General features: G+C 35.5%; 13 protein-coding genes, 1 non-coding gene and 3 pseudogenes across 18 annotated transcripts in view; 9 read left to right on the forward strand and 8 right to left on the reverse strand.

Annotated features, from left to right (window-relative positions):
- The window catches only part of LOC107609559 (glutamate decarboxylase 4), a 5,411-nt gene extending 1,826 nt beyond the window's left edge, over window positions 1-3,585 (forward strand). Inside the window, exons 1-5 of one of the 2 annotated variants that reach the window (XM_088493725.1) lie at window positions 832-959; window positions 1,565-1,980; window positions 2,122-2,375; window positions 2,469-2,521; window positions 2,948-3,585. In XM_088493725.1, the coding sequence (XP_088349851.1) occupies window positions 1,580-1,980; window positions 2,122-2,375; window positions 2,469-2,521; window positions 2,948-3,445 (1,206 nt within the window). In that variant the 5' untranslated portion in view covers window positions 832-959; window positions 1,565-1,579 and the 3' untranslated portion in view covers window positions 3,446-3,585. Of the gene's footprint in view, window positions 1-831; window positions 960-1,564; window positions 1,981-2,121; window positions 2,376-2,468; window positions 2,522-2,947 lie in introns of those variants that run through there. The other variant, XM_016311559.3, reaches the window with a different exon arrangement.
- A 681-nt stretch (window positions 3,586-4,266) lies between these two features.
- LOC107609592 (Concanavalin A-like lectin protein kinase family protein) lies at window positions 4,267-7,132 on the reverse strand. The gene has a single exon (XM_016311594.3). The coding sequence runs from the start codon at window positions 6,916-6,918 to the stop codon at window positions 4,822-4,824; it is 2,097 nt and encodes a 698-aa protein (XP_016167080.1). The 5' UTR covers window positions 6,919-7,132; the 3' UTR covers window positions 4,267-4,821.
- Window positions 7,133-31,633: 24,501 nt separating this feature from the next.
- Window positions 31,634-32,929, reverse strand: LOC148550452 (transcription termination factor MTEF1, chloroplastic pseudogene; annotated as a pseudogene). Its single transcript, XR_015891950.1, has one exon. The product of XR_015891950.1 is annotated as a transcription termination factor MTEF1, chloroplastic pseudogene (transcript).
- Window positions 32,930-36,845: 3,916 nt separating this feature from the next.
- On the forward strand, window positions 36,846-38,247 carry LOC148550453 (uncharacterized; annotated as a pseudogene).
- An 11,648-nt stretch (window positions 38,248-49,895) lies between these two features.
- LOC107609872 (Adenine nucleotide alpha hydrolases-like superfamily protein) lies at window positions 49,896-52,125 on the reverse strand. The gene is made up of 4 exons (XM_016311923.3): window positions 51,818-52,125; window positions 51,188-51,297; window positions 50,988-51,106; window positions 49,896-50,287 (listed from the first exon to the last, which is right to left on the reverse strand). Exons 1-4 carry the CDS (start codon window positions 51,996-51,998, stop codon window positions 50,191-50,193), a joined length of 507 nt encoding a protein of 168 aa, XP_016167409.1. The 5' UTR covers window positions 51,999-52,125; the 3' UTR covers window positions 49,896-50,190.
- A 7,599-nt stretch (window positions 52,126-59,724) lies between these two features.
- LOC148550454 (uncharacterized) lies at window positions 59,725-61,058 on the forward strand. The gene is made up of 2 exons (XM_088494499.1): window positions 59,725-60,492; window positions 60,657-61,058. Exons 1-2 carry the CDS (start codon window positions 59,725-59,727, stop codon window positions 61,056-61,058), a joined length of 1,170 nt encoding a protein of 389 aa, XP_088350625.1.
- A 1,871-nt stretch (window positions 61,059-62,929) lies between these two features.
- LOC148550455 (uncharacterized) lies at window positions 62,930-63,301 on the forward strand. Its single transcript, XM_088494500.1, has one exon. The coding sequence runs from the start codon at window positions 62,930-62,932 to the stop codon at window positions 63,299-63,301; it is 372 nt and encodes a 123-aa protein (XP_088350626.1).
- Window positions 63,302-69,021: 5,720 nt separating this feature from the next.
- Window positions 69,022-71,967, forward strand: SDG40 (SET domain group 40). The gene is made up of 6 exons (XM_016311672.2): window positions 69,022-69,265; window positions 69,339-69,486; window positions 69,906-70,037; window positions 70,169-70,309; window positions 70,728-71,021; window positions 71,283-71,967. The coding sequence occupies exons 1-6, from the start codon at window positions 69,120-69,122 to the stop codon at window positions 71,904-71,906; spliced, it is 1,485 nt and encodes a 494-aa protein (XP_016167158.1). The 5' UTR covers window positions 69,022-69,119; the 3' UTR covers window positions 71,907-71,967.
- A 1,137-nt stretch (window positions 71,968-73,104) lies between these two features.
- Window positions 73,105-73,199, reverse strand: LOC148550456 (small nucleolar RNA Z103). The gene has a single exon (XR_015892492.1). It is a non-coding gene; the product is annotated as a small nucleolar RNA Z103 (small nucleolar RNA).
- A 3,810-nt stretch (window positions 73,200-77,009) lies between these two features.
- Window positions 77,010-78,437, reverse strand: LOC107606785 (uncharacterized). Its single transcript, XM_016308803.1, has 2 exons — window positions 77,953-78,437; window positions 77,010-77,775 (listed from the first exon to the last, which is right to left on the reverse strand). The coding sequence occupies exons 1-2, from the start codon at window positions 78,435-78,437 to the stop codon at window positions 77,010-77,012; spliced, it is 1,251 nt and encodes a 416-aa protein (XP_016164289.1).
- Window positions 78,438-82,285: 3,848 nt separating this feature from the next.
- Window positions 82,286-83,322, forward strand: LOC107606786 (uncharacterized; annotated as a pseudogene).
- Window positions 83,323-85,892: 2,570 nt separating this feature from the next.
- On the reverse strand, window positions 85,893-86,514 carry LOC148550457 (uncharacterized). The gene is made up of 2 exons (XM_088493107.1): window positions 86,314-86,514; window positions 85,893-86,186 (listed from the first exon to the last, which is right to left on the reverse strand). Exons 1-2 carry the CDS (start codon window positions 86,512-86,514, stop codon window positions 85,893-85,895), a joined length of 495 nt encoding a protein of 164 aa, XP_088349233.1.
- Window positions 86,515-118,103: 31,589 nt separating this feature from the next.
- On the reverse strand, window positions 118,104-119,003 carry LOC107606788 (uncharacterized). The gene is made up of 2 exons (XM_016308807.1): window positions 118,766-119,003; window positions 118,104-118,669 (listed from the first exon to the last, which is right to left on the reverse strand). The coding sequence occupies exons 1-2, from the start codon at window positions 119,001-119,003 to the stop codon at window positions 118,104-118,106; spliced, it is 804 nt and encodes a 267-aa protein (XP_016164293.1).
- Window positions 119,004-122,182: 3,179 nt separating this feature from the next.
- On the forward strand, window positions 122,183-126,231 carry LOC107610096 (transmembrane 9 superfamily member 2-like). 3 transcript variants are annotated; one of them, XM_016312171.3, is made up of 7 exons: window positions 122,183-122,848; window positions 123,207-123,247; window positions 123,333-123,918; window positions 124,149-124,286; window positions 124,392-124,548; window positions 125,027-125,511; window positions 125,715-126,231. In XM_016312171.3, the coding sequence occupies exons 1-7, from the start codon at window positions 122,685-122,687 to the stop codon at window positions 125,932-125,934; spliced, it is 1,791 nt and encodes a 596-aa protein (XP_016167657.1). In that variant the 5' UTR covers window positions 122,183-122,684; the 3' UTR covers window positions 125,935-126,231. The 3 variants fall into 3 exon arrangements, with proteins under 3 accessions (XP_016167657.1, XP_016167658.1, XP_088349097.1); XM_016312172.3 differs by having other exon boundaries at window positions 122,492-122,825; XM_088492971.1 differs by lacking the exon at window positions 123,207-123,247 and having other exon boundaries at window positions 122,682-122,848.
- A 507-nt stretch (window positions 126,232-126,738) lies between these two features.
- On the reverse strand, window positions 126,739-132,538 carry ATSRL1 (PRP38 family protein). Its single transcript, XM_088492972.1, has 5 exons — window positions 132,342-132,538; window positions 131,365-131,745; window positions 130,053-130,133; window positions 129,479-129,550; window positions 126,739-127,888 (listed from the first exon to the last, which is right to left on the reverse strand). Exons 2-5 carry the CDS (start codon window positions 131,650-131,652, stop codon window positions 126,971-126,973), a joined length of 1,359 nt encoding a protein of 452 aa, XP_088349098.1. The 5' UTR covers window positions 131,653-131,745; window positions 132,342-132,538; the 3' UTR covers window positions 126,739-126,970.
- A 2,397-nt stretch (window positions 132,539-134,935) lies between these two features.
- On the forward strand, window positions 134,936-136,191 carry LOC107606789 (uncharacterized). Its single transcript, XM_016308808.1, has 2 exons — window positions 134,936-135,014; window positions 135,095-136,191. The coding sequence occupies exons 1-2, from the start codon at window positions 134,936-134,938 to the stop codon at window positions 136,189-136,191; spliced, it is 1,176 nt and encodes a 391-aa protein (XP_016164294.1).
- Window positions 136,192-136,418: 227 nt separating this feature from the next.
- On the forward strand, window positions 136,419-136,904 carry LOC148550458 (uncharacterized). The gene has a single exon (XM_088494501.1). It carries the CDS (start codon window positions 136,419-136,421, stop codon window positions 136,902-136,904), a length of 486 nt encoding a protein of 161 aa, XP_088350627.1.
- Window positions 136,905-144,179: the final 7,275 nt, after the last annotated feature.

The raw sequence follows: 144,179 nt of genomic DNA on the forward strand, positions 1-144,179 counted from the left end.
TATTTATTCCTTTTTTCTTTCTTGGGTCCCGGTCTAAATTATTTGTTGGACTTGTTTAAATTTCTGGACATTTAATTGTGGGCCCATTAGCAAAGATGGGGTGACTTAGTTAGTCATATCAACAAAATCATGTTGGTCAATTTAAGTGATATTGGACACATAGAAATAACAAAAATCCCAATTTAATCCCTAAATGGTTTACCAAAAAAAATCCCTAAACAATATATCGAATAAATTAGTTCATAATAAAAGTATTTGACAAATTATCCTCTGATTTTTAGAATATACACAAATTAGCCCTTAATAAAATAAATAGATGAATTAGTCCATTATCTTTTAGAAAGCTTGGACAATTTAATACCCGAACCATACTATTTTTTAGAAAAATTAGGAACTAATTTTACTACTTTTCAAATATATTAGGGACTATTTTGTCCGTTTATTTTATCAAGGACTAATTTTTCTAATATTTTAAAAATTATGAACTAATTTATCAAATTTTTTATTAAAAACTACTTTGTCCGATACAAAAATTATTAGAATCAAAATTTTGGATATTATTCCAAAAAACATTTTCAAAAGAAAAAAAAAACAAACACTTTCTATTAAAAAAAATTGAAAAATTCTAGAAGTCAGCACTTTTATTAAAATCTAGACAGCATTTAAAATTATTTCATTAGATATAATCTTAAACCATTAAAAATATTAATAATGATTAATTAGTCGCTACAAATCACAAAATCTGCCGCTACTAGCACTCCTAAAAAAAAAGCGCAGTGATAAATCCCTTTCTTGACTTTGTTCCTTGTTCCTACCCTCTCCTCTAAGTCTATAGTGAGTTTCCTAAAGTCTAGTGATTCATTGGGGGGCATTTTTCCATGTTGATGATGAGGCTCTGGATTCATAAACAGAATTGTGTCATCAATTGATTGGAGAAACTTTCTCTTTATATAGTGAAGGTCATCTTCTTTCTCTTTCAATACAAACATATATGGGTTGTTGGTGAGAATAGGATTGATAATAATATATGTGGGACAGTTTCCCTTTTATCTTTTCTTCATCAATATCAGTGCTTTTTAATTCCTTTGTTTGTATGTTTTCTGTGGACAACATTTCTATCAGTTGGTCAAATCAAATGCATCATGCATGTACAAAATTATGTAGTATTTTGGATAAATCTACAGTAGTTTGGAATATTGCCCATTAGCATCACTAGTATAATTTAGATGATTCGATAGAAGGACTATTATCTTCTAAATTACTCTTAATGTTATAACAATGTTTGATATGTAACATTCAGCTCAAAAAATTTAAGTTACCAACGTGTTATAAGTTATAACCAAACATCTTAATAGTCAAGTAATTAACGTTGTTTGAAGGCCAACGAGCTATAGCTCAAATTACAGTCTCTCCATATCTCACCTAGAGGTCACGTTATTTGAATACTCATATGTAGATATCTTTATGAGAATCGTTAGATGATTTGATATATTTAACTAAACCGGTTAAGATAATACATGCAACGTTTTAGTTATGATCTTAACATGAATACATGTTATTGCAGAACCGATGTGTGAACATGATAGCACATCTATTCAATGCGCCACTCGAAGACGGAGAGCCGGCAGTTGGCGTCGGCACAGTTGGGTCGTCGGAGGCCATAATGTTGGCCGGGTTGGCCTTCAAACGGAAGTGGCAGAACAGAAGGAAGGAACAGGGATTGCCTTTTGACAAGCCCAACATTGTGACTGGTGCCAATGTGCAGGTTTGTTGGGAGAAATTCGCCAGGTACTTCGAGGTGGAACTCAAAGAGGTGAAGCTTCGCGATGATTACTATGTAATGGACCCTGAGTTGGCCGTGGAAATGGTTGATGAGAACACCATTTGTGTGGCTGCAATCCTTGGTTCCACTCTCAATGGAGAGTTTGAAGATGTCAAGCGCCTTAACGACCTCCTTGAGCAAAAGAATAAGGAAACAGGGTACGTACATATAAACATCCTTGTGCTAATAATCAATTAGTTTGTCGGAAATATTTGGTAACCAAAGAAAATCAGCAAAAAAACAGTCAGAACTTGCCTTATTTAGCATTCATTAATTGTCGCGTTATAAATGTGTGTTAGATGGGAAACTCCAATTCACGTGGATGCAGCAAGTGGAGGATTCATAGCGCCATTTCTATATCCAGATCTTGTGTGGGACTTTAGGTTACCATTAGTGAAGAGCATTAATGTTAGTGGCCACAAGTATGGTCTTGTCTATGCTGGCATTGGTTGGTCCATTTGGAGAAGCAAAGAAGACCTTCCTGAGGAACTCATCTTCCATATTAACTATCTTGGTGCTGATCAACCCACTTTTACTCTCAACTTCTCCAAGGGTATATCTAACAACTTCATTCCAACACCATACTCTAATTCTACTATTTATTACTTTCCCTATTATTCATTAAATGTGGTATTTATTGATCCAGGTTCTAGCCAAGTTATTGCTCAGTATTACCAACTAATTCGTTTGGGTTATGAGGTATTCCACTAATCCTTCAAATTCAACTTGATTTTAAACTAAGAAAATAAGGGTGTATTCACCTCTCAATTGTCCATTACCCTTCTTTCTTCAGAAACAAGTTACACTTTGGTTTTACTATATAAAGGACTACTAATTAATAATGATTTAAATGTTTTATCACATAACATTAGCTAGATACCATTTAATTTTACATCTCTTTTCATTTTGTGAATGTTAATAAGACAACTAATAGTGTATAATAGAATCTTTCACAAGACTATTGAAATATTTAATTATTGATAGATGCAATAGTTGTCTATAATTTCATGAGATTGATTTGCTAAAGAGAATTCTTATACATCCAACAACATTTCCATACATGATTCTCCAAAAAATTTTGTCCAAATAAAGTTACTAAATGCTTTGTCTTGATTGTATTTTCAGGGATATAAGAATGTCATGGAAAATTGTAGAGATAACATGCTAGTACTTAAAGAGGGACTCGAGAAAACAGACCGTTTTAAAATTGTATCAAAAGATAACGGCGTGCCGTTGGTGGCCTTCACACTCAAGGACAGTAGCCACTTCAACGAGTTCCAAGTCTCGGACTTCTTGCGTCGCTTTGGTTGGATAGTGCCGGCATACACCATGCCTCCAGACGCGCAGCATGTTACCGTGCTGCGTGTTGTCATAAGGGAGGACTTCTCGCGCACCCTCGCGGAGCGCCTTGTCCTCGATGTCCAGAAAGTGTTGCATGAGCTGGAATTGCTTCCTGCAAGGGTAGTGTCCAACACCACCGTGACACCCAATGGAGAAGTTGTGGACAATAATGTGAAAGTCAAGAAGAGTGAATTGGAAACACAAAGGGAAATCACTATGGTTTGGAAGAAATTTGTGATGGAGAGGAAGAAGATGAATGAGAAGATGAATGGTGTTTGTTAGAGCTAGCTAGCTTTATTTAGATAATTGTGATTTATGATGGAAGATTGATTAAGTCTATGCAATATTTTTGTTAAACTCGTACAAATTAGAGAGATGTATGTTTTAAGCGAGAAAAGAAGTTCTTTTACTGTTGAAGGAAACTTCTCCTCCATGTGTGTTTAAAATGTATCAACCATTATTTTAGATCATACAAAAATTTCTCCAAGATTACATAGATGATAATATCTTATCTGTTAACAATATAAAATATCAAAATTAATCTCATGTTTTAAACACTTCAAAAGTTAGTTGGAGGCAGGATTTATGTTATTTTATGAGGTGTAAGTTGTTGCTATTGTCTTCCCAAATCTGGTTAGTTTATGAGTCCTTGTTTCCATGTTCTCATTAGTTATTCTATTTGATGTCCATCTCATTCAATTGAGAATCTAGATTATAGATTTTCTTATCTTCCCTCTGCTTCTTAGTTCTTGCTATTGATCAGATAATGTTGTAGTACACTAGTACAATAATGAAATACTGTGCTGAGCGCTTCCATAATCCATACATCAAGAAAATTATAGAACTGAAAAGTAAAAACATACATATGATTAGGACCAACATTCATTTAATGTCCTTATCACAAAATTCCAAAACAAATTATGAGAATGTGGTGACAAGAGATGAGTATTGGTGTCCTTTTTCTCCAATTTAATATAGAATTTGCCAGCAAGGAAGATACTATATTTCTGGTGAAGAAACCAGTTTCAATAAATGAAATCCACATGAGAAGCTCAGGCATTATTAGCTCAATTAATTCATAAATAATTGAAGAAAGAAGGAAATGGAATGGAACCTATATATGGAGATATTTGAATTAATAGTGAAACGAATACATACATGTATATACACAACAATAGTGAAAAGAAACATTATCTACCAATGTTTTTCATTGGTGCAGATACAAAACTTGGAGGTCAAAGGTGAATGCTTTAGATAAATATTTATCTTTTATTAGTACCATGGTACCTTTAAATCAAGTTTCCCCAAAGAAAACCTTGCTTATCATCCATCAATTACATAACTAATGTAGAGTTTCCATAACCTTCCATAGATCATTAACTTGTAGCAGCATTTCGACACCAACATTCTTGCATTGCCCTTTAGAATGAAATGAATCACTCCAATTAATTTGTGCCCAAAAAAGTTGTACACACACCAGCACTCTGCCATGAACTATGAGTACTAGAGGCACAAATTGCATTACCTTTAACCCACCCCCCCAAAATTCCTTTCCTCAAGGCCTCTTAATTGCATGTTATTAAATCATTTACATACATGAACAAATGAAGAATCTTTCTATTTACACTATTGAGTCAATAATTATAAGATTTTCCAACTCAGACTATATCTATACCACTGAAGCTGTTCTCTGAAGTTGAGGTAGAAATGGTGATTATTCCGTCAATGTCAGATACACTATCTTGCAAGCTCAATAAGAGTTGAGAGTGCGAGGTACTTAAACCTGTATTTGGTTTTGTTGTTGGGACAATAGGAACTTCAGCATCACCAACCAGCATCTGAACCACACTCCTCATCGAAGGCCGAGCCAACGGGTCCGAGTTTGAGCAAGCTAGCCCAACCATCAGCACCCTCCTCATCTCTGCTTCGTCGAATTCGTTCTCGAGTCTCGGATCAGCCGCCATTAGCAACCTCCCTTCCCTATGCAAAGTCCAAACCCATTCTACCAAATTGCTACTAACACCGCCTTTTCCAGCCCCAGTAGCATCTTTCTCTATTGGTCTTCTCCCACTAGCAACCTCAAGGACCACCGCCCCGTAACTAAACACATCAGTCTTCTCAGTAGCTTTGCCAGTAAGGAGATACTCGGGCGCCAGGTACCCCATTGTTCCGGCTGCCACTGTGGCATCCGGAGACTTATCATGCTCAGTTTGCCTTGCCAAACCAAAATCCCCCAACCTGGCATTAAACCCTTCATCCAACATTATGTTACTAGTCTTAATATCCCTATGAATAACCTGATTCTCACACTCTTGATGCAAGTATGCCAATGCGGATGCCACCCCCAACAAAATCTTTCTCCGGTGAGACCAAGGCAGAGGCATCCGGGCCTCGAACAAAGCCTTATCCAAACTCCCATTAGGCATCAAGTCATACACCAACAAAATCTCGCCTTTCTCGTGACACCAACCCTGAAGCCTAACAAGATTCCGGTGCCGAAGGGTTCCAATTATGGACAACTCAGACAAGAACTCATTCTTACCTTGACTACTGTGGCTACACCTCTTCACCGCAACAATTTCTCCATTCTCAGGCATAACACCTTTATACACAGTACCAAAAGCACCATGACCAATGATCCTATTAGCATTGAAACACTTAGTAGCAGCCTTCAACTCCTTATAACTAAACTGCTTAGGCATCTTAATAATCTCAGAACCAAGTGTATCCAATTTCTTAACACGCTTGAATTTCTTAGAATAAACCCAAATCAAAGCACCAGCAAATAAAGCAAGAACAAAAGCACCAGCAGTAACAACACCGGCAACCGCACCCAAATTTTCTTTACACAAACCATTGTGGCAAGAAGACGACTTACTCTCCTTTTGTGCCACTGAAGGCGCAATTGATGGCGGTGGCGACAACGACGACGAAGAACCAGCTGAATTAGCCCCCGGGTTCATCAGAGTAACCGCCGGCGGTGGCGGCGCCGCCGCCCCCGCCGAAGACGACGGAAAGAAAGAGCTAAAGCTCCACCATTCAACACTGTGAATCTCGGTGCTTCCTTGTGTAGAACCAGAAAACCCTACATACATAAAATCGTTGAAGTATCTATCGGCGTCAAGATTCATTGTCAAAATGGGGTCTTTCGGTTTCAGATTCGAGTACGAGACCCACACCGTTAAAACCGTTGTTGATCCATCGAACTCGATCCACGCGTTCACCGTGTCACCGCTTTTGAGATCGACATTGATGAATCCCAAGTCGAAAACCTTCGCCGAAACCATGCTATTTAAGTCCACGCCGACGTGGTTACCGTTAATGTCCTTGAACTCAGCGTCCATTAACGTGTCGAATTCAACGGCGACGAACTTCGTGGCGGCGGCGGCAAGGCCGAGACTTCCGCCGGCGTCGCCGAGGGAGTCGTCGTCCGGCGTGAGGACAAATGCGAGGCCGCCGCCAATTGATGAAGGGTTGAGATTGGTTACAGAAAATGAGAAGAAGGTTCGGAAGCTGGCCGGAGAATGGTTTCCCGGTTGGCGGAATCTGACCGGACGAGAATATAAGGCTCTGCCGGAGCCGGAGTTGGGGACGGGAAGGTCGCGCGTGAGGCTGACGGTTCCGTTGTTCAAGTGAGCGTCGCCGAGGAGCTTGAGAGAACTGAGCGTTAAGGTTCCAAAGTCAAACTCGGTGGAAGCAAGAGTGGGTGTGAAGAACAAAAAGATGAAGAATGTGAAGAAGGAAAGAAGCGACATTGAAGTGTGTTTTGGGGGAAAATGGAAGGGTTTCTGATTTTGATTGAATTCCAATTGGCGAGTGTGTGTGTAGTATGTAGTGTTAGAGTCGAGAGTGTGATTTTTGTTTTGTTGTTTACTGAACGTGAAAGTGTTAGCTTCTTCACGGGTTGAGAGAGAGAGAGAGAGAGAGAGAGAGTAGTTTGGAGAAGGAAACTAAACTAAACTAAACTAAACGGAGGAAGAGAACAAGCGATGGCATGAAGTGGCAGAGAATCCGAAGAGGGACTGAAGATGACAGGTAGGTCGACATGTCGCCACGTGTTCCCTCTCTCTCTCTCTCCCCTCAGCAAAATACTCTCTTTATACGTATGTGTGTTGGTATCATAGTGTGTATGTATATACTAGCATATAGCATATGTAGGAGAGTGATATCACTTCTATAATTCAATGTTTAATTAATATCAGTTAATTTTTTAAAAAATATTTATTTATTTTAAATTTAGAGATTAAATTATAAATTTTTTTATTTTTAGTTTTAAATTATAAATCTAAATTTTCACAAATAATTACTGTTAGCTAGTTAATTAAAAATTAATTCTTTATATTTCTATGTAATTTTTTTTAACAGTTAATTTTGATACATTAATAATATATTAAAATATTTTATATAATTAGTTTTTTGTTACCTATGGTATCTTTCAGCCCGACAAGTCAAGGACTAATCCGTCGCAGATCTAAGCTCAATTTAAGATCTGTCACTGGCCAATAAGTTGTTCCATGCACAAGGCAAGATTTGAATCCTCCCACACTTGTTTAACCGGACAAGTGAACTGTCCATTCGACTAACCCAAGTTGATTTTATATAATTATTTTATTATATCTATTTTTATGATTATTTACGTAATTCATATAAAAGATAATTACTTTTACTGACATAATAATACATAATTTATATATACATATAAAATTGTTTATATTGATATAGATTAAAATTAAATTTTATTTTTAAATTATCTTTCATTTTTACAGTTTTACTTTTTTATAGTGAACAAAAAATTATTGTAAGAGAAGTTTAAAAATAATATATAATAGAAGAGTGACATTATTAATTAAAGACGAACAATATTTCATTATTTTCGTCTTTATAAATTTTAATAAATTAAATTATTTTGATACTAAATGTTTGTCAAATTACTATTTTAATCAATGAAAAGTTTGCATAACCAAAATAACCATGTATGCATGTATCTATATTTATATTTATATAGAGTATATGACCCGTAAAATAATTTATACTTTATTTGTTTTGTTTTATTAGCCCTCCTAACGTCATGTGCATTAATGTATTTTGTAGGTTTATATTGAATTCAGTGACTTTATGCGATTCTATCTTTTTGTCATGAGGTATTTTGAAAGGGATGTGTTAACGCAAAATTGTTGTATTATTGCATTAATCGGATAATGTTTAATGTATAATGTTGTGCTATTAAGACGATGAATTCAATGTTTTAAGGTCATATTATTCTGTCTATTCAAACATAGTATAAGAAAGAGTATTAAACTTGATCAAGTACTCTTAGGCATAGCATATGAGTAGTAAATAGTGTTGGAGGGAGTTGTAGATAAGATAATTAAGTTTGTTTAATGATAATTTGAAAAAGAAAAAAGCGTAGGTTAGGAAGAGAAAGCTAATAGCTATAAAGGTGTGAACTTAAAGGGTGGCTTTGCGTCTAAATGCGTTAAACTGTAGTGCAGACAAATTCTTAATCTTACCCCCCAAGTCAAGGGCTCTATCGGTCACGCACATGTCCACTCTCCAATAAATCTACCCTTTTTCTATGATTATTATTATTATATTACAAATGCAAATAACTAGATATTCGCATAGTATTAAACAATAAATTATTATAAGGTCAGAGGGATAACATAACACATCCCTACTGTTCTGCTTCCTTATTCCCTGATGCACACTGTGACCCTCACAACTGTTCTGCCCCTACGGGTAATATTAATTTGGACTTCTAATTTTTAATTCTAAAACCATTTATCTAACATGGCACCATGATCAATTGCTAGATTTATTATTGCAACTGCAAATGTGGGTTTTTAATTGACAAAATTAAGTGGCAACTTTATAGATAATATGCTACCGTGTTACTATTACAATAATTGCATAATTTAGATGTTTTTGTCTGTGTATTGCAGGGGATATTGAATGGTCAATCAATGATATATGTAGCTCAACATAACATGAGAAGGAGTGATATGCTGGAACTTCAAGTGGGAAAATAACAAATTCATGGAAGATCGGGAAGTTATAATAGTAGAAAGATTTAATAGGAATATATAACATACAGTTGAGAATGCATGAAATATTAAAGGAAATAGTAAAAGAGGAGATAACTAGAAAAGTAATGATAAATGTATTGAGGGATGTGAAGCTTGTTAGAGGGAGTGACGATTCTTTTGTGTAGTAACTTAACCAAGCTATGAGTTTTTCTCTCTGAATTTTTTTTTTCTTGAGCTACAAATTAAGGAGGACTTTTTGTTGGAGGTGCAAAATTATGGAAAGGATGTGCCTTCAAGAACAAAATTGATAGTTTGTTTGCTATTTTTTTTATAAAAAAGAAAATTTTAAATATAGTCAAACAATACTTACAAATAATTTACATGTGGTGTATAATAGATGGTGTGAATTATCTATAAGTAAAAAATTTTCATACCTTTAACAAATTTATATATAGTCCAATCCTATTAATTATTACTTCTTTTTCAAATTTGGATTTTGTACGTATTTTTTAATGTTTTCAAATATTTGTTTATTTATAATATTTAGATATATATATTTTTTTAATTTGTCTCAAATATCACTTTAAGATAGAGAATATATATCTTTAGAAAAAGTTATATCGAGAGTAAGGATCTGTCACTATATTAGTTATTATATACAGTAGTATTAAGAAGTCAGCATATTTTGTAATTTATAGTTATTAATTAATCATTATTAATATTTTTAATGATGTGCCAATGAGTAATAGCTCAAATGACATAGTCTCTCCATACTCAATTAAGAGGTTGCGAGTTCGAATCTCCTATCTTTGGTATAAAAAAAATGATGTGAGATTACATCTAATGATATGGGATTACACACTCTTCTTTTAATAGTTAAATGCTGACTAAATTTTAATAAAAGTACTAACCCTAAAACTTTCTCTTATTATGTATTTGTATTTTTTTAATACGTATTATTATATATATTATATAATTAATTAATTTATAGTGTACATATAATACAGTAGATAAATATATATATTAATTGTATTAATTCTATCTTTCTATATTAGGGCAACTTTTAGAAACAGCAAAAACAATAATGAATAAAAGAATTGGATATTCTTGCTGGCTGATAAGGCGTAGATAATCTGTATGCATATTCTAGCGTAAATGCCAATTTAAATGCGAAGAATATTAATATACATACGTTAACATATTATCACCCTAATTATAAGAGAATCACTGAATCAATAATCTATATCTTTAATACATTCTGTAAGGTCTTATAATATAAATGCTGTTCTAGCCTTGTAGGTATAGGAAAAATTTATGTCAATTATTTTATATATTCTTGTTGGTACAGCTTTAGTGTAACTTGCACTTGAATGTTGCCCAGATTCCTATTATCAAATACAATCCAAGTAGAAAGGAATAAAGGAAAAATTTAAGGGGAAAATAAAAAATAAAAAAAGAATCATCTTTTATGCCTCCAATTTTTACAAATAAAGAATAATGTAATTGGAAACGAAGTTGCCTTCCTCCCCCTTTTCTTTCCCTTCTTGGATGTTACTTTTATTCTTTCTTTCTTTCTTTATTAGCTATCCTTTTAGTTGGAAATGATGTCTTAATTCTGTGCTTGACAATGAAAAGTCATTATACACTCATAAAGTTAATTTAGGTTTTAAAAAAAGAAAAGCCTTTCATCACCAAAAATTAGTTGACAATAAATAGAGGCTAAGCAAGTTTAGAACAAAACATCTAACCGGAAAAATAGCTGCCCAAGATACGGATAGATATTTTCATATCATTTTAAATGCATCTAATAATTTTTACAACATATAAAAATAAATAATTATAGTTGATTGTAAGAAAATAAATAAAAAAGGTTATAATAAGAACAATAATTTCTTTCATAAGACAGTACAAGTTTGAGATGTGGGACAACGGAAAATTAAACATATGCATAAATGCTGCGTTGAGAATTGATGCACACGCAATATGATATCGTTATGTATGTTTCCACGATATTTAATAATAATGAAATGAAATAAAGATGACGATCGGTTCGTTATATATTAATGCTCCTAGTCGTATTAGAAGAGGAGAGAGAGAGGGAGAGAGTATAATTTTATTTATTTTATTTTATTTTCAATATTGATATCATTGCTTATGTTGCCATATAAGATAAGATGCTGTTTCCACCACAACAAAAATGAGAAAGGTATATGCATATGGAACCAATTAAGCTTTTAGTCATACTTTACCAAGCTTCTACTCAAACTACTCCATGATGCCTTTTTTGACAATTAGGTTACTTCTTCATAAACCTTATCTCATAAACACCAATTAATCCACATAACCAAACCAACTAATCTCTTTTGGGGACTTTATATTTACTAATTTTAGCTTTCACCAACCAATTAACCTCTTCACTAATTTCTAATGTCTTTTCTCAATCCCTTTTGATTTCTTATACATATGAATTATTTATTTGATGAACTTTTTTTGTTTCATTAATTAGAAGTAAAAGTCCATTACATATTTTATGTTACGTTCAAGTAGCCTTTTACTTAACTTCTTAATAAAATTAACTTAAACTAAAGTTAGACTTCTAAAAAATGAAAAATTATACAACTTCAGATTATGATAATTCTGCATCGTATTACTAATGAGTGATGACTTCAACAACCAAGTAAGCTCATCAAATCTCTAATCTTGATTTTAAAACCACTTCTTAAGCTTGGTCTCTGCTATATATAGTCAACGCTTCCGTTGCCAATTTGGCTATTATATCATTATTTTGTATATAACATCAGCTCTAACAAAACATATATTAATAATATTACATTACGATTTACGACCCAACAAAAAATAAATAAATACAATAATACAGTGATATAATATGGATGTCCGGACAACTCAATTTTTTAACGTTAGGAGGCTCAGGTTGTCAAGAAAAATTAAATTTAATAAAATTTAAAAAGGATAACCTTTATAAGTATATAAATAGAGTAACATGGTCTGAGATAGAAGACACACACACCATTATATAAAACATTATTCTATTTATAAGCACATTCATCAATATATAAAGAGTAAATATATATGAATCATCTCATTTATATTAAGTTAATAATATTAGTAAATATTAATACTAGAGTAGTTATCTAGTTACATTTTTTTTTTTATTTATTTTACAACACGTTATTAGTACGAAATTCTGATCAAAATTTAGGAAGATTCAAGTAATAAATTTTCATTATGCCAAAACTCTCTCATCTAATATCATGGACATTAGATGTCGAAATTCATCTTGATTCAATGGATCTTGGAGATACCATTAAAGTTGAAAATAAAGCATCCCAGGAGAATAAAGCCAAAGCCATAATCTTCATTCATCGTTATTTTGACGAAGGATTGAAAACTGAATATTTCACATTAAAATATCTGCTATTTGGAAGAACCTTGAAAAAATGTATAATCATCAAAGAACAGTGATATTTCCTCAAGCTCGATATGAATGGATGCATTTGCGTCTACAGGATTTTATAATCATCCGGTTGCTTTAATCACGTGTCTCCTTTGCGTCATCTTTTTTCGTCTTTGACTACCACTACAAATGCACTTTCTGTCAATACTGCTAATGGTTCCCTCTTGCATGCGACACACAATGGTTCTATTTTCCAGCCAACTCTTAATCTTCCTGATACTTATTATATTCCCAAATTGAACTTTAATCTTATTTCTATTAGTCAACTTGTTGATCTCGGTTTTGTTGTCACTTTTTCCATTTTTGGTTGCCCACACCTCCTTGGGAGAGATGCGTCCTCTTGTGTCTCATAGTGTTTTGGGTCAAGTTAATCATGAGTCTTTTGATTGCATTTCTTGTCAAACTGCTAAACAACCCGCTTTATCTTTTCACAATAATTCCTCTCTTGCTTTCTCTCCTTTTGATCTTATCCACTCTGATGTTTGGGGTCCCGCTCCCACCGCTTCTATGGGAGGAGCTCGATACTTTATCATTTTCATTGATGATTATTCACGCTTCACTTGGGTTTATTTGATGACTAATCGCCATGAGTTACCTTAGATTTATATTAACTTTGCCACTATGATTAAAACTCGGTTTTTCAAGGTCATTCAGATTTTTCGCCGCCATAATGCTATGGAATACAGTGATTTCAAACTCTTAACCTTTCTTGCAGAGCAGGGTACTTTGTCTGAGTTTTCTTGTCCTGGTACGTCACAACAAAATGGGTGAGCTGAACACAAACACTGTCACATTCTTGACTCTGTTCGTGCAATGCTTCTTTCTTCTTCGTGTTCTAAGTATACTTGGGGTGAAGCTGTTCTTACTACTGTTCATGTTATCAATAGACTCCCTTCTTCTGTTCTTGGTAACATTACTCCCTTTGAGCGTCTTTATCATACCTCCCTAAATTATAGTTCTCTTTGAGTTTTTGGTTGTATCTGTTTTGTTCTTCTTCAGCCTCATGAACATAATAAGCTTGAACCTCGGGCTCGTATGTGTTGTTTCCTTGGTTATGACACTGAACACAAGGGTTATCGTTGTTGGGATCCTCTCTCTAAACGTATTCATATATCTCGTCATGTTGTCTTCTGGGAGCATCGCATGTTTTCTCGGTTCTCCTCTTTTGAGTCCATTCCTCCTACTCAGTCACATTTTTTCACTAACCCCAATGTTGATATTTTTCCTAGTGATGATTCTACAGGTTCTATCTCGAGTCACCCTCCACAGCCTCCTGTTCTTCCGCCTTCTCCATCTCCCAATGATTCCAGACCGGACGACGATCCTACTCCTATCGTTATGCCTCCTCCTTCCACTCGTTCTTCTAGGGTAAGAAATCAACCTCCTCATCTTCTTGATTATCATTGTTTTTCTACTATTCTTTATCAACATGAACCTAAGTCATTCTGAGAACCATCCACAAATTCAAATTGGCAACAAGCAATGCAGGAAGAAATACAGGCACTAGAAAAAGCACACACTTGGAATTTGGTTGATCCTCCTACTAATCAGGAAGTTGTGGGAAGCAGATGGGTATACAAGATCAAGACTCGCTCTGATAGTTCTATTGATCATTATAAGACACAATTGGTTGCTCAGGGTTGTACGCAAGAGTATGGTATTGACTATGAAGAGACTTTTACTCTTGTTACTCGTCTCACATCTGTTCGAGCTCTTGTTGCCATTGTTGCGGTCAAAAAATGGTCTCTGAGTCAGATGGACGTGAAGAATGCATTTCTTAATGGAGATTTGAAAAAGAAGGTCTATATGAAACCCCCCTCCGGATTATCCTTGTCCTTCTAGCAAAGTTTGTCTCCTTCGCAAGGCACTTTATGGACTTAAGCAAGCTCCTCGTGAATGGTTTGACAAGTTTAGCACTACCGTATGCAATCTTGGTTTCACTTGCAGCCCTCATGAGAATGCTCTCTTCATTCATAAAAATGAATGTGGAGTTATTCTTGTACTTCTGTATGTTGATGACATGATTATTACTGGAGATGATGTTAATGGTATCTCTGATCTCAAGGCGTCTCTTCAGCGTACTTTTGAGATGAAAGATCTTGGTTCTCTCAGCTATTTTCTTGGTCTAGAAGTCATATCCACTGATGATGGCATCTATCTCTCTCAAGCTAAATATGCTTCAGATCTTCTTGCTCGAGTCGGAATTACAGATAGTCGCACTGAGTCTACTCCTCTTGATCCTAATGTTCGATTTACTCCTATGGATGGCACTGTTTTGGATAATCCTACTCTTTATCACAGCTAGTTAGAGGATTTGTCTACTTAACTGTCACCCAACCAGGCATCGCCTATCCGGTTCATGTTCTTAGCCAGTTCTTGTCAGCTCACCGTACTACTCACTATGCGGCAGTTCGTCGCATTCTTCGCTACATCAAAGGTACCCCATGGCCTTTATTTTTCTGCCCATTCATCTTTATCCCTTCAGGCGTACTCAGATGTTGATTGGGCTAGTGATCCCACTGATCGTCGTTCCACGACTGGTTATTGTTTGTTTCTTGGCGACTCTCTCATTTCTTGGCGAGCTAAGAAGCAAACATTCACTGCTCGATCAAGCACAGAAGCTGAATACCGTGCTCTCGCTGATACCACTGCTGAAGTTATCTCGATTCGTTGGCTTTTCGAAGACTTGGGTGCTCCTCAGTCATCCCCAACTGATTTTTTTGTGACAACCGCAGTGCTATTCAGATTGCCCATAATGATGTGTTTCATGAACGTACCAAACATATTGAGATTGATTGTCACTTTGTTCGGCAACGTATCCTTATTAATGTTATTCGTATCATCGCTGTTGGAATACTGGATTAGACTGTTGATATCTTCACGAAGGCTCATTATCTAATTCGTTTTCAGACTTTGTTATCCAAACTCAAGATGGTATCCTTAGCTCCCACTTGAGTTTGAGGGGGGATGTTAAGAGAATAATTAGAATCAAATTAGATCAATTAGTATTATTTGTATTTATATAGCGTATCTGTATATTAATTGTAGGATTCTATACTTTTATTACTTTAATTCTACTAACAGCTATATATATCTATTGTACATTATACTTTTTCTCAACCTGAATAATACACTATTTTAGATTATCTTCTTGTTTCTAACCATAAAAACCAAAATCATGATGTAGCAGAATTATGATTCTATCCTTTATTTTATATAGTTAAATTAAATGAAGAAATAAATTCAGATAGGTTTCATTGATTGGTAGTTCAGATTACTTGGATTAAATTTCAGTGTGATGAAACCAAAACCACCCATTTGTTTGTGGGAGAACATTCTCTGTGGAGAACCTAATAAGACAAACTGAGACTTCTCTGCCATAGTTCAATCTCTTACGATTATAGTACTAGACCCAAATTGTTTACCTTCATTTAATTCTGAGTGTGTCTAATGGTTCATTTTCAAAAATTATACTATATTTACATATTAATATCTTAGAATACTTATTTAATTTTGGAAACTTCTATCACCTCCTGAGTCTCATCAATTATGTGTTCATGTCATTCTTAATTGTTCATATCATTCCCTTTTTCTACTCCTTTTTTGCTGGAGAAGTTGTAGTTCCTGTATTTATGTTTGAAAACATTTAATTTTGAGACATTAATATCCTTCCTCTTTGCAATATCGCAATTCATATCTCCTTCCTGTTTTATACTGCATTCACCAATTCATAATTTTAATCAATTAACTGCATTTGCCAATTCAGAATTTTAATAAATTTATTATACAAAGCACTTTTTTGGTCCATTAATTTATGCATTATATTATTTTAAACGATGTTCCTCTCATTACATAGTTAGTTGTTATTAGACACAATATGCCTTTATTATCTTTACCTACTGATTCAATTATAATTTTCTAATATAAGATCTTAAAACCTCTTTCAAAATACAGAAGTTTTATATAATGCAATATTATCCCCATTGTACTTTAAGTTTAATGTATATAAAAGCAATGAACAAAACTAAATAAAAGATGCAGCTATATACAGTCACTTAGCTTCAATACATAGGTCTATTTACTTTCCATTAATTGCTTGGAACTTAAATTTCTTAAAGTACCCTTAGTTTATTAAATTAAAGAGTTTAAGTTCATTTTGTTGGGCTTTTTCTCTCTTTTGTGAGACTCAAGTCTAATTTTTAGGATGTTTTTTTGTACTCATTATGTCATGACCCTAATAAGATTTTTGGAGTCATTTTAAGAGTGAGAGTATAGCCATCAAAGTGAGAGAGAAGAGGGAAAATAAAATTTTCGTTTTTATGTAAAGTAGTAAATTTCAAATAATAGTTTTTCATTTGTTCACCGTTAGATCGACGTGAAATTTGGACTTCAGATTCTTCTTATTTTATTCTTCATTTTGGACGGTGAAGATTTTGATTGGAGGTCTGCAAAGAGAGAAATAGGCTTCGAACAACTCTATTTTTGGGTATTTTTCATCTTCTTGCTTCTCATTTGTAAACTTTGGTGCTTTGATGTTTTGGCTGGTTATATGCACGATTTATGCTTTGTTTGAAACTCTCTTGTACCTCATTTAATTATAGTGGAGTTATTTCATTTATTTGGAGGACTCGTGATTTTTAACTCTCACATTGCGGGGTTTTCACGTTAAAATCTTGGTGTGTTCTTATTATTGCTTTACTTATTATATTTGCTTGTTCATAGTTGCTGCCATATTGTGTTGCAGTCATGCTACACATCCATGTATCCATGTATCCAAGTTGGCCCAAGCCCAAATTCACTCACGCGCATTAATGAAGCGTGATTACACGCGTCCGAAATCCCTCGTTACTTCATTTGCACTCATTATGAAAAAACGTTACTTCTTCCTCAACATGAAACCACTACACGAAACTGCTCATTCTCTTCGAATCTCTCTCAAAATCACTCAAACTTCACTCATGTTCTCTACGAAAACCACTACTAGAGAAGAATCGCGAGAAGATTTCGCAAGGAACAAGCAAAAATGAACAAAAATAGAAACAGAGACTGACAAATGTATGAGAAAAACTACTGTTCATTTGAAATCTTGCAATGTAGCGTTTCTCCTAGTTGTATTTTAGGTTTACTGGATTAATTTGCTTCGTTTAGTACATCGACGTATTCTGATTGCATTTTTACAGTATATCTAGGGCTTTGAATAAAATTTGTTCTTATTTTCATTCAGTTCAGTGGATAGTATAACTAGGGCTTTGAACTTAGTTGTTACTCTACTCAGTTCTTCTTTTGCATGGAGAAATACTATTCTTGATGATTGAAAGTTCATAACGATTTATTCACCACATGAATGTTGTTCGGTTCGGTGGCCTTTGTGATTTTCATTCACTTGATATTTAGTGTGTTTAGGGTTTAGGGTTATTCTAATTGTATTTTTACAGTATATCTAGGGTTTTGAATGAAATTTGTTCCTATTTTCATTTGGTTCAGTGGATAGTGTAACCAGGGCTTTGAACTTGGTTGTTACTCTGGGGGCTTTATTTTTATTCACTTGATATTTACTGTGTTCAGAGATCAAATGATTCGGGCATCTGAAGCAATAAGACTCCCAAAGTCATCTGTTGCCCTCTCCAACCCTTTTTGTAAATTCTCATATGCGGATTTAGATAGTAAATAGGATATACTATGATTGATTGGTTGTAATTAACAATATTTTGTTTAACTTGTTTAAAAAAATAAACAATGCTTCTTTCAATGTATATATGTCAATATTAATGTAAATGTTAATGTTAATATTAATGTAAATGTTAATGTATATATCTAATCTTAATATCAATATATATATCTAATGTTAATATTTATATCTGATTCAACATGGATTACTCCTTATCCTGTCGGTATGAGATAATTTATATATCTGTTGGAACTGTCTGGCTGCTATTTTGTTCCAGATTCACAGTGAATGGAATCAGTGTATTTATCAACACATTAATAACCCCAAAAAACATAGTAAACCAAAATTAATACATTGGATGAACCGAAAAATTGCATATATCAATATAGTAGAGAGCTAATTATAAAAAAATATTTCTATCAGTATTCAATTTCAGAAATACCTGAACTCTTTGACATAGCACAATAAATTGACTATTTAATAAAGAAAAAAGTAACTTTTGAATAAAGAATTTCACAAAAGCTAATATCAAAAACAAAAAAAGTGACTATTCATTAAACACTAACAACAGTGAGAAATTAACCCTCCTATAATCTCAGTGAACCGAAATTTGCTCATGGGTGAAAAGAAATTTATATTAATAAAACTTGTATAATCCTCTCTGGGATAATTTATATCCGGTGCATTGTAAAGGTTGGAGCTTGACTGAATCGTTGATCCGCCGTTTAAAAGGTTCAATTGCAAAAGACATAATCAATCGTATATTAGCAAAAGACACAAATAATTTTTTTCCTAATCGCAAGCAAATCAATCTTACCTCCCTTGGAGCTGTCTTTTTCTTTTTCTTCGTGGCGTTTGAGATCTTTTTTTTCATGTTTGATCCAAGTCTGTTCTTGGGCCGGCCTCTTGTTTTGACGCGTGGCGGGTTTTGAAGGTCGTTCACGTCGCTTCTTCGTGGGATAACAAACTTTTTCCTTTGTTTCTCTCTTGATATTCTTGCCTCTCAGCCATGACCTTGTCAAACGGCTGGTGCAGAATTCCGGTCAGCTCCTCAGACTCGGATGCAAATTCGTATATATTGTGCGACCGAAACACCAATTATATATAGTACCCAGTGAATGAAATATAATCCATTATATATATATTCAAATTCAAACTCCTTTCTGCATAATGAACCGAAAACATCATCATGGTGAAACAACTCTATAGTACTGAGTGAACGAAACATAATCCAGCATATAAAATCAAATTCAAACAGCTTTCTGCATAATGAACTGAAACACGTACTCATGATGAAACAATTGTTTAGTATTGATTGAACGAAACATAATCCATTATACAAAATCAAATTCGAAACACCTCTGTCTACAATTTAGATATTATCAATTCAATTCAATTCAATTCAGATTCAAAAATACCAACATCCATTGAATTCAATTTAAATAAAATTAACAATTATATTCCATTCAATTCGATTCAAAATTGAATAATCCAAACCTCATCAGCATGATTCGTTTCAGAAGAATAAACCAAATCGTTCTCATTCAACTTATTTGAAGTTCAATCATTCATTGTTTCGATTCAGAAGTGAAGATCGAAGAACAAAACAAAGAAGAAGAAGAATGACGGAGCTTATTATGTTGAATTCAATGCAGTATAGAAGGTTTACGTTATATATAGCGCATGTATGAAAAACGAGTGAGGGAGTGGAGGAGGCGCGTCTGGGAAAAGTTACTTGGATAGTTTGGATGAATTATTTACATGGATGTAGAACTTTTCTGATTATGTTGTGAGTGCTTCCATATTATTTTTCTGTTAGAGAGAGAGAGAGAGAGAGAGAGAGAGAGGATGTAGAAAATAAGTCGTTTCAACCTGTTTTTTCATTAGTCATCAACACACATATATATATATATATATATATATATATATATATATATATATATATATATACATCTTTTGATATGAAATTATATCAAATCTTTCCTATCTTAAAAGGCATCATTACGATCCTAATAAATTAGAATGCATAATTTTCTATCTTAGTAATAAATATACATAAGAGTACTCCTTGAGTATAGTATCTATACTTATTTATAGAAATATTATTGATATAATATTTTCATTAATACCCCCTTAAGTCGGAGCATGCAAGTCTTCAATGTCCAACTTGACCAATATTGCCTCAAACTTTTTGGCACCAAGAGCTTTAATAAAAAGGTCGGCCAACTGAGTGTGAGTGGGAACATAAGATGGAAGGAGGCATTGGTGCACGATCTCATCCCGAACAAGATGACAGTCTACTTTAATGTGCTTCGTGCGTTCATGAAAAACTGGATTTTTAAAAATGTGAAGAGCTGGTTGTGTAACCACCCTATCCCATGAAGCCTGTGATTTCTGATTCTTTACAACGTTCGCTGGCGCGCATAGGATTAGATATATGAAAATATAAAACGTAGATAATGAATTAGTTAAGAAATTAGCCTAAAAGCGTTACCAACCATTAACTCGGTTTTTCCTTCCTCTTTTTCAAAAGCACAGTTTTCTTTTTCTTTTCCCGGTTCAACCGAACCAAACTTTCCCTACTCAAATCTAAACCTGATCACTTCTCCTCTCAGCACCGTTTGGAACCATGGTCACGCCTCTTCAAGCATGCATTGATGCTATGTTGAGGTGAGGAGAAGCCACGAAACCTTATGCACTTCACCCACTTCCTGTTCTTCTATCTCTTGTTAATAGTGCTTCTCATTTTCTTTGAACCAAAACACGCACAAATAAAGGAGAAGAACAGAGAAGGGAAGCAAAACGAAATTGAAGAGAAGGAAGAAGCCATCTGCAGCAAGAAGGAAGGTGCCCCACCTCCCATCACTCTAAATCTTCGAAGCTTCTTTGCTGGGTGATAACCAGCAACTCTCCTTCTTCCTCTTCTTCAAATTCAAATTATGTTCTTCCCTTTTATTCCACCTCTGCCATTCTAATTCCAATTCTTGCTAGAACAGTAGTGACCATAGGCAAGAACTCTTCCCTTGCTCGAGTTGAGGTCGGCCATTCATTCTTGGAAGAGAGGCCAAAGCTCCAATTCCGTACGGTTATGGTTCTGATTCCGGAAAGAAATAAAAATAGAATTTCCAACTTCAAAAGAGGTAAGGGTTAGAATTATGGGTAATGGGTAATTGTTAGATGCAATTTCTGGTTGAAAAGGTGATGAGTTAGTAAGATTGATGTTGCTGAAATTCTGTTGATTGGTTGGTTTATTATTGTTAGAAGAAGTGTAGAATTCTAATGCTTTAAAGTGTGCTTGTATAACATAAATCATGGTAATTTCTGTTAGGCACATGGAATTGAGGTTTTGGCGTAGGGTTATGATATAATTTAAGTAGATATGGTGATGAATAATATGAATGGTTGATTAGTATACGTTGGAAACCTAGAGGACTAAGTTTGGTTAGTGAAATTGAGAAGTCTTGCTACAGAAATTCCTAATCTGTTTGGACAGCAAATTAAAAAGATAACTGGGAATAATCTGGACATGATTTTCAAACTAATCCATTTTTATAACAAATTTCTATAAGTCAATATTACTCCATAAAAATTTCAGGGAATTTGGCTAAGTGGTTTGAAAGATATGAATTTTTTAAGTTTAGTGGTTACTGCAGAATTTTCTGGTTTTCTAGTTCTGCAGTGCCAACTTCCGGACATTGTAACTTTTGATTTAAATGAAATTTTGGGTTGCTTCTAAAATGGTTTTAAATATCTACCAGTCTATTTTAAGTGAGTACAAGTTTTATATCCATATCTATTTTGTAGACTTAAATAAGTCACTTGGAAGATGGGTTGTTTGCTGGAAACTCTGAACTGATTTATGAAAACAGAACACCACTTCCAATTGATAATTAATTAATCAAATGAAGTGATATGAACCTGAAATTTGTGGATTCTGAAACTTAGGAGTATTGATTGTGATTTCACCAAAATTTAGAAGAAACGGATTAGAATTGAAATTATTGTGGAATTTATAAAAACACTATTGCTGTCTGTTTTTCTGAATCTTTATAAATGCAGTAGCAGAATTCTAAACCTTGTATAAAATTTAATTCTAATCCAAATTTAGTAAAAAATAACTCAAATTAAAGATTAGGATCTCTAGAATTATTTTATTAAGATAAATAGATCGTGCATAAATATTCATAATATAAGAACTACATGGCAAAATAGCAAGGTGCTACCCCAAAAATCTAAAGACAGCAGTCTTGGGTTTTCTTCAACATCTAGTGTCAAACTGCCTATAAAAATATGATTTCTAAATCTTTTGAAATTTGAGTTCAATACAAACACGTGGACATAAAATTTGTGCAAATCCAAGTCCGTTTGCTACATTAACTGTTAAATAGACAATTGGTGGCCAAGAAGGTTTTAGACTAAATAAGCCTAGGAAATGAATAAGATGTAAGCTACCCTAGAAAGGGTTAAAGACATTGACGTTGAGGGATAAAGAGAAGAAAGGAGAGTGAGGAACAATGAACGAAATAAAATTTGAGAAATTATATATTGAATGGGCCTTGTGCCGAACTGCTAATGCGAAAGTGCACGCCTAACAGATAGCTTGAGATTGCTAATGCGGGAATGTTCGCCTAACTGATAGCATTGTTCCTTACTGTGATACACATTGAAATGTTATTATAATGAGGCCTAATTGACATGGATAACCGTGATGCCAAGGTGTCTAATTGACACAGTAAAGGGACCATCTTCGGGGTTCACTCCGAGTAACGTCGGGTTGCGGGTAGACAACCGACGCATGAGCTCATGGCCTGCGCTAGGAACAGGCATGCATCATCTTGTTTGCACATATGAACTTCATGTGAATAATTACTGCCATTTCCTTTTGTTCATGATATTTACTTGTTATATGTATATTTGTGCCTTGAGTCTATGTGTTTGTTCTTTTTCTGTTTCACGACAACTTAAAAACAAAGACCCTAGGTTCCCCTTTTACCTTGCTGAGAACTCTAGGTTCTCACCCTTCTTTCCTTTCTTTTTCCCCCTCCCCAGACAGGTCCGGCAGAGGAGCTCTTTGAGTTTCGTTCTATCCTGAGCTATGAGAATCCGGCGCGCGACGGAGTCTTCATATGGAGCACGCTTGGGATCACTTTCTTGGACGATGTTCGGAGATCACTCCAGAGTTAGTCGCAGTGGATATTCCGCTCTTTTTTTATGATCTTAGTATTACTTTTCCCTCGCTTTTGTAGTACTTTTAGTGGGGTAGGACATCTTAGTAGTTTGGTTCCAGTTTAGGAAATCCGTGTGAGGGTTGGGACTAACTTCTTTTTTTGTATCTGTACATATAATTTGGTGTGATACTCGGTTTTTGATAGATGGCACGTATCCTTAAACTTAACTCGTGTATATTTGTATATATATTTATATATGTTATTTTCTGTTGCCTTGTGTTTTCTTACAACACAACCTTAAAGAAACTAACCTTGCGAGCAACTAAACGCTAATCCACGAATAATAGTTTATTCACGATTAAACCGATAAAGGCTTTTATTAATATTTGTTTACAAATCTAAGTCTAGAGCTAAGTAGGCCCGTACGACGAGTAACTCCTGAACATTTGGCATTGGTCATGACGTGTCAAAAGTTGGGGTGTTACAGCTTGATTGTCGCAATAAAGACGAATGGGGACATGATGAGGCACGTATAAAGAGGAGAGTATATCTTTAATCCACTTCAATTATCTTGTTGTTTGAGCCATTGAACGATATTTAACTTCAGCAGAGGAGGCAGACACTGTCTGTTGTTTCTGAGTTTTCCAAGATATTGGTGAGTTACCAAGCTGAATGAACCACCCGGTGATTGACTTGCGAGTGAGTGGACAACTAGCCCAATCGGAGTCACACCATCTATAGAGCTGCAAATCATTCTCTCGTGGGAGAAGAATTCCTTGCCCATGGTGTCCCTTTAAATAGCGTACAACACGCAAAGCGACTTGCCAGTGTTCGATGTGTGGATTTTGTATGAACTGGAATAACATGTGAACACTGTAGGCTAGATCAGGTTGGGTAAAACATAAATAAATCAGTCTTCCAACAAGCCGACGATATATGCTAGGATCGGATAAAGGAGAACCTATAGCTGACCCCAATTAATGATTCTCTTCGCAAGGTGTTGCTATAAGCTTAGCACCTAGAAGTCCTGTTTCGGTGATTATGTCCAAAGTATATTTTCTTTGGCAAAGAAAGATTCCAGTCGGAGATCTGGCAACCTCAACTCCCAAGAAGTATTTCAATCGGCCTAAATCTTTCATGTGAAAATATGTGTGTAAATACTCTTTGAAACATTGAATTGTAGCACCATTATTTCCTGCAATTACAAGGTCATCAACATATACCAAAACTACCAATTGCATGCTATTGTGGCGAAGGCTAAACAAGGAATTGTCATTTGGGGATTGCTTAAAATCATATCGAATGAGGACAGATGAAAATTTTACAAACCAGCAACGTGGAGCCTGCCACAGTCCGTAGAGAGATTTCTAAAGTTTACAGACCAGTCCTTGTTGAGGCACTTGAAAACTAGGGGAAAGCTTCATGTAAATATCCTCATCAAGTTCTCCATGAAGAAATGCATTGTAGACATCCATCTGGTGGAGTTCCCAATCCTGGGTTGCTGCCACTGCTAGTGTTGTGCGAATTGTTACTATCTTTACCACTGGGGAAAACGTTTAATTGTAATCCAAGCCTTTCACTTGATTATTTATCAAAATTACCAGTCTTGCTTTGAACCCCTCTATTGTCCCATCAGAATTGTATTTAATTTTATAAACCCACTTACATCCATGTGCTTTCTTTCCTGGGGGAAGGGTTGTGAGCTTCCAAGTGTTATTGAGTTGAAATGCACGAATTTCTTGGGACATCGTTTCACGCCAACGCTCATCTCTAATTGCTTGAGAGAAAAATAGAGGCTCATGTTCTGTCTGAAGAGAGGCAAGAAAACTACGGTATTGTTTGGAAAAAGAATTATAATTCACAAAATTTTGTATAGGATAGGACACACCTAAGGATTTTGATGGAGAGGGAGGTTGGTCGGTAGGGCTTATTGGTATCGTGACAGTAGAGACAAAATCGCGCAACCTGACTGAGGGTGTATTCATACGGTGACCCCGACCAAGTGGAACGTCCATCGTGACCAGTGGTAGATTGGAAGTCAGCGTTGTTTCTGCTGCACTTGGTTCCGATGTATCGTCAGCGATGTACTCTTTAATCTCTTCATTAAGCTCATGTCCCCCTTGTTTGTCAATAGGTGCTTCAATGAGGGAATTTCCAGCACAGTCATTTAATTGTGGAGTACTGAGTCCAAGTGTGGGTGTTGAATTTGGCCCATTGTGTGTGTCTTCTTCAACAATTGTTTCTGTCACAAGAGATCCAATATCTTCAATCTTTGGTTCCAAAGCCTGATCCACTTTAAAAGAGAAAGTATCTTCAACAAAATGGACGTCACGAGAGACAAAGAAAATTTCTTTTTCCAAGTCAAATAGTTTTCATCCTTTTTTCCCAAAAGGATACCCGACAAACACACATTTTCGGCTACGGCTGGCAAATTTGTCCCGTTGCCTATTCTGATTTTGAGCATAACACAAAGAGCCAAAAACCCGCAAGTGCTCATAACTTGGAATTGTTCCATGAAAAACCTCATACGGAGTCCTGCCCTTCAGTATTGAGGATGGCGTACGATTAATTAAATAGCTAGCAGTTAAGACACATTCTCCCCAAAACTGAATAGGAAGATTGCCTTGAAAACGTAATGATCTAGCAACATTGAGAATATGTCGATGTTTGCACTCCACTCGTCCATTTTGTTGTGGTGTATTAACACATGACGATTGGTGAACAATGCCTTGTTGTAGGAAGTATTGTTTTAAACACATGAATTCCGTTCTATTATCAGATCGAACCATTTTAACATACTTGTTATATTGGCGTTCAACCAAAGTGAAAAATTTTTTCAATGTGATTGATACCTCATCCTTTTCTTTCAACAAATATATCCAAACCGCTCGTGAACAATCATCCACAATAGTTAAGAAATATGAAGCACCACACGAGGAGGGAGTTCTATAGGGCCCCACAAGTCACAATGAATTAAATAAAAAATATTAGAAGCTTGATAATCACTTAAAGAAAACTTATCTCTTGTTTGTTTGGATTTTTCACAAATTTCACAAATCTCATTGCTTGTATATTTCTCACTTACATTACGGAGCATTTGCACAATTTTAAATGATGGATGCCCTAGTCTCTTATGCCAAAGCGCTAGTTGATTCTCTGTTCTGGCATGACAAGTTTGAATCTTGTGTGCCCCACTATACCAATAAAGCCTATCCTTCTGCTCACCCGCTCCAATCAGCGTCCTCGAAGTGCGGTCTTGTATGACACAAAATTTATCAGTGAATTGTACTAGACAGTGTTCTTTATCTGTTAATTGAAAAACTGATAATAAGTTGCATTTTAATTGAGGTACATATAGAACATTTTTCAATTCAAGTCCTCCTTCAAGCATCACTGTTCCTTGCTTGCACGGCTCTCCATCTGGTAAACCTACTGGATACCCGCGTATAGTTTTCTTTTCACACAAATTTTTCAGGTTTCCCGTCATGTGGTTGGAAGCTCCACTATCAATGATCCATAAATAAAAAATTCTCTTACCAGTTATTTTTTCAGAGTCATTTGATTTTTTGCTTGTTGATCATATCTACCAATACTTTCCATTGCTCATTGTTCAATCCTGACATCTCACATGTCATGTCTTCGGTGTTGATAGCATGGCTACCACTTCCATCAGTGTGGGCCACATGTGCACGTGTTGGAATTTCTCGAGTACGCGTGCCTTGTCGTCCGTAACCTTTGCCACCGTCTCTTCTTTCATTCCTTGGCCGATCGCCCCACCATTCTGGATACCCTACAATCTGAAAGCATCTTTTAATATCATGCCCACTTTTGCCACGGTTAGAGCATATTGTTGATTTTGGCTAGGATCTCCTCGTCCTTTCATCCTGTTCCTTGCCTGCATCGCGAGTCCTACAACCAACCCTCTCTCTTCTGATGCCTTAGCCATAGTCTTTACTCTCTCCTCTTGGACTAGCATTGTGTACACACGATTCAGAGATGGCAAAGGATCTGTTGCCAGGATATGTGACCGCACCGTTTCGTAACTCGCATCATCTAGGTCCATCAAAAATTGGTGAACCCTCTCTTCTTCCCTTCGCTTCTCAAGTTGAGATCCAATCCCGCACTTACATCCACCACACGTGCATTTGGGAATTTGCTCGCACTGTGCTAATTCATCTCACAGTAGTTTCAATTTCCCATAATACGCCGTCATGGTCATTCCTTCCTGCTTGCATCTCGTCAAATCTGACTTCAGTTGGTGTATTCGTGGTCCGTTCACAGCGGAAAATCGTCTTTGATATCTTCCCACAGTGTTTGCATGTTCTCAACATACGCAACGGTTGACTGTAGGCTTGGTTCGATCGTGTTCAAGATCCATGATACAATCATGGATTGGACTGTCCACCAATCCTCAAGATCAGATGTACCTTGTTCTGGTTCCGTGAGAGTTCCATCAATGAATTCCATTTTCTCCGAGTACGAAGTGATATTTTCACAGCTCTGGTCACCCGCATTGAGGTCATATGGCGAGTAAATTTTCTTAGTTCCTTAGAGTATGCTCTGATACCATGTAAAAAATAAGTTGTTTTAACCTGTTTTTCCATTAGTCATGACACGTATATATATATCTTTTGATATGAAATTATATCAAATCTTTCCTATCTTAAAAAGCATCATTTATGATCTAATAAATTAGAATGCATAATTTTCTATCCTAATAATAAATATACATAAGAGTACTTATTTTAAGTACGGTATCTATACTTAATTATAGAAATATTATTGATATAATATTTCTATTAATACAAGAGAAAATAAAGTATCTCTCCGTAAATTACTTGAATTGCTTTCATGGATGTCTATAAAGGGTAAAAGCAAGGTTTTGAAAGCCAGTTCGAACTGGTCGGTCGAACCGTGAACCGTTACTAATTACGGTTCAGACAGAAACGAAAACCGTCAAATTAAAATCGTCATTGGACCGCCGAACCGGTCGGAAACCGGTCGGTCGAACCGAACCGTGATCCGACCGGTTTTTAAATTTCTGTCAAAAACGGCTGCGTTTTGGTTGCTGAACCATTACCCTCTCCTCTCCAGTCTCCAGAACGCGAAGCAGCACTCACCTGGACGGCTGGACCTCGAGCTTCCGGCGCAACTTCCGTCCAGCCACCGTCGCTGTCGCAACTTCCGTCCAGCCAACGTCAGCCAGCTCTATTCGCGCAGCCACTTTCCATCGCGCAGCCTGCTCTGTTGATCTTCGAAAACCGAAACCACCGCCAGCGCCACTTTCGGTCGCGCAGCCACTTCCCGCGGCGCCAGCTCTGTTCCATACGTCCACCCCGTCAGCCACTGTCTTGCCAGCCACTATCCCCGCCAGCTCTGCTTTTTTCCAGGCTTCCAGCTTCTAGCCCTAGGTATTTATTTTTTTTCTGTGTAATAATAATTGTTGAATAATTGATTGCGATAAGGATCACTGCCGGAAACGAGCCTTTTCCCATGTCTCCCGAACACAAAGCCAATTGAGATGAAAGCTTATATTTGCTCCTTTACTTCTGTTGTCGGCATACTGGTCTTGGCCTTTATTGATTAGTGATTAGCTCTGGTTCATTACTGATTTTGTGTGTTGTTTTTTACTGTTTTGTTTTGTGATTTAATTGTACCTAGATTGTGACTCTTGATTATTTGATGGCAATTATTGCACTGTTTCTGACTGATTAGTGATGAACTCAGTGCTCGATTGTTCATTTGTTCTTCACTTGTTCATCATTTTTTTTTGTTTTTTTACGCTCTGTTTCTGTCTTTCGAAGGTCTGGTTGACTGGTTGTGTTGTTAATTTTTGTTGAACGATTATTTGATTGTTGGTTTACTCTGGTTCTGCTGCTGTTTATTGATTATTGATTATTTCGAAGCTCTGTGCTGCTGTTTTTGTATTGTGATTTTAATTTACTAATTATTGATTTTGAATGTCTTGTGATTGTTGATTAGTGATGTGTTGCTGACTTGTGTTTGTTTGACTGTTTTGTGATTTACATGTGCTTGGATTGTGACTGCTTTGCTGATTTATTGAGTAACATGATGAAGGAGCATTAAAGTGTCAAGTTTAGCTCTGGGTTATTGTGAAATCCTTTTGCTTTTCCTGATTTGTTTTGAGTATCTTCAAGTGAATACAATTTTGCTGTGAGAACAGAGACACCTCTCTTGATTAGAAATTTGTGGTATGTTAGGTAGCAGGTTAGAATTAGGTGGCAATAGCTTTGAGTCTAGCTATGGAAGAATGAGGTTTCTGAACTTCTAGTTTGTGTTAAATGATATGGAGTGTATAGCTGCTACTTGGAGGAACCTTCATTCTTTTTTTTTTTTTTTTTGGTGAGGAAACCTTGATTCTTTTTCTTTGTTGCTTGGACAAATTTAAACCAAAGTTGGAAATGGTTTGATATTTTTTGGTATTTTTTTTATGTAATTGCTTTATTGATCAATGTCATCACAGCAAACATTTATAGGATGAAGAAAGGATTTTGGTTTCTCTTATAGCAAACTTTGAAAGCAAAAGCTTAAGTTCATTAAAATATTTAAGTTTGTACTTTATCTAAAGGTGATGATATTTTATGTAGTGCTTTAAATTTAGAAGATATTTTAAAGTTTATATTAGATTATAATTATGTTTTAGAGTGTTTATTTATAATTTATTTATTATTTTAATATAAAACGGTTTTTTCGGTTAGACCACGGTTGAACCACTGAACCAGTGAACCAGTAACTAGAGCAGTTTGATAATCGGTTCGGTTTTCAGAACCTTGGGTAAAAGAGTCATTGCTGTTAATTCTGTTAAGCTTCTAAGCTGCATTAGGTAAATTCGGTTAGGACAGTTTCAGAGGTTAATCACTTTCCTGATTTAGCATGTTAGTTGTGCAAGGTAGTTATACTTGAGCTGCTATATAAGGCTTTTAGTGTGTATGAGTATGAGTGTAAATGAGATGCTTAGTTTACTTTTCCTAAATATTACTTCTTTCACAATCTTCTCCACAAACTCCTTCATTCTGGTTTAGAAGATTGCTCAAGAAATCTTGCCCGAGTCTCACTCAAACTCTTACAATATTGTACCCGTTGTATGTGGCACGGTGATGATTATGGAAAAGTCTAGGGGGCCAGCAACTTTGTTAAATTCTGGCCAGCATGTAACCAGCAAAGAAAAGTGAGTCATTGGATGAAATCTCACACCATTAAAACCATCATTGATGGCTATTTGATGGCTACAAATTACAAAAGTTGCTGGCCCCCTAGCATTCCTCGATGATTATTGTGAATTTGTTTTCTATGCAGTAAATACCTGTTGCTCTTGCCAATGAATTGGTTCCATTCAGTATAGATAGGATTTGGCATATAATGGGTCTAGAAGGCTCTGGTTGCAATATGTTTAATTTTCAGTTTTTCAATAGCAGCAGTAGATCAAATGAGTTTAAATTTGGGAATGGTTGGAGGCAATTTTGCCAGGCATACAAGTTGTGTAAATTTGATGTTTGCATCTTTAAGATTGTTTCTAAAGATTCATTTCAATCAAGGTGGAGATAGAAAGGAATGATAAGCTTTAGCCTTGAGCTTCTTATGCCTGTTTTAATGATCATAAGTTGTGCATTGTGAAGCTTTTGATGAAGATTTCATATTTTGCAGTTAGCTGATATGTATTACCAGTCATGTCATGTCTCTTAAGTGTTTATCAATGATTGCTATATCTTGCGCAAGTTTATAAGATATGCTTTGTAATGAGAATTTTCATATTTAGATCTCTCCCCTTCAACAATTTTTATTATGTGATAGCTTTTTATTTTTCTCTTTATGTACATTTCTTCCCCTTTATTGCTTCCTATGAGATGCTAATATAGTACATTGGAGTGAGGAGTTGTATTGAGAAAATTTTTCTCTTTATGTTTATTATTTACATTGTTTATTAGTTTGCTTAAGTTTTCCAATTCTATCATTCTATGCTGACATGATCATGTTCTTGCATATATAATCTATTTTCTTTATGTCTATGATTATGTAATTCTGTAGAAGTTCTTTATGTAAATTTTAACAAACATACAAATTTGTATTATTTCTGTTGTATCCCAGTATCATTGGAAACTATCCACACAAAGATTTATTTACCAAAGAAACTCAAAATCAACTTCAGTTATGTACCAAACAATTGGTAAAATACATAGCATATTGACAGTCATCTCATATTCTGACCTGTTAGCTCCCTAAATTCTTCATCAGTGCTTTTAAGCATAACTGACAAAGGCAAATTAACCCCAGCTTTTACAGCTTCCATGTGCCTAGGCTTTATTCTATTCTCCAAACTAAACCCAAAGTAATGAGGAAACTCTTTCAATTCCTTTAATTCCCTACTCATTTGTGTAGCAAAGTACTCAAACTTTGGCCGAAAGTTATTCTCAATACTGAAAGTAAACAACGCTGGACACCTCAAAACCATGTTTCTAGCCTCATCTTTTGAAAACCCCAAACTCTCCAAATACTTGAGCTTAGGAATTAGTGTCCTCTCCACATTGGAAACCAAAAGAACAGAATCTTGAAAAGCCAAGGCTGCCATGTCCCTGAAGCCAAGCCTCTTGAGGTAGAACAGTGCTGGTTTGAGCTGTTCCATAACACTTGAGGTAAGCAACCTTGGGTTCTTGTTGACAATTCTCCTGAAGCTGTGATCCGGGACTCTGAGGTCTTGTAAGAGGAAATCAAAGACTGGGTTGAGATCTTTCTTGATGTCAGAGGTGAGGATCTTGGGACACATGCCAAAGATTCTTTGCAAGTCTTTTTGGTGGATGCCTTTGGATTGAAGGAAGGAGATTATGGACTGAATGGATTCCATGGTGGCTGTACGGAGGTTAGGGTTCTGGGAGAGTGCTTTCCCTGCATCAATGCCCATTATCTCAAGGCAGAGGATCTTCTCTTTGAATTGGAGGGAGAGCTTTGGGTTAATTAGTGGGGGGTGGTGGTGGTTGTTGTTATGGATGAGGCTTAGCTTGGGTTTGAGCAGAACATGGTTGTTGGTCGATGTTGATGGTGATGGTTTGTCGGAGGAGATGGTGGAGAGGGAAGAGCGTAAAGCTGCTGCTACTGTTGCTGGGGTCATTGTGATGAGATTGGTGGGTGATGAAGGTGGGGTGTGCTGCTATTATGGAGAGGATATGACAGTGTGGCAGGACACGTGGCAACAGTTTTAGATTTGATTGGCTGTAGCTGGATTTCAGTGATTCTCCATGCTCAATTTGGGTGGACTATAAGGTTCAATTTGGGTCCAAGAACAACGGAGTTAATTGCTTAATTCCCAAATAGCCCTTCATATTTGATTGTATGCATTCAAATAATCTTTGGAATTTTAATCGAACGAAAAGAATAGGGAATCAATGTACAAAGTGAACCATGTGAATAACAATTTAAAAAGGAAGGTAAATTTAAAATTAAAATTTAAAATTTTAATTAATTAAATAATTATTATCAGATTTTAAAATTTAAAAAAAAAATTAGAACTAACACCTATGTACGGTAACATATTCACATATTGTATGTTTTAACGCATCGATTTCTTCCCCTCACTGCCGCACCAGGTTCTCCTCCAATCCTATTAGTGATGCTGTTTTGCACCTCCTCCAGTGTCCATCTCTCTCATAACGGTCACTGCTTATGAGCTTGTCGTATTCGGCCTCCATTCACGTCTTCAGTCTGTGATTTTTGTTCAGCATGAGTTCGTCGTTTATTATCTGGTACACTGTATTTTTTGGTTATTTTCGTAAATATGCGAATGATTATTTTAATTTTTTAATTGGATGGTCATTTTAGTAGATATACGGATGGTTATTTTAAGAGTTAAGTAAGATTTTGGTCTATAGTATATAAGCTGAAATTTTTTTCGTCTCCAACATTTTTTGTATATAAAATCGTAATTTTAAAATCGTCTTTTTGACTTAAATTTTTAAAATTTTGGAGTAAATTACCCCTAATAAAAAGTATAAAAAACATAAAAAAAAACATAAGAGCCATTAACAGAGAAAAAAGAACTACAAAAAACCATTAACTAAACACAACACAGTATTTAAATTTAAGAAGAACATTACAATCTAATATTTTAAATTCAACAACAACATTAGAATCAAACTTGAGTTGTTGAAAGCTATGATCCAGCTGCCAATTTGGGAGTCCTTTGGTGGAATCAAACTTGAGTTGTTGAAAGCTATGATCCAGCTGCCAATTTGAGAGTCCTTTGGTGGATTCAAACAACGCAAAGCACGATCTTCCCATCACAGAATCAGCCTCAGATACGACGCCATTTGAAGGCTTGTTCCATGCGGATTTCTTAGACCTACCTGCTACGGCCTTTGGGGACGAGAAATCTGAAGAAGGCGGTTGGTCCGGGACTGACGCGATGCTAGCGGAGGAGGAGGAAAAGGCCGATGATGGCGATGACGACGATTGTGGTGTCTCGGCGGTGGATTCGGGCTCGGTGCCATTGACAACTTGACGATTTTAAAATTACGTTGAATTTTGTATTCAAAACAAGTTGGGGATGAAAAAAATTTTCAACCCTATACATTAGGCACCAAAATCGTACTTGATTCTTATTTTAATTCTTATGCGAATAGTAATTTGATTTGAATAGATTTAGTTAGATACGATTAAAATATGTTGATGTTTAATTTACTAGGTATAGAATAATTAAATTTTTAAATTATTGAATGGGTTTTTTTATTGGGTAATATGGGATGAAGTGATGAATTGATATTTTTTCTATCACGCCAAACACAAATGACTAATCGAAACGACTAATAAATATTGGTGATACAATATAGTGTGAGTTTGGATTGATGGTTGTCAAATTGAAATTTAAATCAAAGTAATTTTATAAAAAGTAATTTTATGAAATTAATTTTGGGTAGAAGTGAGTTTGTGTTAACATGATTTATGTTTAGCAATTTCATATCAAAATTGATTTTTGATAAAATAAATATTGTTTGAATAATATTAGATAAAATTAATTTTAGATAGATAATTACTAAAAAATATGATATTAAGTTACAATATTATCTTTTTAAATATATTTAAACTTTTTTATATTTTTTAGTATGTTTTTTAAATAGTATTTTTTCTAGTTCCTTTTAAAAGACATCTATTTTTTTTGGTGACTTTTTAAAAGAGATCTATATTTTAAATATGCTTTTCATGTGAATTTTATTGAATATATGAACTACTCTATCATGTATTTTGTGTGTTTATGCCATTTTCCTATTTTACTAAAAATAAATAAATAAAGAAAATTTTTAGATAAAATTTGAAACAACAACAATAAACTTATCTAATTTATGCTATTATTATTATTTCTTTTAAAAAAAATAATGCTACTTAATAACAACAGAAAAATTTGTTAAAAATAATATTTTTATTAATAATATTTATTTGACTCTAATATATATTTTATATATATAAATAAATAAAGAAATATATCATTTTAGCCTTTTTTATTAGAAAATAAAAGTGTCATTTTTTTTAAATTAACTTTTGTATAAATAATTTTATTTTTTTATAACAACTTCTGTCATATAAATAGGTGATCTTGTAAATTCTCAATATAGTGTTTTATACAAAGGTCAACAATTTAGTAATAAAAAGTGGAGAATTAGTAGTCTTGATTCAAATATTAAAAAAAGTAAATTAGTAATATAATATTTTTCTTTAATATATAATTCATGTATCTGGTTCAATCCTTTCATTTCTTTTATACGGTATAGTATGAAAAGGTAGCAATAATTAACTGATTGAAAATACATAATTAAAAAAAAAAAGGGCAAATCACTATATTAAATCAAGAAAAAAAAATTTACACAAATAAGCCAAATGAAAAATTACTTCATGAATCTATCAATAGTCATTTTTATATAGTTCGAATCTACTCAATTCGAACTCCATTTACATATAATTCGAATCAATATGATTCGAATTATACACACACGCACACACACTAATTCGAATCAATCTGATTCGAATTACACACATACAGTAATTCGAATCAGGTTGATTCGAATTACACCCTGATTTATTAAAAAAATTAATAATTTATTAAAAAAAATTATTAAAAAAATAATTTAAAAATAAAAAAATATATATTTTATTTCATGCATTAAAAAAAAGCTAACAAAATATTTAATTACGAGACTTCTTTAAAATATTAATGAGCTATCAATTCGAATTCTATACAATACACTTTTGTCCATTTTTAATAGCTCATAAATATTTTTTAATAAAATTTTTTAATGAATTTATTTAAATTATACTACAAAAAATATTTTATTCTATGCAAAACAATTTTAAAAAATGGCTTAAAAAATGTTAGGAGTACTATAAAAATTTGTAAATACATGCATGTACTCAAATTTTAAATAAAGTACTCTACATAGTTAATAATAATTTAGAAATTAAAAAAATTATTTTATTTATTTTTCACACATATTTCCTGTCATTATATTGTTATTGGAATCGTCATATATTTCTAATTTCTCAACCTAACCTTCACAAATTCTAACACAATCTTCATATAATTTTACTTGAGATATGTGTCTCATTTTTTGTGATTTGTATAAGTGAGTCAATGTATATAAATGAGTAATAGACGCATCAGTACAAGTTTTATCATTGACTAATGATAACTCTATTTATATTAATATAGAGAGTAAATCAAATAAATATTTAAATTATTGGTCTCTAAAATTTGAAAAGAAATATTATTCTTCGTTATAGATATGTTTATTATAATTTTTTTAATTTTTAAAGGCTGTTTTACCAAACACAATTACAGTACTTGTACTTATTAAAAGTTATTTTTAATGTGATTTTACCAAATGCAAGTGCTGTAGCTTTTAAGAAGTCGTCTTTTAAAAGACAGCTTTCATCAGGATTCGGTGGTCCAGGAACCTTTGGACCACTTAGTGGTCCAAGTAGAAAACATGTTTTTGGAGTTTTTTTATCAATTGCTACGTAGTCCTTGAACTAATTTTAATTACAAATTAACCCCATATATTTTATTTAATTATAAAAATAATTTTTTATTTTATAAATTATTATTTTATCAATTATCTATTATATTTATTAACAATCAAATACAAAAATAACAACCAATTATATCCTCCATTCATCCTAATAATTTCAATTGATTAAAAAATTAACTTTGATCTCGTTACGTTCGTCCATGGCTTTAATTTCGTCATGTAGTATCACGGATTTAATTAATACTAGTAGAAATACATTTCCTTCGTCCAAACTAGACCAAACAACTCCGTACTCTGTACAATTTTGAAAATCGAAGATGAGCGGTGGAGTGAGCGGGGAAGAGACTTTGAGGGTGAAACACGGTGAGGCAGCCGGTAATATCGGCGGAAGAGATAAAGGGGAGAGCGGGGGAGGGATTGCATCAGGGGAAAAGGAGGATCATATTTCGGGAGGGGTTTCTAAGCCTTTGAAGGTTTCTTTCAGGGACAAAGTTGTGGGTTCCAAGATTGCTAAAGCTTTTTCACTTGTTGAAACTTTATCGGGAGATAACATTGCGGTAGTTTCTGGGAAGCAAGGAGATCTCTTGCCACCGAGTGTCACGTTTACCCAAGAAGCTAAGAATTGCTTGGCAGAACCTTATAAGGATGCTATAGTGATTAAGGTGCTAGGTAAACATTATAGCTACACTGCATTGTCTCATAAACTCCGAACGGTATGGAGGATTAAGGGAGGTTTTGATTTATTGGACGTGGGATTTGACTACTTTCTTGTGAAGTTTGATGTAGCTGAGGAGCGAGAAAAGGTTCTCTTAGGAGGTCCGTGGATGATCGAGGGAAATTATGTGGCTGTGAAGCCTTGGGATCAAGAGTTTAGATCAAGTGAAAACTGTTTTGGAGCAACTTTAGTGTGGATTAGAATTTCCGGATTACCAATTTGGTGCTACCAAGAAGATGCAATGCTCCGTGTTGCGGCTGCAGTTGGCATTCCCGTTAAGGTTGATTTGGCAACAAAATTAGCTGAAAGAGGACGATATGCTCGAGCCTGTGTTCAGATAGATTTAGGATTGCCAGTGACTAAGAAGATTCTTGTTGAAAGTGTTGAATATGAGGTTGAATATGAAAGTCTTCACCTTATTTGTGGCTCCTGTCTCAAGTTTGGTCATGATATGAAGGTGTGCAAGACTGACAGCAATGCAGGAGGAGGAACTAATGCCAAGGTGATCAGCGATGTAGCAAAGCAGCCAGAAAACTCAAATTCAAAAAATCCAGTACATGTGGAAAAGGAAAGTTTTCATTTTGGCAAGAATCTTGGAGATGAGACTGTAAATGTTACTGTCCCGGATTTGGTGGAGAGTGATTTGCATGCTGTTCATGTAGACCATGCACAACATGAGGATTTGGAAGGTTGGACTCAAGTGATTAGGAAAGGAAAGTATAAAATGGGTCAAAAGCCTTCTCTTAGCACCCATCAGGTCCAACCAAAAGTAAAGATGACTCCTAACAAGGCTACCAATACTTGGACAAGGCCTAATCACCAACGTACAACACATGCAACTGGATCCAAAGTAAAATTAAGCAGGGGCATCAATATTGGAAAACCGGTTAGTGTGGCTTCTTCGGGGACCCGGCACAATGTTCATCATCAGCAGCAAGGTGAGACAACAAATGGCACTGTGCGAAAGCGTCCTCGCCCAAACTCTTTGCAGAATTCACCAGTAGATAAGGATGGAGCATCGACGGCGGGTATGGTGCAAGTTTCGACGGAGAAAATTGGGCTGCAACTTGAGAGTCCATTAAAGGCAGGATCGTCGAAGACAGGGACATCATGTTGAGTCTCGGGTTTGTTATTGGAGCTCTCTTTTTGCTGTTTTTATGGATAGTTTCAATATCATAGCCTGGAATGTGAGGGGTGCGTCTAACAAGATGGCCCGTGTGCATTGCAAAAATTTGGTGAGAATATATAAACCATCTTTCTTCTTTCTCTTTGAGACTCATACCATGTTTAATAATTTGAAGAATTTTTGGGATAAGTTGGGTTTTCATTGTGTTGGTATTGAGGAAGCAGTAGGACACAGGGGTGGCATTTGGTTTCTATCTTCTATTGCTAATGCTTCTTGTGTGGTTATTGATCAAATTGACCAATGTATCACAGTAAAAGTGAGTGTGGGTAACTTAGTTTGGCTTTGTAGTGCAGTATATGGGAGTCCTCAATTCGAAAAAAGATGTATGCTTTGGGATCATTTGCGTTCTATTAATTCAGGCCATAATAGACCATGGATGGCCGTTGGTGATTTTAATGAGATTGTGGCACCAGATGAGAGTACAGGTGCTTATTTTTCTTCTCACAGAGCTAGTCTATTAGCTACTACTCTAGATGACTGTGAGCTCTTTGATCTTAAAGTGACTGGTAGGAGATATACTTGGTATAGAGCAGTTCAGGCTGGCAGGGACTTGACTAAAAAGTTGGATAGAGCTATAGTTAATGAGGCGTGGATGACAATGTTTTCTGAGGGTTATTCTGAAATTCTTAGCAGGCTTCATTCTGATCATTGTCCTATTTTAGTTCGTTGTCATGGTAGCCCCAGAGTGAAAGGTTCACGTCCTTTTAGGTTTCAAGCTGCGTGGGCAACACATCCTTCTTATAAACATGTTATTAGTAAGGCTTGGAATCAAGAGTTTGGAGGCGTTACCGAAAGGCTTAAGATGGTTCAACAGGCTTCTTTGGACTTCAACTCAAAGATTTTTGGAAATATTTTTGTGCGAAAAAATAAGCTGGAATATCAGATTGATCAGATTCAACGGCGTTTGGAGGTTACCGATGTGTTATCTCTGAGAATTAAAGAAGCTGAACTGAGGGAAGATTACAATAGGCTTTTGTTGCAAGAGGAACTTTTTTGGTACCAGAAATCTAGAGAGCAGTGGGTCAAGTATGGGGATAGAAACACTAAATTCTTTCATCTTCAGACTTTGGTACGTAGAAACCATAATAGAGTACATGGATTATATGTTAGAGATGGGTCTTGGTCTACTGATCCAGATATTCTCCAGGAAGAAGCTCTCTCTTTTTACAGGAATCTCTTTGGTACAACGGAAGAGGTTGAGGTTGATTGTTTAGGGGATGTTCTGATACCCACACTAAGTACTGAGGCTTGTGCTAGGTTAATTGACCCTGTCTCTTTTGCGGAAGTCAAGTCAGCAGTATTTAGTATGAGCCCTTTTAAGGCTCCTGGTCCAGATGGCTTTCAAGCTTATTTTTTTAAAGAATATTGGGAGATAGTAGGCACTGAGATTTGGAATATTGTCCGGAGCGCTTTTTTGGGAGAGTTCTTAAATCCTAGCATCATGGAAACTCTGATTGTGCTTATTCCTAAAATTGATAACCCTACCTTTATGAAGGATTTCAGGCCTATTAGCTTGTGTAATGTTGTTTATAAAATTATCACAAAAGTATTGACTAACCGACTTCGGCCTTTTCTTCCAGATATTGTTAGTCCTTTACAAGGAGGTTTTATTCCGGGTCGTGGTGCTCCTGATAATATTATTGTGGCCCAAGAAATTCTGAATTTTATGAAGCACACAAAATCCAAGAAAGGTACTCTTGCTTTTAAAATTGATCTTGAAAAAGCTTATGATAGGGTGGATTGGAGGTTTTTGGAGAGTACTCTCATTGCTTTTGGTTTTCCTATCATCACTGTTAATTTGATTATGACTTGTGTCCGTGCATCATCTCTTTCTATTATGTGGAATGGGAATAGATTGGATAGTTTTGCTCCTAGAAAGGGGGCTTAGACAGGACGATCCAATGTCTCCTTACTTATTTGTGCTTTGTATGGAAAGACTTGCTTGCTATATATCTCATAAGGTGGTCGAGGGTGTGTGGAAACCAGTTTCTATCACTAGGGGTGGCCCAAAATTTTCTCATTTGATGTTTGCAGATGATCTCTTACTCTTCTGTCAGGCTACAAAGAGTCAGGTCCAAATGGTCATGCATTCTCTTAACATTTTTTGCAAGGCATCTGGCATGAAAGTGAATCTTGAAAAGTCTAAAGCTTTTTGTTCTAAAAATGTGACTGCTCGTAGAAGAGATATTTTTACTAGTGTTTCTTCAATACATTTTGCTTTGGACTTAGGAAGATATCTTGGAGTTAACCTTAATCATTCCCGTACCAGTAGGGATTCTTTTCATTCGGTGATTGAAAAGGTGAGGGGAAGATTAGCTAATTGGAAAGGAAGGCTTCTAAATAAAGCAGGGAGACTTTGCCTGATCAATTCTGTTGCAGCATCCATTCCTATCTATCATATGCAGGTATCTTTTTTTCCAAATTGGGTTTGTGATAAATTATCTTCTATGATGAGACAGTTCCTTTGGAAGGGTCAAGTTGATGGTAAAGGTCTTTCTCTTGTTAATTGGAGGACCGTGATCACTCCAAAAAAATTTGGTGGCCTGGGTGTTAGAGATCCTGCGTGTGTTAATATATCTTTACTTGGTAAATTGGTGTGGCAACTTTTTCATTGTCAGGACAAGCCTTGGGTTGCTCTATTGAGGGCGAAGTATATGAGGAATGAGGGAGTTTTAGATGGCCCTGTCCCTTGCAATGCTTCTCATGTTTGGAAGAGTATCTCAAAGGCTTTTGGTGCTCTTAAGGATGCCTTCTCTTGGTGCGTTGGGTCACTTGATCAATCTTTTTGGTTTGACAATTGGAGTATTGAGGGTCCAATTGCTCAAGATGTCCCTTTTGTACATATATCTGACTCTGATTTAACTATTAGAGACGTTTGGAAAGATGGTCAATGGAATCTCCATGATATTTTCTCTATCATTCCAGAAGATGTCAAACAGCGTTTGAATGCTTATAATCCGGATTTGAATGCTGGAGAGAGTTCGGGTTGGTCGTGGGGTGTGGCATCTTCTAGACTTTACTCAGCTAGGAGTGGGTACAGTTGGCTAGCCAAAAGAAAGTTTGACTGGAATGAGCATGATAATTGGTTGTGGGTATGGCAACTGCATATTCCTGAGAAGTACAAGTTCTTGATTTGGCTCAGTCTTCATAATGCTATTCCTACGGCAGAGTTTCGTTTGGGTCGTGGTTTAGCTTTATCTAGCACCTGTCATCGATGTCAGAATGGTTCTGAATCAATTCTTCATTGTCTTCGGGAGTGCCCTAGTGCCAAGGAGGTCTGGAACCTTTTAGGCCTGTATTCAGATAACTCGAATTTACATGATTGGCTCTATAGAGGTGCAAGGAGTGAAAATATTTTTCTTTTCTTTTCGACCATATGGTGGATTTGGAGAAGCAGGAATCATGACTTATTTAATATAGATGATTCATGAAGTGCTAGTAAAGTGGTGAGTTTGATTCGTAGTTCAGTAAGGGAGTTTCACACTATTTTTGCTATGCATCAAAAATAGTAAAGTGGTGAGTTTGATTCGTAGTTCAGTAAGGGAGTTTCACACTATTTTTGCTATGCATCAATCTCTGTCTCCTCCTTCACTTTGTTTGCATTGGGTTCCACCTCCAGTTTATTCTGTTAAATTGAATTGTGATGCTAGTTGGTTTCCTCCTTCTGGCTATGCTGGTTTTGGTTGTATCATTCGTAATCCTGATGGATGTTGGTTGAAAGGTTGCACTGGGAAAGTCGAAGTGTGCAGTGTTCTTTTTGCTGAATTGTATGCAATTTGGAGAGGCTTACTTCTTGCTTGGGAGAGTAGATTTCGTGAGGTTATTTGTGAAACAGACTGTTTAGAAGCTCTTTTCTTGGTAAACCAAAGAATGCTTGGTGAGGATATTCCGGAATGGGATTTGGCAAAGCATATACAGGAGGTTATGAATTGGAATTGGAGAGTCTCTATTCTTTTAATTCAGAGGACTGCAAATAGTGTTGCAGATTGTATGGCTAAAGCAACTGCTTCTGTCGAGGACATTCACTCGAATTGGAGCCAACCATGGAGTGAGCTTCAACATCTAATAGATTTAGATATGACCCTAGCCAATTAATTTGGTTTTGTCTCTTTTTTTTCTTTTTTTTTTCTATTTAGTCACCAAAAAAAAAACTAGACCAAACTACAGGATCAATGATTTAAGTTAAGTGATAAAAATTGTTCTTATGTTAATACATTGATATTGGTGCAAGAAGATAATAAGATCTTGATCATGGTGATTGAAAAAAAAAATTGGATTAATGAGGATTTGTACAACCTATTTGTGATTTATGAAAGTTGAATAGAATAAATTGTGCAAAATCCTACAAAATTCTGAAAAATGAGAACATTACCAATTGATTGAGTAGATGGATATTCCATTACCAATCGATTGAAATTGGCAAAACATTCAACTTCATCACCTTCCAATCGATTGGATTACATTACCAATCGATTGAATTTGGCTAAAACTTCAATGTCATCACTTTCCAATCGATTGTATTTGGCAAATCCATGTTGTTTTCGTGAATTCAATCAATTGAGTAACAACAACAATCGATTGTTTTAAGGCATTCATTCGATTGGAAAGTATAAACAATCGATTGGTTTAAGCTTTTTACCATTCTACCTTACAACTTTCAATCGATTGTTTTGTGATATAGTGTAAACCAATCGATCGAATTTCAAGGAAACACGATTTGGAAGCCATGGACGAACGTAACGAGATCAAAGTTAATTTTTTAATCAATTGGAATTATTAGGATGAATGGAGGATATAATTGGTTGTTATTTTTGTATTTGATTGTTAATAAATATAATAGATAATTGATAAAATAATAATTTATAAATAAAAAACTATTTTTATAATTAAATAAAATATATGGAATTGATTTGTAATTAAAATTAGTTCAAGGACTACGTAGCAATTGATAAAAAAACTCCAAAAACATGTTTTCTACTTGCACCACTAAGTGGTCCAAAGGTTCTTCGACCACCGAATCCTGAGCCAGTTTTCATAAGCTACTCTTAAAAAGTAAAAGTTTTATCAAACCAAGCCTTATTCAAATTATACGGTGAGCAATTCGAATTTTATACAATACTCTTCTGCCCATTCTTGATAGCTCATGAATATTTTTTAATAAATTTATTTAAATTATACCACAAAAAAATATTTTATTATATGCAAAATAATTTAAAAAATATTTTTAAGCCATTTTTTAAAAATTATTTTGCATAGAATAAAATATTTTTTGTAGTATAATTTAAATAAATTCATTAAAAAATATTTATTAGAATTTGTTACGAAAAGGAAGTAATTCGAATCAATACTTCCCCTTGTCACGTGATGCATGTGATTCGAATTGACTAAATTTGAATTATGATTGTCTAATTCGACCCTACTTGATTCGAACTACTTGTACACTTGGGTTGGTCATAATTCGATCTAGGTTGATTCGAATTATGAAGAAATATAATTCGAATTTAGTTGATTCGAATTACATTATAGTGTATTCTGGTTGATTGATGAATGAGATTTTTGTTTATCATCATCAACATTAACATGTATTTGAAAATCATTTAGAATTCAATTTTTATGAGAAATAAATTTAATTCTATTATTTGAAACAAAGATAATTAAATTAGTTTAGATGGAATTCAATTTAATTTTATTTTTTTAAATTAATTTCAATCCAAATAGGTTCGATTTGGAATTTCATTCTATTAGAATTTCACTTAAAATATAAAATATCTAAAATGTCCTTATAATCTAATTACTTTTTCTTTAACTTTTCTCATCCGCTTTTTCTGACGTCTCTCATCTTTCAACACACACTCTCTTCTCTCTCACCACCTCTATTCTCTTTCCTTCCCATTCTTCAAGTCCCTTACTATAATATATACTAATTTTTTTTAAAGGTCTACTATATAAATCTAAAAAAAGGGCAAGTTACTTAAATAAATAGAATAGAGAAAATGTTTACCCAAATGTGCAAAACTGGTTCTTGTTACCTACATGTGCAAAAAGTCATTTCTATGTAATCCGTGGCAACCCACCACGGTTTCAAAACGTGCATAAACCGTGGCAGGTCCCACCGGATTATGGCCAAAAGATATAGAGTGTAAACCGTGGTAGGTCACCACGGTTTACTAAGAAGAGATGGCGTGCATAAACCGTGGAGAGTCACCACGGTTTATGAAGAAACTTGTTTGCACATAAAACCTTGTGGGTCACCACTGTTTATGTGTGGTAAATAATGGCCAGAAAACCTTGTTAATTTTATGTCCAATAGAAAATGAATTTATTAGCACAATAAATTTATGAGTAGAATCTTAAATTATGTCTTATCAACAACAGCTTTTTATAATAGAAAGAATACAATAGAAAAAAAATCAGATAATACTAAGAAAATGATTTTTATAGTGCTTAAAAAATTGATGTCTATTTACTAAAAAATAAAAAATTAATATTTAATTTAAAATGATGAAATTTAATAAATTTAAAATATTTAAAATTTGTTATGTAAAATAAATTAGAAAAAAATTAGACTCCAATAATAAACACCATAAAATTTTTGGATTTTTTTCTATTATAAAATAAAAAATATTTTTAAAAATAAATTACACTAACATTAATGTTTGGAATCTGTGTTTTTATTTTTTATTTTGAGTTTTTATGAAGTTTTCAAAATCTTAGGCGAACTTATAAAAACTACTCAAAAGTTCGTTTAAGCTTAAGGTGACCTCTCTCATTATATTCATCTTTATTTTTTCATTTATAAAATAAAGATTCATTACACTATAACATATTAATGAGTACAATAAAATAATTACTTGTTAATAAATCTTTTATATAGATTTAATAAATTCACATATAAGTGTATATTAATACATTAGTATTTGTTAAATTTAAAATAAAAAATATTTATTATATTATAAGAATATTAATGAGTATTCTAAAAAATATTAATAAGTAATTATTTTATTATGTTCATTAATATTTTTTATAGTATAATAAATATTTAAATATAGTGTAAAATGAAAAATAGTGATAAACATAATGAAAAAATAATTGATAATACATGTAAAAATTTTATAGTATATATTAGTCAATAATACATAAAGAGAACATAAAAATTTTATAGTATATATTAGTCAATAATACATAAAATTAACAAGGTTTTTTGGCCATTATTTACCACACATAAACCGTGGTGACCCACAAGGTTTTATGTGCAAACAAGTTTCTTCATAAACCGTGGTGACTCTCCACGGTTTATGCACGCCATCTCTCCTTAGTAAACCGTGGTGACCTACCACGGTTTACACTCTATATCTTTTGGCCATAATCCGCTGGGACCTGCCACGGTTTATGCACGTTTTGAAACCGTGGTGGGTTGCCATGGATTACATAGAAATGACTTTTTGCACATGCAGGTAACAAAAACCAGTTTTGCACATTTAGGTAAACGTTTTCTCTATTCTATTTATTTAAGTAAATTGCCCCTAAAAAAATATCCACACGTATATATTTTATATGTTTAACTTAAATTAATAATGTCAAACGTTTGTCAATACCTCTGAACATTTTAAATAAAGTTGTGTCAATCATCACACTAATAAAAAGTGACATAATTTTATTCTATTTTAATAACATGAATTAATTGTTATAATTTATGGTTAATAACTAATATTTTTTTTACTGATTATATCATTATACCATTCAACAAGTTGATTATTAATAATTTATGTTTGTATTTGTGATTGGTTTGTTGTTAGAATCAACCATAAAAAACTATTTAATTTTTTAATTAATAATAATATTTTTTAAATTTAATATTTTTAGATTAACCTAATTTTTATTTTTTTAAAAGAGGTGAATAAATTTTAATTCAAAAAAATTTAGCTAAAAAATATAATTTTTTAATTATTTCATGTAATTTAATAAATATATATTTATTATTTAAATATAATATTATATTAATAAAAAATAAAATTATCTATTATAAAATTTTAATTTATTTTATAAATATTTTAAACAACAACAACAAAGTCTTGTCCCACTAAGTGGGGTCGGCTACATGAATCAAACGACGTCATTGTGCTCTGTCATGTATCATGTCTACAGAGAGACCGTTTACATGTAGATCTCGTTTGACCACCTCATGGATGGTCTTCTTAGGTCTTCCTCTGTCTTTCGCCATTTGTCCATCTTTCATCTCATCCACCCTCCTGACTGGATGTTCTATCGGTCTTCTTTTCACATGTCCAAACCACCTGAGACGCGATTCAACAATCTTTTCTACAATGGGTGCTACTCCAACTCTCTCTCTTATATCTTCATTCCTTATTTTATCCAATCGCGTACCACTCATCCATCTCAACATCTTCATCTCTGCCACACTCAGCTTATGTTCGTGCTCCCCTTTAGCCGCCCAACACTCCGTACCATACAACATAGCCGGTCTTATAGCGGTGCGATAGAATTTACCTTTAAGTTTTAAAGGCACTTTTTTGTCGCATATAAAACCAGATGCACTCCGCCATTTTGACCAACCTGCTTGGATCCTATGATTTACATCCTATTCAATCTCCCCATTATCCTGTATGATGCACTCAAGATACTTAAAACTTTTAACTTTTCGTAGGATGTTTTCTCCAATCTTCACCTCTATATTGGGGTTTTTCCTTCTTAGACTGAACTTACATTCCATATATTCCGTCTTGTTACGGCTTATGCGCAGACCATACACTTCTAGAGTTTCTCTCCATAACTCCAACTTCTTATTTAGGTCTTCCTTTAACTCTCCCATAAGGACGATATCATCGGCAAAAAGCATGCACCATGGCACAGGCTTTTGGATGTGTTCTGTGAGTACTTCTAAGACTAATGTGAAAAGATATGGACTTAAGGATGATCCCTGGTGTAATCCTATACCAATAGAAAATTCCTCTATCGCACCGCCTTAAATCTTCACACTAGTTATGGCCCCATCATACATGTCTTTAATTTTATAATTTTATTAATTTATTTTAAACATTAAAATTTAATTTAATTTAGACTAAAATTTAATTTTTAATAAAATTTAATTCAATTCTACACCATTAAAAATTTTTAATCAGGGTGTAAAATGTTATTAATTAGCTTGTGAAATACAATCGCTTCTTCAGGGGTTCGTAAGCAGTGTTTGATATTTTATATTTGACTAACAAGTTGTGATTAAATGATAAATTATTAAAGATCATCAGACTCATAGACACCGAGTCTCATGCATGTCCACACATACTAAGTTACTAATCCTAATAATTAATATCCACCAACAATAATCGCTCCAACCACTTTTGGTTAATTAATCTAAAAAAAAAAGTGTTATCAAGATGACGAGATCTCACCCAACCATAAATGAAATAATAAAGCCAAATTAGCTATCCTCATAAAAGTTATATAATATTGCTTTCACTTTTCTTTCTTTGGTTCTCAGCTGAACTTGAACTAGTTGCGTTTGTTGTATGTTCCGGTCAATGTACACCAAACACATTAAAAATGAACCAGGTAGTCCATAATGAATGACCAAAAACATTGATAATAATACTTTTTTTCAAAATCATTTTCATCATAAGATCTTAAACAAATTATATAGTATTTGAATATAATAAGGGTAGGCCCAATGAGATATTGATTTATTAATGAATATAAATTAATTTTATATTACTAATCTCTACTTTTTATAAATAATTGTTATTAATTCTATATTTGGATTTGAACTAATCCACTTTTACCAACATCTGAAGTGCTGATTAGATTATAAATTATATAGAAAGGCTGTTCTAAACGGAGAGGAAAGAGACAGTTTAATATTACTAATTCTATTCTTGATTAAATAATAACCATCATATTAAATCAATGTTAGTAATTTCATGGACTGCACTGTGAATTTAATTAAATTTAACTATACAACCAAGCATTGGGAGAGTTTGCAAATCTGCTCAAAAATGAATCTAGGTAGTCAGGATCATGCAATTGGAAGAGAATTGTAAGTTAGAGGTAGATAATTTTTTTGGTATAGTTAGAGATTGTGACCAATTGTTCATATAGAATGCATGTTAGAATACAAAATATATAATTACTGATTTTTGGTATGCCAATAATATTTGTATTGTGTTTTAAATAATTTCTTTCAATACCAAAATCTTTAAACTCAAAAAGGTATCTCCTAAAAATAAATATCCAAACACACATATAAAAAGAAACATAATTATCCTTTGAAATATGAACAACTTCACCCTAAAATCCTAATTTTTATCTCTCTAATTTTCTGATTTAGGTATTAGAGTGTTATTGCAGATACTATTCTGTCATTTCAAAAGTTTGCACGATCCAATCGCTAGTCCAAGCGGTTTCCCAATCCTCTCCTTCGTTAGGTACAGATAACACCTTGTACATGTTGTTGATATTACTCTTACCTTTTTTTTTTTTTACATGATTGGTGTTACTCTTGTGCACCTTTTTATTCATGAAATTCAACTCTTTCAAGTTTTTGTAAAAAAAGAAAATGGCGGAACTAAACTTAGGAGGAGCTGCTTAGTGACAAACCCTCAATGAAGATGAAGACTCTGCCTCTTGGCCGCATAAGTTGATAGCCAACTAGTAACTAGATATTTATTTTGGACATGAGTAATTTGGGCATTTGTTATTTTTTTTGTCGGGTTTATTTGTTAATTATTTATATTTTTTTATGTTCTTTTGGGCCTGGGCCCTTTATTTCAACAAGGAAAAGCTTGTCTATCAAGAATTGAGCTTGCTTTCAAATTTCGGCCAGACATATTTAATTTCTGCCTTCCAAAGAGTCTGTAGATCAGCATGCACCAAACCATCAAAATAGTGGAACAAAAAATCAATTTTGGTTGATCAAATAGTTAATTTATTCGTCCGCTTAAATAAATATTAGTGATTTAAATCTTATTTTATATATGCAGCAATTTATTCGCTTGCAGCATATTTTAAATAGAACTAAGACCTGCAGCAAATTAGTCTTTGACTTATTGAATTGGATATCCATAAAAAAAATATAGTGAAACAACATAGGTATTTACTCTAACAATAATTTTGTGTCTATGACTTACGAAAAAAGATTACATGATTGATTGAAAATAGATTGTACCGAATTCTCAATGGCAATAACAAAAAGGAGAGATGATGATTACTGATTATGTGTGAAATATCAATGATAAAACAAGAAATAAGTTCGGAAAAAATTAGAATTGAGGAATTATATATACTTCTGATGAAAACATAATAAATTATTAGAATTTATCATTTTAATATTTTATATTTTTCTATAATTCTCATACCCTGGTAGTTGTGACATTGCAATACAAGCTTATGATTCTACCTTTCTTTGATTGCAAATTTTTGTGAACTTTTATATTATATAAAGAAAATGATTGATTAAAATGACAAATGAATCTACCTCTTATGAATCTAGTTTATTTGAATGTAAAATGACACACAACTGATAACTACGTACTTAAAATTACAAGAGAGGCGTATAAGGATACAGTAATGAAAGCTAAAGTACAGAAAATTCTACTTTAAGTACAAAAAACCAAAATAGCAATGATTATTCAAAGGGTGCATCACACTTAATTATGATTCAATTATGAGGCTGAACACGTGCACCTTTTATTAATCAAACTTGTGGATTTTCTTCAGAAACACGCAAACTATGTTAATCACAGTTTGATTAATGCCTAGAATTTGAAGATTGGTTGCCCTTAACCACCGTGACAGGGCAAGAAGCATTTGTCACCACATACTTGCTTACACTGCCCATCAACACCCTGAAACATAACAATTTAGCACTTTAATTGAATCTCCAATTGATTGTATAGTAATTCAATTTCTAGATATATGGTATTTAACAACAAAAATAGGATTAGATGCACAACGGACACAATTCAATAAGAAAATACAAGAGCTTAAGTTATATTTCAGAATATTAAAAATAGTGGAAAAAAGCAAAAATATAAAAGACAGATTTAGTGAAAAATATATTTTCTAAAATTCTTTTTTAATCTTTAAAAATAAAAAATTTAATAAACTAATGATAAAGTAAAATATGAATTATTATTAATTTTTTTATATTTAAATTTTATTATTTTAATTTAAGAGTGATTAGACAATTTTTTTTTATCAAAACTTGATTTATTTGTAAGTTTCAAAATTTAGTATTAGAATATAAAAATACTATTCGTATACCAAAATTAGCTACTAATATATTTGTGTATAAATATATATGTGGTTTAATTTATTTTTAATATATATTTATATTCTAGTATATATTTTATATTGATAGCTGACTTTGGTAGCTAATTTTGATATACACAGATCATAGTCGATTAGAATATATATCTCACAAAAATTTAAGAATGATATAGTCCAAGTATTGATATAAAGTACCAAAAAATAATGATCCAATTTTTCTTCTTTTGAGAAAAGACAAAGTTTGGGGAGAATTTAGGGATGCTTATGTTACTATACCTCTTAATGGGACCTAAACCCCTGCTTCCAATAACCAAAGAATTGAGCTGAAGATCTTCCACAGCATTGCACAACTTCTCCCTTGGATCTCCCCAGTACACCTTAAACATTGCCTTTGCCTGTTTCAGCAAAACCAAAATTAATAAACTAGTGATTTAATTACCATACTATATAAAGTGTTGCTAGATAAATATATATACCCCTTTGGTCCTTGAGAGAGTGTCAAGGATATCTATGACTTCAGGATCCCTAGCAATCCCATACTGCTTTGTGAAATTCATCTCCCTGAATTCCTCCAGAGGCACCAAAGCTAAAAGTAAAAAACAACAAAATCACACAAAAATGTGACCCTAAATTATGTAATATATTATATATAGAGTAAAATAACAAATAAACTCTTAAAAATTTATCTTTCGAATATATTAGTCTCTAAAAAAAATATTAATAAAATTTTTTAAAATAATAAATATAGATAAATTAGTTCAAATTAAGATTTTTTATCTTAATTATAAGGAATTAATTTGAAAATAATATACCCATATCTATTATTTTAAAAAATTTTATTGATATTTTTTTTAAAGACTAATTTATCTAAACTCTGAAGAGTAAATTTTTAAGAATGTATTTATCACTTTACTCTTATATATATTATCAAATATTCAAATATGGACAATTATAACCACGAAAATTATAAACTAATTTGATATTTATAAAAGATTGGATTAATTCGACATAACTATCTAACGAACTATCTATTTTAGATAGTTTGGTCGAATTAACTTAATCTTTTGGAAGCGAAAAAGGAGAAGTAATTAGTGATTACTACTTACGCGAACCAGTGTCCTGAAAGAGATCCTTTCTGGTGTGATCAGCTTGTGGAGGCTGAACATTGATCAAAATGATTCGATCATCTCTGTTGATGAGATTATGAACAGCCCATTTGAGTGCTAACTTGCTTGTTGGAGAGAAATCCATAGCTATTCCAACGGTTCTTGATGATGCCTTTGCCATTATTATATACTCTCTAACTCAATTTACTTGCTGCTTCAAAGGTTGTGATCCTTCTTATGAATATATAGAGAGAGCAGGGTTGTGTTGTGTGTTAATTTGGCGGCTCAGCTAATGGTTTTGGAACAGAGAAGTTTTACATGCAAATTAAGATAAGAATCTTCTTGAAGGCGCTAGAGAAAGTATAGATTCTTCAAAATGAAATACAGGGTGGTGTGCTTTTCTTATTCCCATATCAAGATAATTCTACAGTTTGAGAAAACAAAATGTTATTTATATTCTTTTCTAGTTTTTTTTGGTGAAAATGTTAAAACTCTATTCAATAACAAATAAACTAATTTTATCAACTCAAAATATTAAACCTAATACAAATAACAAAAATACTATTTAACTATTTAGGTACTAAAATCAGCCACTGATATAAAATATATATTAAATTATAAAATATATATTTATACACAAATATATAATAATTGATTTTCATTTTTAATATATAACTAGTATGATTACAAAAATAAATAATAATTATTAAAATATTATTAGTGTTGTTAGTAATTGAGAGTTAAGTTAGTAATGACTAATAGTTAGTAGATGAAATATTTATGAGATTAGTTGGTAATATCCCTATAAATAGTGACTCTTGTATCGGTGAGAACAACCTCAACACATCAACTTCACATATAATATATCTTCATATTCTGCTCTTCTCCTAGAAATTTAACATGGTATCAGAGTCATAGTATCCTCCTTAGTTTTTCGGTAAAAAATCACAATGAACCTAAATAATCAATCCTCATTGTCTTCTTCCTTTCTAATGGCAAAATCATCTTCTAACGTAGCACAAGATCCCAATAGCCCTTTCTATATTCATCTTAGTGAAAATCCAACTCCTCTATCCTTATCACTTCTGTTTTTACTGGCAGTAACTATCACTTTTGGTGTCGATCTTTTTCTATGGCCATCATCTCCAAAAATAAATATGGCTTTTTTACTAACTCTATTCCTCTATCAAAAACTACCTCCACCTTTTCTCCCTCTTTTTATCTATCTATTCAATCCACAGCCGGTCGTCGCGGCGTCTCCGACATAAAGTTTGTTGTAACCATCTCCTCTTCTTCTTTTTCTCTTCTTCTTTTTCTCTTCTTCTTTATCCCTTTCTCCTTCTTCCTCTATTAAGAACCACCTCCTCTCTATACATTTTCTTCCTCTCTTTATCTATTTGTTCAATCCACTGCCGGTGTCGTCGCAGCGTCCCGACGTCTCCTTTCTTCTCTCTTCTTTTTCTTCCTGCTCCTCCCTGGTTGTTTCACTTTCAAACACAGAACTAGAGAAGTAGCCTTATTTCTCCTTTTCGTCATGACCAGAATGCCGGTTTGCCACACACGCGTCTTCCTTCTTTCTCTGCGCACTGCACAAAATTATTTTTTAGTTATTATTTTTATATGAAAAAGTCTATTTTTTATTAATAATTAATTTTAACATTTGTTATCTAAAATTTAAAACAATTAATATGTATACTTTTACATTTAATTAGGTGTTAAGTTTGTTGCACAAATAGAATAATTAATTTTTATACTTGCTATTTAAAAATAATATTTTTTCTCTATGTATATAAAAATATAATTAGATATTTGCATAAAAAAATTATATTGATAGTTATAAAATTAACTCAAAATTAATTTTTTTAAAACAATTGAATCTTGATTCTAACTTTTAATTATAACATTAGTATTCTCTCCAAATTATATGTAATAAATATTTAAAAGAAAAGAAATAAAAATATAGATTAGAAAAATAAGCGGTAAAAATTTAAAACTAATAAAAGAATTAAAAAATTTATGTATATAGTAATAATATTTTTTATTTGAATTATATTATTTTGTGAATTTTATTTTTTTGTAGAATAGAAAGATAGAAAAATAGAGAATGAGAGAAAAGAGAGAGAAAGATAAAGGTGAAGAATGAGAGTAAGAGTGAGAGTTTGTTAATTTTGGAAGAAAAATTTTTTTTTAATTGTAAAAAAATATCGAATGACATATTTTGATTTGTCAAATTGTTAATATAAAATATAAATTATATATAGAATAAAAATAGTAGAGAAATAGAAAAATGGAGAAAGGTAGATGAGAGAATTTATGAGGAAGTTTATTAATTTTGAAAAATAATATTTTCTCTTAATTTTAATAAGAGAGTTTCATGTGACACATTTGATTATTAAATTAGATAGTAATATATGATACATAATATAGGTATATTTCAATTTCAATTTAATATTTCAATTTTAATTTTAATGCAATTAAAGAATGTCATGTTGCACATTTTGATTGTCAAATTAGTAATTAGTCATTGATATTGATAATGATATATAAAATAGATAGAGTGGTTAAAGGAATGAGAGAAATAGAAAAAAAAAAAGAGGGAAGAAATGAGAACTCTTTAATTTTGGAAAGAAATATTTTATTTCAAATTTTCAATTGCAACGAGGGAGTGATATGTGACACATTTTGATTGTAAAATTAATAAGAAAGGGAAATAATTCTTTAATTTTGAACGAAAATATTTAATTTCAATTGTAATAAAAAAATGACATATAATATATTTTAATTATAAAATTAAAGATATATAATAAATAATAGATATAATAAAATTTACAAGTGTATGTATGAGCGCGACCAAACATGGCGCACACCCTTTTTTGTAAGAAGTTTTTTATTTATAATGATTATCTACACAAATTAATTTTAAAATGGGATTGAATTTATTGTAATTTACCAAAATGAAATTTAAAAGTGAAAAAGTGGATATGGAATCTCTGTTTTTTGCAAATTTATATATTATTAATTTTTATTTCTATGTATGTTGCCATTGGAATTTTTAAAGTGCCTATGTGAGTCTAGAAGCTTTCTTAATTAATTGAAATTTGAAATTAATCTTGTTTATATAACCAAAAAAAAAATCTAAGTTATTTTGTATAATTTTAAACCTCAATTAAAGTTGAACCTCAAGTAATTTTACATTTTAAATAAGATTGAACCTCAAGTAATTTTAAATAGATAATTATTTGGAGTTCAATTTTATTTAAAATTCAAAATAATTTAAGATTCAAAATTATTTATTTAAAATTATTTTTTAAATAGATAATTATTAAAAAATATATATTTAATATAATATTATTTTTTTTAAATATATTTAATTTTTTTGATATTTTTTTAGTATATTTTTATATAGTATTTTTTTTGTAGTACTTTATAGTACTCTTTTTAAATATGCTATAATTTATTATTATTATTATTATTAGTAATTTTTAGTATTCTTTTTCTAAGTTCACTTGGACCTTTGATTCAATGTTTTCGCCCAAATATCTATTGCCTGTAACCAATAACATTACCATGAGTATGGTTTGAATGGTGAAAATTCATCATCAATCCTACTACAAATTCACAAGAAGTCTTTTTGAATCCTACGTAATCTCTTTTCTCATTTTTATGTAAAGTGTGAATGTTCTTATCATAATTCTTGTAATAAAATATGCAAAATTATTTATCTAAAATTATTTTTTAGATAGATAATTACTATAAAAATATAACATTTCCTTATAATATTATCTTTTTAAATATGTTTAATTTTTTTGATATTTTTTAAGTATATTTTTATATAGTATTTTTTTTATAGTATTTTTTGGTATTTCATGGTACTCTTTTTAAATACGCTATAATTTTTTACCATTATTATTATTATTATTATTATTATTATTATTATTATTATTATTATTATTATTATTATTATTAGTACTCTTTAGTACTCTTTTTCTGAGTTCACTGGACCTTTGATGCAGTTACTTGTTACTGAATTGTAACTAGTAACATTACCATGAATATGGTTTGAATGATAAAGATTCACCAATCCTACTACAAATCCGTGAGAAGTCCTTTTGAGTCCTATGTAATCTCTTGTCTCATTCTCATATAAAGTGTGAATGCTCTTGCATTGTCATAATCTTTGTAACAGAAGTATGTCGAGTTTTCTTCTTTAAAGTGTTTGATAGTAGGAAGAATCCCTTCGTCCAATCTTTTCGACGACAATTTAAAATAATTTAAGGAATATTCAAAATTATTTATCTAAAATTATTTTTTAAATAGATAATTAATAAAAAAATATAACATTTACTTATAATATTATCTTTTTAAATATGTTTAATTTTTTTAATTTTTTTAGTATATTTTTATACAATATTTTATATAGTACTCTTTAGTACTCCATAGTACTCTTTTTAAATATGCTATCATTTTTTACCATCATCATTATTTATAGTTAATTTTTTATTTAATTTATTTTATATAACGGGATTAAATAATTGTGGAAATTATATTATTCAAAAACTCATTATGGACATGTTATTTGGTACAATTTACTAACAAAGGACGGCAATCGTTCTCGAGGTAAGATCGATTCTTTGATCCAAGAAACTAGGAACTATAGTCTCCGGTCGTTCAGAACCAAAGACCCTAGACTAAAGGGAACGTGCCGTCCTCAAATTGCGTCCAAAAAGATAGAACACTGTTTCTAAAGATATTGAAGTCGGTGTAACAGGATAAACAAATTCAGTCACTGTATTCTATCACTGTACGCCTCTTTCTCAACCATTTCATCAAAATTTATTTAAATTGGAGATTATCCAAAATTTTAATAAGAGTCTCTTACTAAAATATTACTAGTGTTGTTAGTAGTTGAGAGTTAAGTTAGTAATGACTAGTAGTTAATAGATAAAATATTTATGAGGTTAGTTAGTAATATCCCTGTAAACAGCCAATGAATTATAGCTCAAATGGCATAGTCTCCCCATACTCATTTAAGAGGTTGCGGGTTCGAGTCTCCTATCTTTGATTAAAAAAAAAATATCCCTGTAAACAGAGTAACTCTTGTATCTGTGACAACAACTTCAACACATCAACTTCACATATAATATATCTTCATATTCTACTATTCTCCTAGAAATTTAACAATAATTAATTTGATTATTGATATTGTTATCCTATAATCAATTTGTTTTAATTGACTCTTGTATTGATATAGGCTATTAAGTATTACATCACATGTTAATATAAGGAATAATATTTAATTTGATTGCTAAACTTACATATAAGTCACAATTTAATCTTAAATTTTTAATTATCTTTATTTAAATGTCAAACTTTATAAATGTGATTCATGTTAGACTTTAAAATAATTTTTGGTGCACAAATATTTAGTGACGAAGTGATATAATAGAAAAGGGAGCAATGACCTCTCTAGTTTTAATTTTTTATATATAAATTTATTATATATAAATTTTAATTTAGCCCCGACTAATACTTTTAGTCCCGCTAATATTTTATGTGCTATCCCTACAAACATTAATAGAGTACTGACATGAACAATTAAATATTATGATGGAACTTATAAAATAATACCGTTTTAGTTTTGACACTCAAATAGTCCAAAATCGATGCCATATTACTTGTTTTGGAAAAAAATTTTGTTACGGCCCAACCTAGCTGGTGTTCAGTATAACCCGACCCGGGCGGCCGGATCAATGGGCGTCGAACCTGGGCCGGGAAACCGACCCTGACACCTATCCCCCAGCTCACCACACAACAGTTGTGCAGGAAAACTTCGAGGAAGGTGGGTCTGTCCTTGCGGGGCCCACCTCTGACAGGGTATATATGGGAGGGTCCTACCCCTTCCCCCGAGGTACGTCATTACCACCTCACTCCCGCGGCCATCTATATCCTCTTCTGACTTGAGCATCGGAGTATCATTGTAGGTGGCGCCCCCTCCTCTCATCGCAGCAGCTCGGGAGATCGTGAAACCTCAACACCGCTTTTTTGGACCCGTACCAAGGCTGGTTCCTATCACTCCACTTTCAGAGCTCCATCGACCCGTTCGGAACCGAAAGAACCGAACATTGGCGCCATCTGTGGGGACCAGCCAAGATGGACTTTCTGTTGGGTCTTGTGGAGACAGACGACGAAGGCGAACCTCCAGGGGAGGAAATGGTTCCCCGAACCGGCAGGGTAGCCTCTGTGGCTTCCTCTCGCGAACGCACAAGATCCCCCCTGCGGAAACCCGAGCCCCCTTCGTGCTCCCACGAGAGGCATCCCTTTGGAGGAACAGGTAGCGACAGCGTCAGAATAATACAAGAGTTGCGCCACAGGGTGAAAAACCTGGAGCGGGAGGTAGCTAGCAGAGAGCGCGACCAACCAGCTCCGAGGCAAGAGCGTTCCCAGTCTCCTCAAAGGAGACGGAGAAGCCTCCGAAGGAGCCGCTCCAGACGCACCCCGAGCCCCCGATCGAAGTCAGAGAGCCAAGGAGAAAGCAGGGAAGTGCCGAGAAGACGGTGAGATCCCGTAATATACACCCGACCTCCGACGAGAAATACCGTGGTGGAAAACCGAGAAGACAGCAGAGAAAGACCCAGGAGAAGGCGACCACCCGTAATCATGGGGGCAACCCCTTTCCATCATTTGATCCTCGAGGTCTGGCTAACGAAGCATTTCGATAAGCCAACGGACATGAGGTACGATGGGACCCAAGACCCCCAAGAACATCTAACAGCTTTCGAGGCCAGGATGAACCTGGAAGGGGTAGGTGATGAAGTAAGGTGTTGCGCCTTCCCCGTGACCTTAGCAGGACCGGTAATTCGCTGGTTCAATGCTCTTCCGCAAGGCTCTGTAACCACCTTTGCGGACATCAGTCGCGCCTTCTTGGCACAGTTCACCATGTGCATTGCCAAAGTAAAGCACCTAATCAACTTGCTGGGGTGACACAGAGAAACAGGAAACCGACCAGAAAGTACCTGGATAGGTTCAATGATGAATGTTTGGAAATTGACGCCCTCACGGACTCGGTGGCCAGTTTATACTTGACGAACGGGTTGCTGAACGAGGATTTCAGGAAGCACCTCACCACCAAACCCGTGTGGACGATGCAAGAGATCCAAAATGTGGTCAGGGAGTATATCAATGACGAAGAGGTTAGCCAAGTCGTGCCAGCCAACAAGCGGTAGCCTGCGTATAACTCTGCTAGTCATCCTGGTAACGGTGACAGGGCTAAGGAGCACTCCAAGGACGGAGGGCCAGCTAAAGCTTTCAAGCCGTTTCCCCGGGTAGGAAAGTTTACAAACTACACCCCTCTGACAACCCCGATCGTCGAGGTCTACCAGCAAATAGCCGACAAGGGCATCCTGTCGAAGTCCCAACAACTCAAGGACAGAACTGAAGGGAACAAAAACCTCTATTGCGACTACCACAAGGGCTTCGGCCACAAGACCCAAGATTGTTTGATATAAAAGACGCTCTGGAGCAGGTGATCCGGGAAGGTAAGTTGGCTGAATTTTCCCACCTCATAAGGGAGCGATCGTGACCGCGCCGGGGATGACAAAAGCCGCGTTGTGAGGCAGAGACAGGAACCCGAGGAGGACAATGAGTGCGGTTTCACTATGGTAAATGTTGTAGTCGGAAGAGATGTTCCCCCCAGATCGAAGTCGGCAAGCAGAAAAGACGCCAAGGTGTTAGCCGTGTCATCATCTAACTCCGTGCCTCCTTCCAGGAGGGTACCGTCAATATCATTCAGGCACGAGGACCAATGGTTCAACGATTTTCTGGAGAACCCTCCCATGGTGATCATAGCTAGAGTTGGAACCGGCCTCGTAAAGTGAATTCTGGTAGACACTGGAGCTGATTCGAATATCATGTTCCGCAACGTGTTTGACGCTTTAGGCCTCCGAGACGCCGACCTGGGGACCCACCAGCACGGTGTGGTTGGCTTGGGTGACAACTTTATCAAGCCCGATGGGATAGTCTCCCTACCGATCTCAATAGGAGGAGGCCGAGAGAAAAGGTCGGTAATGGCAGAGTTCGTTGTTTTAAGGGATTCCACGGCCTACAACATCATCTTGGGTAGGAAAACCATTAATGAGTTTGGAGCAGTAATTTGTACCAAGCTACTGGTGATGAAGTTTGTTTCTGATAATGGTTCTATTGGTTCTGTCAGGGGAGATTTGGAAACGGCGGTCGCTTGCAACAACGCCAGTCTCTCCCTAAGGAAGAAGTCCAAAGAAGCATCCGGGGTCTTCTTGGCCGACCTAGATGCACGGGTCGACGACAAACCCAGGCCAGAACCTGAAGGAAACCTCGAGAAATTTAGGGTTGGAAACTCGGAAGAAAAGTTCACATCTGTGAATAGGAACCTTCCTCATTACCTAAAAGAACCATTGGTGGAGATGATCCGAGCAAACGGCGACCTGTTCGCCTGGACACCAGCTGACATGCTGGGGATTGACCCCCAGATCATGTCGCATCACCTGGCTGTGAAGGCAGAGGCTAAGCCAGTGGCACAAAGGAGGAGGAAAATGTCCCAGGAAAGAGCTGGCGAGGTGGCCATGCAAACGGCCAGCCTGCTAGAGGCGGGGTTCATCCGGGAACTGGACTACTCGGCTTGGCTGTCGAATGTAGTCCTAGTAAGAAGCCCAATGGGACATGGAGAATGTGCGTGGACTATTCCGACCTCAACAAGGCATGCCCCAAGGATTCTTTCCCCCTCCTCAATATTGATGCTCTTGTTGACGCGGCTGCGGGATACCGATATCTAAGTTTCATGGACGCATACTCTGGCTACAACTAGATCCCGATGCACCGGCCAGATGAAGAGAAGACAGCGTTCATAACGCCAGAAGGAACATACTTCTATAAGGTGATGCCGTTTGGATTGAAGAACGCCGGAGCTACGTACCAAAGGCTAATGAACAAGATATTCAACGATCTCATCAGCAAGACAGTGGAAGTGTACGTAGATGACATTCTCGTAAAGACCACCAAGGCCGAGGACCTCATTGGGGATCTAGAGGGCGTGTTTGTGTCTCTTCGGCGGCACGACATGAAGCTTGGCCCGCTAAAGTGCGCATTCGCCATGGAAGCAGGGAAATTCTTGGGGTTTATGATAACCCAAAGAGGAGTGGAGGCCAAACCAGAGAAATGCGAAGCGATCTTACAAATGAAGAGCCCGGGATGTGTAAAAGACGTCTAGAGATTGGCAGGAAGACTCACCGCACTATCCCGCTTCCTCGGCGCATCGGCCGCCAAAGCTCTGCCATTCTTCAACTTGATGAAAAAGGGGATAGTGTTCGAATGGACCCCAGCGTGTGAAGAAGCCTTCAAGTAATTCAAGGATATAATCTCGGCACCGCCTGTCCTAGGGAAACCTAAGAATGGAGAGGCATTGTACCTGGACTTAGCAATAACTAATGAGGCTTTGGCAACAGTCCTGGTACGAGAAGAAGGGAAGCTCCCACAACCGATCTATTTTGTAAGTAAAGAGTTGCAAGTGGCGGAGCTGAGGTACAGTAAGCTGGAGAAGCTAGCATATGCACTCTTAACCTCCTCCCGTAGACTACGACAGTACTTCCAAGGGCACTAGATAATCGTCAGGACGGACCAGGTAATCCGTCAAGTACTCCAAAAACCTGATCTGGCGAGCAGGATGATGACCTGGGCAGTCGAACTGTCTCAGTTTGACTTGCAATACGAACCCAAACATGCGATCAAGGCCCAAGCCATGGCTGATTTTCTGGTAGAAGTAACGGGAAGCCCTCCCGAGACACCGAGCACACGGTGGAAGCTCCATGTAGATGGAGCTTCCAACCAAACGTTCGGGGGAGCGGGGATCATCCTAGAAAGCCCAACCGGAGTCGTATATGAGCAATCGGTCAAGTTTGAATTCCCGCTGTCCAACAATCAAGCGGAATACGAGGCCCTTCTTGGCGGCCTAGTCCTAGCAAGAGAGGTTGGGGCCATGAGAATAGAAGTGTGTAGCGACTCTCAGGTCGTGACTTCCCAGATTAATGGAACGTACCAAGCCAGAGATTCCTTACTGCAGAAATATTTGGAGAGGGTCAAAAAGCTGAGCGAAGAGTTTGACGAGGTCACGGTGCAGCACGTCCCGAGAGAGAGGAACACCCGGGCGAACCTCCTATCAAAACTGGCGAGCACAAAGCCAGGAACAAGCAACCAGTCTCTGATTCAAGGTTTAGTGAAAGAACCAACGGTGACCTTACATGTAACACGGGCAACCGACTCTCCCTCTTAGGCAGACCCAATCATTGATTTCTTGGAAATGGGTAAGCTCTCGGATGACGACAAGGCGGCAAAGGCGCTAAGAAGAGAAGCGGCCAAGTATACGATAATACAATGCCAATTGTTTAAGAAAGGGCTCAGCCAACCCCTATTGAAGTGCCTACGGCCCGACCAAATGGACTACGTGCTAAGGGAGGTCCATGAAGGATGTTGTGGCCACCACATCAGTGGGAAGGCCTTAGCTCAGAAGCTCGTCAAAGTCGGGTATTACTGGCCCTCAATGATGGCGGATTCCAAAGAGTTCGTGAAGAAGTATAGAAGATGCTAGGAGAACGCCAACTTTCACAAAGCGCCAGCAGTCGACCTAAGCCTATTGATGGCCTCTCGACCATTCTCACAATGGGAGTCGATCTGTTAGGGCCTTTCCCAGTCAGACTAGGACAGGTCAAGTACCTAATCGTCGGTATCGACTATTACACCAAGTGGGTAGAGGCCGAACCGCTGGCCAGCATATCCTCGGCTAATTGCCGGAAGTTCATGTGGAGACAAGTAATAGCCAGATTTGGGATACCGGAGGTCGTCATTTTGGACAATGGGACACAGTTCGCCGATAAAAAATTCGGGGAGTTTCTCGTCGACCTGGGCATAAGGCAGAAATTCTCGTCTGTTGAGCACCCCCAAACCAACGGCCAAGTTAAAGCTCCGAATAAGGTCATCTTACAAGGCCTCAAGAAGCGACTTGACCAAAATAAGGGAGCATGGGTAGACGAGTTAGCCTCGGTTTTCTGGTCCTATCACACAACATAGCAGTCATCTACCGGGGAGATGCCCTTCCGGCTCACCTATGGGGTGGATGCGATAATACCCATGGAGATTGGGAAACCGAGTCCGCGACTACTTTTGGGTGGAGTAGAAGAGGCCGTAGAAAAGGACCTCGTGGATGAAGCCAGAAAGATGACCCACTTGTCGAAGACAGCATTGAAACAAAGGATAGCCCTGCGTTACAACACCAAAGTACTCAAGAGAGAGTTTGAGCAAAGCGACCTGGTCCTACGACGCAACGATGTCGGACTCCCAACTCCAGGGGAAGAAAAGTTGGCGGTAAATTGGGAAGGCCCGTACAGGATAAAGGAAGTGCTCGGCAGCGGTGCTTACAAACTGGAACGATTGGACGAGAGAGAAGTGCCGAGAACATGAAACGCGAGCAACCTAAGAAGATTCTATTCCTAATGCCGGCCTAAACGGTTTAGTAAGACCCATTTTACTTTATGTTTGGACTATTTGTCATTAATTGTTTAAGATGGAATTCATCGTCTCCTTTTTTATCGCTAAGTAATTATTTCATACTTATCAATCGAGCCACTTTGCCAAGTGAAAGTAACCGACGTCTTAACGACACGGTATCCCGGAACTGATCACCCCGAGAACCACTGGAGTTGCAAGTGCTACAATAGACGGCCACTAGAATGGTAAAAGCCACGAACTGGCTTCATTAATTACCAACGGAACATTAAACAAGTATAAACAAATAGTTAATTACAAGTAAAGCGGTAAGTAAACATCAAACAAGTTAATTACCGACAAAGCAGCGAATGAACAGTTTGTTGCATACCGACAAAACGGCGAACAAGTTTGCCAAAACTACTAAAGTATTCAAAGATGTACAGGTTACAAGGTCCAAACAAAAGTACAAGTGAGATCACATCATTTCTTCGGAATATCAACTAACTTGCCATCCTTAATGGTCTTGAAAACGCTAATGGCAGAGGTGTCGAAGTCGGGAGCTAATAGCTTAACCTGAGCCTTGATAGCCTCCTCGGTCATCAGGATGGCATTCTTACCTTGCTTCACGGTCTCTTTGTACTTCTTCTTTAGATCAGCTGCTTCGGTCTTGGCCGCGGTCGCCGAGGAAAGAGCCTCATCACGCTCCTTCTCAAGCTCCTTCACCCGACCTTGAGCGACGTTGAGTTGACCCTCCAAGGAAAGCTCTTGCTCGGTAAGACGCGGTACGGCAGCATCGGAGGTCTTAACCTTCTCCTTGGCTGTAGCTAGCTGCGTCTGGAGTGGCTTGACCTCGACCTTATACTTGTTATTTGCTTGGACAGATGACTCCAGCTTGTTCTCCAGCGATCGTACCCCAGCCAAAGTGGTTTCCGCTTTTCTCGCTATGGCGGCTCCCCGGAAGAAGAGATCTCCACCGTGGAAGAAGTCCTCCGTGCCAAGGAGCAGCTGGAAATCAATGAAGTTTTCGGCATCGAAGTTCTTCTCCATCACCATGAGGACTCCCTCGGGGCTAGAAGACGGTTTTTTCTTCTTCGGGTTGTGAATAATAATCAACTCTTCATCCTCCACCTCAACATCTGGTTGGAGACCCGGACCAGCACTGGTCCTGATCACCTCACCTTGGGTGGGTTGGGACTGAACCTCGGCCTCGACGGCGTCATTGGGAGGCACCTCGTGGTTAGGGGTAGCAGAGGCATAATCACTATCATCAGCAAGGAACGTATTAAACAAAGTGTCAAGTCCAACTTGCTCGCAAGCCATCGATACTGAAACAAAACATGGAAGCTAGTTAGTCGTTAAACCGGAAAAAAAAAAACGGGTGCACCACTAGACGACTACTCACATATATAACTCCTAGCCATATCCTGATCGCCCATGAGGAGATGGGGATTAACATGATTCTTCCCGAAAACGGCTAACAACACGTCGGCAACCCTCTTATTTTCGGGAGACACCCTTTATACGTCACCTTGGTAAAGGCGTTAGCTCCCGCCCCGAAACTCCAGTAGGTCGGGATGCGACGTTTTTCCTCCAATGTCAACCAAAAGGGATGCCGACCTTCAGCCGGATGAACCTTAAAATATTTATCCTTGAAACCATGGTACGAATCCTCAAAAACGCAAAAGGTCCTCCGACCTTGTGGTGACCGGAAGGAGATGAAGCCTTTCTTGGCCTTCCCCTCTTTAGAAGGGTTCGTCAGGGTAAAAAGGAATAAAAATACTTTGACAGAGACCGGCAGCTCTAAGTACTCGCAGACCATCTCGAAGATAGAAGCCCAGCTGTTCGGATGCAATTGGGACGGCGCCACATCACAGCGATTAAGCAACGCCATTTGAAAGGGGGAGAACAGGATGCGAACCCCCAAGTGGGTGAACATCGCCTTATACATCTAGATCCAATCGGGGACCCAGGGAGAGTGTAAGTTTAGTTGGAATATCCGTTCGTTAGCGGCAGGGACGAAAACCTGGTAATTGGCTTCCTCTTCACCCCCTCCGCAGAGATAGTCGGCTTGTCGGAACTCGTTAAGTTCCTCTACGGTCATTTGGTTGGGGGATTCCTTCACATCCGAAGTTACCCAGGCATACCGGTTGTACGGCTGCACTCTCGCGGCAGGAACCCTCATGACACTCAAAGTCAGTCTAGGAGGTCGGGAGACCGGCACTAATACCAGAAAACTACAGTTTGCCTACCAGAGGTTTACAGTTAAGCTAAGCCTAAATCTATGTTAAAAAACGAAGCCTAAGCAACAAAAGCCTAAGCCTAGAATGGTTACCCCCTAATGCCTATATTCAAGCACTCAGCAAAATGTATAACACACATGCAAAATCGAAACGGAAGAACAAGTGGCATAACAATAAGCTTAGGCTAGCCAAAGTAAGAGAAAGGAAAAAGGAACTTACCAGGATAACAATAATGATCGAAGGAGGCTGAATAACTGGGGAAGATCTGGACGAAGCAGGGATTCGCTGCGAGGAATTTGGAAGAGATGAGAAGAAATGAAAGGGATGTGATGATAGAGAAGAAGTGGAAGTGAAACTGAAAGAAAACTGACGCGTAAAGAAGCGCGAAATACAAGGGTATAATAGACCTTTCACGCGGGGTTTAAATCAATCATCAAGGGCATTAAATGCTCGGCGCAGAAATCGAGGCGGCGTGGGTTAACCCCCAAGGCGACGAGCCTCACTCGCGCGTAGGGGGCACACCCTCACCACAACTAACGTCAGCCCGACCAAGCGACGACATATGAAGGAGAGCATAAACACGCCAACAACGGCGCTCACGGCCGCAGTAAACGCATTGGGGGCACTGTTACGGCCCAGCCCAGCTGGTGTTCAGTCTAACCCGACCCGGGCGGCCGGATCAATGGGCGTCGAACCCGGGCCGGGAAATCGACCCTGACACCTATCCCCCAGCTCACCACACAACAGCTGTGCAGGAAAACTTCGAGGAAGGTGGGTCTGTCCTTGCGGGGCCCACCTCTGACAGGGTATATATGGGGAGGGCCCTACCCCTTCCCCTGAGGTATGTCATTACCACCCTCACTCCCGCGGCCATCTGTATCCTCTTCTGACTTGAGCGTCGAAGTATCATTGCAGGTGGCGCCCCCCTCCTCTCATCGCAGCAGCTCGGGAGATCGTGAAACCTCAACACCCCCTTTTTTGGACCCGTACCAAGGCTGGTTCCTATCACTTCACTTTCAGAGCTCCACCGACCCGTTTGGAACCCGAAGAACCGAACAAATTTCAATAAACATCACTCACGATATTATTTTTTGACCATTTAAGTGCCAAAACTAAAACAATGTTAGTTTACAAAATTTAGCATGCTGTTAATATTTAACATTAAAAATTATTTTAAAGACTAACATAAATCACATTAATAAGATTTAAAAACTAAATAAAAATAATTAAAATTTTAAAAAATAAACTAAAATTTATGTGCAAATCGAGAGATTAAATTGTATATTATCTCTAATATAATCTAATAATGTCACATATTATAACAAGTAACATTTTTGGCGTTTTATTAAAGACATAAAATCAAAACGACTTACGAATATAAAACTCGATAACAAAGTTAATTATCATCTCAAAACATTTATATAAGAAAGCCGTGTGATTGGGAATATGGCATAATGATGACAAAGATAGAGAGACAGTGTAACCTTCGAGCTACTATCAGAAAAACACACAAGTGTATGCCAAGTCATCACCTTTCTTTCAAATTTAATTTGTGATCATGGAACAGGTTCTAATCGCTTTCCCTTGTTAATGTAATTTATTAATTAGCTTACAAAGAAGTTGTTATTGTTCTATTTTAAGACGACAGATTCTGAGAAATGAGAATAAGGAGAGCAGTAGAAACTAGAAAGTTATAACAAAGCCAGAAAAGAATAAACACCTTTTGCAACTTGCCTTTCACTTATGCTTTTTATTAATTGGTTCAATATCTCCTTTACGTTTGATAATAACTCAAATTATATGGTAAAAAGAATAGTTTTGAGATGAACTGTAATTTTAATAATATATCATCATCTTTAATATAATTTCTTGAATAAAAAAATTTCTCTACAAGTGGAAGTGGATTACAGCTTGAGAGGAATTTTGCTTATAATGTACACATATCTCTGTACTTTCTAGAACCGAGGTGGCAATCCTGCTAAGGCCCGTACTGCTAATAAAATGGGTTCAAAATGAAAGTTTCGTCTTATTTTATAGTAGGTTGATGAATTAACCTGCTTAACTCTGTTTTAAAAAAATTAAATAAAATTAATAAAAATAATTAAAAAAGTAAATATAAATAAAAAATAATTAAAATTATAATCTTTTTTATTATTTTTAAAAATTTTTAATTTAAAAAATTATTTAAAATAATATTCGTCACTAAAATTATTTATTTTAAAAAATAAAATAAATTACATATTTTAAACATATATATTAAAATGTAAAATAAAATAAATAAAATTAATAATTAAAAAAATAAAAAATAAAAAATATTTTTAAAAATTATATAATTATTAATTTTTATAACTATTATTACTTTTTTTATTAATAATTAAAAATAATTAAAAAATTTGCGAATATTTGGGCCGTTTTCCCAATCCCAGGAACACGGTAAAATAAGCCAAGATACTTTTAATTAAAAAAAAAAAAAAGGAAAGAACACAGCTGAAAATAAGCGTGTTCACCGTACGGTTTGAATCAGTTTTGAATTAAAAATTCATTCTATTTGAATACTAATTTTATTTGGAGTACGATTAGATTAGATGATTTAAAAAAATTTTAATTCGATCCGATTCAATTTTAAGTGGTTTGGATTGAATTAGATTTACGGTTTTATAAATTAGAAAAATTAAATACATATAATAAGTCTTAACATCAAATTTTAAATAATCAATAATGATATAACAAGTCTTAACAATATTTTAAAAAGTCAATAATATTACAATAATAGAAATAAAATTATAGGTTAGTTAAAATAAATAAATAAATAATATTTAAAGATAAATAATAATAATAATAATAATAATAATAATAATAATAATAATATAAAAATATATAACAAATTAAAAATATTATAATAAGTATAATTGTAAATATAATAATAAAACAAGGATAAAGTATATTTTTTGTCTTTGAAATTTGACAAAAATTTTAAAAATACCCTAAGTTTTATTTTGTTTCAATTTTGTTCCAAATGTTTTCGATCTCGGCTAAATTTTCAAAAAATTTAAGACCAATATAATAATAATGCATAAAAATTATGTTTGATTTGCTTCTGTTAAAGATTGTTATTATAAAATTGTTCTTAAATCGATCTTAAATTTTTTAAAAAATTAGCCATCAAGAATATATTTGATGTAAATTAAAAATTTTTAGGACAAAATTCAAACAAAATAAAATTTAGATATATTTTTAAAACTTTGATCAAATTTTAAAAATAAAAAATATATTTTATTCATAAAATAATAATACTATAGTACATTGTACAGTTTAAATTGAATTAAATCTATTATAAAAAATATATCCAATCCCATTCAATAACTTGTAAAAAATAAAATCTAATTAGATTCTAATTAATGCTATTTTAATCAGTTTGGTTTGGATTGAATTAAATAAACAATTTAATTTGAATGGTTTGGTTTTGAGCACCCTGGCTGAGGGGGCGAGTTTTAAGTTTTTGAGTTGTAGCCTTGTAGGGTTGTGAAGGAAGCAGGTTTGAGATTTTTGTGATGGAGGAAGAGGATGAAGATGGAAGCATTGAAAGCTTATTAAGATGGGCATCACATATTGGAATCTCGGATGCATCAACAACCACCCACCATTCTCTCTCTCTGGGTTCTTCTCTCTTTGTCTCTCACTTTCCTCACTCTGGAGGGTACCACCTAATCTTCCCCCTTTTTCATTCTTCCTTTCATTCACAGCCTCTTCACATTCATTTAATACTGCAGTAGAGGTTTGGCTGCTGTAAGAGACCTTAGGATGGGGGAACTCATTCTCAGAGTTCCAAAATCTGCTTTGATGACAACTCATAGTGTTATGCAACATACAAATCTCTCTCAAGCTCTTAATAGGCACCCTTCTCTTTCTTCAACCCAGGTTTTCTTTCATAACTCTATTTCTACTCTATTTTGAATGTCTCCGGTGAGCTACGTTGGAATCTTTTTGTGCCCTCTAACTGTTTGTGAAAATGCGCTCAAGCCATTTGTTTTAAGTGCAGGGAAATGGTTATTGTCACTCCTAGTTTGATAATGCCACCTATGTTTTTATAAATTCATGCAAATATACAATGTAAAAAATCATGATTGACTGACATTATAAAAAATACGATTGACAACATCATTTCCCCCGAAGCAAATGTTTTTCGGTTTTACTTGAGCCAGGGTCTGATTCCGTGGAATATAATAGTATGGTGTGACTTCATCATTGTTGTATTATTACCTGTGCCGTTGCTTATAATTGAGTTTTTTATGCAAATGAATCATTTGGCCTTACTTCTCAGCTTGTGCACAATGCAGATACTGAATGTTTGCCTGTTGTATGAAGTTGGAAAAGGAAAGGCTTCGAGGTGGTATCCTTACCTCATGCATTTACCAAAGAGTTATGACATCCTAGCCATGTTTGGTGAATTCGAGAAAACTGCTCTGCAAGTTCAGTTTCTATTAGAAGTTTTAGTTTGTCTTGTTAGGTTAGACATAGCATCTGACCTAATACTATTTATCAGCATTTCATTTGCACTTCTCTTTTTGAAGTAATCTTTTATGTATGTTATGGTTTTTAGGTGGATGAGGCTATATGGGTAACTGAAAAAGCCGTGCTAAAAACCAAATCAGATTGGCAGCAAGCTCATGCTTTGATGGAAGATCTCAAATTTAAGCCCCGGCTTCTAACATTTAAGGCTTGGGTGTGGGCTTCTGCAACGGTTAGAAATTTAGCTTGTTATAAAGACTCATGCATGCTAATTTAGTTATTTACAAATATTCAATTTGGTTTTCGTATGACACATGGAATTCAAGCGCCTTTTGCATTTTCTTGGTTCTGATTTTGGTTATTAAGTGATAATATACTGAATAAACTTTTCCTCTGCTGAGCCTTCTCTTACATCCATGAAATCCTGACACACTTCTTGTGGTTAATTGTCTAAATTAAAATTATCTCAATGATTGAAAAAATAAACCTGTTTTTTATGGATTATTGACAAGTTACTGCTGGTTGATGCATCAAATGCATTTTTGCATTACAGGGCATATTTATATTTACTATTTAGTATTTCAGTTGTTAGAGTAAATGGCAGAATTCTACCTTTATGATTTTGTCTCATCTGATCTTTCAAAATCTAGATATCTTCCCGGACATTGCATATACCGTGGGATTCAGCTGGGTGTTTATGCCCTGTGGGTGACTTGTTTAATTATGATGCACCTGGAAAGGAGCCATCTGACATTGGGGATCTAGAGGATTTGCTATCTAGCTCTTCAATCCATGATGGTTCCTTATCAAATGAAGACAATACTACAGTCGCAGATGCAGAGCAGCTTGATTCCCAGTCTCAGAGATTAACAGATGGGGGGTTTGAAGAAGATGCTAATGCATATTGCTTTTATGCTAGGGCAAATTACAATAAAGGAGATCAGGTATTACACACACAAACTAATATATATATATATATATATATATATAGTTTGACTGGGTAACCTTAGTAATTGAGTCATTCTTCTTATGTCTTTTTCTAAATTTGCTTCTTATGTCTTAGAGAACAAAGCATTTCTTGTTGCTTATGTTATGTTACGTTACTGGATGTCACTATGATATTTTGCATGTGCTTGACTGGCCTGAATTAATTAACTAGTTACTCGTCCCATTGGAATAATGTGATTTATTATTATTCTCATCAGGTTCTGCTATGTTATGGAACTTACACAAATTTAGAGCTTCTTGAACACTATGGTTTTATCCTACAAGAAAATCCAAATGATAAAGTGTTTATTCCTCTGGAACCTGCTGTGTATTCTTCCACTTCTTGGTCCAGGGAATCATTGTACATCCATTACAATGGGAAGCCTTCCTTTGCGCTACTAGCTGCATTGCGGCTGTGGGCGACTCCTCAAATCAAGAGGAGGTCTGTTGCACATCTTGTTTATTCCGGATCTAAAATCTCCGCAGACAATGAAAATTTCATCATGAAATGGCTATTGAAGACTTGCCATGGCGTCTTAAAGAATTTGCCAACATCTATTGAAGATGACACCTTGCTCCTGAATGCAATGGATAATAGTCAAGATTTTTGTACTTTTTTGGAGGTTACAAAACTCATGTCTTTACGGGATGAAGTTGATACCTTCTTAGAAGCTCATAATATGAAGGATAAATGTAGTGATAGCAGTATAGTTTTATCTAGAAAAACAAGGTGGTCTATGGATAAGTGGAAGTTGAGTATTCAATGGAGAATCAATTATAAGAAAGTCCTCCTTGATTGTATCTCTTATTGTAGTCAAATATTAGATTCTCTCGTGGAATAATACTGCTATTACTTCACTGCCTTCTTAATTATTTCAAGAATTTCTGAGATTTTATTATCAACATGGTCTCCTCTTCAAATTTCTGTTTTAATCTTGACAATCTTCTAACCAGATACTTTATATTGTTAATGTTGAATATAACAAGATAGATTTTTAGTATAACTAGTTATGATAATAATTATATAAATATTATTAAAATTAAAATCTCATATTCTTTTTATATTTTAGTAATATTTTAAGCAATACTTTTAAAAGTATTGTTTAATAATAATAAGAAAATATTTTAATTTTAACAATATTTTTTTAAATATTATAGTCATTGTAGTCTATGTATAACAAAAGGACTTTATTGGCAATTCAAATTACTTTAAAAGATCTTCCTAGGTATAAATTTCAAACATGGTGAATAAACTAAGCTAAAGTTGGTTTTCCCCTTTCTGTCATTAGATTCAACAAAATCCCATTAGATTCAACAAAATCCAAACCTCTACGTAGATGGTGTTTATGTTAGGTATTAAGATGTTTTTTTTTTTTTTTTTTTTTTTGTAAATTGAATGTTTTAAGCAGAAACTAATTGAATCCTCACGTTGCAATGATACTAAATGTTATCTCCTCCTAATTTAAATTATAAACTAATCTATTCTTTGGCTTAATTAGAATTGATTCATATACTTTTCCATAAAGTTTTATCAAAACATATTCATATTCACAACTTACACAGCCTATTAAATAGATTAGTCTAAACATTATCTCTCGACTCATCAGTGTTAGTGCAATTTATAAAAAAATATATATAAAAATCAATTTTTTTTAATTGAATAACATTTAGAAATTTTTTATTCTAAAATTATGTTTTCATCTTAAATTTTTTAAAAGACTTAGATTTTCAGATTTAATTTTCGGAATTTAAGATTTAAATATTTAAAATAAAAAATATTTCAAACATTTAACAAATATACATTGAAAAAAATTAACTCCCTATTTTAATTCATTTATAAAATTTGGATTTAATCAATTCATTTGTTTTTTTTCTCAAATCAACCCATGCATTCGTTGCTCAAAATAGGTACATTCTGTATATACGGGTTATACACAAATGTGAAATACCAGATGTAAAACAAAATTTAGATATATATTCAATAATTAAAAACTAACGGAAACCAAATAACTGTTATTGTTAATGTTATTATGGGAAGAGATGGATCAGAAGTAATTGGCTTGGTTTCTCAAAAGAGAAAAAATCGCACAGTATGTTCAGTTTCGATCATCTGGGGAAAAGATCATCACTTCCATCTCTATCACTTTCAACAATCAACCCCAATCAGAAACTAAAGTCATTCCAAAATTGTGGAAAAGAGATAGTACAAAAGATCAGAGTATTGGCTTGAAATTTCAAATAGAATAAAAACCATTACCAAACTCGCAAAGCAATTTCATTTGTTTACAAGAATTAAATAAAATAACAAAAGAGGCATAAATCAGATACCAGAAAGATTTGCATCGTCGTAAAGAACGAGTTTAACGAGAGAAATTGTGATTGCAAAGAGGGATGACTGAAGCTACTTATAAGGTGACTATACCCTAATTTGAGTTGAATCTGAAGAAGTTTCTCGATATAAGTGAGGGCCATGAAAGAGTTTAGCCCAATTATTTATTATTTGGGCCCGCACGAAATCAGATTTTTTTCAGCCCGTACAGGATACAGTAGAATGATGTAGTTTAATAAAACCATTAAATGGTTTTATTAAAAAAAAAAAAACCATTAAATGAAATTTCGATTCAGAAGATGTTAGTCTTTCACCTGTTGGATTAAAAAATACGATAAGAAACAAAAAAATCAGCAGCTAGATTCGTTATTTAATTATAACAAACTTACAAAAGTATGGGTGCAGGCAAAAAGAATAATAACAGATATTGGAAATTGTAAACTGGATTTTTTATTTATTTTTCATTTGGGCTAAAATCACCCAGTACCCACAAATTGAAACAGTATTATGTTATCATCATGTTCACGCATATACATATACATATACATATACATATATATGCATCATCTCTTGTGTTCTTGTCTTTTTAATGATGATTCGGATGTGGATTTATTTGGAGTAGTTGCTAATGTGATTAGGCATGGTTTGTCTCAATCTTGAAACAGTATTTGTGTAATGCATTCAGTATTGGGATAATATAGTAGTATCCAACTTCAACTAGTTTAAATAAATAAATCAGTTTAGATACACATTTAAGTGTTTTTGACAATCAAATTTATTTAAGTGGTCTAAATTTAACAAAAACAGTTTTCATCACATCAGTGTGTATCACACGCACGTTTTAATAACGCAACTTCTTCGTTTTTGTTTTCTTCCTTCTTCTTCTCTTCCTCTTTCGTTATCGTCATCACCAACAACACCAACATATCACTAATAATTTTATTGGTTCTGTTTTTCTCTAATGTCATTATTAAATAATTTTAGTTCATTGTTTAGTTTATTTTGGTTCATCTGTGTAATTGAGGTTCACCTATACTGCTAATAAGTATTGATCAAATTTTTTATTCTTTAAGTAATTTCAGTTCATTTCTTAGTTTATTTGAGGTTCATTTGGATTTAGAAATGAATTCGATGTATTTGTGTTAATTGAAATTCACTTGATACTGTTGATAAATATTGACCAAATTTTTTAGCAAAAAAGAATTAAATTATTCATTATCACTTTATTCAATTGCATTAGATTCCACTCTATTCCATTCAATTAATTCAGATTTGATTAAGCAATAAAAAAACCCAATCATTAACACGTCAAATTTATTTCTGGATCCAAATGAATCACAATTAAACTACGAAATAAACCGACATTACTTAAAGAATAAAAAATTTGGTCAATACTTATCAGTATCAGCAGCATCAAGTAAACCTCATTTAGCACACAAATGAATCAAAATTAGTTCAGATTTGAACAAACAGTAAAAAAGACTCAATCATTAACAAAAACACATCGAATTCATTTCTGGATCCAAATGAACCTCAATTAAACTAAGAAATAAACCAAAATTACTTAAGGAATAAAAAATTTAGTAAATAATTATTAGCAGCATCAAGTGAATCTCAATTAACACACAAATAAACTGAAATAAATTAAGAAATGAATCGAAATTATTTAATAATGGCAGCAGAAAAAATCAGAACTAATAAAGATGTTTGTAAAATGTTGGTGTTATTGGTGATGACGATAACGAAGAAGAAGAAGAAAGAGGATGAGAAGAAGAAGGAAAGAAGAAAAATTTGCGTGCGCAAATTTAGAAGGAAGAGAAGGAGGAGGAAGAGGAGGAGGAGGAAACAAAGAAAAAGAAGGAGAAGAAAACGGAAAAAGAGAAGGAGAAGAAGAAATAGGCGTGTAATTTAAAAAGTTGTTATATAACAACTTGATTATACTTGGAAGACCCATCTACATAGAGTTCCCAGGTCGTGGAGGTCTCAATCTGATCGCCTGTATATTCTGCGACAAAGTCGGTGAGGCATTGAACTTTGATGGCTGTCTGAGTTTCGTATCTCAGGTCGAACTCAGATAGCTCTATGGCCCATTGCACCATTCGACTTGCTATGTCGGTCTTTTGGAGTATCTACTTCATGGGTTGATTTGTCCGGACCCTTATGGCGTGTGCTTGGAAATAGGATCGGAGTCTCCTAGATGCCACGATTAAGGCATATGCAAATTTTTCTATTTTTTGATACCTTAACTCTGGCCCTTGTAAGACTTTGCTAGTGAAATAGATGGGGTGCTGTCCAACCTCATCTTCTCGTAATAGTGCTGATGCTACTGCCTTTTCAGCAATAGTTAGGTACAACACCAACTCCTCTCCCGCTTGTGGCCGGGTAAGGATGGATGGTTTATTTAAGAATTTCTTGAATTCTTGAAAGGCCTCTTCGCATTCGGAGGTCCACTCAAATTGACATCCTTTTCTAAGTAGCAAAAAAAGTGGTAAGGATCTCAAGGCTGATTCTGCCAAAAATCTGGACAAGGCTGCAAGTTGGCCGTTCAGCTGTTGGACTTCTTTTAAACAAGTCAGACTCCTCATCTCTAAAATTGCTCTACACTTGTCAAGGTTAGCCTCAATTCCGCTTTGTGTGAGCATAAAACCCAAGAATTTTCTTGCCTCTGCTGCAAAGGTGCATTTGGTGGGATTTAGTCGCATCCTATGCCTCCTTATGGTGTCGAAGACTTGCGAGAGGTCGGACAAAAGACTAACCTTATCCTTGGTCTTTACTAACATGTTGTCCACGTATACCTCCATTAGGTTTCTAAGGCGAGGTGCAAACATCTTGTTCATCAACCTTTTGATATGTGCCCCCCGCGTTTTTTAATCCAAAAGGCATGACCACGTAGCAGTAGTTTGCTCTGGGCGCGATGAACAACATCTTCTCCTGGTCCGACTTATACATCGGGATTTAATTGTATCCCGAGTAGGCATCCATGAATGATAAGTACTGGTATCCTGAAGAAGAATCCACCAAAGCATCAATGTTAGACAGGGGATATGGATCCTTTGGACAAGCTTTGTTTTGGTCAGTGTAGTCAACGCACATCCTCCATTTCCCATTCTGCTTCTTTACCAGTACCACATTTACTAACCATGTCAGATATTTGACTTCTCTGATGAATCCGTCTTCGAGTAGGGCTTGAACTTGTTCTTCGACCACTTGAGCTCACTCTGGTCTGAGCTTACGACGCATTTGTTGGACAGGTCGAGATCCGGGATAGACAAGGGCTTATGCGTCATGAGCTCAGGGTGTATTCCGGGCATATCAGAGGCCTTCCCAAGCGAAAAGGTCAAAATTTTCTTGTAGGAGTTTTACGAGATTCTTCTTTAGATTCGCTCTCATGTTGACTCCTATGTTGGTGTTTTTTCTGACTTCTTCCCCGATTTGAACTTCTTCTGTCTTTCTCTTGGATTGTGGTCATAGCTCTTCTCTTTCTTGGACTCCTCCGAGCTCAATGGCATTGACTTCTTTACCTTTACCTCGCAGGTTCAAGCTTTCGTTATAACATTTCTGGCCAGTTTTCGATCTCCTTTGATGGTAGCAATTCCTTCCTGTGTGAGGAATTTCATCAAAGGTGAGGGGTAGAAACAACAGCTCTCAGTCGATTCAGCGTTGTCCTGCCAATTAGGGCATTGTAGGCTGATGCCACATCTGCAACAATATAATCAATAATTAGGGTTTTTGATTTCAATCCCTTTCCAAAAGTAGTATGTAGGGAGATGAACCCTAGTGGCTTAATTGGGGTATCTCCCAACCCGAAAAGAGTATTCGGGTAATACTTTAGCTCTTTTTCGTCCAGCCTTAATTTATCGAATGTAGGCTTAAATAGTATGTCGGCCGAGCTTCTTTGGTCCACTAAAGTTCTGTGTAGATTTACATTGGTGAGTATCATGGTGATTACAACGGGGTCATCATGCCCTGATGTGATTTCCTGCGCATCTTCTTTTGTAAAGGAGATTGTAAGGAGGTTGGGAGTCTCTTCTTCGTGGTAAACTTCTTTCAGGTATCTCTTTCGAGATGACTTGGTCACTCCTCCCCCAGCAAAGCCTCCTGCTATTATGTGAACGTGTTGCTCTGGGGTTTGTGGGGGCTGACCTCTTCGGCCGACTTCTTCATCGTCTCTTTTCCTCTTTCCTTGATTATCTGACCTTTCCATGAGATATCTATCCGACCGACCTTCCCTGGCCAACTTTTCTATCACATTTTTTAAGTCGTAACCATTATTTGTAGAATATCCATACAATTTATGATACACATAGTACTCATTGTGGCTTCCCTCCTTCTTGTTTTTGATTGGTCGCGGAGGGAAAAGTTTATCGGTGTGACAGATTTTCCTGTAGACATCCACGAGAAAAACTCGTAGCGAGGTGTAATTGTGATACCTCCTAGGTTTCTCCGAGATGTACTCTTCCTTTTTCTTGGACTCTTTTTCCTTTTCCTGTGCTTGGTGATGATTCCCCGGTCGCCAGATTAGTTCTCATAATCTGACATTCTCTTCCATATTGATGTACTTTTCATCTCGTTCTTGTACATCACTCAAGAAAGTGCAGTGTCTCTTTGAAATAGATTGGGAAAATGGGCCTTCTCGGAGACCGTTGACTAATCCCATTATTATTGCCTCAGTGGGTAAGTCTTGGATCTCTAGGCATGCCTTGTTGAATCTCTCCATGTAGTCTCTTAGGGATTCGCCGAACTCCTGTTTGACCCCAAGTAGGCTAGGTGCATGCTTGACCTTGTCCTTCTGAATTGAAAATCGCGTAAGAAATTTACGCGCGAGGTCGTCGAAACTAGTAACCGACCTAGGGGGTAGGCTGTCAAACCATTTCATGGCCGACTTTGTTAAAGTCGTCGGGAAGGCTTTGTAGCGAGTAGCATCTGAGGTGTCGGCTAAATACATCTGACTTTTAAAATTACTGAGGTGGTGCCTCGAGTTGGTCATCTTGTCGTACAAATGCATGTCAAGACTTTTGAAGTTTCTAGGAACTCTGGCCCTCATGATATCTTCGGTGAAAGGATCTTCACCTCCCAAGGGGATATCCTCTCGAGTTGTGCGTGAATTCCCTCCCTAAATGTCGGATTCCAGCTTCGAGAGCTTGTCCTCCAGCTCTCTTCATCGCTTGATTTCTCTCCATATTTCTCTCTGCCTCCCACCGTCGTTCCAATTGTTGCTCTAGTTGTTCAAGTCGGACATGGTGTCTGTGCATTCTCCACGTGGCTACTCCGTTGCTAGGGGAGGTACCACGAGAGCTTGGTCAATGGTCATTATTGACAGTGTCTTGGTACTCGGGATCTGATTCCGATGCGGTACATCTGTCTTCGAACTGATCGTCCGCCATTGGCTGTCAACTTCCAGGTCCCCGGCAACGGCGCCAATGTTCCGAGGGTTACCTGAAACTGGGTTGCCTTTGGGCTCGTAAGCGAGACCCAAATCCTCAATGGAGCGGATTCTGACTTAGTCCACGTCTGGTGGCCGTCGTCCGAGTTGTTAATGAGAAGGTGGGGGCGGTACCTGCAAAACACTTTGATGCTTAAGTCAGCAGGGGTTTTAGCATGTTTTAAGTGTATTGGAACTTAAGTATACCTAAAGAGTATCAGTGTATTTATAGGGGATGAGCTAATAACCACCGATGGAGTAGTTCCACTTCTGGTGGTGGATAACTATCCCTTTATCTTAGGGTTGTTGAGATCTCTCTTCTAGAAGTGGGCAAGAGATATTTTGGGAAGTTATAATTCCTTCAGGGGGAGTTGTCATCTATAACATTCTTGCCCGACCTCTTAAGAGGTCAATTATACAATGGATGTCTTTTGGGCTTTTTGTACACTCTTTGGGCCTGGCTTATGTTTTTGGGCCAGGTATGAACAAAAACTATCCTTAAACGTTTTCAATTTTGTCCCTAATATTTTAGATTGAATTAACATCCAAGGGTAATTTTGATACAAACTAAAAATGTTAGGGACAAAATTAAATACAATTAAACATTAAAGATATTTTTGAAGAAAATCACAAACGTTAGAGACAAAAAAACGTACTTTATCTTAAATATAAGAGGTAATGACCAAATCAATACCCGAAAGATTGAAATGCTGACATTGCGGTACCTGACTATTGTAATCGACAAAATGGTACCTGGTTAATTTTAAAAACTGACGAACGTATCCATAAGCTTGCCGGACCAAAGCTCCGGTGAGGACAATGCTTACCTGGACACCAGATTTTGTTGACAAATCATGTTTTATTTGAGTTGTAATTTCTAATTAAGTAATTTGTTAGCCTAGGTGGAAATTAGATCAATTGGATTTCATTTTGCCCCAAATCAGAACTCTTTGCCCTAATCCTAAATTAACAAGTGTTGTTACTGCTTGGTGACTTACTGTGACTCAGTGTTTCACTAAGAGTAAAACTGAAAGGTCATGTAAAGAGGGAGAGACGTTGCTCTAGTTACTTGGCGCGAAGAAGAACGAAGACGAGTTGAGAGACATTGTCGAAGTCGTAGCGTCAACAGTGAGGGGTTGCTAGTGGCATCATCGCGACCTCAGTCTTCGCTAAGAAGAAACCTACGAAGAGGTAAGTTCGCCTTCACTCCATCCTCTCATTTACATGGCTTTTTTCGACAGCATTATGATCATTTTGATTGTTTTATTCATTGTATATTCCCTCTACGATTTTTTAGATGAATTGTCTAGTTACGTTTGTTTATCAACACATGGGTGCCTTGAAAAAGGGTGTTGACGGTAATGTGATATACGACGGGGGTTTAGTAACTGAGATACACAGGGTGAATGTGGACACATGTAATTTATTCTTTGTTGAGGGGTTATTTTTAGGCTTAGGTTACCCTGGATACAATGAGGTGTACTGGCTAGAACCTGGTTTAGACTTAGGTAAGGGTCTTAGAGTGCTTGGGACAGATGCTGAAGTCATGAGAATGTGTGAGAGTGCGATGAAGAATGACAACACTGTCCACCTATAGTTTGATCACCCCATTGATGCAAACCCTGAAATCATTGATGAAGAAGTCGTGTCTGATGGTAGCAGTGATAGTGTGGTTGAAGTCAATCCACGTGGTGATAATGTCAACGAGGTTGAAGTTACTAATAAGGTTGACGGTCAGGCTAATGAGAAGGAGAATGAAGGTGTGAATGAGACCAGTGGTGAGGTTAATGAATTGGATATGGTGTTGAGTGTGGTTGTGAAGGAGAATGTGAATGAGGTTGTAAATGAGGCCACTGTTGATGTTAACAAGTCGAACAAAGGTGAGAGTGGTGCAGGGGAAGAAGCTGCGAATGACGGGAATGAGGAGAAAGACACTGAAGGAGCATCAGCTCTGGAGAAAAGTGTTAAGAAGGTTAGAAAGAGACATCCAAGACCACCACCTAGTGGTTTACCCCGAGAAAGAAAAGCTACCGAGAATGAGGTTCCTGAGAGTAATCCTTGAGAAGCTGAAGCTATGAATGAACCCACAGAGGAGACCAATGCTGATGATGTTAATGATCTGAATGAAGGTTCTGATTTTGGAGAACCTTTTGTGGATGAGCAAAGGGCAGAGGAACCTGTTACAGAAAATCCAACAGGTAAATTTGATTTTTTTTTAGTTAGAGGCTATGTGAATAAAAATTGCATCAATTCTCATGTATCTCAAATGACTCTGTAACAGATAATGTAACACAAACAAGTGAGAGGAACAATGCAAAGAGAAATCTTCCAAGGCCTCAACCGTCTGGGCAAAGAATTGTACTTGGAAATGAGGATGAAGCACCAAGGGTAGAGGTGCCTAACCCGAATAGAGAAGATGTCGATAGTGAACCTGAGATGTACCAATATGAATCTGGAGAACTCTATAGCCCTCCTGCATCTGATGATGAAGAGGAACCTGTATTTCCTCGACATAATCCTAACACGCCATATGGAAAAATAACTCTGGAGTTGAATATGGAGTTCGAGACCATGGACCAGTTCAAAGCAGTAGTGCAGAAGTACAACATACAAATTGGGAGACAGGTATTCTACCTTAGGAATGAGAAGAAGAGGTGTAGGGTGATCTGCTATGATCCAGACTGCCCTTGGTTGTGCTACTGTGCCAGGACCAACTACCCAGCATCCTTTCAGATAAAGACATTTGAGGACGAGCATACGTGCCCCAGGAGCAACAAGAGTAAATCAATTTCATGTGCTTGGGTTGTTGAGGAACTGTTCCCAAAGCTCAGGATCCATCCCAACATGCTGCAGAGGGAGGCACATGAGTGGTTTAAAGAGGAGTATGACATTTCAGTCAACGAGAGGATGATGTATAGGGCTATGGACAAAGCCAAAGAAGTTATTGAGGGAACAGAGAAAGATCAATACCTAAGGCTCAGAGACTACCTTAACGAAATCATGAAGGCTAATCCTGGTTCAAGAGCCAACATAGGGACTACTCCACAGCCAGAGGGGTTGCCTAGGTTTAGGAACTTGTACATCTGTTTGGCTGCTTGCAAAAATGGCTTTAAAGCAGGCTGTAGACCATTTATAGTTTTGGATGTGACGTTTTTGAAAGGTTACTTTGGAGGGCAATTACTAACAACCGTTGGTCAGGATGCGAACAATCAGCTGTTTCCAATAGCATATGGGGTTGTTGATGCAGAAACAAGGGAAAATTGGCGATTCTTTCTGGAGGAGTTGCACACTGACATATGGGACTACAATAAGAATGGCTGGGTTTTTATGTCAGACCAACAAAATGTGATGTGCATTATGTTCATGTTTTTCGAGTTCTTTTATGTTTTTATAAATTACTTTTTAAATGTCTCCTAATTATTTGTGGTTACCATTCAATGCAAGGACTAATCCCAGCATTACAGGATGTGATGCCAGGGGTGAAGCACATATTCTGTTGTATGCATATGTGGAGAAATCTGAACAAGAGATAGAAGGATAAGGAACTTAAGGCAGCATTTTGGCAATGTGCAAAAGTAACTACTGATCAAGAATTTAATGATGCAATAGGAGTTGTGAAACGGATCAACAAACAAGCATGGGAGTATTTGTCAAAATTTGAACAAGAACAGTGGTCAAGATCAAGGTTTTCAGACTGGCCAAAGGTAGACAGTTTGACAAGCAACAACTGTGAGTCATTTAACTCAACAATTGTGGGTCTTCGGGGGAAGAGCATTTTGACAATGTTTGAGGAGCTTAGATTCTACATCATGAAGACAATGGCAATTCACAAGGACTCACTTATGGCTTATACTGGACAGATAGCCCCTGTACAAGTTAGTAGGTTAGAGAAAGAAAAAAGACAAGCCAATTACTGAGAAGCACAATGGTGTGGTGATGATGAGCACAACCAGTTTGAAGTAACAAAGTGGCAACATAGAGTGAGATTCAATACACGAGAGAGGACATGCTCAAGCAGAAAATGGCAACTCACTGGACTACCATGCTGTCATGGGATTGCAGCAATCCAAAGAAAGAATGAGAAGCCTGAAGACTATGTCCATCACAAGCTCACCATTGAGGCATATAATAGGACTTACATGTTTCACATTAGCAGCATACCGAGTCAGGAGTACTGGGAGCATCACAAAGGGCTGCAATGTCTGCCCCCTCTATACAAGAGGCCTATTGGCAGACCTACAAAGAAGAGGAGAAAGAATAGCACTGAGCAAAGTTCTGGCAGCCAATACAAGGCCAAGAGAAGATACGGACAGATAACATGCCAAACCTGCAAAAGGGTGAGCAAAACAAAAACCATTATTAATATGTATTTACTTACATTTTATTTCTTATCTGTAACTTTATTAATGTTGATTTTCCTTACTCATGTGCTTTTTGTAAGGCTGGACATAATAGCAGAACTTGTCCTGACAAAGGAACTGGAACAGTTGACAAACCCCATTTGTAGGGTTTATCTTGTATTGATTTTTGGGGATTTTATCACCTTTTACCCATATTTATTCAAGAAATAGCATGGTTTTGTATATTCTCCTTTAATTGTGCTTGAATGTGAAAACATGCTTTTTAGGACTCAAAATAGCTAAATTTAATTCACCTTGATTCTATTAGATGCCTTGATATGTTTGTTAAGTGATTTAAGGTTTAGGAGGCAAAGATTGGATCAAGGGAATGAAGAAAGAAAGCATGAAAAGTTGGAGAACTCATGAAGAAATGGAAGAACCGGAAAGCTGTCAAGCCGACCTCTTCGCACTTAATCGGCCATAACTTGAGCTACAGAGGTCCAAATGATGCGGTTCCAGTTGGGTTGGAAAGCTAACATCCGGGGCTTCGAAACGATATAAGATTTGCTATAGTTACCAATTAGTTTAGTTTAGCTTTGTAGTTAGAGTTAGAGAGAGAAGCTCTCCCTTCTCTCTAGAATTAGGATTAGGAATTAGGGTTAGATTAGGATCTCATAGTTCTAGGTTTAATTCAAGTCTCCTTCTACCTCTCAATTCTTTGTTGCTACATTCATCTTCTTCTATTCTTTTGTTGTAATTTCCTTTATGTTGTTCTTATATTTTGTTGTAGATCTAGTATTGTTCCTTCTACTTTCTTTCAATTCAATAAGAGGTAATTCATAATAATTGTTCTTCTTTGCTTTTCTATTGTTGATCTCTTGCCTTTGTAGTTGTAGATTCCTTTAATTCTTGCATTTAATAATGTTTACTTCTATTGCACTCTATGTGTTTGTTGAAATGTCTCTTTTAGTTTTAGTGTAGATTTTGTTCCTCTTAGCCTAGGTAGAGTAATTAGTGACACTTGAGTTATCTAATTCCTTTGTTGATTGATAATTGGAGAGATTGCAAATTGGTTTGGAGTGCACTAAAGCTAGTCTTTCCTTGGGAGTTGGCTAGGATTTGTGGCTCAAGTCAATTCATCCACTTGACTTTCCTTTAATTAGTAAGGGTTAACTAAGTGGTAGCAATGAACAATTCTCATCACAATTGAGAAGGATAACTAGGATAGGACTTCTAATTTTCATACCTTGCCAAGAGCCTTTTATAGTTGTTAGTTTATTTTCATTGCCATTTACTTTTCATGTCTCTTATCCCAAAACCCCAAAATAACTCATAACCAATAACAAGACACTTCATTACAATTCCTAGGGAGAACGACCCGAGGTTTAAATACTTCGGTTTATAGATTTTAGGGGTTTGTACTTGTGACAAACAAATTTTTGCATGAAAGGATTATTGTTGGTTTAGAGACTATACTTCAACGAGATTTCATTTGTGAAATTCTAAACCGTCAAAAATCCAATCGTCAAACAGCAGCTGAAGAACCAGATCTTGATGAGGAAGAAGCTAGGGAGCAAGAAGCTAACTGGGAGGAGACCATGGAGGCTGCACACGCTGCACATGTTGCAGAGGAGGAAGACCTCACTCAAAACTATCCACAAAGTCAGCTTGATCAGGTAAAGAATGTGATTTATGTTACCTTATTGTTCCAAACTGTCGGATATGTTTCCATAGAAGATTTGTTTTCATGAATGGACAAAATGATGCAGAATAACATCAATGATGGCAACACTACAACAAATGCTTCACCCTCTAATGTAGCCACCATACCAGCAGCAACCAACTTGGTTGGTCTAACAGCTACTTCAGAACTAGCACCAGCACCAAAGAGGAGAGGCAGACCATCTTTTGTAAGGGGCAACCCAGTTCTACCAAGAGGAAGAGGCAGCACCACTCGAAGAGGACTGGCAGCCACTACAACACCTCCAACTCCAGCACAAAATGCAGTAGCTGCACCATCACCCCCTGCTCAACCTAGGGTTGTCAGGCCTGATGTTGGGTCTAGATCCCAAATTCCTGCATCTCCATCCAATGTTAGGTCATTGCCTCAAGGTCCATTACTTAGGCCCACTCTTCAGGCCCAACCTACAGCACCATTTAGGCCACCAACTGTGACTAGGGAGACCATGGCAGCAGCAAGCCCAGCCACACAGAGCAGGTTCACAGGCTTTATGCCACCCCATCCTTGAAGAAGAAAAAGCCATCCGGACCACCACCATCAAAGCCATCCGGACCCCATCCTTGAGATTCTTGGGTTTTTTAGTTTGTTGTTATTTGCATTTTGGACAGCATTTAGTTAACATGCATCCAACTGCCATTATGGCATGTAAGTGCTAACCTAGTGTTTCTGTGTTTTGTTACTGTCATTTTGGGTCTGTAGCAGTTACTATGAACATGTGTCATTTTGGTAGTCTTATTTGGGGCCTGAACTTTGTTACTCTAAATAATTAATGGTTATAATTTGATGTTATTTTGGTGTTTTATTCAGATTCCGTTCACAAAACTATTTTACATGGCTTACATATACTCTATATATCTTGCTCAAATCACAACAACAATAACTCAATCAAAGCACAAGAAGAACACATCATACATTAATTTATCTCAATTACAATGAGGACAAGATTACAAAATTCCAAAGTCTCACTGTTATACTATTATACTGTGCAATGTCTACCTACTTAGCCAAACTAAACATAATCAAAGCCACATTTAACCCAATCAAAATACACATAAAAATTAGGCACAACTCAACCCTCTTCAGATTCTCCTTCATGTCATTCACCACAGATAGTACCATCATCATCCTTTGAATTTCCTGGCCATCCCCACAGTCGACATTGATTCTGCCTTTCTTTTTGGGTTCTGATTTGCCCAGCATATTACTATTCTCTGAAGAAACTTCTCCTTCCACACATTCCGCTTGTATTTCATCCAACCATTGGAAATACCCACAACGCATTTGTGTGTTCTAGCACAACACAAAAATTTCAAAGATCAGAGAACAATCAAATACTAAAACTGAATAAGAACAGACGACAAACCAAGAAAGGATATTATTCTACATCTTCACATATTCATCACAATTTCAACCTTACCTTCCACATAGGGCAGTGTAGAAACCATCTATCAGGGTTGCTACTTGTCTTCGACTTCAACGGAACCACTGGAAGGGGACAAAAGCAATAACCATCGTAAGTTTTGCTCACAATACCCGAAGCACCATCCACGTTGAAGGCTTGCATCGATGACTGCCTTCTCAGCATTGCAGCTTTTCCACGAGCCCTTGCTGTATGCATCTTCCAATCTTGGATCCCCTCCTGCGAATGAACGAACAGAGAGCTTGTTAATTTGGGATTAGGACAAAGAGTTCTGATTTGGGGCAAAATAAAATTCAATTGATCTAATTTCCACCTAGGCTAACAAATTACTTAATTAGAAATTACAACTTAAATAAAACATGATTTGTCAGCAAAATCCGGTGTCTAGGTAAGCATTCTCCTCACCGGAGCTTTGGTCCGGCAAGCTTATGGACACGTTTGTCAGTTTTTAAAATTAACCAGGTACCGTTTTGTCAATTACAATATTCAGGTACCGAAATGTCAGCGTTTCAATCTTTCGGGTACTGATTTGGTCATTACCTCTAAATATAAATAAAATTATTTTTTAGTATTTTTACTTTTATTATTTAATTTTTGTCAAACACACTAAAAATAAAAAATATTTTTTATTATTTTTTTTAATAATTTAATGACACCCAAAAAAATTCTAAGCAAATAAATCCCAATTTAGATTACGAAAAAATTCAATTCTGGCAAAATAATTTCTAAAAAAAACTCATTTTATTGTTTAAATATAATCCGATAAAATGTCATTTTTTTAAATGAGTAAAATTGAATATATATTGCCAATGAGTAGGGGTGGCAACATGTACCCTACTCGCGGCTATCCAACCCGACCCCACCCGGTCGGGTAGAGTTGCCAACCTGATCCACAGTGGGTAGGGTAGGGTGCGGGTAGGGTTCTTGTGCGGGTCGGGTATGGTGCGGACTGAGCCTCAACCCTACCCGACTAACCCGCACTATATATGCATATGTTATATACTTATATAAAAATATGTTTTAAGTGGATGTTGAACCAAAGACCTCTCATTAAATGCAAAAAATCCTTAATCATTAAAAGAAGATCATTAATTGATAATTTAATAAACTTTTTTTTTACATAAAAGTCAGTTCTATTTTAAATTATCATCAAGTTATATAATAATGTTGTTTCTTTTTTTGTAATCCGCGGGTAAGGTCGGGTACCCGCGGGTTAAGAGCGGGTAGGGTTAGGGTTGAGATATTCTCAACCCGCGGGTAGGGTTAGGGTTGGCTCCAAACCCTACCCTACCCTACCCATTGTCACCCCTACCAATGAGCTATATCTCAAATGACATAATCTCTCCATTTTCATTTAGAGGTTTCGAGTTCAAGTCTTATTCCTAATTTTTTTTAAAAAAATTGAATATATATTATTCTTTGAAAATACAAAAAATTCAAAACTTTTTTAATTTAAAATAAAAAAAATAGTTGAAAAAATGAGTTCGAATATTAAAAAAAAAACTAAGGTAAAATTTTATATTTAAAATTTTTTAGTATTATTTTAATTTTTTGCCACTTGAGTAAAAGAAACTATGCCTGTGAAAAAAAAAATAGTTTCTAGAGGATTAATTTTTTTCTTTCTTATTTTAAATTAGGTTTGTATTGTTGGGAGAATTACTATTATCATCAATCTTGTAATGCATTGATCCTCTATCTTCCTCTCCTCTCTTGTCTCGTACTCTTTTTCCTCTCTTTCTCTCTTCTATCTCTATCAAAGTGTTTGGTTTAAAAGAAATTGAATAGAAAAAATATAGAGATAAAAAATAGATAGAAAATTAAATTTTTCGTTGTTTGGATCAGGATAGAAAATTAAGAAGAAAACAAAAAGGTGATTCGTGGCCATCCAAAACTTTTCTTTTCTGACATGAGATAAAAACTGACGAAAAAAATGTAAACAATGATAAAAATACAAATTTATCTTTCGTTTAACAGGGAAAGCAAAATTCTCAATTTTATTTTCTTTTCAATCTCAAAACACGTCTCTTGTCTTCTTTCCAGTTTCACTATTGTTGTCAACAGTGCCGCAGCTTCACCATTGTCGTCCGCAACACCACCGCACCATCATCATCGACAACCCCATCGCAACTTCATCTCTCATTCCTCAAGATGAAGCTGAGTCATGTTTCAATCATTTTCATATTGTCTCCCAAAACGAATTTGAAAAATCATCATTACACATAGTTTGCCATTTTCTTTCTTTTTCAACTGAAAAGTTGTTGTGAATTTATATTCTATAGATAATTCTTATCTTTGTAGTGGAAAATAACTGATTCTTTCTTTTTTGCTTTTAAATGAGCCTTTCATCGTAATCCAAAAATTAAATCATCTTTAAACTTATGTTTCATTGCACGAATTCATGTTTGATCCAAAAAAAATTTAATTGGATAGGTCTTTAATTAAGTGTTAGAAGTACTTGTTGAATATGCAAAGGAAAGTGGTGGGAAGAAAATTTGGGATAAACAATCCGGTGGTAGGACTATAAGACACAGAACATAGTGCCTTTAAAAATAAGGTTGATCCATAAGCAGTTTTATATACTCAGGAAAAGATTAAATATTTAGGAATTAAACCTTTTTAGTAGATGAATTAAATTGGTAGTAGATATTTCATAGTTGAATTAGCATGAAGTGAAAATCGATTGGATACGTGTATATTTGGATTATCATTTGTCAAACTGGAGTTTGAATGGAAGTGATTTTATAGAATTGATTTTGAGTAGAAGTAAGATTTTATGTTTGACAACTCTATACTAAAATTGATTTTGATAAAATAAATATTGTTTGGATAATATTAGTTAAAATCACTTTTAGATATATAATTACTAAAAAGAACATGACATTAAATTATAATGTTATTTTTTTATTATGTTAATTTTTTTATATTTTTTTATATGTTTTTTATATAGTATATTTTAAATACTTTTTGTACTTTTTTTAGTACGCTATAATATTTTATTATTACTATTATTTATGGTTAATTTTTTTGTTTAATTTACTTTATCTAATGGGATCTATAAAATCATATTATAAAAGATAATAATAAATATAATTCATAAAAATCACAATTATAAAAGTGTATAATATCAAATAAAAAGTTAATAAAAAATAAAAATAATAAATAATAGGACATAATGTTAAAACTAAAACCATGTCTTTCTTCTTCTACAGCTTCGGGAAGACAATTAGTCGTCACTTTCAGAATGTCCTACGTGCTATTCTATTCTTAGAGGGAAAGTTCTTTAAGCACCCATCTTGTGAGAATGTTCCTCAAAAAATACTTAATAATAGTCGATTCTATCCATTTTTTAAGGCACTAACTCTTTTAACTCAGTAACATTTATATAATTGTCAATGAAATAGTTATAAAAGTGTTATGTTAATATGTTAATTTATCTTCTAAAAAAGGAACTGATAGAGCTACTGAGAAAGGGGCGGCTACTTCACAAGAAATAATTCAACAACTTGATAGAGATTCCATTGATTTGAATGACTCGTTTAAAAACATTGAATTTTCTGACATAGATGTTAACATGAGACATGATACATCTATATTTTTTACCATGGCCGATGCTGTAAAAGAGGTAATTATCTTTCTAGCAGGCTACATGACGTGGCTTAGAGACAGGTTGACTCAGTTGAGAGACAAGCTTCTGTGGCTGAGGGGCAAGCTTCGGTTGTCGAAAAACAAGTCTCATTAATTAAAAGACAAGTTGCAATTGCAAAAAGGGTTAGCTATTATGCAATAAAGTAGGCTTCGCCTTTACAACGAATCAGATGTATGGGATATATTCATATGTTAACTAAATTGAGTTTGGTAGGTTCATATCGGATGCAATATTATCAGTTTTTATGTGAAAATGAGTAGAAAAAGTGCCAACTTTTTGGTATCCCACCTGAAATGCAACTGGATGCTCTTTTTTTATTTCATGACTGCTGTTGGTGTTCACTTAGAAGATATGGTACTTTCAGAAAATATTCACCATAATAGATATAGTTTTTATATGCACTTAATTTCTGATTAATTTGAGATTACTGTTTTTAACAATTGATTATGTGTTTTTTATTGTCATAAAGTATGAGTATATCTTCATGTATTTTAACAACATATAATTCTTTGTTTTATTTATGTTAACACATGATTGCAAGTAACTTTTTGTTGATAGTTTGAGATTGATTTGTTGTTTGAATAGAAAAATATCGACAAAATAGTTTATTATGATCAACTTTGCTCTTTGTGCTAATTTATATTTGGTGTATATGCTTGTACAGGAATCATAATACTTGAAAATATTTGGGAACAATAAGTATACTGCTTAGTATAAGTAGAAATGGATTATGTATTAATATCTTTAATTAGGAAAAACCTTCTTTTTTGAGGTAGATGTGTTTAGATAGCTCCAGCTATATAGAATTAATTTTTGGAAGTAGCGTATGCTGATAATTCTAACTATGAAGAATTACTCTTTTTGAAATTGGTGTGTGGTGATAAAATATTATTCTCTTGGAGTCCTAGTCATTGTTACTCTTTTAGTGTTTTGTTATATGTTTATAAAAATTGTATATAATTTTTTGTCGCATGTATCAAGAAAGAAATGCTAGCTACTTCTGATGTTAATAGTTTATTTTGTAAAGGCGATTTTTTTTTCAAAGATATAATTTTAATTGCATAAATAAAACTTTACACTTGGAGTACATTATGTTCCCTTGGAGTATATTATGTCAAGACAAAGGGATTTTTTCAACCGAGATGTTAAATGAACATTATCTTATGGGTAAAGGAGAGAAAAAAAAACAATTAAGAGAGAAAGAAGTTTCAAAGCGCTAGTTACTACTATTCATAGAGAGGGTGGTTTGAGGAGATGATGTTGTCGGTATTCCTCCTCCAACAATATCGCCTGGACAGAATTTTCCCAGGTTCCTGGCGTTTGTCCTCAAAGACTAAAGTATTCCGCGCCAACCAAATCTGCCATAGAAGGTAAGCCACCTGAGCACTTTTGATTCTGAAATTGGGTTTGGATTTCTCAACTTCCATGAATTGACTCCACCAATCCCAAGCTTTTAGGTTAGGATTGCGGGAAATAGTGCTTGCTACTGGGGAGCTGTTCCAAATTTGAAGAACTTCTGGGTAGAAGACAATGGCATGCATTGGTGTCTCCGGTGCCAATTGACAGCAGGGACAAAGGCGGCTAACTTGTGGTAATCTCTTGTTCAATTTTGCTTTAACTGCAATGCCTTCATGGGCTAATCTCCAAGCAAATAATCTGACATTTGGTGTTACTCTCATTTTCCATAAGGTTTTCTACATTTTCGAGTCTGCATATTGGGGATGGAGTGAATCCACTGGAGGGTGAAAGAATTGGTATGCTATACTATACCCAGATTTTACCGAGTATTCCCCTGAGTTGTTATTGTACCATATAATCGAGTCTTCCTCTTCTGTGATAGGAATTTGTTGAATTTACCGAGCTGTGTCTAGTGGGAAGGCTTCCATAAGGAGTTAGTGATTCCATTCTCCCTCGGCTGTGATTAGCTGTCTAACCCAGGTAAGCGATTCATCTTTGTATTCATTAACTGCAATGCGAAATGGTGGTTGGTCCCCAAACCATAGGTCTTCTCTGATTCTGACAGATCCCTGAATTGAAACTTTGCACTTAACTCCTTTCTCCAAAATTTTCCTTCCCTCCAAAAGACTCTGCTAAGCCCAGGATGGTTGATTTCCTGGTTTGGCTTCTAGATAGGAATTGTATCTGAAGTACTTATTTTTGAAGATTTTATAGAAAAGAGAATATGGTTTAGTCATCAGCCTCCATCCTTGTTTAGCTAACATGGCTAGATTGAATGCCTTTAGGTCCTTAAACTCCATACCTCCGAAATTATTTTCTCTAGTCATAGTGTCCCAGCTGATCCATTGCATCTTCTTTTCATTCTGTTTTTGTCCCCACCAAAATTGCATCATCATTCGGTGCAGTTCATCCAAGAGGGTATCTGGGAGTTTGAAACAGCCCAGAGTATAAATTGGTATAGCTGAATCCACTGCTTTGATCAACACCTCCCTTTCACTAGCATATAGAAATGATTTCTTCCAATGCGAGAAGCTTCTTCGCCACCTTCTCTTTTATAAAAGCAAATGTTTCTTTTTTGGATTTGTGTACTATGGAGGGTAGCCCCAAATATTTAACCTGCGTCCCAATATTTGGGACTTCTAAAGATGCCGCTAGTTCAGTTCTGATGGGTAAAGGGGTGTTTTTGCTGAAAAACACAGCAGACTTAGAGAAATTAATTTGTTGTCCACTTAATCTGCCATATAGTTGAAGGATTACCTTGTGTTCAAAACACGCAGCGGAAGAAAAGAAGGTAATCCTAAAGATCTATTTTGTGCTTAAACTTTATTCCAATAATATATAGATCAGATCTAAATACCTTTAGACGCTTTAGTAAAAACTTTATTCTTCGATTGTACAAAGACTCTATGCATATCCACACCGAGACCAAGCTTTGCTGTCAACTCCTTGACCAATGGACATCTGATCTAAATTGAGAAACCTCTTGCAACTCTTTGCACGCCATAAAATTCTTCTCCAAGAATTAGGTTCACATACGTTTATGTGTGTAGAGGTAAAGGAATAAAACTCTTATGTTTTATTCTCATCTCAGTCACCCTCCTCTACTCTTGGCAAACATATATATAGTATGAGATTTGTTATTGATTTTAAATTTGAATCTCAATTCAAATTTAAATCATATCTTAAAATTCAAAATCTGAATCCTTCAAATTTATGAATCATATCATAACTCAATTTGAAACAGAATCAACTAGGATCTCATCCAAATTGAGAATTCAAATTTAGAAATAGAATAACTAATTATTCTCAAATCTCATTTAATATTCTCAATTATCATACTATTATTATATTTTTGGTGCTAGCAAAAAATATAATAATATTCCATCTGAATTAATATAATTATTTATTTGATAAAATCAAAGTAATAATTAAATAATTCTACAGCAAAGATTAGAACACTCGTTAGTGTGTGACCCATAGGTTCAATACTACGCGGGTAGTAAATTAGTCATACTAAATTTACTAATCAAGGTTGGCGTCTAGTAATACTCCTTATCGATCCAATAGTATGAAGTAATATATTTTTATTAAGACCTCAGAAGAACAAAGTATAATTCCTTCCATCTTTTCAGCTCTTGGTTAACCCTTAGAGTATGGTTTAATTGTCAAACTCTAACTTGTTACCATTATTATAATGAATTGTGAATGACTTAAGAAACTCATTTCTTCATTCATTCGATTCCCTTGGCCAAGGTTTCATTCATCTCAGTCATTATAATCATAGAGCTCAAAGTCTTTATCGAGAGTTGACGGATTCCTTATTGACTAATCATTAATTTTACAAGTATTTAAATCATACCCAATATCTATTCAACTTAGGGATGGCAAAATTCCCCGAGACGCGGGGATCCCTGCGGGGACTGCCCCGAATGAGGATCCGATTGTGGGGAATTTTCCCCGCAGGGATGGAGATGGGGGACAAGATTCTCCCGAAGCAGGCGCGGGGACCCGAGCGAGGATCCCCGCCCCGTCCCCGCTATTCCCCGAAATTTATAAATTCCTTGAATTATCCTTAATAGTTTATTTCTCATACATGTTTTTTAGTCATTTCTCACACATACATATATATAGAAACACAAAACTCCTAATCTTTATTTGCATAACTCCTCTTCAATTCAGAGATCCTTAAGGCTGTCCATATTCCATCCAACCTCTCTACAGTCACCCCCTCGTCACCCTTCTCATCGCATCGTCACACCTCACCGTGCCATCAACCTTACCGTGTCGTAATTTCTATTTGCGGTGTTCCTTTTCGTAACTCTGCCGTCGTGTCTATTCTCCTCTCTGTTGCCGCGTCTCCTACCTCGTCCACTGCTTTTTTCTTTGACTCGTCGTTGCGTTCCTCCATTGCGTTATTTTGAAAGAAGTCACCATCGTGTCATTTAGACTTTTTGTATAAAATCTTGCCGTTTTTGTATAAGATAGATACTTGTAGCTCTATTCATATGGAAATTAATAATTAATTAGAACTATTATGTAGATGGGGAATGGGGTCCCCGCGGGGAATGGGCCCCGTGGGGAATAGGGATGGGGATCAATATTCTCCCACGGCGAGGAATGGGGCGGGAATGGGGAGCAAATCTGAGGGCGGGGATGGGGAGCAGGGAGGCATCCCCCGCCCCCGCCCTGCCCCATTAACATCCCTAATTCAACTAGCACCCTTGGGTATTAGGTGTCCGAAATCAAAGTATAATAAATACATTGTTAATTACTATGATAGTCGCAGGTCAAAGAAAACTCTATTACTATGTTCTTCTTGAGAATATCCTATTGACAAATATACGGTAATTATAACCATTAGGAATTCTCAAAGTGAGTCAGTTCAATGATCATATCTCTATATGCACCATCTATATATATAATTTAATAAATGATATCTATTAATCTTCATCCAATAAAGACCATTATATATATATTGATCTTTTCGGATTATTAATGTCCTTTTTAATAATCCTATGACCAAGAACAATTTAGATTAAATTATAAAAGATTCATCTCTCAATATTGTGATCACTATCACAATGATAAATCTCTAAATTTAATCAAGGATGTTATTATATTAATATTTTAATATAGTAACAATAACAAATTATTTGACACGTGATTGATTGGATTGTGGTCATACTACTTATTCCCAATAATCTCTCACTTGCACGAGAGTCAATCATGATAGATTGGATCTTGGGCATACTATTATCACAATAATCTCTCACTTTCACTAGAGCCAATCAATCATGTGTATAATTCTTTAATGCACATTTGTGTTTATCAAAACTCTTTTGACCTTAAACACCTTTGCTCTTGAGCATGTTTGCTTGACCTTTTATAAAATACACCTAGTGCATAATAAATATCACGTTTTCTCAAAACATGAAATCTCCCACTATAATAGTGCATAATTTTATTTTAAGGACAATCCTTATTGAACATGATTATAAAAAATCTAAATAACCATTAGATCTATCTTTATAGAATTGTATCATTATACAAATAGGCTAAATTTTTCGAAAAGTTAGTTTGACGATCAAACATTTTATACTTTCAGGAGAAAGTATATCCTCTATTGAGTGGTATACAATTCTAATAAAAATAATTGTACTCCCACTCTTTCTTTAAGATGGAATTCCTTTTCTAAAAAGGAATTTAACCTCTTATCATAGACACTTTATCATAAGAAGAGTGATAAAAATAATCTCATTATTTCTTTAGGGTAACCAATAAATCTCATTTATTGGACCTAATATCAATTCTATTATTGTGCAATCTCTTAATACATATAAGACATCTCCAAACTCTAATATTCTTGAGTTTCAGCTTATGCCTTTTCCATATCTCATATGGATAAAAAAATTGATTTAGTGAGAAATTTGTTAATTTAGCAATATTTCTAAAATGTAGTCCAAATATTTAACAAACAATGATACTCAACTAAATCAAATTTCATGTTTTTTAAACATGATAGGGTACATAGAGTATTAATATTTGTACATTGAGAGAATCTCATTCTCTATTCAATAGAATATCAATTAGATAATTAGAGATTTTACTTTAAACTCTTATAATAAAAATACTCCATATCTTTATTATTGGTCAAACCAACCCTTAAGAGCAATTTTGATTCGCATCCTCAATACTTATATTGAGTTTTTCCAAAAAGATCACAAACCTTAATCATATTAAGACCAATTATAAATTGTTTGTAACAAAATAAATCTCCAAAAATGCTTGCAAGAACAATTCTCGCAAAAGCCATTTGCCTAATGGCATTCCAACTTCTAAAGTTGTTTAATTTAAAATATATTGCTCAATACTCTCACTAGTTTAAATAAAATCTTTGATAGTCGTACTATCTTGCTTTGGGCATCATACATCTTCTCAAGATGTTTAATAATAAATAGTAAGTTGTCTTTAAAATTGGAACTCATGGTTGTCAAAACAACCCATATTACATATTACAGTAAAACAATATTTCAAATACTTCACAAGTATTGACTATTCCATTACCAATTTTATTGGAGGATATTATTTCATAGGATTATCATCACCCTTTAGAAATAAAATTCTCAAATTGTATTCAATATATTACTTTCAAGTATGCCACACAAAAGGTGGACATATTTAAAAACTTAAAATATGAAAGTAAATTAAAAAACATATATATTTTTGTCAAAATTATTTAGAATCATGAATAAGTACCTTGGTTGTCAAGTTGTTACTCATATCTATTCTAAATAAATATGATTAAATTGTATCACATATAATTATAATTCCAAATAATTATCTGATTGTCAGACAATTATTTAACTGAATTATATTTTATACCCCTAGGTTGTCTAGATTCAAGTATAAAATTAATTCTCCTTATACATCATCATATGAATAAATAAATTCTGTCTTTGAGTAAAAGTCTCCTAGTTGTCAGGTTGCTCCTTGTAAACAAGAGATAAATTTATTTTGGCAAACTCATAACTTTTAGGATTTATCTCAATTGTTAGAGAATTTTTACCAGTATTCATAGATTAAATTTTATACTCCCAGGTTGTTTAGGTAAAAATATAAAATAAAATCCTTAATACATCAAATGTATATACTGATTATTATCTTGAAAATAAAACTCTTGGTTGTCAGGCCGCTCTTTATAATCAAGAACATTAGAAAAACTATTTTCTAAAATTATAGTGTTCAAAACATATCAATCAAATCAAAATTTGATTTTTCATGTACTAATATTTATCCTTAAAAAATTATCAAATCAAATTTGACATTTATATATACACTTATATATATATAAGAAACAAACAAAAGATATTTTGCATCTTATTCCTTTTATTGTGATCAAAATGATAATAAAATTTAATATATAAATAAAATCAAACAAAATATTTGATTATAAATATAACTTTTATATTAAAAGAATAATAATTTAATCACAATTAAATTATTAAAATAAATTAACTATTAATTTATTAGAAAATCATCTTAATGGAAATAAATACATCATGCTTAAAAACAATTGAATTAATCCTATTAATTCACAAACTTTAAGAAAATAGGAATAAAAATTTAAACACAAAAAAACCAAAGCTCTGATACCACTGAAGGATTACCATGTGTTCAAAACACGCAGCGGAAGAAAAGAAGGTAATCCTAAAGATCTATTTTGCGCTTAAACTTTATTCCAATAATATATAGATCAGATCTAAATACCTTTAGACGCTTTAGTAAAAACTTTATTCTTCGATCGTACGAAGACTCTATGCGTATCCACACCGAGACCAATCTTTGGTGTCAACTCCTTGACCAATGGACATCTGATCTAAATTGAGAAACCTCTTGCAACTCTTTGCACGCCATAAAATTCTTCAAGAATCAGGTTCACATACGTTTATGTATGTAGAGGTAAAGGAATAAAACTCTTATGTTTTATTCTCATCTCAGTCACCCTCCTCTACTCTTGGCATACATATATATATATATAGTATGTAATTTGTTATTGATTTTAAATTTGAATCTCAATTTAAATTTAAATCATATATTAAAATTCAAAATCTGAATCCTTCAAATTTATGAATCATATCATAACTCAATTTGAAATAGAATCAACTAGGATCTCATCCAAATTTAGAATTCAAATTTAGAAATAGAATAACTAATTATTCTCAAATCTCATTTAATATTCTCAATTATCATACTATTATTATATTTTTGGTGCTAGCAAAAAATATAATAATATTCCATCTGAATTAATATAATTATTTATTTGATAAAATCAAAGTAATAATTAAATAATTCTACAGCAAAGATTAGAACACTCGTTAGTGTGTGACCCCATAGGTTCAATACTAAGCGGGAAGTAAATTATTCATACTAAATTTACTAATCAAGGTTGGCATCTAGTAACACTCCTTAACGACCCGATAGTATGAAGTAATATATTTTTACTAAGAACCTCAGACGAACAAAGTATAGTTCCTTCCATCTTTCCAGCTCTTGGTTAACCCTTAGAGTATGGTTTAATTGTCAAACTCTAACCTGTTACCATTATTATAATGAATTGTGAATGACTTAAGAAACTCATTTCTTCATTCATTCGATCCCCTTGGCCAAGGTTTTATTCATCTCAGTCATTATAATCATAGAGCTCAAAGTCTTTACCGAGAGTTGACGGATTCCTTATTGACTAATCATTAATTCTACAAGTTTTTAAATCATACCCAATATCTATTCAACTAGCATTCTAGGGTATTAGGTGTCTGGAATCAAAGTATAATAAATACATTGTTAGTTACTATGACAGTCGCAGGTCAAAGGAAACTCTATTACTATGTTCTTCTTGAGAATATCCTATTGACAAATATACGGTAATTATAACCATTAGGAATTCTCAAAGTGATATATATATATATATATATATATATATATATATATATATATATATATATATATATTGATCTTTCTGGATTATTAATGTCCTTTTTAATAATCCTATGACCAAGAACAATTTAGATTAAATTATAAAAAATTCATCTCTCAATATTGTGATCACTATCACAATGATAAATCTCTAAATTTAATCAAGGACGTTATTATATTAACATTTTAATATAATAACAATAACAAATTATTCGACACGTGATTGATTGGATTGTGGTCATACTACTTATTACCAACAATAGTTGGAGAATTTGGGATAGATTAGAACAGTTGTATTGGGTAGCTTTACAAAATAAGAGTGAATCATCGGCAAAGAAGAGATGATGAATAGGCAGACATCTACTGTTCAATCACAGTTCTTGAAAGAGGTTATTCTGTTCTCCTTTGTGGAGCAGATAGGAATTCAAGGTTCTGAAAATCGGACCGGACCGGCCGGTTCGACCGGTTTAACCGCGAACCGACGCTACAAACAGTTCGGTCCTCTCCTGAAAACCGTGCAGCAAAAAACCGCTGAAGAACCGGCGAACCGGTCAAAAACCGGCCGGTTGGACCGAACCGGTGACCGGCCGGTTATGCTAAACGACGCCGTTTTATGATTAAAATAAAAATAAAAAAAGAGCCCGACCCGACCCGCTCGAGGAGCACCCTACCTCCCTTTCTTCCCCCGACCCCATTCATTCATGGAGAACCCTAGCCGCGAAGAAGGAAGAATAATAGCCCCCTGTCGCCGTTTCGTCCCCTGGTGTCGCCATCCTCAGCCCCAGTAACCCTCCAATCTCCATCTTCGCCTGGTTCCTGCCCAGTAGCCCTCCATCTCCATCGACTTCATCTTCTCAACAGCAGCACGCAGTAGCCGTCTCATCGCGCGGTCGGCGGTCCTCAACAGTCAACACCGGTAGCCCTCCATCGACCCCAGGTGAGTGACTCGTCCTCTGCTCATCTTCTTTGTTCTTCGCCTCTGCTCATGTTCTTCCATCGACCCCGGTAGAAACATGCATGAAATCGAACTTCCTCTGTGAACTGAACTTAGAATTATGTTTAATTTTCTGTGAACTGAACTTAGAATTATGTTTTACTTTGTTGGTCAATTTGTGTTTGGTCAATTTGTTTCCTCGGCTCAATTTCTGTTTGCTGCTGAGCATAAGAAATAAAAAATCTGAACTGTGAACTGTGTGAAGTGTGAACTTGCTCTGTGAACTTGGCTCTGGGAACCGTTCAATTTCTGGAACTTCATCTGTGAACTGTGAACTTGCTCTGTTTGTTGCACAATTTATATTTTGTTGGTCAATTTGAACTGTGAACTTGCTCTGTAACTGAAGACATTCTATTTTCTGTTGCTCTCTATTTGTCAATTTTATACAAACACGGTTTGGTATGTAACTAAAGACATTCTGTTTTCTGTTGCTCTTTTTTCTTTGTTGCTCCATATCTTTTGTTCCCCCCTTCTCTTTTCCCAGTTAAGATTAAATGATTCTTCCATTATGAACTTTGGTTGCATTCGGCAAGTATTGTTTAATGTTTATACAATGCATATCGTCTTAAATACAGATTGATGTCTGAAGGATTTGTTTCATACCTGGAGTTGTGGAAAAAAATGGAGTTTCATTTAAAAGATTGTAACATCATTTGCAGTATCAACTACTTTGTTGATGTAAATATCAATATTATACTCTAATATGCTATCTTGTATTGCTTCCTTTTGTAAATATCAATTTCTGACTTTCTGTGAACTGTTCAATTTCTGACTTGGCTGTTTTTACTTTTTAAGTTCATATATGTTTTATTAATTTCAGTTATGGAAGATAATATTAATCAAGAAGTATCTGCTGATAACAATGCTTCTGTAAATAATAACATGCCTGCCGATACTCCTATTCCGAATGATGCTGCTAATCCTAATTCCCGTAGTGCTAACGATAGTCAGTCACAAGGTTCTTCTAACCTTAGGGGAAAAACAGAAGATCATGTGTATTTGGTGGATGATATTTTGTATAGTGTTTTAAATTTCAAAGATATTTTAAGATTTATATCAGACTATAATTATATTTTAGGATGTGTATTTATAATTTATTTATTATTCTATTCTAAAACAGTTTTTTCGGTTGAACCACCAGTTGAACCGGTTAGACCAGTGAACCAGTGAACCAGTAACTAGAGCGGTTTAATGACCGGTCCGGTTTTCTGAACCTTAGATAGGATAGACCTTCTGCACAGAAAAGAAATAGATATGGTGAGAAGGGGTCTCCTTGCCTGAGACCCCTACTTGGTTTGAAAAAACTAGTTGGTGTACCATCCACAATAACAGAATAGGATATAGTAGAGACACAGGCCTTCATCCATTCAACCCACTTTGAGCAAAAACCCAACTTCTTCATAATAAACCACACAAAACTCCATTCCACCCTATCATATGCCTTACTCATATCAACCTTTATCGTCATGTTGTTTTCCCCATGGGTTTTATTCTTTAGAAAATGTATGCATTCATGAGCCACAAGAATGTTGTCACTAATGAGTCTTCCCTGAATAAAAGCACTCTGATTGTCGCTTATTAACATACTCACAAAAGGTTGAAGTCGATGAACTAGAACCTTTGAGATAATTTTGTAGAAGACTGTGCTGAGACTGATTAGTCGAATTTGATTCATAGAAGTAGCTTAAGGCACTTTAGGTATCAAACAAATTTAAGTGTGGTTAAACCCCTTTAGAATGCTGCTGCCACTAAAAAAACTTCTCACAACCTTGCATACATCCCCTCTAATCCTGCCCCAATAAAACTGATAAAATTTTGCGGTGAACCCGTCGTCTCCTGGGGCAGCTTCTACATTAATGGAAAATGTATCCCTTTTAATTTCATCATCTAAGACTGGTTTAGTTAGACTCCTATTCATTTCAGAAGAAACTTTGACTCTAAGTTCGATGAAAAATTGAGAGGGGTCTTCTGGATTATTGCTTTCAAATAGATCAACAAAAAACCTATGTGCCCTGTCGCCAATTGCCTCGGGTGCGGTGCACCAATTCCCCTCTTCATCCTCTAATTTCCATATCTTGTTTCTTCTGTTTCTGGACTGGTTTTTTGCATGAAAAAACTTGGTATTTTGATCTCCCCATTTTAGCCAGCTCACTCTTGATTTTTCTTTCCAGTAGCGTTCCTTACTAATGTGGGCGGCAGCTAGTTCATCTTCTAATAATAGAATCTGTTCTTTGTCTATTGTTGTTGGGTCTGCCTTGGCCACTGATAATAGTGCTTTCAGCTCATCTATCTTCTTTTTAGAGTTACTTATTCCAGTTGATTGCCATTTAACCAGTTCATGTCTGCACTTCTTTAATTCCTGAAACAGTTGGTACATTGATGAACTTGGAAAAGAAGTCAGCCATGCCTCAAATACAATTTTATCAACCTCTCCCATTCCACACCATCTCTCTTGAAATCTGAAGCGCCTCTTGCCCTTATGTGTTATCTGGTTAGTGCACATTAGGAGCGATCTGTGGTCTGATCCTGTGTCTTCTAAGTTAGTCACATTGGCCCAAGGATACTCCTCTCTTAGTTTAGGAGATAGGAGTCCTCGGTCTAGTCTTTCTCGAATAGCACTATCTTAGCAACTTCGGTTCCACCAGCTAGACTTATCACCATTAAAACCCATATCTATCAATTGTCCTCTGTTGATAAAGTCTTGGAAAGATTCGATTGATTGTGCTGATTTCTCCCTTCCTCCCTATTTTTCTTGATTAGACAAAATTGCATTGAAATCACCAATTATTAAGTGCCGTTCTCCCCTATTCTCCATAAGATTTAGCAACACCTCATATTGGTTATTGCGAATGTGATCAGAGCAATATACTGCAAAGACTTCCGAAATCAGCTGTCTTTCTTGATCCTCAATGGAAAAAAGGATGAAAAACTCCTCAGCTTTTACCACTTCCGCCTTTACACTCTCTTTCCATGCAAGCGCTAGTCCACCAGTCGTTCCATTAGGATTCACAGTGAAGATTTCCTGATAACCACAATTTCTCAACTGCCTTTCAACATAAGATGGTTGTTGTTTAGTTTCACACAAAAATAACACCTCTAGGGAATGGGAATTCTTAATCCCTTTGATGTTATGAACTTTCAGGGGTTTCTCCAAACCCCGACAATTCCACATGAGCATCTTCATAGCCCTTGGAGTGCCGCTTTTGGGATGACACCCTGTAGCCTTTCAGAAAACTCAATTGCATAACCAGTTTCTTCATGGTCTGTCTCCTTTTCTCTTTGCTCAGAGCTCCGTTTTGCTCCAATGATTGGTTCAATAGATTCCCTCACCTCCGTCCTTCTTACTGGCTATTTGATTTTCTGTTTCTTCTTGCACCTTTTTGAATTTTCATCATTGGTTCCCATTTGAAAGCCTCCTATTCCTCCTATTTTCAGCTCTCCCTCAATTCCTCCTAGGATCTGGTTAGCTTCAGTACCAGATAGCAGTGGTAGGTTTTCTATGTTATGATTCTGCTTTGTGGTGTTATAGGAATTGTGTATGGGTGGTGGATTTGTGTGTTCTTTTGGGGCTATGTTGTTGTGAGAGAAAGGAGTATATTTTGGGTTGGATAGTGATAGTTGAAAAAAACTCTTCAATAGGCTCACTGGTGTAGGCTTACTATTTGGGTGAATTGACCTGACCTCCTTTCTTCTATGATTAGGGTAGGCATTCTCCTTAGTTTCATCAATTCTCCAACCAAGTTGATCTGCCCTTAACTTCTTATTCCATATTTCTTCCACTTTTGGTTTATTTCTGAAATCTCCAAATAATTAGCACAGTTTCTAGTTTCATGTCCAATGTGTCCACAGAAGCCACATTAAATCCCGATTTTCTCGTACTTCAGCATGATTTCAAACACAATTTTGTCAGGGCTTGATACCTTAATTGACTGTCGAAGAGTTCTGGTTACATCTAAGTTGACTCTCACTTTCATAATCCTATCCTCCTTCCCTCTCATCAAGAAGGAATCCACCTCCACTACCTCCCCTAATCTCTGCCCTATCCTCATCGCTGCTATTTTGGTTTTGCAAAATTCTGGCATTCCCCACATTTGAATCTATACTGAAATTCTTGTATAGTCCTCTTCTTCCACCTTCATATTAGGACTCCACCATTTTAAATGTATCATAAATTGTTTGAACAACCATGGAGACCCCCTTTCCACCCGGATAACATCAGCTTCTTTATTAAAGAAAAATTGAAAAATATTCTCTCCGTGTGATTTAACTCGCAATCCCTCTGGATAATTTCAAATTGCAATAAAAACACCCTCCATTGTACCACTACTAAATCCCTTATCCGCCATTAATCTCCCTATCAAACTTTTTGCACAAGTTTCAATCCCTTCTCTCACATCTTCCACTTCAAGGTTCACGATCTCTTCCACTTCTTCTCCTAGAGAATTAGGATTTTGAGTTGCACGTACCTCCCTTGTTGCCATGTAGTTGCCAAGGTTTTCGGTGATTGGAAAGTTTCTTACCAGACTCTGCCAGTATGGTTGAAAGCAATGATGGTTAAAATGCCAAGGTCTTGTATTCAAATCAAAATGCTCCCCGTTTACCGTGAGACTGAGGAGGTTTAAGGTGTAAGAGTTCTGCATCGCATTTTTTGGAGCTTCTATCCGTGTATTGTAGCATTTAGACACTGCAAGCCACTGGTGCAAGTTGATGGGATGTACCTGTATGGAAAATATAAAGATGCACTTCTGGTAGCGGTTGCACAAGATGGGAATCAAAACATTGTGCCTATTGCATTTGCCATAGTCGAGGGCGAGACGGCAGACGTGTGGGAGTTTTTCCTAACAAATTTGGCGGAGATATGTTGTTACCATTGATGGTGTGGGTATTATTTCTGACCGCCATACCTCCATCGACGTTGCAATAGCTTGCAGTAACGGTGCATGGTCACCACGAAGGGCGTGGCACATGTACTGCATCAGGCACATCGGCTCCAACTTCTTAAGGAGCTTCAGGGCTCCATATTTGCATAAACTCGTGGTGAACATAGGTATTTCAACTCGCTATTATGGTTCTATTCATAGTAAATCTGTGGCATCTGCTTATGACTAAATGGTTTGTTCAACAGGCTATTCTAGGATGGAGCAGGAGTACAACAAAAACTACCAAATGCTTAAAGAGCGGGGTGAGGCATATACTCAATGGTGCGATGACATCGGTGTTGAGAGATGGGTGTTGGCATTCGATGGTGGTCATCGTTGGGGACATATGATGACAAACTTGGTAGAGTGCATAAATTCTGTCCTGAAGGGTGCACGCAACCTTCCTGTGACTGCCCTGGTCCGGTCAACTTTCTATCGGCTGAATGAGTTGTTCACTCGGAAGAGTATCGAGGCTCATGAGCGTCTCTACAACGGATTCACGTATTCAGAGTTCACAACGAAGAGAGTTGAAGAAAGCTTCCGACGTGCAGGAAACATTGTGGTCATAATAATAATAATCATAATACTGGGAATTAATAGCGATACCTGTTCCTGTTGCTCATGAGGCGGGACTTCCTGGTGAGGGCCAGCTGGTTATTCCTGTTGCTGCTGTGGTTCATCGGCGCCAACCTGTTCGCCTGGAACTCTATCTGACAGTCAGAGGTGAATCCCATACTGCTGCGTGTACCAGTCGTAGTACACTGGGAGAGGATGGAAGTCAATAATCTCCTCACCTAGCTGCAATGTGTTATAGTGGTCAACTGTCCATCTGTTAACCCATTGAATGTAAATCTGTCCCCAGTCATGGTTTTATACTCCTGTCAACCGCTTGCAGTGATCACGACCAAGGTCGAACGCGGGGCCTGGTGGTAGCTGCTGCATCCTAAACTATCGTCTAACCCGGTCTGTCGGGTAGAGCACAGAACCAAATGGGGAGCGAGGACATCCGGAATCCCCACTCCCATATATGGTCGCCATATAAACTGCACAATAGTTACCAAGAGGCCGATTAGAAAAACTATTCTTCTGAATAAAAACTTTGGACATTAATGGTACAACTTACGTCGTCAACTCCCATGTCATCGAGTCCTCGCCTAAAATGCGTAGTAGACCGCCGTATATATCTCGTATGTCGGCGCCAATGATTCCACCTAACGAAAACAGAATAACAATATTAATAAGAAGAACAAAATAATAATAACAATAACAATAACAATAACAATAACAATAACGATAAAAGCCAATACTGTCGCGCTAGTGGAATACCAACATCGCCGAGTTGATCGCCGGGTATAGGTGCCAGGAACGGCATACGCTCGCACGCCCAAACAAAAAGTAGTATCAGTGGGCCATCCATTTCCTTGCAGTTGTATCGTGATGCACGACACAATGATCTGTATAGGTGTGCCAGACTTGTTGCCCTCCAACTATACCCTGAAATCCGGTGGAAATCCCAAAGTAGCGGTAGAAACTTTGAGTTCAATGAAACGGTCGACTTATTCGGAAACATAATTGTTCTGAACACGCAGAAAATGTGCACCCGGACGTACCGCTCGAGGGACTCCTGAGTATCACAAGGCTCGCTGTCTCTGCACTGTCGGACGCAAGCAATATGTACCTTCCCGAATACGTGATCGTCTGGACCTGGCTCCCGACCAAAACACGCAATGCAGTTCTCCACCAAAAATTCGTGGCTGCTATCTGATCTACCCGTAACGGCCTCCCCATTAATCGGGAGACCAAGAATATAGCTCACATCTTCCAGCGTCACCGTCACTTCACCGACCGGAAGATGAAATGTGTGAGTCTCCGGCCTCTAGCGTTCCACCAAAGCACTCAGTAGTGCAGAATGACCTCTCATTTCGCCTACTCGCGAAATGTGTTGAAACCCAGTCAATGCCAATGTCGCTGCAACTACCTCGTTAAAGGTATCTGGCGGATCCAGTTTTCTAGACAACAAATTTCTGATAGCCTGCAAAAAGAAAAATGATAATTATTAAATTCTAAATAATATCAGTTAATAATTTGTTCAAAAAAAATAATTAGCAACAACAACTAAACAGTATTATTATTATTATCTTAAAACATAATAATAAATTATTAAAAAATTATAAATATTAATCTATTATTTATTAAACAGTATTATTAATTATTAACAATTTGAAGCAAACTTATTCTCACTATTATAACCAGTATTATAAAATAATCATAATAACACTCTAATTATAATAATAATTACTCAAATATAATAATAATAACAATAATAATAACCAGTTATTATATTATCTATAACATACATGGTTTGTTATTAACATACAGTATTAATTATTATTACAAACCTTAATATAGTATTAAACATAATAATTTTTTTTAATTAAACATTATTAAACAAACCGTTTACTATTATTATTATTATTATTATTATTATTATTATTATTATAAAAAATAATAATAAATCACTAAAAAATAATAATAAATTATTACACATTATTGTTATTAAAAATTATTAATAAATTATTCTCATTAACATACCTATTATTACAACAACAACAACAAAAAACGTCACTAACAACACTGCCTATTAATAACAATAATAATATAATAACAGTATTATAAAAAAATTAAACCGTAATGAGAAATAAATAACAACATAATATTAGTTATAATAATATTAATAACTCCAATACTACTAATTACAACATAAACAAATAAATAAAATTCGAATAAATCTATATATTTATTGTTAAATATTAAAAAAAATTACTTACAAATTGAGGATGATCCAAATACTCAATAATATATTTTTCTGGTTTGGTATAGTCACGCACCTTTTTTTTCTATACCGTGCCCTTCTTCTTCAACAAGCTCCTTCACAGTTAACTCTTGCTTCCTCACTTTCTCTCAACTATTTTTCACTTTGCTTCAGTAACTAAGTTTTTACTTTACTTCCCTTCCATCTGCATTTTCCGCTTATAAGCACCAAGTTGAGACACCCTTCGAGTACACGTGGCGCGCATGCAACTAGGGAGCCTGCAAAACGCAACCTGCATTTGGCTCTGCTACGCTGACAAACGCATCCTGCGTTTGGCTCTGCTCCTGTCGGCATGCAGGGCACGTTTCGTTTGCTGGTTCTCTTCCCTCACCAATCGCAGCCTGCGTTTTGCAGGGCCTGCAGTTTTTTTATTCCAACGCCTGCAAAACGTTACCTGCGTTTTGCAGGTCTCTGATCAACACAGATCCACAATTGTGGACAACACACCATGCATCCATATACACGTTGATCACCAATTTTTTCTCCATAACCAAATTAATTTCTCCTGATACCATATACCCTTGTGGTATCAGAAAGTATCAGAGCTTATGTTTTCTTTATAATTCTTCGGATTTTGTCTCGAACACTAAATCAATTGTAATTTTTGTTAAAAAATTATTTCAGAATACCTTAAAAATGATGAAGTTTAATAATTCTTATTATTTTTCATATCATTCATCATATGTTTATACATCACTCAAATATATTATTTACATAAAATATCAATTTTGAACACTATCAAATTCATAATTAAAATTATTAAAATATTTTTTATATCTAATTGATAAGATTTATGTTATTTAAAAAAATTCTTATTTATCATTGTCTTGTAATTACTATCAAATTCACATACATATGTAAAAATTAATACCTAACTAATTATATTTATAGGTGAGGTCTATGGTGTAGAATATGTTTTTGTTGTCAAAAAGAGAGGCTTGGTTTGGTAAAATTTTTCAAAAATGTGCTTGTACTTTTTAAAAGTTCAAGCTCTTCATTTTGTATTTGGTAAATAAAAAAGATCATGTGCTTGTATTTGCAGCTTTTAAAAGATCGGGGTACTTTTAAAAGCAACTAAGATAGAGTTTTTTAAAGTTTACTTGTACTTTTCATAATTTAAAAGTCTAATATAACCTCATATGTTAACTAATTTTTAAATTTAATAATATTTATGTCTATTATAGTATTTTTAAATTTTAAAAGATATTTTATCAAACGTAATTAATATTTCTTGTGTTTATTAAAAGCTATTTTTTATTTGATTTACCAAACATAAATGCTACAATTTTTAAAAAATCATCTTTTAAAAGTTAACTTTTATAAGTTACTTTTAAAAAATAAAAGTTTTATCAAACTAAGCCTAAATATGTTGTTTGAATGTAGAGTTTTATTGTAAATAAATTACCCTTAAATCTTAGATGGTGTCTCTCAAATCTCATATAATAAATTTCAGGATTTATATAAAGAAAATAATATAAAGATTAATATAACTTATCCTTAAAAAAAGTAAATAAATAAAATATAATAAAATAGATATATTGAATTATAATTTTATTTTAATATTAACAATATAAAATAAACTATAAAGAAGATATTCAATCAAATTCATTCTTCTAAATGATTATGCATTATATTAATATAAAAATTTAATTAATTTTTTTTGACAAAATAAAATTAACAAACTACAAAAAAAAGTGAACTGAAAAATTACTTACCAGTAAAGTTAATTTGTGGTTAAAATTTATTAAATAATTATTTGACTCTTACCACGCATCATATATAGTTACAAATTTACGTGTCATTTTTTTATTATTTCATGTGGTGTTTAAATTTTAAAATCATCAAATTTGATTTTAATTTGAGTCGGTAATCAATCACTCAAAATAACAAACTCTTCTTTTTATTTTAATTAAAAAATAAACAAACAAATAAATTTTTTAAAATTTACACTTTGAATAAATTAATTTAAAAAAATACTAATAAAATTATACATGTATTTTAATAAAAAAAATATTTTATTATTTTTTTATATAAAATATTATATATTAATACTATGAATGAAAAGTCTAAGTCCATAAAAAAATAATAACATTTAAAATTTATCTCATTATTCATTAAATATTTGAAGGTATTAAGACATTAATAATATTTAAAATCAAATAGACTAAATGAGTATGGAAATAGAAAATATATTTTGTTGTAAGGATTCTACTCAAAAGTGAAGCATTAGATACAATATGTTTTTACTTTTAATTTTATGAAAATATATACTCATTTAGGACTATAATAATATATTGATATTAATGGTATATTAGATTTTTATAATAAATAGATATAAGAAATTGTTTTTCCATAATGATGTTAAATTGTTAATGAGATAATTGATATGATACATCAGAGAATTGTGTCATAACTCATAAGGCACAATAAATATATAGACTGCTACTTAAGACATTATATATACAACAACAACAACAACAACAAAGCCTTGTCCCACTAAGTGGGGTCGGCTACATGAATCAAACGACGCTATTGTGCTCTGTCATGTATCATGTCTACAGAGAGACCGTTTACATGTAGGTCTCGTTTGACCACCTCATGGATAGTCTTCTTAGGTCTTCCTCTGCCTTTCGCCCTTTGTCCATCTTCCATCTCATCCACCCTCCTGAGTAGATGTTCTATCGGTCTTCTTCTCACATGTCCAAACCACCTGAGACGCGATTCAACCATCTTTTCCACAATGGGTGCTACTCCAACTCTCTCCCTTATATCTTCATTCCTTATTTTATCCAATCGCGTATGACCACTCATCCATCTCAACATCTTCATCTCTGCCACACTCAACTTATGTTCGTGCTCCCCTTTAGCCGCCCAACACTCCGTACCGTACAGCATAGCCGGTCTTATAGCGGTGCGATAGAATTTACCTTTAAGTTTTAAAGGCACTTTTTTGTCGCATATAAAACCAGATGCACTCCGCCATTTTGACCAACCTACTTGGATCCTATGATTTACATCCTGTTCAATCTCTCCATTGTCCTGTATGATGCACCCAAGATACTTAAAACTTTTAACTTTTTGTAGGGTGTTTTCTCCAATCTTCACCTCTATATTGGGGTTTTCCCTTCTCAGACTGAACTTACATTCCATATATTCCGTCTTGCTACGGCTTATGCGCAGACCATACACGTCTAGAGCTTCTCTCCATAACTCCAACTTCTTATTTAGGTCTTCCCTTGACTCTCCCATAAGGACGATATCATCGGCAAAAAGCATGCACCATGGCACAGACTCTTGGATGTGCTCTGTGAGTACTTCCAAGACTAATGTGAAAAGGTATGGACTTAAGGATGATCCCTGGTGTAATCCTATACCAATAGGGAATTCCTCTGTCACACCACCTTGGGTCTTCACACTAGTTGTGGCCCCATCATACATGTCTTTAATTGTCCGAATATATGCGATCCTTACTCTCCTCTTTTCCAAATCAATAAACACCATATGTAGATCCCTTTTATTACTACGATACCTCTCCATCATCCTTCTTAATAGGTATATCGCTTCAGTGGTAGATCTTCCTGGCATAAATCCAAATTGGTTCTCTGTTACTTGTGTCTCTTTTCTCAACCTCCGTTCTATCACCCTTTCCCACAACTTTATAGTATGACTCATAAGCTTAATCCCTCTATAGTTTCCGCAACTTTGTATATCCCCCTTATTCTTGTAGATAGGTACTAAGGTGCTCTTTCTCCACTCATCAGGCATCTTCTTTGACCTTAAAATCTCATTAAAAAGCATGGTTAACCAGTTGATGCCTTTTTCTCCAAGACCCTTCCAAACCTCAATTGGGATATTATCAGGTCCTACTGCCCTGCCATTTTTCATCTGCTTTAGAGCCTCTTTTACCTCGAAGTCTCGAATCCTTCGATAGTAGTCAAAGTTTTGATCTTCTTCCCTTGTGCATAATCGACCAAGGCTCGGAAGAGTCTTTTGTCCCTCATTAAATAACTCGTAGAAGTAACTCTTCCACCTTTCATTAATCTTCTCCTCTTGAGCCAACACCTCTCCATCCTTATCCTTTATGCACTTAACCTGATCCAAATCTCTCGTTCTTATTTTCCGGCTCTTTTTCTCAACTTTTGCTCGACGCAAAAATCCATGACGAGCACCCTATGTTGTGTTGTCAAACTCTCTCCCGGGATAATTTTACAGTTAATGCAAAATTTCCGGTCGACTCTCCTCAACAAGAAGAAGTCAATTTGAGAGCTTGTCATGCCACTCTTATAGGTTATAAGATGCTCGTCTCTCTTTTTAAAACATGTATTTGCGATGAGAAGATCAAAGGTTGAGGAAAAGTCCAAAATAGTTTTACCCTCGGCATTGATCACCCCAAAACCATGGCCTCCGTGAATACTCCCATATCCAGTCACTTAAGATATTATATATAGACTTAATAAATTTTTTTTATTAGTATTTTATATTTTATTAAATTATTATCTCATATGACTCTTTGAGATAAATGTGGTTGATGATTGTATATTAGTTCCATGAGAATAAGTATATTTTCATTATTTTTATATGTCAATATAGCATGCGAAAGTATAATTAAAATTATATACTCAACTTTAAGGAAGACAAATATAGTCTTATTAGGTGTGTCAAAAAAATTATAAAATTCAAAATGTATAAAGTTTTTTATGCTTCAACAATAATCTTATGGATACTAAATTTGTACACTTATAGTTATTGTGTACATTGTTAATATCTTTAGCAGAAATTTGAGTAAATTAAGAATGTATCACTAAATAGTAATCAAAAGGATTTTGTTATAATAAAACATTACATGTTTATATATAAGGAGTCAGAAAATAAAATTAAAAATCATTTGGTATATATTTTGATTTCGACTTTGTTGAATGCAAAGACAATTTTGATCCATTGCATGTATCTTTATATACTCATTGGAAGAGTTCTTTTAAAAAGTGTTGAAAAGACACTTGTTATTCTTTTCATTAGAGCACTTGAATAACAAACACTTTTTGAAGATATTCAATTAAGTAACTACGAACACTTGTCACAAATTATGGATATATATCTAAAAGATCACTTGAGTTCTTTCGTGACAATGTGTTAATAGTCTAATATTTTAAATTATTGTTAAATAAGAGACTTTAAAGTATTTAAGTGTCTTGTGAATAAGTTAACACAAACTTCACAATTGCATAAACGTTTAAGGTCTTTTATTTGGATACTATTCATATGGGTGTTATATTATTTTATGATATATTATTTTAGTGAGAGTGTGCATTTAGATACTCATATGGTTTAGACAAATTTATGAATATAGATATTTTTGCAGAAATAAAATATTCAGTTTTATTTTCACTTTGACTCACGGTCTCATAAAGTTTGGCCAATTGAAAATAGGTATGTATGAGATCATTTTCGCATATAATTTCTGAATTTTCTCATCCAAATTTGATTTATATCATTGAGTATATTAGTATGGTGATCATTGTAGTTTCATTGCGACACTATGTGATAAAAGCTGTGGTAATTTCATAACTGATATATAAGATAGACTAGACTGTTAAAGTAATTAGAGAAATGACATTCAAATGGGTGCATAAAATTTGTAAAATATGATTATCTCAAGAGAATATACATATGTATAGCTCAAGTGAGAGATTGTTAGAAAATTATAATTTCATAATCTATTTATGGGCGATATATATATAATTGATTATAGTCACCTTAACTATTTCATATTATATGATCACTTATATATATAAGTGATCTCATTTATTGTTATAAATAGTAGATAGAATAAGTCATTATTAGAGTTAAGCCTCAAAATCGTCTCCAAAATTATACTTGAGCATCAAAGTGGTCTTTGGAATTAATAGTTAATTAAATTTGTCCTCGAAGTTACACTCCAGAATTCATAGTAGTCCCTAAAACACTTTTCGTCCATCAAAAAGTTGAGTTGGATTAACTCCTGCTATGCTGGCGCTGTAACAGCTAATGTGGCGAAAGAATTTTTTTTTTTTTACAATTTGGTCCTTTCTCCCTTTTAAAACCCTAATCCTATTACACCAACTCTCTCCGTCTCAATACTCTTCGAACCTAATTCTAGTGAAGATGGCCTCCAACACTAAACGAAAGAGGCTCAACCACCGGAGGACTTGAACATTGCTGCCATGGAATCGGTTGATAGAGGAGTCTGTGGTAAAAGTGAAGTTGCAGAGGCTAATCGGCGATGGACAAAACAACCGTAACTGCAAAGACCGGCCGGACTCTCAAGCAACCGTAGTCTCAGGCTATCCCCTTATGAGGGTGGCGGCAAGGGAAGATGACGTAGAAATGGTGAAGGTTTCTCCTCTATGATCCTTCCTCCTCTGTTACACGCACTACAAAACAGGTGGAGGACGACGCATGATTGTCGGGTTTGTTGCTACTGCTCCAACAGTACTTCCGCGGTCAGCTGTTGTCGCTGAAGACTGGGACGCGACTGCGGGGACGATAGAGGAGCACTGAATCGTATAGTTGCTTCTGCAACTTGGCTGGGTTGTACAAGATTGAAGAAGAGCTTGAACCAAAAATATAAGGCTTCAAGACACCAAGGAGACTCCCCTTCTGATTTTGTTTCTATGGATGTAATATGTTCTTGATTTGTCTTGTCTCTTCTTGTTTGTATAACATTTTGTTGATCTATGTGTCAGTAAAAAAATTGTTTTAATGAAACCTTGTCAAGATTAGGTCAGGCTTGGACTCTTGGGTCGTTAAAATTTATTGGTGTGAGTGTGAGATAATAATTAAAACTTTTACAATCATCTAAATTTGAAGAATTGAAGTCATGTTATATTATTATTCTAGGAGCAAAAGAAAAAATTCAAGGCAGAAGCTGCTGTCAGTTATTCTTTTTCCATTCCAAGTTATAAACTTATTTCGTATGATGACACTCCAACATTTTCTATGGATGACTTTGAAGTAATATGCTTTTTGGATGTTAGAATGAAGATCAAGTTAGTGGTACATGACTTTCGAGAAATGGATTTTTTCAATTTTTTTAATTGTCTGGTAAAATATGATCTTTCATCTTACATTCTTTAAGTGAGACAAAAAGAAAACATGTGAAGAAAATATTAAATGATAAAAGATTATAATTTACTAAATAATTGAAGAAAAAAATTGAGAGAATCTACTCCTGTTTAGACTTTTATGATATTTTAAAGTGTTATGCATTTGATTTGACTTTTCAATTGCACATTATCATTTCTTATAAGGTGTATAATTTTGATGTTTTCTTTTCATTTTAACCGTGAAAAATTCAGCTATGTGATCAAGTCCTCCAGTTGTTGGGGAAAGAAAAACATTCTCAAATTGTTATCCGACTTGGATTCGTTGCTGCTCATAATTATGCATCTTTGGCAAATGGACCAAATTGCAAAAAAAAAAAAGTTTTTTCTGCCACATCAGCTAGTCGTTACAGTGCCAGCGTGGCTTTCAATAGGTGGAAAGTATCTTAGGAACTATTATGAGTATCGAAGTGTAACTTCGAGGATAAATTTGGACAAATATTAATTTCAGGGACCACTTTAAAACTTGAGTACAACTTTGAGGACTAATTTAAAACTTAACTCGTTATTATTACTTTTGATTTAAGTTTAAATGAGAATAAACTAAATATTATATTTTATTTGGATCTTTAGGATTTAATAAGAACTAATAGTCAAGTATAAATAGAGTTCCAAAGTTTTGGTCTCCAATATACCGAAATCAGTTTGCAACTCTTACCTTATTAGAGAGTTACTATTCAGCCTAAAATAATGATCCGGTAGATTTTGGCTGAGAAAGATAAAAAAATTATAAGAGTCAAACGCTCTGAATCATTATCAAAAATTCAAATATGCTTCCACTCTTATATATTTTTCTAATACTTTAATATGGATCGGATAATCTTGAGATCGAGAAATCTTAGGATTTCATAGCTCTTCTTTTTTTTTATTCCTCTATTCCTTTTTTTGTTTAATGAAAGAGCTGAATACAACAAGTGGAGCAAAGAGAGCAAACAAAAAGGAAAAACACCAGACTAAAGCATAAATTAAACAGCACAACTATATGATACCCCCTGTCATCTTCGGTATTGCCATCAACAACAGAAGAGATCCACACGTAACCACTCATTGAAGTTCATGAAAGCCAGGTGGATTATATTGTCAACCCCTTTTCCATTATTCTGAAAAATCCTCCTATTCCTTTCAAGCCAGATATTCCAGATAATAGAACAGAAAGATACCATCCACCTTTTGCGTTCCTGCTTACTAGTTGATAACTCAGTCCAACTTTGAAAATATTCCTTTAGCGTGCCTGGGCATGACCATTGCCTTCCAACAAAAGATAGCCATGCACACCAAACCTGCCAAGAAAATTCACAAGCAAGAAACAAGTGGTGACCAAATTCAATACCTTTATTACACAACACACAAGCTGCATCCTCTTGGTTTACCACTCCAAATCGATTCAGTCTCTCCTTTGTATTAACCCTTCCAGTCAAGATAAACCAGATAAACAATTCAACTCTTGGTGGTACTAGACCCTTCCAAACTGTCCTAGTTCGGAAGTAATTCCACCTACAATTCCTGCACAAAGGAGTTAGTAGAAAATATACTCTGTTTATCAAATTTTCACACCACTCTATCCTCTCTGTCATGTACAAGATTAACTAGCCTTAGTGTTTCATGCAGCTGGTGCACTAGGTCCAACTCCCATTGGAATAGCTCTCACCTCCATTGGAAATTCCACCTCCACTCTAACCCGTCCCAGAACCCACAATCCCCTATGACGGATCCTCTTTGGTTTGAAACTGAGAAGAGTCTCGAAAAAATATCTTTTAGGGGCCCACCACGCAACCAGACATCCTCCCAGAATCGAGTTCCTCTCCCATCACCAATCTCCATGGACAACCCATTAATCATCTTCTGTCTTACTTGTTGATCCTTGAACTGTATTTGGCAGATATCCTTCCATCCCCCTCCCCCGAGTGGGTAATACTTGGGATGACAGCATCACACTGGGATTCAGATTATTGCAAGAGCACACCACCTTCTTTCATAAGGGACAATCCTCCTTCGAAAATTGCCACCACCACTTAAATAGAAGGGCTGTGTTATGCACCATGGCATCTCCAACACCTAATCCACCTAGCTTCTTAGGAGCCTTACCACCTCCCACCTGATCATGGCCATACCAAGCCTACCATCCTCCTTACTCCATAGAAACCTTCTGTAGGGAAATCAGTTTCTTTGCAACAGTCTTTGGCATTTTATACAAACTCAAATAATAGACAGGCAGGCTGTTCAAGACAGATTTAATAAGCACCAGCTTACCGGCCTTATTGAGTACCTTAGCTTTCCAGATGCCCAGCTTCTCCTTCACTTTTTCTATAATGGGCTTCCAAGTCTTTACCAACCTCGGATTCGCTCCTAGTTGGATTCCTAAGTATTTTACCGGAAGAGATGCTTCTTTACAGCCCAGTACACTGCACATACGTTGTACCCACTGAGCATCACAGTTAATAGGAATCAAGCTTGACTTATCAAAATTAATACTCAGCCCCGACATAAGCTCAAAGTAGCGAAGGATCCTCCTGTAATTCTTTATGGTCTCTTCCTCCGGGGGGCAGAACAGAACAGTATCATCCGCAAATTGAAGGTGTGACAACTCGACATGGTCTCTACCCACTAGTAACGGAGATAATCTCCCATTTCTCATCGCCTCTCCAAACATCCTATGTAGAATGTCAACCACAAGTACAAAAAGAAATGGAGACAGCGGATCCCCCTGTCGCAAACCTCTTTCCATCTTAAAAGGCTTAGATGGCGATCCGTTTATCAGCACTGACATTGAACTCGTACCTACACACTCTATAACCCAACTCCTCCATCTATGTCCAAAGCCCATCTTCTGTAGCACAAGGTCTACGAAACTCTACTTGACTCTATCATATGCTTTCTGGAAGTCTAACTTTATTATTACCGGTTCCTTCTTCCTCTCTTTTATCCATTGAACAGTTTCGCAAGCGATAAGTTCCCCATCATGAATCTTTCGTCCCTTGACAAAAGTGCTCTGTGTCTCACCTACCAGTCGTGGCATGATTGCTCGCATCCTCCTAACCAGTATTTTTGAAATGACTTTATACACACAACCTACCATACTGATCGGTCTCAGGCCTTTGATTTTCTTTGCACCAGTGAACTTGGGGGCCAATGCCACCCAAGTGAGATTCGCATCCGCTGGCAGCTTGGATGTAAGGAAAAGATCCATCATCGCTGCCATAAAATCAGATCCAATTTCAGCCCAACACCTCTTTATAAAGTTCATGTTGTACCCATCACTTCCTGATGCCTTGCAGGATTCACAATCCTAGACTGCTTCTTTAATCTCTTGAAGATTCGGCTGTACTTCCAGAGCCAAAGCATCATCTTCACCAATCATTTCTACCGATCCGTCCCTGAACCCCATCAAAGGATACTCTTCCCGATGATACAAATTCTTGTAGAAGTCTCTAATCGCAATCTTAATCCGAGCTTGATTCCTTATCAATCTTCCATTAATGAGCAACGCATCAATCCTGTTGTTTCTCTTTCTTGCAGAAGCTAAATTGTGGAAGTACCTCGTATTCTTATCAATGTCCTTCGCATGTCTAGATCGCGACATCTGCTTCCAATGTAGCTCCTTCCTTACATACCATTTCTCACAGCAAGTCACAAACGCCTTTCTTCTTGTCTCCATTGTTCCATCATAAACACCATCGCCCACCATGTCATCAATCTTCTTGATCTCTTCCTCAAACTTCATGATTTTCTTGTTCATGTCCCCAAAGTTATTTTTATGCCATCTTCCCAGAGGAGCTGTCAAAGCCTTCAATTTATCTGTGAACTGAGCCTCTCCTAGTCCTCTCCATTCCTCCTTGACCATTCTCAGGAAACCTTCATGGGTAAACCACGAATCAAGACTTCTGAACGGCCTCGACCCATCGCTTCACCTCCTTTCTTCCACTATAATAGGACAATGGTCAGACAAACCTCTTGGACCACCTCGCATCCGAGTCTCTGAAAATTTTTCAAGCCATTCCAGGCTAGCCAGAACACTATCAATACGGCTGCATGATCGACCTCTGAACCATGTAAACTTGCAGTCAGTAATCGGCAAGTCCACCACACCCATGTCATGTCTCCAATTCTTGAAGTCTTCGGCTGACAAGGGTAATGTATCTGTGCCCCGTCTTTCTTCCACCTGTACAATCTCATTAAAGTCCCCCATGAAGCAACAGGGAACCTAACATAAGCCAGCTATGTAGCTCAACTCCTCCTAACAACAAGTTTCTCATCTCTAGTATGCGCACCATACACCAGAATAAAAGCACAATTAAAATTATACTTCAACATCTCCCGTTCAACACACAACCATCTCTCTCCTTTATGGCTATTTCTTATTTTAAAAAAATCATCATCCCATATTAATAACAACCCACCAGATGCGCCATTAGATTCAACAAAATTCCAACCCGCACCACTATTCCCCCAAATAATATTTTTTACATCAAATTTAGTCACTAACTGTCTTTTAGTCTCTACCAAGCCTAACATGTTTAGTCTAAAAATTCTTCTCAGGTTCTTTATCATTCTGAACTTTCTACCCCCTCAACCCCCTAATATTCCAAGAGCTAAAAATTATTTAAATAATTTATTGACATATATATATATATATATATATATATATATATATATATTATTTAACTTAATATTAATATGTATTTTATATTTTAATATTTATTTTATAAGTGACTTAAATTTTATATACACCTAAACCAACTCATTCAAAAGGAACCATCATCGTCATCATTGATGGAAAAATCTGTTACTATTATTAATCCATGCAATTCAGGGCTTAGTAGTATTTCAGGAAAAGAAGTGATATCTCGTACTATTATTCGTACTAACCAAGGAAGAGGTTCCACTACCATCATTGGGACCAAGGATTGAATTCAGTTACATTAATTAATTTTGTTTATTTTATTATTTGTTTAATTTGTTTATTTATTTTTTTTTTTTTGGCTAGATATTCTCACAAAAATGAAACACATGGTGTTGCTAGTTGCTTCATAATTTATATCGAATAATATTACAGTATTTAATCAGACACATGATAGATTCGCCTAACTGCAGTAATGGAACTTGCTTTTCACGCCATCGGAACTGGTTTTATTCCACCATATCCATGTAGAATTTTCAAGTTAATTCAATTCAAACATGAATCTTGTTTAGAATATTATAAGTGGAAAATTTTGATAGAAAGTGTAAATTATATTAAATTTATGAAGTTTTCTATGCATTAATCAATGTATTGAAAGAAAATCTTTCACTTCTATCTTAACCAATGCTCTTAAAATATTTAGATAATGTACTAATCTAAATTAAGTACAACCAGATTGTGTTTTATAACATATATGTATTATTTTTAGGTCAGTTCTATGATGACTAAGGTTTATGATGGGTAAGTATGATTAAAATTGATCTGCCAATAAAAATATTACACGTGAATAAATTATTATGATAAAAGGGTTTGAAAATTGATATCTTTGGTTTTACACGTGATTAGTTAGAAAATATAAAGAAATTATGTCATTTGAAATATAGTTCGTTGGCTAAAATATGAAATTAAAGAAGAGTGTATTTTTTTTCTGTATTTATTTATGAGATATTTTATTTGTGATAGAAACTTGTTAGATAAAACAAAATTTCTGATAATAATAATTCAGTTTAACCTATGAAATTTTAAAAAATAATTACAATTGAGTTATCAATAGGTGAGTTCTTTTAATTTTAATTTAAAAATTAATTTTTCCAATAAAATAAAACAGTACAAATGAATTTAAGATTTTTAAATATGTTAGAGATCAAACACCAAATATTCTTAAAGTTTAAATTTAAATAACAAAGTTCTAAATCCAGAACAAGCATTTATTCGGTTTAGTTGACATCTTCGAATATCACCACAATAATAAACATAATTAAGGTTTAAAAACTAAAAAATTCGAAAACTTCGAATTTGAAAATTAGAAAATTGTGAAACCTACAAAAAAGACTGAAATAGTATAAATCATATTATAAATTAGAAAAAATACCAGTCCAGAAAAATCAATTTGACTTTGCACAAAGTGGATTTCAAATTCCCAACACTTACTTGCACGAACTACTGAGTTAACCATTATACCAATCCAACTTCGTTAATAAATAAATACATATATTAACCATAAATCCACCTTCTTTTAAGTTGGTCCACTTTCACCAGGAAAAAATGAAAAGCAAGTTGGTCCATGTCCAACATGAACACAAATCACGTTGCTTACAATTCAGTTAATGGACCACCTTCGAATCTAAATTTCAACAAAAATCACTCTTTTGTATTTCTGAAACAATAGAATTATGATGAAAAGAAGCTAGGTTTTGAAAAATTCTAGAGGTTTATATCCTTTCTAATTAAAGAATCATTAGCGTTTTCTCTGTTCTTATTACTATTGTTTACAATGCAATGTTACCAAACTCACACTCTTTTACAAACATAAAAGAATACCAAACTTTTTTACTTTAAATAACCTTTGATCCAAGGGAATTATTACAATACTCATTTTTACTTTAGATATAAGTTATTACATACTTATTAGTCATTGGAAATACTAGATAAATCTGCAAGCATAAGTTCTTCTGGAAAAAGAAAAAAGTAGATTGTTGAATGCCAATTTACTGAGCTATATGCAAATATTCACCCTTATTCGCCACAATTATACACACTAAAGTTATGAGGTTGTACCTTATCAATTATGTCTATAATATTTGGGGATGATCATTATTAAATATTATTAATAAAGTAAGTAATAAATATATTCCAAAAATATTATTTTGAAAAAGAAAAAACCAAAAAAAAAAAAAATAATAATCTATGAACAAAGTATTTCTAAAGAACAACTTAAACAATATTTTTAAGAAACGTGGTTAATAAGATAGATGAATTTATTCTTTTGGATAATTTTATGAAAAATACTAGAGATTCATCGAAATTTATTATTTTTTTATCAGCAATTAGTTATCACTATTTAAAAGTGTGAACGGAAATATGTTATTAGATTATTAAATTAAAGAAATTAGGTTAATGATTAAAAATAATGGTCAAAAATAATAAATTTTGATGGCTTTCTAGTATTTTTTAAATTTTATTATACTGAATAGATCAATTCATTTTGTAAATATAGGATAAATTTATGGTTTTTTTCATAAATATTTTTATCCACTTAAAACCTTTTTATAATACTTTTGTCTTGGAAGTAAACTTCTAAAATACATTTAATGTGTCACTTCTTTCTCACTGAAGCCTAAGGTAAGTTAATAAAATAGTATTAATAAAAATAAAAATAAAAAACCATTTAACAACTTCATTGACCCAAAATATGACATCTATTGAATTGAATTTAGATCTTAAAACAAGAAAAGAAAAGAAAACAAGAAATCTTGTCTTACATTGGGACAGGAACCTTAATCCAATCGACATGAAAATCACAGCATTAGAAAGGAACATGAGTAAAGTCAAGAACATGATATCATTTCTCATTGTAACAACTTTGTTAGGCACGTCAATGTAATCATTCACCTTTCACCATTCACGAAGACGATTCATTTCTCCAATTTTCAACTCCTTAGAAAACTCCCATCATTCATTTCCATATATATAAAGACTCAGCAAATTCAAATCTTATGAAGTAGTCATTCATTTTTTTTTTTTCTTATTATTCTATTTGTCCTCTTGTGTTTGAAGGAAGTAACGTGGAAATTACTTTGTTCTGTTATTTATTTCTCATCCATTTTTGCACACTCTCATGCACATAAGAAGAAGAGCTAGAAGCCTTTTGCATTGAAAGGTTCTTTCTTCTTCTTCTTCTTGTTCTTTATGGAAAAGTCAACGGCGTGTTTGGGTGGAGGTGTGTGCATTGTGATGATTCTGTGGTGGTGCTGCATAAGAAATGTGACATCTGGTGCATCAGATCACCGTTACAAACAAGGAGATTCAGTTCCCTTTTATGCCAACAAGGTGGGACCCTTTCACAATCCCAGGTCAGATTTTTCAATCTGATTCCTTTACTTCTTGTGCTTTCAACATGATTCAATCCCAATCCACCTAAAAGATTGTTCTTTTTTCATTGGGTTGTTCTGATTTTAATGTGTGTAATGAAGATTAGGAAATCATCAGTTTGTGACTTAGAAGCTGTGATTTTAGTTATATGAATAACTTTCAGTTTAACTGTAAAATGAGAAAAAGAAAAAAATTAAATGGAAATGTTAGTTATGTTTGGTTGAATGTCAAGTTTTGGATTCACTTGCAATGGAGAAAGCATTAAATTTTAAACTATCATGAACTTCTTCCTCACCATATTCTGATTTTATGAATTCTTTTTGTTTTCTGATGTCACAGTGAGACATACCGATATTTTGATCTTCCTTTTTGCTCACCAGGTTAGTTTCCAGCTGTCATTGTTCATTTTTCCCACAATAATCATTGTTGAAATTACAAAAAAAATAAAAAATGTGGTGGTTGTAGCTAATGTTGAAGAAAAGAAAGAAGATCTTGGTGAAGTTTTGAATGGGGATAGACTAGTTGTTGCTCCTTTCACAATGGATTTCCAAATTGATCAAGAGCCTACGAGTATCTGCAAGAAGAGGCTGACAAGAGCAGAGGTTGTGCAGTTCCGAGCCGCCATCTTGAAGGACTACTTCTTCCAAATGTACTATGATGACTTGCCAATATGGGGATTCCTTGGAAGATTTGAAAGCGAAGATCAAGACGACACGGCTGGCGCAAAAGTCTATCTTTTCAGGCATACTCATTTTGAGATCCATTACAACAAGGATCGAATCATCGATGTTTTCGTCCAGAACAAGCCTAATGAAGTTGTGAGCTTGACAGAAGATACAGAGGTAGATGTGGACTTCACATATTCTGTCCAATGGACTCCAACTGATATGTCTTTTGAGAAGAGGCTGGAGAAATACTCACAAGCATCATTGATGCTACTCAACTTGGAAATCCATTGGTTTTCTATTATCAACTCTTGTGTAGCTGTACTCCTCTTGACTGGATTACTTGCCACAATCCTCATGCATGTCCTTAAGAATGATTTTTCGAAGTAAGAATCTAATCTCTTCTTTGCCTTCTCTCCTTGACTTTAACCTTTTAGGCCTTGTTGTTTAGTAACCGTCTCAGGACAGAAATATATAAAAACTAATAAGACGCACGAAATTGCTTGGAAAACAAGATAGATACAGAAATAGGCAAACTAAAAACTGGAGACTAGAACAACAAATACACACCTTAAATTCACAGAACTCATTGTATCCTCCTTTTCAAACATGATAGGTTCACACATGATGAGGAGGCAGTGGATGAACAAGAGGGGAGTGGATGGAAGTATATTCATGGTGATGTTTTCAGATATCCAATGTATAAGTCCTTGTTTGCAGCAGCAACTGGAATAGGCACCCAGCTATTTGCACTGTGAGTTATCCTCTCATGAAATTATGTCTCTTAAAATGAGTTTCATGTCTCAGCATTTTATTGTTCAGCTATTCTGTGACCATCTATCTTTGATGCTGTTTTCAGTTCAATCTTCATCTTTATGCTTGCTCTAGTTGGTGTTTTCTATCCATACAATAGGGGAGCTTTGGTTACTGCACTGGTTATCATATATGCGCTAACATCAGGCATCGCCGGCTACTCTGCAGCGTCCTTCTATTACATGATTGAAGGGAAAAACTGGGTACATTCTCACTCCTTAGACAACAGATACCTCTAGTACTCCACTCCACTCTTAAGACTTGTTCTTCATCACTTACTCACTTAGTTCAGTGATCACATTTGCACATTTCGTTTTTATGGACATGTTCAAACAACGTTTGTAATCTGTAGAGGCTCAAGTTAGGAGAATGGATCAAATAAAGGATAATCCTATAGCCAGAGGTAAAGGGCGACCCGAGATAACTTTAGAAGATATTACTAAAAAAGATGTAATTATAAATAGCTAAATACATATGGCGTATGATAAGAAACTATCACGTCGATTAATCCATGTAAGCAAAAGGATTCTTGGTATAGAAACAAAAAATGTGAAGTATGGTTTATTGTACTTATTAGGCAGAATTTAGATTTGGTAAGCCTTAGAAACTATTGATGGTGTGCTGCAGAAAGCAGAAACCAAAATGTATACTCATGAAGTTTTGATTTGTTGGTGTTGCCAGATGAAAATTATGGTATTGACTGGAAGTTTGTTCTCAGGGCCATTATTCTTGACATTCTGCTTTCTTAACACTGTTGCAATTGCATATAGCTCCACTGCAGCACTACCACTTGGAACAATTGTGGTTATTTTCCTCTTATGGACACTAGTAACCTCACCTTTACTAGTTGTGGGAGGGATTGCTGGCCGGAATAGCAGACCGGAGTTCCAAACACCTTGTCGCACGAACAAGTATCCAAGGGAGATCCCTCAACTACCTTGGTATCGCAGAACGCTTCCTCAAATGGCAATGGCAGGGTTCTTGCCCTTCAGTGCCATCTACATTGAACTCTACTACATATTTATCAGTATTTGGGGTCACCAGATCTACACCATATACAGCATTCTTTTTATTGTGTTCATCATTCTCTTCATTGTCACTGCTTTCATCACTGTGGCATTGACATACTTTCAGCTTGCTGCTGAGGATCATCAATGGTGGTGGAGGTATGTGTGTCGCAATGACAAATTTTCTCATCATTTTCTTTGCTTGTCTATCGAATTTAGCCTAAGATTATCAAACTCTAGAGTTTAAAAGTTGAGTTTTACGAATTTAGATGAACTCGAGTTTGATAACCTTATGATGAAAAATCATTTCTCTTTGGCCTACTCACAGAAGCAATTCATGTCCCTTGTTCCATGAAAAATAGGTCCTTTGTGTGTGGTGGATCAACTGGCTTGTTCATATATGGGTACTGCATATATTTCTACTATGTAAGATCTGATATGTTTGGTTTCATGCAAACCTCTTTCTTTTTCGGCTACATGGCCTGCATTTGCTATGGCTTCTTCCTGATGCTGGGAACTGTTGGTTTCCGCGCTGCGTTATTCTTTGTCCGTCACATATACCGGTCTATCAAGTGTGAATAGACACAAGCTCATTGCCACCAGCCAGAGGCTCTCACACTCTTCTCATTGCTGCTAAGTGCTAATGCAAGGCCTTGAGGTGCTTCACACAACTTCTCAATCCCATATTCGTATCACCAATTTAGATAATCTCATAGACCGTGCATGAATATAGAAGAATAGCTTCCATACTACACACACTTTAAGTTTCTGATAGATAGCTCATAGCTTTGAGACTTCATTTGAATCCTAGTTGGCAAGAATTTCTTCAGGATTCAATATACGAATATAAATAGAGTTTCAATATCCATCACATTATAACTTGGCCTCTTGTTTATCTGCTCAGTTTGCTTATTCATTTTTTTCTTTTAAGAAAAATGCATTAGGTACATTTTTGTTCAAGTGTGCAACAGTTTCAACGATCTAGAAAGATATGCATTAGGGAAGAAGAAAATTGAGTAAAATATGAATATTATAACTAAATTTTTTAAAAAATGTGCAATGCAAATAATATCTTTATTTTATGTTTCTGAATAATACCATGATAAAAAGTAAAATATAGATGAAGAGTAAAGATTATTCTTTTTAATAAAAAAAACCACCAAAAAAATTGTAATATGCAATGCACACGTTTTTTTCTTAATTTAGTAATAATAATGCTCGCTAATAATAACGTTCGCAAAAGAACAAGCCACACAATCAAGGGTATGATACTCTATAAATTCTTGCTGACTAGGATCATCTTCTCTAACAATTTGCACTACAATGAGCATGAAAATTGAGCATCAATCTAAAGCCTCTAGAATGCAATGTAAGACAGTAGTAAGAGAAGCAGTAAAATATTCAGTTTCAACTAATCAAATAAAAAGAGAGTAGTTCTGGACTACATGGAATGATCTTTGGTCTAAAGCTTGCTATTACAAAACATGAAATTCAATGTAACAGGAACAAATTTAGTATACATTATCTATATAGATCCCATTAATGAATCATAACAGTTTGTCAACCAAGAGAGACAGACAAATGAAAAGATCTCATACAAGCAATTCCATAATGCCTATCAATACCTCCAATTAGAACCACCAAGTCGAATAACCTCTTCACCTCCATTATCCCTTCTAGGGATACGTTCCACGTTGGCATCTCCTTTATTATCGCCTAAGTCGCCATACATATCTTTAAGTTTAGCTAGATTACTGGATGCAGAGGCCTTCTTGCCTCCATCTCTCTGTGGACTAGACCGTGAGTCGAACCGTGCAGTGCCAGCTTGCAAGCTCTGACTTCTACTCCTGCTCCTACTTCTACTTCGGCTCCTGCTCCTACTACGATGACGCCTACTGCCATTGTCATAATCCCGACTGCCTTCCCTCTCGGGATACCGAGACCTCCTATCGTAATCATAACTTCGCTCTCTATCTCTTTCCCGATCCCTGTCCCTCCTGTGTCTGTCCCTCTCATAATCTCTATCCCGATCCCGGTATCTTTCCCGATCCCGCTCTCGATCCAAGTCCCTGCTCCTATCTCGGTCACGATATCTGTCCCTATCGCGCTCCCGATCCCTGTCCCTTTCACGTTCTCGATCCCTGTCCCTTTCTCGGTCTCGATCCCTGTCCCTGGACCTCGACCGGTCCCGGTCCCGGTCCCGGTCCCGGTCCCGGTCCCGGTCAGAATATTCACGACTCTGGCTGCGAGATCTTCTTATGTCATCACTGCCATTTCTTTCATGAGGGGCAGGTGCTGTACGGCGGATAGGTGAAGAATCCCTTGTGGAGGCACGATGTGGTGCGCGCTGCCCAAAAGACACTGACAGGGCTGCTTTTACAGAGGGTGGTCGACGGGCAGTATCATCAGAACCATGACGGGTAGTTTCACCTGTTGAACCAGAATGTGTGGTAGGTAGCTTCAACTTTTCAAGATTAGTCGTTACCTGCCGCAGTACAGGAACAGGGATGCGTGGAAAGAGGGTGTCAAAGTAATACTGCAACAGCAAAACAGATTCATCAATTTCCTTCCTTAATGCAACGTTAAAGCAACAAGATCAAATAATATTTGGAAATTGAACATTTAATTCTGTCAGTGATGCATATTTCATACCATGCAGAAAACACCCTTAGTCATATAATATCAACAAATAACAAAGAAAGACAACTACCATGCGGTAGTTTCACTTAATCCAAATCGCAGAGAAGAGTAAGCAAGCCAAAAACAGAATAGGAATAAGATTGTGCTCAGTGCTGTTACCGAGATAACAATCACTATCAAGGCAATGTTGGCAAGAATGCAGAAACTGTAGTTTAAATTCTGCTTGAATCTACATATATTAAAAAAGTATTTTAATTAGCCAATCTCCTCCAATTTTTTGCATTCATCTTAAACTCAAACAGAAACTCTAATTTGTGTATGCTTTTGTTTTTGGGAAGCAAACTAAAAGCAGATTAAATTTGTATAGCATCATAAATTTTTCTATTAAAAAATTTTAAATAAAAAATTGATAGCAACATCTTTAGTAGTCTACCAGCAACCCAGAACAGCATATTGTTACAAGCATAAATTATCAATGCAGAAAGCAATCAAGAAAAAAGAACGAAGACAGTGACATCGACCTGCTGCCTCATTTGCCCCGCCTGGGGCGTCAGAAACTGTAATTCATAGAAGTTACCTTGAATATGCTAAAAAGAAATAAAGATAGGGGAGGCAAATACATCTACATACGACATAAAGCATCCCAATTCCAAAAGTGAGCAAAGGTGTTACATGAGAAATGGAACCCATCCCCTATGAAGGACACAAAACATTAAGTATAACTTATTTCATTAAAAGAATGGTATTAAAGCCAAAAATATATGACTCTATCCAAATAATTGAGGTTAATAATTTGTAAACCAGAGTTGACAAAGGGGATAAAATATGGGAGATCTTAACTGAGAGATCAAATTAATATGACAGGGAAAATTAATAACAAGTAGATCTTTTAGAGTCTAAAATAAGGTTTCTATTCTAATGCGTTTACTATAATTTAAAATATAAAAAAAATTAAAACAAAACCCTCAAATTTCTTACTAGATGCCGCAGGTGTTGGAGCAATGATTTTAGAAAAAAGAAGACAACCATTAAGAGAATGCAACCAGCAAAAACATGTCAAGAAAGATAAAAGGAAGATTCTTTCAAACTACTAGTTATCTGCAATTACTGGTAGGTATGAAAGTTTTATGTCCAAAGATACTGAATGCACCTCATACTGCTACTCCAAATTATGAGATGATGTGGAACACATCTGGATTTGCAATCTTGTGATGCATCTTGAATCTGGTAGGAGAGCTCTGAAGAAAGAATTCTCAGTTTAACTAGTCAATACTTGAGTCGAAATGATTTTTTCCCCCTAGCCAACATATGGCACTAAATTTTAAACAAAAATTCCCATAATCAAGGTGTTAGGGTATAACTTGCTGACTATTATGTCAATGCATTAGATTTTCTACAACCAAAATGAAAGCAAGAGTCCAAAGAGGTTAAATGAGGGAGCAAACTGGTGTAAAAGTAATGCAGTCTAATAAATTTGATAACAAACCTGTCCAAGAAGCAGATCACGAACATATACACCCATGGTAGTCATTCGACCATTGGATCCAGGAGAAAATTCCTGAAATACAGCATCATTAGTTAATATGAATAACAGTTTGTATATTATATAAGCATGAACATTTAAATGGTATCATAAACACACAGCAAATTATTCAATACAAATATACACAAATATGTAACCGATTCCATAGAAGATGAACATGTCACAGCATGTACAATCAGAAGCTAAAGTTTTGACAGGCTTGTTCAAAAGCATATAATATGAGAACACTTGGTAGACAATATATTTTGACAGGACATAATATCTGCCCTTTGCATAGCTCCAGCACATTTGATCAGAAACTTTCACATATATCATCCGACTTGACACGTAGCGGGAAATGCAGATAAATGAAAGACAGTGATCTTTAAATTTCAATTATAATGTAAAAGAATTAAAAATACATTTTAAAATTGAATAATCGACATATAGAAGAAAGTAACGAATAGCTTAAGAAGATAAATGGCACTTCATACTATACAGCCAGAGCTAAAAAGATTTCATAAACATATCACCCTACCTCATCATCTTTAACATAAGGCTCATACCAGCTCCACAGAATTTTCGGATCAGCGACATATCTCAGATACAGAAATCCAATCTATAAGCAATAAAATTATGACATAAGATAAACTGACAAAAGGGATATTAGAAAGAAAAAAAAAAGACACTAATAGAATGTTGTCCACGCAAAATATAATCAACCTATCCTTTGAAAATAAATGAAACCCTTCAACATTCTCAAACAAAATAAGCCATTTGATGCGTCCTAATAGGCTAAAGATTGCTGTATTAGTGTATTTTGGGATGATGTGTAATCAAGGATCCCATTTCTCTCATGTTACATGGTAGGTAATGGCAGTAGAGATATTAACAACCAACAAGAGTTATGCCTGTGTTTGGCTATTGTCCACTTCCACCAGAGACATGGAAATGATGGCACATGTCTGGCATTGTTTTGGTGAGACTATTTTTTTATGGATATAAAAAGACACTGAGGCAGACAAGACAAAATTTGTGTCCTATTCAAGAGGTGGTACACAAATCGAGACATGGACGCAATGCTTTAAACAAAATTTTTCAAACAATACCCTCAATTTAATTGCATAATTCCACACCACTACCTTCTCATAATTTCCAGATTTCCACCTTTTTCTGTATCTTCCTCTCATTTGTCACCCCCCCCCCCCTTCTCGTCCCTTTTCCCTGCCACCCACCCAGACTGCTGCTGCTGTCACCTCTCTTTCATCCCAGACCACCACCACTGCTTCTACATCCCTTCCTCCGTCTTCTCTTCTTCCCTCTTCTCTTCTCTCCTCTCCTCTCCTCCTCCCTCTCTCGATCTTTCCCTCTTCCTCCTTCACTCTCTATTCGTTTTTCATTTTTTGATTGAATTATTTTAATCTTTTTAAATTCCAAATTTGGTAATTGTATAGTTGTATTTGATGGTGGTAGTTTTAGATATTGGAAAGAAAGAATGGAAAACCTACGGTGGTATTTGCGGTGGTGGACTAGTGGTGGTTGTGATTAATGGTGGTGGAGTAATGGTAATGGTATAGGGATAAAACTGACATTTTGATAGAAAGATAATTTGTTTCTCATGCCTTATTCTTCATTACCAAACAAGATTGAATATATTGTGTATTTTGTGTCCATGTCTTAATTATCTATGTCTGTGTGTCTATGTCTCAAAGTAATGAAAGTATACACTAACCAAACATAGCCTATGAGCATGAAAGCACACCCCTTAATGAATATACAAAAGCTTTAAGCACTTCTACATAAAACAAAATTAACAAAATCCATACACATCACAAGATACCTCTACATACCGCTCTAATGTAAGGTGAATCCGGGTGTTTTAGTAGCCCGTGCATTTGTTTGACAGTCAGCTTCATGGTGAAGAACTTGTATAGAAGGCAAAAAGCAGTTGAAGGGCCACGACAATTTCCTGTCATCCATGGCTCTACGTGATCAACTTGGTTGTAAATCTCATCAATAACTTCATGGTATGTCTTTAACCGATATAGCTCCTTGAAGTAATCAGATGACAGAATGTTCATGCAAAGCACCTTCTCCAGCAAGGAATCAATGGGCTTGCCACAAGTCTGTATCTCCATGGTGGTCACAAAATATTCTATTGCTCCCACAGTCACAATTTGAGAGAATGGAGAAGTCAACTTATAGCACAATTTGAAGTCACAATCCCATTCCTACAGCAAAGGATTAAAAAAGTGTGAATTTTAAAAAATAAAACAGTAAAAAAATAAGAGAGCATGAAATAAGCAAAAAAAAAAATGTAGTTTCATTTAAAGGACAAGTACACAACTACTTATTTTTCAACCACGAATCTCGTTTACTATGGCAATCAAATAATAATTAGGGGAAAATATATGCCCCGGAAAAAGAAATTCAAACAAAAGATCTCTTTTGACTCAAATTTCACAAAGTACAACCTCCCGTTAGTTCAAAAAAACTCAGAAAACCAAAAGATTTTAGAAATATCACCAACAATTCCGCCACAATTACTACCAAAAATGCATAATCGAACATCTATTTGATTAAGAATTGAAACGAAATCGGCTAGTTACTTTGAATCATATTCAACACAGTAATTGAAATCAAGGAAAAGAGTGGAAGAAATGCACAAGGCCATATATATACCTGCAGAACCCTAGAACCAGAAAAGAAAATATTTTGAGAAAAAGAACGAGATTGGGGATTTTGCGAGAAGCAAGTGAGATATAAAGGGAAAAAGGAGAAACGAGGAAAGTAGGAAGGGGAAGCAACTAAGTGGAAGAAAACGCACCAATTGGGAAGAGCGGTGAGTGGAAGCGAGGAAGCAGAAGAAGCTTAATGCACGGTGATGAAGAACCCTAGTTCCTGAGGCCTCTGTTCGAAAGAGGAATAAAAGGGAACAGAAAATTGTGCTTTACCTTCACCTATATGGAAATCAAAGCAGAACCGGTGGTATATCGACCGCACCGGTCCGGACCGGACTGGATTGGTCCACACGCATATTATAATTTTATAATTTATAATTAAATTAATTTTCTAAAAAAATCTATTTAAAACATTAACTATTTCATGACTCAAAAAATTCTAATTTTAACAAAATATCCAAAAGAAACAAACGGACGCTTTTTCGACGATCGGATGTGGGAGTTGTTTTGGTGAGATGGGGATCTTCGACATTTTTGAGAGGTCCCCAAACTCACTATTTCGTAGACGGCTCCCTTGACGTCTAGCGGCTCTACTCTCCGCTCACATCTCTTTCGTACAAGGGATAAGTTCCATAATCGCGTCAGGTCTCTACAGACGGCGCCAATATTCGGTTGCTCATCGGTAAGGCTGGAAGTGGGTCAAGCTAACTCATGATCCAGATCGAGCTCGACTCATTAATAGCTTAATAAGTTGAACTCGTGAGCTAGTGAGTTGAGCTTGAGCTCATAAATTAAATGAGGCAAGTTTGAGCTTGGATAAACTCAACTCATTAGCTCGTGAGTTGGCTCAATTATATATATAATATTAAAAGTATAGATTAAATGCATATAGGATATGCGTATTAATAATTTAATATATATATATATATATGTTCTAATTGTTTACAATTTTATAGTTATTTTTTATATATAAAATTGATGTAGGACATAAATAAAAAAAAATTATAATTGATAGATAGATAATATATTAAAATTTTTTAATATTTTTTAATATATATATATATATAAGTTATAATTTATTGATATAGAATTATAGATTATGTTCCTAATATTTGAGCCAACTCGTGAGCTTTCGTTAAGCGGAGCTTGAGCTTACGAAATAGGTCCGATTGTTAATGAGTCGAGCTGTGAGCCAAGCTTAATTTTTGTTAGTCGAACTTGAGCTTAGTCTAGCTCGACTCAACTCGGTTCAATTCTAGCACTACTCATCTGGATGGGTCAGTTAGATATCGGGTCGAGAGCAACAGTTGAGAATGTGGAGGTATTCGGTCCTGAACGCGAGTTGGCGAGGAAAGCTGCTGCCACGATCGTCGGTGGATCGGCGGGTGGGATCACCTGTAAAGACACTCTGATGCCAAAATAAGTGTCTGTATGATGAGGTTTTGTACTCTGATGGGCCCTCTGACTCGAGTGTGTCCATCTGGAAGCTTCTACTAGTTGTCCAGATTTCCCTTAGGAGGTCATCTTCATGCATATGGATCGACGACCCGTCGGGTCGGTAACCCGCAAAGTGAATCCTCGGCCCTTGTTGGGCTGGGTCGGAACAAAATTTAAAAAAATAAAAATCTTTTAAGTGTATCACACATGCATTTAAAAAAAATCACAAAAATATATCAATTTTTTATTATTTCGACCAAATAGATCAAATAATTTTTTATTATCTTGACCAAATTATTAGGCTCATTAATTTAGATATGGAAAATATTGTGGTGTATTGGCTGAAAATGGAGCAACTGTGTGTATTACACACAGATGGACGTGTCAGATGAAGGCACAACACGCAGGGGGCGTGGAAGCTAGGTGGCATGGTGTGGTTGAGCCAACTAGGCAAGCATGCAGGGGGCGTGCTGACGTGGCAGAAGTTGGTTGGCTAGGAGGTACAGCACGTGGGGGGCGTGCTGAGTCAGCACGCAGGCGTGCTGACGTGGCGAAGGCTGATTGGTCCAAGTATGCAACACGTGGGGGGCGTGTTGACTCAGCACGCAGGGGCGTTCTGACACGTGTCAAAGCGTGATTGGCTGAGGCAGGCAGCACGTGGGGGCGTGTTAAATGCACCCCTCTATATAAGGCAGAGCTCGATAGTGTTTTGCATACTGAGTAAGATTTGAGTGTGTTGTGAGGATTCTTTGAGGCTGTTGTTGGTGTAATAGAGGGCACCACAAATTTGGTAGTGTATCATAACGGTGAGATAATACGTAATACTCATGAGGGAGTGAGGTTTGTGTCCCAGAATCTGTTTTCGTTTGTGGTTCCATGCACGATGATGTTAATGAAGCTGCAGAACGGCCTCTGTCAAAGCATGGAGAACGGTACGTTAATGAGAGTGAGCATAATTCTGTACCGGGATCCGGTTGTAGTTTTTGGTGGTCTAATACAGTTTGATACTATGCCGATCACGGATGAAGCGAGTATGCAGAATATGTTTCAAATTCACCGGCAGACTTATATGTGACACCCACAGATTGAGTTGTACGTTGAGTTTGAAGCTGTAGAGGCAGTAGCGGTCCAAAATGATATAGATGTAAATGATGATAGAGCTGCAGTGTACGAAGGAATGAATAGTGATAGCGAAGAGGACTTCGAAGCCACTTATGAAGCCGGCGACGAAGATGAGGATGGTGATGTGGGAGTTTAGGCAGCAGCAGAAAATGTAGTGGTTCATCCCTCGAGCAGTCAACCGATGGGCGTTCCACCTTTTATGCGTGAGTTGGATCTCGACGCCATGCATGCCCCCAAGTTTCCGAAATATGCAAACATAGGTACGTGTTGACTAAATAAGAAGTTTTTGTTAGTTTATACTTTGGATTGTGCAATAAACGATTATTTTGGCTTTCTGTAGGAATTGCTGATCCTGAGGACGGAGAGTTCCGGATTGGAATGGAGTACAGTTCTAGAAAGTCGGTCATCGTAGCAATTAGAAGTTTCACTATATCTAGAGGAGTTGACTATGATGTGTGTGAGTCTGAGCCACAGACGTTCTATGCAAAATGCAAGATGTACGGGCGTGGATGTGACTGGCTTATCCGAGCCAGCTTGATACAGAAAAAAGGTTGTTGGGAGATACGCAGATACAACGGTAGGCACACGTGCACGATCAGAATGATTTCACAAGATCATTCCAAGTTAGACTCGGATACAGTTGCTGAGGCTATAAGGCCATTGGTCGAGACGGACCCGTCCATCAAGGTAAAATCTATAATTGCGGAAGTTCAGTCAAGGTTCAACTATACCATCAGTTACCGAAAGGCTTGGTTGGCAAAGCATAAGTCCGTTGCCAAAGTTTTCGGTGGTTGGGAGGATTCTTACCAAGCCTTGCCATGGTGGCTCTCGGTCATGGTGCAGAAGATTCCTGGTTCAGTTGTCCAAATAGAAACACGTCCACTGTACAATGGGAATGAGGAGGCACAAAGTGTAAAAATACTTCATTGTGTATTTTGGAGTTTCAATCCATGCATTAGGAAATTCAGGCATTGCAAGCCCCTGGTTCAAGTTAACGGCACACACCTATACGAAAAATACAAAGGTACACTTCTAGTCGCTGTTGCACAAGATAGGAACCAGAACATTGTGCCTATCGCCTTTGCCTTGGTGGAAGATGAGACAGCTGATGTGTGGCACTTCTTTCTCAGGAATCTGCGAACGTATGTTGTTAGAAAAGACAGTGTGGGTATGATCTCAGACCGGCATGAGTCAATACGGGCAGCAGTTAATCGTTCCAGTGGTGACTGGCAACCTCCAAGAGCATGGTGGATGTTTTGTATAAGACACATCGGTAGTAACTTCTTAAGGGCATTCAAAGTCCCTCACTTGCAGAAGCTTGTTGTCAATATAGGGTATTCAAGAACAGTGGAAGAGTACAATATCAACTATAAGAGGTTGGAAGAGCGAGGCGAGGCATATGCCAGGTGGTGCGATGCCATCGGACTCAGACATTAGGTATTGGCATTCGACGAGGGACATCGATGGGGCCATATGACAACGAACCTTGTCGAGTGCATTAACTCAGTGTTGAAGGGTGTCCGTAATCTACCTGTGTTGGCGCTGGTCCGAGCAACATATTATAGGTTAAATGAACTCTTTACGCGGAAGAGTGCGAGACTCACGAAAGCAAGCATGCTGGATTTACGTACTCTGCATTTGTGCAATAGCGGATAGAAGCAAGTATGCAACAGGCTGGGAATATAGTTGTGCACCGCTTTGATAGACGAAATGAGGTGTTTGAGGTGCATGAAATGACTATTAGAAAGGTGTTAGTTGTTGATCTTGCGCGACGGACGTATGACTGTGGACACTTTCAGGTTGAACGAATACCATGTCGCTATGTTATTGCTTGCTGTGCTAACCAACGTCTCGATTGGCAGTTGTATGTGCATGATGTGTACAAGATGACAGAAGTTCGTAAGGTATATAGATTTGAGTTCACACCATTAGGAAATCCCAAGACATGGCCTGCTTATGAGGGACCCACATTGGTCGCTAATCCCGCCCTGAGGCGAACGTCTAAAGGCAAGCCCAAACTGACCCGATACTTGAATAAAATGGACTCACGTGACATGCGTGGTCCTCGGATATGCCATCTCTGTGGTACTCAGGGTCATAGTCGGAGTAGGTGTCCGCAGCGTGCTGGACCGAGTGGTGTTGGTTCATAGTTTAATATGGTCATGTTTGTACTTTTTCATTTGCATTTTGTCAGTTGATGCTTTTGAAACCAGGCGTGTTTGTATTTTTCAAATGAAGTCTATCCATTGATATTTTAATGTCTGCTTAATATTGTCATTAACTGATTTCCTTAAGTTAATATACAAAAAAAGAACTACGGGTTACATAAGTTAACAAACCAAACATTAAACACAAATTACATTAACTTAATTCTGAAAATAAAATCTAGATAACCTAAACCGAAGCTCACTTCTTTCCAGCTAAGTAGTTCAGTCCCTTACCCATAATGCCCAGACCGAATTGCGATGGAGTATACCTATCAGGTGGATTTCGCTTCGTCCGCAGGTCATATGGGTGACCTCGAACTGAGTCATCCACCCCCGGAGCTCCCGAACCACCTGCCTCTGTAGGAGCAGCCGACCCACCTGCATCTGTCGGAGCGGACGACCCACCTACCTCTGCTGGAGTGGATGATCCGGGGTTGAACGTGTCAACAACTGCGTATGCCCGCTGACGCTGGATAAAACCACTATCACATGACGCACTCCCTGACGTGTGGTCGGAAGTACGACCCCGCAAACCATGGGCCATATCTACTGATGCCCTATGTGGATCAGCTGACACTGACAGTGAAGGGATACCACTAAAATCTGATCAGCCACCCAAACCAGCGTTGGTCCAATGTTGTAGTTGCTGATCTTCGTGTCTGCCGCTGGAGAAGCCAAACCAATCATGACCGGAAAGAATGGTAAGTATGGGATCATGATGCTGGCCGGACTGACCGTGGTCACTGTGCTGATAATGGTGGCTGCTCTGAGCATGGTGGCTGTGCTGAGAGTACTGAGAATGGTGGCTGCCCTGAGCGTGGTGGCTACCCTGAGTGTGATGGCTACCATGACTGTAGGCCGGTGGCTGTGGTATATAATAAGGAATCGACTCAAACACTGCATGCTATGGGGCAAGTGGCTGTGGGGCAGGTGGATGTGGATGATGAGGAACGTACCCCGTCAATCTCAACAGATGTCCGTAGGAGCGTACGTACCAATTCCGGTACTCCACTGTCGGTAAAAAATCCCAGGTCAGAAGGAGGTGCTGAACCCGCAATCGACTGTGTCGCCTGTTGGCCCACTCTGCTATCCATAGCCCATGCAAAACTGTCCAGTCGTGAAGCTGCACTCTGCGTAGAACGATACAATACTGATCAAGTGGAATATCCCTTGCTGCCCGCGGAGGAGGTTGTGCATATCCAAACTGACGCATCACTCGATCCGTAGGGTGCCACTCGACACACTCGAACGACAACAACGGAGCAACAATGTCACACACCTCAAGATGGGGATGCAACTCGTCCGGAACGATCAATCCCTGGTACGGCCGCCACTGAAACTGCCACAGTATTATTGGCATATTAGAACCCTAACAATAATGGTTGGAAAAACGGAACAGAAAAACCATAACTATTTACCTCCTGCATGTAGTCTATATCATGTCTGAATGTCTCTACGGTCTTGGATAACCACGCCGTGGTCCGTTCCGAATGACTTCACCTGACACATTATTAATTGAAAAAATTTAAATAACTCACCATAAGTCAAATATGCATCATGAATATAACACACGACTAAAATAAGACTTATTACCTCCTGGCAACTGGTATCTCGGCCGGTAGAAGGGTTTGTCTCGGTACGGGAGTAAGACACGGCATTCGCTCCCATGCCCAAACAAACAATAGATTCAGAGGGCCATCCATCTCCTTTGTATCATATCATGATGCACAGCATAGTGCTCTGTAAAGATGCGCGAGACATGCTGACCCCCAACTATAAGTATGGATCTGCTCGAAATCGCGAAGCAATGGTAGATATTTCGCATGGGCATATGCGGTCGACTTATCCGTGAATAGGGTCGACCCTAATAAACAAAAGATCTGACATCTGACGTATCTCTTGATGGACTCCTCAGTGTCCAACGGCTCTGCGTCTCTGATACGTCGAACCCAACCCAGCTTTATATAGGACTTCGCATTATGACTGACTGATGGCTCACGACCGAATATCGCTATGCCCTGACTTTGAACGAAGTCGCTACTACTATCTGTCCATCCACTGACAGGCTCTCCATCAATGGGTAGGCCGAATATATGAGCGACATCCTCTAATGTCACTGTAACCTCACCGATCGGCAATACAAAGGTGTGGGTTTCAGGCCTCCACCTTTCAACCAGAGCAGCTAACATAGGGTGAAATCCTCTTATGACTCCAATTCTAGAGACGTGGTAGAATCCCGTGGCGCGTAAGTAGTTCTCCACCATCGGATTCCACGTCTGTGGCGGATCCAGTTTACGCACCAACAAATTCCTGTTAGGCTGCATCAACAAAGATATATGTTACATTAATTAAATAATAATCCTTATAAATATTTTAATAAACATTCACATATTTATTTTAAATATTTATTTATTATAATATTCTTTATTTTAAATATTTTAAACATTCTTTATTTATTATAATATTTATTTATTAATATACGCAACATATTTATGTTAAAAAAGTCAAAATATTTTTTTATTCTTGAATATATTCATAACAACAAAAATTAAAAAAAATTTAAAATTACATAATAATAATAATAATAATAATAATAATAATAATAATATTATTATTATTATTATTATTATTATTATTATTATTATTGTTAAAATATTTATAAAATACACAAAATAATATTCTCATAACAAAATATATATACATTAAAAAATATAAATACATAAAAAATAAACTTTAAATATAGAAAAAAAATTAAAATTTGCCAACTTACATAAATAGGATGATCCAAATAGTTGATAATATGTTTTTCGGGCGCCATATAATTACGTACCATTTTTTTTAAATCCCTAAAACTAAAATTTTTTTTCACCGTATAAACTTTTAATTCACTACTACTCACTACTACTCACTACACTCTTCTCACCCTAAACCTATACACCCAGACAGCCCACACTTCTTTCCTTCTCTCTAATTTTTTGCTTTAGCTATATGGCCAACTATTTCCCTCAATATGCAACGAAGAATGCACATATATAGAAGAGGGAGAGAGCTCGCTGGTTTCCGGAGGAGGGGGCTGTCCCCTGCATGTAGGCAGCCTGCAGCACGCCCCCACGTGGTGAGTAAGCAGCATTGAAACTCCGCGGGAATCTCTGCTGCGCTTCACGGGTCTCCAGGCACCACGCCCCCTGCGTGGTGAGTCAGCACGGCCCTGGCGTGGTGGAGGAGTGTTGCCACGTCACAGGAAGCATGCCCCCGGCGTGTTGATAAAGTGCCGCCACGTCGCCACCTGCTGAGGCACCACGCCCCCGGCGTGTTGACCGTGGGTTCCATACTCCGGCAATACCCCTCCTTGGCCAATATCTGGCTAATACACCATCCATGCATCCATATGAAAAATAATTTCTGAAATTATTATATATTATATTATACTCATTTGAAAATAATAGACAATAATTATCTAACAAAAATAACAATTGATTTAATGTTCGGGATAGGAGCTGAAGGACTAAAAAGAAAATTTAAGCTTTGATACCTTCTGATACCATAAAGGTATATGGTATCAGCTCTAGGTTGAAAAAAAAAAAGATAAAAGTTTAAGCTAGAAATTCAATGGGTCCATGAGAGTTTAGAGAAAAAAAATACATTTGAAAAAATAGCAAGGACACTCCGATGTCAAAGTAAGTGTCTGTATGATGAGACGGCTAATTAAGGTAAAGATGACGTATCTTGGAGGAGGGTAGGTCCCTCCCTATTTATACCTTGTAATCAAGTGGTCCCTCTGACTTGGGTCCATTTGTCTGAAAGATTTTGCTAGCTGTCCAAGTCTCCCTTAAGAGGTTGAGTAACGCGCAAATCATCTTCATGCGTATGGGTCGACGACCCCTCGACCCGGCCCTTGTTGGGCTTAGTCAGAACGAATTTTAAAAAATAAAAATCTTTTAAGTACATCACACATGCATTTAAGAAAAAAATTACAAAAATAAATCAATTTTTTTATTATTCCGACTAAATAGATCAAAGATTTTTATATTATTTTGACCAAATTATTATATATTATATTATACTCATTTGAAAATAATAGACAATATTTTTTAACAAAAATAACAATTAACTTAGTATTCGAGATAAAAGATAAAAGACTAGAAAGAAAACCTAAACTCTGATACCTTAAGGGTATATGGTATCAGATCTAGGCTGAAAAAAAAAAAGAGAAAAGTTTAAATTAGAAATTCAATGGGCTCGAGAGAGATTAGAGAAAAGAAAAAATTATATTTGAAAAAATAATAAGGACACTCCGATGCCAAAGTAAGTGTCTGTATGATGAGATGACTAATTAAGATAAAGATGACATATCTTGGGGGAGGGTAGATCCTTCTCCATTTATACCTTGTAATCAAGTGCTCCCTCTTACTCGAACCCGTTTGTCTGTAAGATTCTGCTAGCTGATCCAAGTCTCCCTCAGGAGGTTGAGTAACGCAGGTCATCTTCATGCGTATGGGTCAACGACCCGTCGACCCGACCCTTGTTGGGTTGGGCCAGATCAAAATTTTAAAAAATAAAAATCTTTTAAGTACATCACACATGCATTTAAGAAAGAAATTGCAAAATCATATCAAAAAATTTTTTATTATTTCGACCAAATAGATCAAAGATTTTTTTTATTATTTTGACCAAATTATTATATATTATATTATACTCATTTGAAAATAATAGATAATATTTTTTTAACAAAAGTAACAATTGATTTAGTGTTCAGGACAGGAGGTAAAGGACTAGAAAGAAAATCTAAAATCTCTTACCTTCTGATACCATAAGGTATATGGTATTAGATTTAGGTTAAAAAAAAAAAAAGAAGAGAAAGGTTTAAGCTAAAAATTTAATGAGTTCAAGAGAGATTAGAGAAAAGAAAAAATAGCATTTTTCATTTTATTATCACTTTAAAGACGTACTCAATAAGTCTATAGTAAAATATTTGTAAGTTACATTCTAAAAGTATGTTTTTCTTACTTGTATAAATAACTAGTTAGGTGTTAATTTTTACATATGTATATGAATTTGATAGTAATTACAAGACACTAATAGATTTTTTTTTTAAATAACATAGATGTTATCAATTAGATATAAAAAAATATTTTAATCATTCTAACTATGAATTTGATAGTATTCAAAATTGATATTTTATGTAAATAATATATTTGAGTTATGCATAAACATATGGTGAAGAGATGAAAAATAATAATTATTAAACTTGATATTTTTTTAAGGACAATTTACTTAAATAAAATGAAAGGGAGAAATCTTTACTCAAATGCAACAATTGAGAATCCTTTACTTGCGTGTCCTGTTTTATTTTTATGTAAGTTACCACGTTTTAAAATTTACACATAAACCGTGGCAAGTAAGCACGATTTATGAAGGTAGCAAAATGAACATAAACCGTTACTAGTAAACACGGTTTATGAAGGAGACAAAACGAGTATAAACCGTGAGAAGTAACCACGGATTAGGTTTGAATACTATTGGTAGAAACCGTGCTAGGTTCTAACGGTTTACTAGTAAGATGTTTGCTCATAAAATCCTCTAAGTTACCACGGTTTATGCGTTTAGGTATATAAATACATAATCCGCATTAAGTCTTGACGGATTTCATAGATGTTGGGGCCAAAATTTTTTGTGTTGAGAGTTTGAGAGAGAATCCGGGGACGTGAAGCCTCTGAAGTGGTGGACCATGGAAGACGAAACTCGTATGTACCGATTAAATGCTGTTGCGCACGTGACTAGAAACATCGACCAAAAGGTTAGTTATACTACCTTAGTCATATCAATATTTTTGCATTGGATGCTTGATATGTGTCAAAGTTTTGTGCATTTTATATATCTTCCTTAGTTATAATATCTTGACCTTAAAAAATATAGGACTACATGTTTGTTGGCGTTATCTTTAGGAATGTAAAATAAAAGTAAATAAGAGAGGGGTCTATTAGCACTTTTATTATACTGATTTGTCTGTCTATTATTATTATTGTTGTTGTTGTTGTTGTTGTTGTTGTTGTTGTTGTTGTTGTTAAAGAAAATATGAAACAAAGATGAGAAATAAAAATGTCGTGTTTCAGTTATGGATAAAGAATATATATGCTCAAGTTGTATGTTTATACTAATTTTTTTAAATTATATTTATTCATATTAATATTGCAAGTATGATGAGGATTACATGATATATGTGAACCACTTTGTTTTATGTTTTGATGTGTGGCAAATTAATTTTGTCATTAATGAATCGTAAATTTTTAAAATTTCTTGAGTGTCGAAATAATTCCTTATCCACATGTTGCAGCCTACTAGGGTTATTATCTGTGTTAGGAGATAACAGAATATGCCTCTACACGAACGGATTATACCGTATCTGGAGACTGTGAGCTTATATCACTTGGCTAGGCTGAACAGTCAGTGGTTCTGGGTTGATGAGCCTCTACTTAACGCATTCGTTGAGAGGTAGCGCCCTAAGACCTACACCTTTCACATGTCATTTGGGGAGTGCACTATCACTTTGCAAGATGTGGCATATCAGCTGGGTTTGCCCATCGATGGGGAGGCCATTAGTGGGTGCCTGACTGACTTTGAGAATCTGATGGACAACGGAAGACCAGCATGGGAGTGGTTTCGGGAATTGTTTGGTGAGCTACCGCCGCCAAATAAAGTCAAGCAGATGACGATTCACTTCACATGGTTCCATGAGAGGTTTCGGGTTCTCTCAACAGATGCGAGTAAGGAGACCGTGCGTATATACGCGTGTGCTTATATTATGATGTTGTTATCGTCTCAGCTGTTTGCGGACAAGAACGCAAACCGGGTTCACCTTCGCTAGTTGCCATATTTGGCATCGATGGATGACTTGGGAAGATATAGCTGGGGCTCGGGTGCACTGGCCTAGTTGTATAGATGTCTGTGTCGTGGGACAAACAGAAACATTGTTAACTTGGCCAGACCACTATAGCTACTGCAGTCTTAGATTTTCTGGAGGTTTTCCAGTCTCAGACCTAGTGGTTTTGATGTGTTTGGATTTCCGCTGGCATCCAGGTATGGTTTATTGTTTTGTGTGGATAACATGTTTAATTTGATGTGTTGTCATTTCTAATGAAATGCTCACAATGAAATTTGTAGGTGGGCAACATATCTGCCGACAACCGATACAGGAGATCAAAGAGTGGTGTTAGCACG

Source organism: Arachis ipaensis, chromosome B7 (assembly GCF_059453495.1).
Source record: "Arachis ipaensis isolate K30076 ecotype BB chromosome B7, ASM5945349v1, whole genome shotgun sequence".
Lineage (NCBI taxonomy): Eukaryota > Viridiplantae > Streptophyta > Magnoliopsida > Fabales > Fabaceae > Arachis > Arachis ipaensis.

Excerpts from the sequence above, each read along its gene's own strand:
- LOC107609592 (XM_016311594.3), bottom strand. The coding sequence starts at position 6,918 with ATGTCGCTTCTTTCCTTCTTCACATTCTTCATCTTTTTGTTCTTCACA.
- LOC107609872 (XM_016311923.3), bottom strand. The coding sequence starts at position 51,998 with ATGGCAAAGGCATCATCAAGAACCGTTGGAATAGCTATGGATTTCTCT. Across the intron at positions 51,298-51,817 it reads CTTTCAGGACACTGGTTCGC|CTTTGGTGCCTCTGGAGGAA; the intron begins GTAAGTAGTAAT and ends TTTTACTTTTAG. Across the intron at positions 50,288-50,987 it reads GGTTTAGGTCCCATTAAGAG|GGTGTTGATGGGCAGTGTAA; the intron begins GTATAGTAACAT and ends GTTATGTTTCAG.
- LOC148550454 (XM_088494499.1), top strand. The coding sequence starts at position 59,725 with ATGTTCCGCAACGTGTTTGACGCTTTAGGCCTCCGAGACGCCGACCTG. Across the intron at positions 60,493-60,656 it reads GGCTGTCGAATGTAGTCCTA|ATCCCGATGCACCGGCCAGA; the intron begins GTAAGAAGCCCA and ends GGCTACAACTAG.
- LOC148550455 (XM_088494500.1), top strand. The coding sequence starts at position 62,930 with ATGCCCTTCCGGCTCACCTATGGGGTGGATGCGATAATACCCATGGAG.
- SDG40 (XM_016311672.2), top strand. The coding sequence starts at position 69,120 with ATGGAGGAAGAGGATGAAGATGGAAGCATTGAAAGCTTATTAAGATGG. Across the intron at positions 69,266-69,338 it reads CACTTTCCTCACTCTGGAGG|TAGAGGTTTGGCTGCTGTAA; the intron begins GTACCACCTAAT and ends TTAATACTGCAG. Across the intron at positions 70,038-70,168 it reads TCGAGAAAACTGCTCTGCAA|GTGGATGAGGCTATATGGGT; the intron begins GTTCAGTTTCTA and ends TATGGTTTTTAG.
- LOC107606785 (XM_016308803.1), bottom strand. The coding sequence starts at position 78,437 with ATGAGGGCCAGAGTTCCTAGAAACTTCAAAAGTCTTGACATGCATTTG. Across the intron at positions 77,776-77,952 it reads GTACAAGAACGAGATGAAAA|GAAAATCTGTCACACCGATA; the intron begins GTACATCAATAT and ends GGATGTCTACAG.
- LOC148550457 (XM_088493107.1), bottom strand. The coding sequence starts at position 86,514 with ATGCATACAGCAAGGGCTCGTGGAAAAGCTGCAATGCTGAGAAGGCAG. Across the intron at positions 86,187-86,313 it reads TACACTGCCCTATGTGGAAG|AACACACAAATGCGTTGTGG; the intron begins GTAAGGTTGAAA and ends GTGTTGTGCTAG.
- LOC107606788 (XM_016308807.1), bottom strand. The coding sequence starts at position 119,003 with ATGGGGGACTTTAATGAGATTGTACAGGTGGAAGAAAGACGGGGCACA. Across the intron at positions 118,670-118,765 it reads GATGCGAGGTGGTCCAAGAG|GTTTCCTGAGAATGGTCAAG; the intron begins GTTTGTCTGACC and ends TTACCCATGAAG.
- LOC107610096 (XM_016312171.3), top strand. The coding sequence starts at position 122,685 with ATGGAAAAGTCAACGGCGTGTTTGGGTGGAGGTGTGTGCATTGTGATG. Across the intron at positions 122,849-123,206 it reads GGACCCTTTCACAATCCCAG|TGAGACATACCGATATTTTG; the intron begins GTCAGATTTTTC and ends CTGATGTCACAG. Across the intron at positions 125,512-125,714 it reads GATCATCAATGGTGGTGGAG|GTCCTTTGTGTGTGGTGGAT; the intron begins GTATGTGTGTCG and ends CATGAAAAATAG.
- ATSRL1 (XM_088492972.1), bottom strand. The coding sequence starts at position 131,652 with ATGGAGATACAGACTTGTGGCAAGCCCATTGATTCCTTGCTGGAGAAG. Across the intron at positions 129,551-130,052 it reads CTTATGTTAAAGATGATGAG|GAATTTTCTCCTGGATCCAA; the intron begins GTAGGGTGATAT and ends GCTGTATTTCAG. Across the intron at positions 127,889-129,478 it reads GTGATCTGCTTCTTGGACAG|TATTACTTTGACACCCTCTT; the intron begins GTTTGTTATCAA and ends TTGCTGTTGCAG.
- LOC107606789 (XM_016308808.1), top strand. The coding sequence starts at position 134,936 with ATGGGCGTTCCACCTTTTATGCGTGAGTTGGATCTCGACGCCATGCAT. Across the intron at positions 135,015-135,094 it reads TCCGAAATATGCAAACATAG|GAATTGCTGATCCTGAGGAC; the intron begins GTACGTGTTGAC and ends GGCTTTCTGTAG.
- LOC148550458 (XM_088494501.1), top strand. The coding sequence starts at position 136,419 with ATGCAACAGGCTGGGAATATAGTTGTGCACCGCTTTGATAGACGAAAT.